General features: G+C 45.5%; 3 protein-coding genes and 1 non-coding gene across 4 annotated transcripts; all 4 read right to left on the bottom strand.

Moving 5' to 3' along the window:
• Window positions 1-24044: 24044 nt before the first annotated feature.
• LOC127219172 (multidrug and toxin extrusion protein 2) lies at window positions 24045-57318 on the bottom strand. The gene is made up of 17 exons (XM_051180474.1): window positions 57129-57318; window positions 56951-57052; window positions 51069-51137; window positions 49685-49833; window positions 49098-49140; window positions 46201-46245; window positions 44940-45037; window positions 41928-42025; window positions 35930-36043; window positions 35051-35118; window positions 30896-31004; window positions 30078-30153; window positions 29220-29289; window positions 27955-28087; window positions 25861-25955; window positions 24689-24746; window positions 24045-24408 (listed from the first exon to the last, which is right to left on the bottom strand). Exons 1-17 carry the CDS (start codon window positions 57279-57281, stop codon window positions 24173-24175), a joined length of 1716 nt encoding a protein of 571 aa, XP_051036431.1. The 5' UTR covers window positions 57282-57318; the 3' UTR covers window positions 24045-24172.
• A 1321-nt stretch (window positions 57319-58639) lies between these two features.
• On the bottom strand, window positions 58640-91456 carry LOC127219171 (multidrug and toxin extrusion protein 1). The gene is made up of 17 exons (XM_051180473.1): window positions 91303-91456; window positions 84890-84991; window positions 83311-83379; window positions 82027-82175; window positions 81155-81197; window positions 79473-79517; window positions 77429-77526; window positions 77067-77164; window positions 76874-76987; window positions 76718-76785; window positions 73667-73775; window positions 73470-73545; window positions 68899-68968; window positions 68515-68647; window positions 63891-63985; window positions 62865-62943; window positions 58640-58963 (listed from the first exon to the last, which is right to left on the bottom strand). The coding sequence occupies exons 1-17, from the start codon at window positions 91432-91434 to the stop codon at window positions 58737-58739; spliced, it is 1707 nt and encodes a 568-aa protein (XP_051036430.1). The 5' UTR covers window positions 91435-91456; the 3' UTR covers window positions 58640-58736.
• Window positions 91457-110963: 19507 nt separating this feature from the next.
• LOC127219170 (alpha-enolase-like) lies at window positions 110964-112369 on the bottom strand. Its single transcript, XM_051180472.1, has one exon. It carries the CDS (start codon window positions 112165-112167, stop codon window positions 111142-111144), a length of 1026 nt encoding a protein of 341 aa, XP_051036429.1. The 5' UTR covers window positions 112168-112369; the 3' UTR covers window positions 110964-111141.
• A 7095-nt stretch (window positions 112370-119464) lies between these two features.
• On the bottom strand, window positions 119465-119536 carry Trnaw-cca (transfer RNA tryptophan (anticodon CCA)). Its single transcript has one exon. It is a non-coding gene; the product is annotated as a tRNA-Trp (tRNA).
• Between the last annotated feature and the right edge of the window lie 14864 nt (window positions 119537-134400).

The following is a 134400-nucleotide window of genomic DNA, read 5'->3' as shown; positions in this document are numbered from 1 at the left end:
ATGGTGGAAGGTGAGAACTAATGCCTGCAAGTTGTCCTTGGACCTCCACATGTCAAAAATTAAAAACTGCTGCTCTTTCTATATGCTGTGAGGAAATAAACAGTACAGAAATGACCTGTTTTATAAGGCTCTTGTGGGAGCATCCTGTAGAACTGTAATGGCCAAATCCTTTGGTTGACTTAACCCTGCCGTCACTGTCTTAGTTTCTTTGGGAAATTTGGGCTACTTAGATTTTATGTCTCTCTCTGTATCATTTTTTAGTTGGGGGTAGTGAATATGACCCAAATATATTACATTTGATTCTCAAGAATCTATTTAAAATGAAGGGAAAAAAAGATTGGGCTAGATATGCAGCTTTATCTCTCCCTCTCTCTCTTAGTGATGGGTACAGGCTGGCCCCATGGTGTTTGATTAATATCAAACTGGAATTTTAGTATTCTCTATTGGGAACGAAACTGCCAATTACTAACTATTCCTGTGGCTTTTCTCCAGCAAGCATTGTGCTAGACCCTGGGGAAATAACATTCAACCAAGGCAGTAGTCGTTAATGAGCCGCTGGGATTTTGTGCTTTAAAAGCAACCCCCTAAAAATGTTTTTTAAAAATTTAAAAAAACAACCCCCTGAGCTTAGACTCTAAGCTCATTTAGAATAAGCATCATGACAGAGTTTCGTCTTTGTTCACTAATGAGTTCACTAATGCTATTGTACCTAGTAAATGCTCAGGTTCATTAATCACATTTTAATTACTAAAAGTTCTATGTGAACATAGAAATTTGGAGAAAAAATGTTGTAAAACATTAAAATGTCTCCCCTCACATGTAAAATCTAGACATCTTAGTTTGTTTTATCTTAACATATCTTGTTATTCACAAATATAAGGTTATACACAATGTTTTTGCAATTTTCCCATGTATTTGTTAAAGGTGAGGATTGTAACAATTGTATCTGATATTTTCTTGTGTTACCTGTTTACTGCTTCCCTTTGAGTGAACACTGAATTACTTCCATTTTGTTTCATTTTATTTTACTTTATTTTTGTAAGTGTTTCTCTTTTGAAAAATTAATGTAGTGAGCATCCAGTATTTATGAGTGAGTAACATTTCTGAGCCATTCTTTAGGGTCAGTCATAGTCAGTGTATAAGTGGACTCCATCTACACTGTAGAGATTGTTCAAGTTTTGTTTCATTGGGAGGACCTCAGTCTAACATAAAAACATTCTTTGGTTTTGACTTAAAGGACCCATTTGTTTACTATTTATGGACCCAGTGCTGTCTTTACACCTCAGTTTGTCCCTGCATCACTAGAAAGCAGTGTGCCTGTGTCTGTGATCCATAGGATCTGCACTTTGGAAACATAATCACTGTAAACACAGCATAAGGACTCAGGCCCCTAAGAGCCCCTGCATATTGAATTGTGAACTCTCTAGAGTGGAGATGGATGAGTGGTTGCCAGCAGAGAAATATTTTATTTATTTTTATTTTTTAATTTTTTTCACTATGTAGTTTTGGCTGTCCCCTGTAGACCAGGTTGGCTTCAAATTCACAGAGATCTGCTTGTCTGTGTCTCCTGAGTGCTGATAATAAAGATGTGCATCACCACGCCCAGATTAGGACCGGGATCTTAATATAGTTCTATTATAATAAACGTTCTTTTAATCTAAAAACTGACATGACATTGAGATTGTGTGTATAAACTTTTACCTGCCAACCTTTGACCACTTTTTCTGTGTCATAGCCCTTCGGCTTGCCTAATCAAAATAAATTACTTTCTTATCTTCAATTTTATTTGTTCAGAGACAAAAACTTGTAGGAGATTAAACTGACCATAGATTTCTCATTTTATGATGGCACCATTAACCTTTACACTGCTTTCCTTTAAACAGTCTTTCTCTGGGCAGATGAGCAAATTATAGACGGCTTGCTCAGCTCCTTACACCTTGTCTTCCAACAGGTTTTAAGGTATGCTATAGGGCAAAAACACAGTTTGGAGACAGAGTGAACATCAGAGCCAGATCCAGCCTATAGGCTGGAAACTTAACTGATTAATATGCTGAGGGTTAACATTAAGGCATTATATTACAGATGAGTAAAGTAAACATACAGATGAAAACATTTGAGACTTAATTTTAATAATGTGTATGCATGTGTTTCTGCATGTGGGATTGTGCATGTGTAAATGCACATGCAAATGCTCTCTACCACAGAGTCCAGAAGAGGTTGTCAGACCCCTTAGACCTGGAGCCAGACATTGAAGAGCCAGATGTGGCAATGCCAGTAGTTGGAAGGCTAAAGCAGTAAGATTGAGAGTTTGGGGACAGCCTAAGATACACAGTGAAATGCTGTCTCAAAACAGAAAAAAAAATTTTTTTAATGCCTTTTATCCCTTTAATAGATAGGCCACAGCTGAGAAAAGAATGATGCTAAGGAACCATCAGTAACAGATCCCCCGGAAGAACAAAGATAAGAACAAAGAAGAGCTTGGTGCAGTGGCGTGTGCCTGCAGCTCACACTTCATGAGATACTCTCCCAAACCAACAATATCCTAAACAAGGGGGCTACTGCCAAAACTATGAAACAACGAAAGCACCGAAGAAGAGAGGGAATGGGAAAGTATTTGAAATTCTAGTGAGAAGTTTCCAACAGTGATTACAAACACAAGGCAACAGATTGAGGAAACTCAGAAAGCACAAAGGAAGATCCCTCAAACTCTGACAGCATGTTCAGACTGCAGAAGACCAAACCACCAAGAAAAATATGAAAATCAGTGAAAAACAAATTCTACTGTGGAAGAGCACTAGGAACGATTGCATCAGACTGTTCAGAAACCACGGCAGCAAGGCAAAAGTGGAGCACAACGTTTAACTTATTGAAAGAAAAGAAGAAATATCTTTTGAAGTGTTGAAAAAAGAAACCCTCTCTCTTTGTCCTGGCTGGTTTTATGCCACAGGCTAAAGTCATCTGAGAGGTTGAAATCTCAATTAAGAAAATGCCTCCAGAAGACTGGGCTGCACAATGGCCTGCAGGACATCTTAATTAGTGATTGATGGGGGAGGACCCATTGTGGGTGGTGACATTCTGGGTTTGTGGTCCTGGGTTCAACAAGCCATGAGGAGTAAGCCAATAAACAGTGATCCTCCATGGCCTCTGCATCAGCTCCTGCCTCCAGATCCCTGCCCTGCTTGAGTTCCTGTCCTGACCTTCTGTGATAATGATGATGATGTGGAAGTGTTAGCCCAATAAACCCTATCCTCTCCAACTTGCTTTTTGGTCATGGTGTCTCAGTGCAGCAATAGAAACACTAAGATACACTTCAAAAAGCCAAAAGAGTTTATTTAGGACCAAAATATGAGTGACTATAGCCTGGGACACAAATTTAGGTCTTTCCAAATGCCATGTAAGGGAGCAGATTCATGAAAGTTTGATAATAACAGAACAATTAAAATCATGAGTCAACACACTTTACATTTATTTTAGTGAGTTTATCAGGTAGGTGGGTTACAGTGAAGTGGAGAAAACTCTGCTATAGGCTCCGGATGCTAGTTGATGGGGTTTTTAGCCTTTTGGTTGGCAGGAACTAGAAGGTGGCTTCTTCCCTCCAAAGGATTTATCTAATGGTCATGCATAGAGGTAGAGGATAAATGCCTATTAAGGGGTCTAGACTTAGGTGGCCCAAGATGATTTGGCTGTGGTCATGCAACATTGCAACCTCAACCTTTGCAGTCACAGTTTCTTCCCTGAGCATCTCATTTAGTCCTCACATTTTAAGTCTATGCTCACTGTTGGGGATCTCCCATGGAGCTGCCCTCTCCAGACCCCTCCTGAAGGAACCTTGGGGGGCGGGGTCAGCTCCTCCCCCTGGGATGCCTACAGGCTGTTTGAGAAGTGATCACCTGACTTTCCACTGTGGTTCTTCCAATGGTTTCTCCTCTTCTTCTGGGACTACCTGGGAATGCTTTGCTCCAATTCGGCCTGATCTGATTTACTGCATCAGCAGAAAATCTTTCATTAATGATATCTTTTTAACAAAATCCAACTGTGCTCACACTGGCTAGTCCTGAAATTCTTTTCTATGGGGGAAGTAAAGATACTGACTTTTCCTGAGTCAGAAGTCTAAGGATTAAGGAATCTCTTTAGGGTTCCAGCTGTGTGGGCTTTGTCTTCACCTTGACCAAGAACATTAGAGAAGTAGATGAAAGCGAAACAGAATTACTATGCTTATTCTTCATTGCCCTAAAAAGCATTGGTTGAATTAATAACAATATTTGATTAGCAAAGCTTATGTGTGTCTGATGACCGCACATCATGAGTGGAAGGAGAGAGGGACTGGGAATAATCTCTTACTTGCAGTTCCTCTGAAGCAGAATGGTGTTCAGAAGTGGAATTACACATATGCAAATATCAAATATAAATGCACATATCAAACCACTAAAAACATTAAAATTTAACTGGGAAGTGTGATAAAATAAAATCATAAGATGGCATTACGATGTTAACCTTTATTGTCGACTAAATTTGGAATCTCCAGGAGACACAGCTCTCACCATGTCTTTGAGGGAGTGAACTGAGAAGACCCACCCTGAATGCAAGTGGTAGTGTCCCAGGGGCTGGGATGCATGGAAAAGGAAAAAGAGAAAGCCTGCTGGGACCCCAGACATTCACTGTTCTTTGCATCTTGCATCATCAGTGTGAGAAGGCCAGTTACAGCCTCTTCTGCCTCCATGCCTTCCTACCGTGATGGATTGTGCCCTCAAGTCATACCAGCTCTTCCTCCTCTAAGTTGCTTATTGTCAAGTGTTTGGTCACAGAAATGAAAAAAGTAGTTGTCTTAGTGAAGGTGTCTATTGCCATGATGAAACAGCATGGCCAAAAGCAACAGGAGGAAGAAAAAGTTTATTTCTGTTAGAGTTTTTAGGTGGGGGCATTTTCTCAGTTGAGGTTCACTCTTCCAAACTGACTCTAGCCTGTGTCAAGTTGACCTAAAACTAGCCAGCACAGTAGTCAATGCATTTATAAAATCCATGAAGGTCAGAAAAAGAGTAGAAGAGAAAATGAAAATAGAAAAATAATGAGATAAATGTTAGCACAGCCACAACATTTCTAAAAGAGTTAAACATGGGAATAAAAAGGTATATAAACTGGTTCATGTCTGGCTTCTTCCGGCTGACAAGGGATGGCATGGGGGAGGGAGAGTCAGGAGTTGGTGAGCTCATGACCAGAGGGTGGTCTGAGTGAAGGAGCATCCTGCTTGAGGCACCTGTTGCTTGAGGGGGTGGAGAAGACAGGCTGCTCGGAGAAAAAAATAGATTGTTATCATTGGCCCTATGAACGGGGGTAGCCATGGGAAGGGTGATAACTGCCAGGAAGAAGGGAATGGAGAAGTGTCCTGGTAGTACAGAAAAAGCAAGGGTGAATGAGTGAGACAGGAGAGCAGATGTGTCCTTCATTGGGACATCTTGGCAAACCAAATTCCAGCTGTTGGGTGGGTTTCCACTTAAGCCTGGAGAGGTGGTACCTGTGGTGAAGTCCCAGGAGCTGGCACAGGTGCTGGCATTATCTGGAGCACCCTCTGTGGGTTGGCCTTTCTCAGGCAGAAGGAATGAACCTGCAAGATATGCTTGAAAATAGGTGGGTCAAAACAGTCTTTGGAGACTGTTCGTTTTCACAAATAGTCCAGGTTTCTTGATACAGAAGCAGAACTTTTCCAAGGAAATTGTAGGTATCTGTAAGACAGCTGGAACAAGATTTACATCTTGGTGTCATAGCAAAAAGCTATGGCTTTAGATTAAAAGGCATGAATGTTTTTAGAAAACAACCAGGAGAAATTTAAAACTCTGAACCTTTGAAGTTACATCTGAAACCTGTTAATCCCTGACTATGAAGCCTGTAAAAGAGGCACACCTGTCTGTACTTTTAGCAGGAAACTTAATGAATTAATGAGCTATCAGTACCCTAGTCATCAAATGCCATCAAGCAATACAAATCTGAAAATGAAATTAATAAAGTAGTCCTGGGCAGGGTTGCCGCTCACTGGCAGAGTGAGCTCCGCAAACACACAGCTGATGATCCTATCCTCAGCATTTTAGCAGGGTGTTCAGGGTTCCTTTTTGGGTTCTTAGTCTCACTAATAAGGGAATTTTAAAAGTTACTCAGAATTTAAAAAGAAAATAACAGGGCAGACAAGCTGAAAATCTCAGCAGCTGCTGAGAGGAGGGAGATGGAGGGAAACTCCTACCTTTTTTTACACTAGACATAGAAGTCTGAGAAGCCCAGATGCAGAGGAAGGCGTGCGTAGGTTTTTGGTTGGTATCTGAAAAAGAGAGAAGAAAGAAAAGACACATTTAGTGCTGGGCCTCACATTTGAGTTCAGAGGACACCAAATTCTTGGCTCTTGTGATTTAGGATAAAGGATTGTGCCAGGGAATCACACAGTAAGACACAGAAAGAGAGACCTTTATTAAGAAAAGTGGCCGATTTTCCTTCTCTCCTCTCCTCCCAATCCAAGCCCCCAGCCTTATCCCCCAGTTCCATAGCAGAACACCTGCTGTACTCCCCTCCCTCTCTGCCTCCATCTCCCACTCAGCATCCAGATCTCCTGCTTCATCCTTCCTTCCCACTCAGCCCCTTTGTCTCAGCCCCCAAATCTATCAGGCATTTGCCTGCACAGGTCTGCACCAGATAGGATCCTAGAGCTAGGAGAAGTGGACTCAGCCCCCATCCCTAAGCCAAAAGCAATCTCTAATTGATAACCACTTGCAAATAAAAAATTAGTCTTCTCCAAAGGAGTCTCACTGGGGAAACAGACTACTCTTTATGATAGGCCAACCGCTCAGAAGTAGATGGCCAACAGAAAACAAACTCAGCAGCATCTTTGGAGGTTCCTTGTCTTATAATGTCATATCAACGCCTTTTATTTTTTTAATTTTATTTTTGCTCTTATTTAATTTTATTTATTTTCTTATATATTTATGTATTTCTGCGTATATATTATGGCCTATAGATTTGTGGTTTTATGGGATTCCTGAATGTGCAACAAGTGTGTCTCAATGTTTAGGTCTGTGTCTTCGGTCTTTTACTTCGGTTTGTTTGTTTTGTCCTCTTCCAATTAGTTTACTTTTATTTTAGCTTATTATATTTTATTGTTATCCTTTAGATGCCCGTTTGTTTTCTAACAGAAGACAGAAGAGGGGTGGATTTAGATGGGAGGGGATTTAGGGGGACCTGGAGGAGTATAGGGAGGGAAACCATAATCAGAATATACTGTATGAAAAAAACATCTATCTTTCAATAAAAGTAAAAATGAAAAAGAAAAGAAAGGGAAAGCATTCCCAAGAATGGAAGTGGGCTATGAATGAGGGGGGAAGTTCCCCAAAGGCTGACCATGAGCCTCCTATAACACTGGCTTCTCTATTTGCATATGGCCAGCTTTTCATGCTCCTGCTGTTGGTAGATGAAGTCCAGGTGCAGAAGAGCTCCCAGCCTTCCTCTGCCAACCAGCTTTCATCTGCTAGCCTTGATATCTCAGCCTCCAGTTCCCATTCTCTCCCCACAAGCACATGCACACAGGCACCCACACAGGAGGGCACACGCTTTCAGTAACACCAAAAGGAGGAAACAGTAAATAAATTTAATGAGGATGAAAATACTTGCAGACTACAAAGTCCAGACACTGGTGCTCGCTGAGCAATAGGAGAGGTAACACGTTACTGGAATACCTGGAAGAAATGGGGTATTCTAACAGAGAGAGCCTTGTACCCCTCACCTCCCCCCCCAAAGGATTCTAATTCACATGCTGCTAATGCCTGGACCAGCCAAAGGGGAAAGTTTCCGCCTGGAAGGAGAGTAGGGTGAGACCATGATGAGTCAGTGATGAGTGGGGTCACATCTAGACCAGGATCGCCTAATGATGCATATTTCTTGCCTTGCATTTAAATTTGACCCCATGTTAGGACCCTGAAGCTGGCATGGGCGTGGGGAGTAGGTCCCTGGACCTTTCTGTCTTCCCAATGAGGTCACATTGAGTAAATAACCTTTTGCTGTGGTTCATGGCTAACTGACCTTTAGTTGGCTTATTGAGGTCAGGTGGCTGAGCCTGGCCTGGTTGGGGCTGCCAGATGCACAAGCTCTGACCCTAACCCTAGTACTGGTTTTTTTTTGGCAACCATGAAGGAACAAAAGGTACATTTTTGGATATCTTCCATTTGCAGCAGCTTAACCACAGATGAAGAGGGAGGGTTGGAAAAACCCCAGCAACTGCTGGAGTGATTTTATTCCAACTGTAAAGGAAGAAATAAAGCTGCCTTTGTCCACACATAACAGGCAGTGTAGAAATCTGGAAGCCAGCTGTCCCAACTAGCAGGGACACTGAAGAAGAAGGTGAAAGGTCTCAAGTTTTAGGGTTCAGTGCGGACACTTAGATGGACTGTCCTTTGGGGTAAGTGAATGATTAACACAAAAGAAAGACAACATGGTAGGGACTCTGAGGAGCATTCAGAACCATAGGGTCTAGCTGGGGTCCCCTCCTAGAGGTGTCAGAGATGGAGCTCGCATAGTATGTAGTCAATGAATGGCCCATTGTAAATGCTTGCAGTTTGGCTGTCGGACTCCCTGGTGGCAGGTGAAAGGGGAAAGGTTTGGATCTTTGCAGCATGTGTGCGTGCTTGCGTGCGTGGGCGCGCGTGCGTGGGCGCGCGTGCGTGGGCGTGTGTGTGTGTGTGTGTGTGTGTGTGTGTGTGTGTGTGTGTGTGTGTGTGTGTACGGGCGCACTATGTGAAATGTGTCACCTGTAGCCTTGAGTGCTTGGTACACTTCCTCCAGGAAAGTGAGGATTACAGAGTCACTGAGAGCCAAAGCACAGTGACTGTTCTTTTTCTTCCAGTTTCTTTTATAGCATCTGTGAGGGGGAGAGAGAGAGAGAGGCTACTGCAGATGATGAGCATGGCCTGAAGAGCCCCTAGCCCAAACCTAACAGAAATATGGTGAATTCAGGGTTGGGCAATTTGGTGAGATCCTCTCTCTAAAAAGAAAAAGAGGAAAACAATCTAAAAGAAAACTCTGATATTAATAGGAAATTACACAAATTTGCAAGGGTACTACCTTAATATGGAAAAGATACTAATCATATATTAGCATTAAACTATTTGGAGCCTTTCCTGGCATTTGCTCTGTAGACCAGGGTGGCCTTGAGTTCACAGAGATCCGCCTGCCTTTGCCTTTTGAGTGCTGGGATAAAAGGCGTGCACCACCACTCAGCTCACAGCTCTCATCTTAAAGGGAATAAGAGTCTATTTTGGAGCCATTTTGAGTGAACATATGAAGGAACACAGACTTGGGTCATCCAGAATTCCATGTTCTAACATGGAAGCAGTTTCATGAAGTTTTATATTTTTACAGAACAAAGAAATTCATAAATCAAGGCAAGTTTAAAATACATTGGTGGGTGCATCCGAAGGGCAACTACAGCACGATGGGGGAATCTCTCTCTCCTATAGGCCTCAGAAACTCTCTGATGGCACTCTTAGCTTTTGGGTTTGCACAACCTATTAGTCAGCTAAGTTCATAGACTGCAAAGTTTTTACATATTAGTCACAGGATGTGAGTTCTGACACAGAAGTGGGCAAGGATGGCTTTTGGGGAGCTGGGGCTAAACGTAGCCAAGGCTAAGTTCATTATTATCTGGACCTGGAACATTCCAACTCTCCACAATACCGAACTTCTTCTAATCAGTCAGTCTATGCTTCTTTAAAAAAGAAAAAAAGAAAGAAAGAAAGAAAAAGACTTTTTGTTCACAAAAGGAAGAGAAGCCCCTTTCGCAGGCATCTGGTTGAAACTTCTCACCAGTAGCAAAGCAAGACTTCAACACAGTTAACAATTGTTCTAGGCCCTTCTCCCTTCTCAGCCATAACACTCAGACTTTCTAGTAATCTCACCAGAGTCCCCATTTACAACAAACTGACATCACCCTTGTGCAACCCTAGTGGTTTCTGGCTTTACCTTACCAAATGATAGACTGTAGCTGTATATAATTTGTTTATGATAAGAGGGGTAGGGAGAAATCACACACACACGCACACACACACACACACACACACACACACACACACACACACACCCGGTGGCTAAAGCTAAGACAACAGATTGGTTACGCTCTTTTGGGGAAGCCTAAACCCACTGTGAACACCTTTTCTCACCCCACTGTCCCTTAAGTTCCCACACACAAACTTGGATATGTCTTTCTTATGAACTCCTCTTTTTCTCTTAATTTCTGTACATAAGCCTAAACTAATATATCGTTAATAAATGAACAAGTCCTGTTTCGCAACTGACTAGTCCTGAAATTCTTTCCAGCATCGAAGCCACAAATCCCAGTTAGTCTGAGTCAAGTCCCTAAAAGTCAGGCAGCTCAGGATGCACCACAGAGCTCTCTGTCCCTGCCTTGTCACTGCTGCTAATAACCATGCCCTGCACCAAAAATAAAATACCTAGGTATGTGGCAACAAGTCGAGAAAAGTATAAGATATATAGGAGGAAAACTACAAAAGTCCGAGGATACCAAAGAGAGAGATCGATAAGAAATGTCAATATGTTAAAACTGGCTACGAATGAGTAATCAGCCCTTGGTGCAGGGAGAAAAATATTAACAAAATCAAAATGAGTACAAAAGGTTTTTGTTATTGATGTTGCTGTTTTGTTTGTGTCTTTCTTTGGAGGTAGCCCAGGCTGGCCTCAAACTCACTTTGTTGGGGGTCCTGCCTCTGCCTCCCAAGTGCTGGGCTCACAGGCACGTGGGACCAGACTTGGTTCTTTCTGGTGCTGGGGATGGAACCCAGGGTTTTGTGCATGCAGAGCAAGGGCTTGACCACCATTGTGGCCTCCTTAGCTGCTGACTGATGACAAAACTTTTCATAACAGATGCGCACTGTGGAAGAGATAGAGACAACAATGGGTGAATTTGCAGAGATTCACTGCCGAGGAGTAACTGGACTACTTTTGTAACAGTTCGTAGCCATCATCTGATCTTACCTTGTGGGCCACTTGAGGGGTTTATGAGTAGATAAGCGAGCTGCTGACTGGTTTGTTTGCTAGCTCTAGAAACAATAACCCCTGCTTCGTAACAGGAATGCTCTCATTTCATAATAGGAACACTGAGACTCAGTGCAGCCAAACAAAGCAGCTTATTTTCATGACCTTGCAAAGCAAGGTGTTAGCCTAGAATGGCAGGTGCACCAATGGTCTTGGACAGCAGTGTAAATGATTCCTCCCTTTGTTTATTAGTGTGTGATCAGGAAGGCATAACTCTGTGGTCATCCACATCTTATCTTTCCTTCAGTGGTTTGTTTGTCTTTTTCTCAATAAAAACAGTGTGTGGGTTCATCTCTACCTTTCTTGTTTGTTTAAAAACTTATCAGGCAAGCTTGGCTGTGAGGAATTTTCTACTTTAAAGTCATAGTGTGGGTATTGGAGGGTGTAGCTTGACAGAAGTCAAGTAAGCAAAAGCTAAAGACAGAGATCAGAATTAAAAATAAGAAAGGCCAACAGAAACTATAAGGTCTTTAGCAGCCTATAGGAAAAGTCTAAAGAAGGAGCTGCCAGGAGGTCTGTGCTAAATTTTTATCTTAATTTAGGTTCCCTGGGATTTTGATATTTTCTTTGAGTTTTAGGTTATCTTCCAATACCTCTCCTAAAGTATTGGCCCAAAAGCCATGTTTCACTAATGAGGGTGGATGTGCCTCCTACTTCTGTAACAACGATATCTAGGGTTCTCCCAGGCACACTGTAGGATAAAATTTCTGATACTCATTTCTATGGCTTAGGTTCAAATTTACCGAAGGAGTCCTCTAAAAATAGATTCAGAGTTGCCTGTCCCATCCCCAGGTTTTTTTGGTCATTAATATCCAAGTTGAGAAACGCTAGGCATTCCTGAGATTTGGGCTTTGTTACATTCGAAGCAAGAATGTGAAGGTGAGTGTGTGTTCTTTATAAAGGATCCAAGATTGGGCAAAGCATTGGAAGATGGGAAATCTGAAATACTGACAACCTAGATCTCAGAGGCAGCCACTACCATACATTAGCTCTACCACAGAGTCAAGAGAGTTATAGTGAAGGCAGAGCCACAGAAAGTACTATCTGCCCCCCCATGAGGCTCACTCTAGTATCTGGCCCTTGAATCCAGATACATCACTGGTTTGCAGTGGATCGCTGTAACTGGCTAGAATTGAGATTCTCCCGGGGTCTCAGAGAGTGAGTCTTTTTTGGCCTATGACCTGGTTAGGTTTTTGTTTTGTTTTGTTTTGTTTTTTTCTTTCTTCAGTTTGACACAATCTAGAGTCATTCAGAAAAAGGGACTCTCAATTGAGAAAATGCCTCCATAAGATTGGCATATAGGCAAGCCTGTCATGTAGTTTCTTCATTAATATCGACATGGAAAGGCCCAGACCACTATGGGTTTTCCCAACCTTGGGCAGATGGTCCTGCGTTGTAGTAAAAAGCAGACTGGGCAAGTTGTGAGAAGCAAGCCAGTAAGATACATTCCTCTACAGCCTCTGTTTCAGTTTCCTGCCTTGACTTCCTTCAGTGATGGAGTGAAGCCCAATAGTTATAAGATAAACGTTTTTAGTTTCTTTTATATTGCTGTGACAAAATTCCATGACCAACTCAACTTATAAAGAATATGTTTAATTGGGCCTATGGTTTCATCCATGACAGTGGAATGACAGCATGGTGACAGAGACAACCAAGAACTTATATCTTGATCTGCAAGCAGGAGACAGAGAGCATCTAGAAGTAGCATGTGTTGCTGGCATTTTTCTTTTCCTGCCAGGTTCCACAGCCACTTTAGCCCCAAATGAACACACAAAGACATATTAATTATTAAATTGTTGGCTGCTTATTGGCTAGCTTCCTCTCTTAATTATCACCCCATTTCTATTAATCTAAGTATTTCCACAGGGCCCGGACGTGTTACTCCTTCCTCTGCTACATGGTATCTCTTCCTTCGACTTCTCTGCTTACCTTTCCCAGCATTCTCTTCGTCTCCTAGCCCCATCTATCTCCCTGCTTCTACTGGCTATTGGCCAAACAGTGTTTTATTTATCAACCAATAAAGAAGGTCATCCCCCATCAAATTTAGTTCCACCCCTAGTGACAAACCTCCTCCAACAAGGCCGCATCACCTAATCCTTTCTAAATAGTTTACCAACTAGGTATCAATTATTCAAACATATGAGCCTATGGGGGCCAGTCTCATACAAATTACCACATTCCACTCCCTGACTCCCATAGGTTCATGGCCATATCATAATGCAAAATGCACTTAGTACAACTTTAAATTTTCCCAATTCTTTCATAGTCTCAACACCAATTTAAAGTTCAAAGCCTCTTTGAAACTCAAGACAATCTCCTAATTGCAACTGTTGTGTTTCAGGAAGTGCATATGTCCAGAAATGAGCTCAAACTGGACCACAGAAGGATTTCTGGTAATTAGATAAAAGTCAGCATTCCTCAGGAACTTGTGAAATGGGTTCCTGTGCCAAAAGGAGTCATTTCCCTTGCCTCTGGGAAGTTCTCCATGAATATATAGCTGTGGTTGCATATCAAAGCCTATGCTGGCCTCCTGACTCCCTCAATCTCTATTCACAAGTACCCATTACACATTTCAAAGCCTCCCACACTAGAATTCTGGCCCCTCGCTTCCTTTTCTACCTTAAACTCCCCAACCGGCAGCAGCTCTCAGGCTTCCATCCCAGCTACTCATCCTCTTTATAAACCCATATTTTTTTTCATGCCCCCACATCACTATTCCTGGCCATGTCTTCTTTTTCTCTCTGCTCTAGTTTCTTCCAAACACCACAATAAAAACCTCTCTCCCCCCCCCCAGCCATGGAACAAAAACAACAACAACAAAAAAATCACATACTTCCAACATACAACTACACAGAATATACAGTACTATTACAAAAGGGAGGGATCTGGGTATAGTGAGGTAATACTGGCCAAAGCAAGACTGAGACCAGGAAAGGCAAACTCCAAATCCTGTAGCCCTGTGTCTGATGGCTTTGCTGCCTGAAGTAGTGCACTTCTCTCTTGGGCTGGTTCCATACCCCGTGTGCATCTCTCCTTGGAAGATGTCTCATTGCTCTAGCATCTCTGACATCACAGGGTCTCTATCTCTAATGCAATCCAGGTTTTACTCTCACAGCTGCATGCAATGACCAACCTCTCAGGGTCACCATTCAGGGACTCCCCTGCCACACATCTGGCCTCCTTAATAGCAGCAGAGGAATATTTCACAACTGCTTTATCTGTGCACCCTTCAGGACTCTAAAGCAGAACTGTGTGGACCACCCTTGAACCACATTTGCAGCAGCTTTGATTGGTTGTTACTTTTTAGGAGCAGAGAAGACCTTGGTCTTTTTCCTTTGACAAGTTGGAAGCCTAGCTGGGTGGGGTACCCTGAGTTGGAGAATTCAAGGTGAGATCCCAAGGGCCGCAGGCATGGGACAACAGTTACAGTGGACAGGCACAGAGAGAACATGAAAACTGACAAGCTTTGTTAGAACAGTCAAACTGTTCCCATCCAGAGGATGGGAAGGGCCCTGGAGGTATGAGACTGTCCATATGTTGTGCCAGGTTCACAGAGCCCCAGACCAACCCAAGGAGACAGAAAATTACAATGCAAATGCAAAGGTTTCTCTTTATTGTTCAAACTGGCCAGCTTGGATCTCACTCCATGGCAGGGGAATGAGATACCAACCAGCCATAAAAGGGAAGCTTTTAAAGGGGAAGAGCATGAGGTAGAAGGCCACAAAGTCCAGAGTTTCTGTGGCTACTTATAGTCATACAAAGTACAGAGTAAAGCAGTAACTATATATTTTAAGCAGGATACATTTGAGTAAGATAAGACAGGGCATGGGGTTACAGGGTTACAGGTCACAAGGTCTGTCAGTTATTCCCTGGGCTGGAGGATCTTTACAACCATTAGGGGACCTTTTTGACCAGCAATTAGCAGACATAGGAATGTTGACATAGGTGGTGGACAGTCAGTCACCTCTCCTTCTCTGACAGGGGGCTCAGGCGCCAGCCATGGCGCTCCTGATTTAAGGAGTTAAATTTTCCTTTACCATTAGAAGTTCCCTTTCTTTGTATAGATAAACTTTCATTAATTTTAATTTCTGGTCCATCACATAGGATTTGGGTCAGATGTTTTGTAAGCTAGTCAGAGTAGAACGGGCTCCCTACTCTAGACTCCCCCTCCTCCCTGGTTGTTCCTGCCTGGAAGTCATGGTTCCACCCTTCCCTCCCATTCCCCACCTCCCCAGATCAGTCCAAGTTTCCCATCCTCTCTCAAGAGGATAGATAGCAATTGCCTCTGAGACAGGTTCTGTTTGGGTGAGGATGCCTAGATCTCCTCAGTGAAGGCACCTACTAATTACTACTACACCTAGTAATCTCAATCCCTTGCATCAGTGAATGGGAGTGAAATCTAATTGCCAATCTTCCCCAGCATTGTTGTCCACTGCTGGATGGGCTGTAAAGGAAAGGTTTCCGAGGACATCTCCAAGATTGACTTGGAAGTCAATCATAAGAGCTGAAGGCTTTGGAAGAGGCTCACTTAGAGTATGGGGAGGTTGACTTGCAGTGGCGTGGCCTGGTGAATACTGTTAGAGGATGAGGGGAGGAACAGCTTGTTTCCCAGGCTTCACAACCATCCTCTGGTTCCTGTGAAACCCTGTTAGAACATGTTGCATTTCCTGAGGTATGCTAAGGATAAGCGAGAGTGGCCTTGGGAATGGAGGCATCCTTGATTAGAAGCCAAGATGGCCATTCATCCAGAGAAATGCCAAATTTATCCTTCTGGTGGGTATTGTACCACACCATGGCTGCTGAGTTGGAAGCCAAGTGGCTTCTGGTAGGTGTTGGCTACTCACACTGAATCTGGCAACAGAGGGCCAGTTCCCTGCCCAGCTCAGAGACTTCCCTTGTAGAGCATACCCCTGGAGACCTCCAGCTGCCAGGTTCTACCCTCAGCCTACTCTGGTTGCTAGGCCTGACCCCTCAAGAAATGCAGAGAGTGGGCCAGCCAACACTTCTAGCTTCAAGGCCAGGCTCCACCCCCAGACTTCTTTAACACTAACAGCCATTCCGTAAGGCTATAACAGCCATTTGTAGCCCCCCACCAGATGGGAGAGTGGTCAGGCCCCACCCTACAGAGAGAAATCCCACCAATCCCTGATCTTGAAGCGAGATAATCTCTCCAATCCCAGGCCACTCTGAAACGATCCACCCCCAAGAAACCTTCTATAAACCCTGTTTCTAGTTGGGTCTCTGTTGCTTCTTGCCAGAGGAGAGGCAGGGTTTTCTCTCAATAAATCTCTTGTGTGAGGTCTGTTGTGCAGCGTGACTTTGTAGTATTCCTTGGCTCCCGACTGCCAGGATACCTTTCCCCTCAGAGCTGTAAGTCTAAAATCAGGGCTGTGTTTAATAAGGGTGTTCTGAATGGTGAAGAGGTCCCTGCCCCCAGATAGCTTCAGGGTTGAGGGTCACATGGGTAGATGGACCAGGTCTATGTGAACATTGTGTCACTTCCAGCTCTGCTGGGAGCCCTAGTGAACGAGTTTTGCATTTCAGGCTGAGATGAAATTACCCACACAGATCCCAGATTCTAAGGCTTGTGTAAGGCTTTACTGTCCAATGCCGTGAGAGCCTATGCCCCACCATATAAAGCTGCTTCTATACTGGAACACTTTAGCTTCGGGCTGGGAATGTGGAGAGTCCTGTAACTCTGGTCTACCACCACAGATAAGGCCAATTTTCTCTACTCAGGAACGCTGTAGAGTGGCCTCAGGGTTAGAATCTAACAGTAAAATGAGTCGTGGTTTTATGCCAATCTCTGGGAGAGTAAGAGCAGAGTCAGGGGTGATGGAACAAGTCAGTGAGTAGGTACCCACCACCAAGCCTCGGCAAAGCCCCGACGTCTGAGTTCTGTGCCTGGAACTCCTATGGTGGAGGGAGAGAACTGACTCATGTAAGTTGTCCTTTGACTTCCACATACGCTGTGCATGGGCATGGGCATGCACGTGTATGCACACACAGACACACACACACACACACACACACACACACACACACACTAAGTTGTTTGTTTTTGTTTTAAAGATTTATTATATACACAGTGTTTTTTACCTGCAGGCCAGAAGAGGGCACCAGATCACATTAGGGATGGTCGTGAGCCACCACCTGGTCATGAGCCACCTGGTGGTTGCTGGGAATTGAACTCAGGACTCCTGGCAGAGCAGTCAGTGAGTGCTCTTAACCACTGAGCCATCTTCACCAGCCCGGGTATACTTTTAAAAACTAAGTTTTTAAAAGAGAGACCTCTTTAGTATGAGTTTTTTTCTTTTGGGATAGAGCTGCGTGTGTCCCAGGCACCTGCCTTACTTACTATGAAGCAGGAATAAGTTTGAACTTCTGATGCTCTTGTCTACCCCTCATGAGTGATGAGATTATAGGCATATGCCTCTCTATATCCAGTTTATGCAGTGCCAGGGGGCTGAATCCAGGACTTCATCCATCTAAGCCAGCACTCTGCCAACTGAGCTACATCCCCAGCCTGAGTCTTATTTACTGACTTTAACATCTGCAATCTAGTGGACTCGAGGACCTAGTGAGGGAAGTAAGCCATCACATGAGTCCCAGGGTTAACGTAGGTGCTTCCTCAACCAAGAGAATCACAGCTGATAGTCTCCTAATATAAAAGAGCCACCTCAGTGCCACCAAATCCAATGAGTTGGAGAGAGGAGCTACTGGGTGCCAGGAAGGCCCCAAAGTTTGGGTTAAGTGTCCCCCTTAGACTATGTACACATAGTCTAAGGAGGAAAGATCAGGAAAAGTTAGCAATGGAAGCAAAGTAAGTATCTGACTTAGAAGGCCTAGAGCCTGTGTCATCCCAGAGATCCCATGTAGCAGATATTCCTCTTGTCCCCCATAGACACGTCCAACCTTTTGACATTGACATGATGCTGTCATCTACAAAGTTCTCCCTTGAGAATAGTTTCATCAGGTTGGGGAAAAAATTGAAAAAAAATCATGACATTTTCAGTAAGTGAATATAGCCTTCTTGTTGGACCATGTTGACAGTTGTGGGGGGAACTGAGCCACACTGACAGCTGTCATGGGAAGCAGGCAACCTTCAGCACATAGTTGCACATACTGCAAGGCTTCATAGTTTAATGATGAGGCCCAAGCTCATCATTGCAGAATCTCAATTCTGCAAAGCCCTGCCATGTCCAAGTTTTATGTAGTTCTTAGTAGTTTTATGACTGGAATTCCTATAGTTTTGACTTTACTGTGATAGAAAAGGCTCCTTTTTGTTTTTTCCCTCAGATTAATGTAAGGTCCAGTAATTGGACCGTTGGTTGAGAGATTTAGGCTTTTGGAGGAAAAACCTAACTACATGAGGCAAACTTTAGAAGTTATGTTTGGTTTGAAGTAGGTTTTTCCTGGGTGTTAAGGTTCAGTATTCTACAGCAAATGGGAACACAAAATCTAACATTGTGAATCAGAAGGCATTGGGGGATATCTATTCCCCTAAAAGTGTGAAGATTGGAGGTTATAGGGCAGGCCAGGACACCTCAGTTATGGTCTTCAGGCTGGAATATTCTGTGGGTTCCATATGGCTTCTTTATTGCTCATATCAGGCTTTGCATGGTGCGTTGCCAGGAACAGTTTCAATAGCCCAGTGATCAGAAGTCTATCATGAGGCTGTGTTTCCATGCCTCGGCTTTTATAAAGGATGTTAGGACCCTGGAGGGAAAATGGGTGGCAAGTGGGAGTGAATCTCATTTGCCCAGGTGTGTAAGACATTGAAGAGCAGACATGGAACTTCCTGGTGCATGCAGCTGGTGGTCAGGAATGTTGCACATTGGCCTTGCCAAACTAGGCCAAAAGCCACAGTGAACCTTTTGGAATTCTCTGGGGTGGGTGGAAGGTTGCTTGTGCCTGTTCTCTGAGCTCCCTATGTAAGTGAGTGATGGTGACGGTTCACTCTGATAGGAGTGGTTACAGAAGGCTCTGTGGATGGAGATGAGAGAAGGGGAGGAAGAGAGGTCTAGAGAAGACAGGAGCAGAGTAATTATGTGAAGACATGGCTGGTGCTGGAAAAGCTGGAGGCTGAGTGGAACCCTGTGTGAAGGAGACACTGTCAAAACTGTCCTATGGGGCTGAGTTTACCGGAGAGTGAGACTGTGGTGAGGCAGACAGGTCCTCCTGGGAATCTCACAATTCTTTCCTAAATTACAAGAGAAGTCTGATTACAGGAGACAGTTAGAGCTCAGTGGACTATTAGGCAACCAGTGCTCCTGGCTTGGAAACATGACAAGGGCTGGGTTTAGTTTCAAAGGGTTTTTTTTTTTTTTTTTTCTTTTTTAAGATTCTGAGGATCTAACTTAGACTAGTTTTTGTTTTGTTTTGTTTTTTTTTGTTTTTGTTTTTCCTTTTAATACATGGCAGGAGTGAGTCAGAGAGGACAATGTGTGACCCTTTGTGGGTTTTGTTAAAGTTATAATGCTGAAGGATTCCTTTAGGGTGGCAGACCTCCTGTGTGCCAGGAGCACACCCCAGTTTGACTTGCTTTCTTTCTGGGCATCCCTAAGGGAACTGCTCTCCCAGCCTCACTCTGGACCTAAACCTGTCTGGTTGTCCAGGGAGCTGACCTTGAAGGGCTGTTCACAAACTGAACATGACCACAAGTCAGCTGTGAGAGAGGACTCACCATCCTAGAGAAAGCCAAGGCTTTCCGGCCAGGACATCTGGCGGAGAAAAACAGCAGGTGCAAATGCTGTCCACATTCTGCTCCCTCTGCTCTGAGAAACAGAGCAGCCATCTTCTGTTCACAGCCCAGATAACAGGACATGGAAACTGCTTTTTGTCTGCTTGCCTCGCTCTCTCTGACAAATTCATCTCTCCTGTTGCCACGATATTTTTTTCTCCAATATTAGAACCCACTTCTTTGGGATTTCGGTGTAGGCTGAAGTACAACAGCTCTCCAGGCATCCTCCAGGCTTTCAGGGCCAGTTTAGGACAACTGAGACATCCAGCCTCATGGACTGAGCAAATGCTGGATTCTCAGCCTCTCCAGAGTTAGACTGTCATTATTGGACTACATGGATGGTGAAGCTAACACACACACACACACACACACACACACACACACACACACACACACACACACTACCAGTTCTCTTCCCTTAAAGAAAGCTAATTCAGATCCCAAGAAATCAAAATATATGTAGGGGTTTCATGCTGAGAGGAAAATGCTAAAGCCTGATTCCAACCGGAAGACAAACTCATCCCCAGAAAGATTTCACACAGTTCTGAGGACTTGCGAAGAGATAGGAGCTGGTGTAGTGATAACCAGCAGAACCACACTTAGATCAGGCCTGAAAAGCTGTGCATTGCTCTCTATTTAAACTGAACTTCATACCAGGACCCTGAAAATGACCTGGGGCCTGGGACACAGGGCTGAGGTTGGGGAACCACCAGACCTATTCATTTGTTCCTCCTCCCAATGTATCTATACTGGCTGAATCCCTTTTCCCCATCTCCTGTCTGTCTAACTGAAGACAGGCGCTGAGCCTAGGTTGTTAGAGCTGCAGAGAGAGCTCAGGTTCCCACCCTAGCAATTCAGGTAGCACAATATGTATGGATCCGCTCTGGAGGGGCTGTGGCTGTTCTTGCATCAATCAGTTAGCCTCTTACCCTTGTGGATTACAGCTGTCTGATTTCCCCCACTGCCTTAAGGTATCACCAAAATCTAGGCTTAGCAACTGTAAAAGGATCCACTCCTCAGGGGTGGGCTTTTTCCCTTTTGGAGAATTCAAAGGAGGTCTTTTTATTTGCAGTGAATTTTTTAAAGACTATTTATTTGTATTTTATGTATGGGTGTTTTGCCTGCATGCATGTTTGTGTACCACATGTCTGCACTGCCCACAGAGGCCCAAAGAGGGCCCAGATCACCTAGAACTGGAGTTATAGACAGTTGTGAGCCATCATATGGGTGCTGGGAATCAAACCTGGGTCCTTTGCAGGAACAGCCCGTGCTCTTCACTGCCAAGACTGCATAATATCTGTTACTGTTTCTGCTTTTCTCCTCTTTCCGCCTCTACCCTCCTGCTTTTGACTGAGCAATTTTATTGAGATGCTCTTTTCTCTTAGCAGGCCAGTCAGCTCACCTTTTCCATGTTCAGTTGCTGCCCCGGGTTCTCAGTACACACTCACAGCTAATCCAGGCCCTCTCCTGAGCCACACCATCTGCCTTGCATGTTATTCCAGGGCCTGGCTTTTGTCCCCAGTGCAGAAGACTTGGAAGATAAATTAGTATAAAGGAAGGCTGGGTTTTTTACAAGGCACTTTAAGACAGAATTTAGGCTTAAGGGTTAAGAGGGAGAGAGGTGTTCTGAAAGTAAGACACACCCACAAGCATGGGTGCAGGCTTCTCTGAGGGAGCCACTCTCCATTGTCTTTACAATACTCATATTACCGTTTTAGCAGGGGTCTTGCCTTCATTTTTTTCTGAGACACAGGGTCTCTCCTGTAGCCCTGGCTGCCCTAGAACTCATAAAGCTGACATCAAACTCCTGCCTCTGCCTCCCAGGTGCTTGGGTTTTGAAGCTATTATCTTCTAAGAGTTGCTAAGGAACATGAGTGAGACCACCAGGTAGTTCCTGAGAGGGCCTGACAGGGGTTACACCTGATGAGGATAAAGTTCCGGTCACGGGGATGAAGGAAGGCAGAATGCTTTCACTGTAAATGAAAACAGCCTTATTTGTGATTCCCAGAAAATATCTGGGACAGTAGTTCTCAGCCTTCACGATGCTGTGACCCTTTAACACAGTTCCTCATGCTGTGGTGACCCCAACCAACAAATTATCTCGTTGTGACTCCATAACTGTAATTTTGCTACTGTTATGAATTGTAAATGTAAATATCTGATATGCAGAATATCCGATATGCACCCTTTGTGAAAGGGTCATTGGACCCCCAAAAGGGTCATGACCCACATGTTGAGAACTGCTGATCTTGGAGAAGAATGGGGTCCTACTCAAGATCATATGCATTCAGGCTTTAAATCTGATTCGTTGCCATCAATGGTTAAATTGTGAAAGGAATATCACCTCTGTCTTGGCAGCGTTCACAGTAAATGCTGGGGTTCTTGCTTCTCCACTAGCAAGCTCTGGAGTGTGGGTGTTTTTCTCTCCTCAGAGTGGGTGCTTCTCTCTCCCTGTCCATCCTGCCGCAGTTCCCCTAAACCTTACAGAGCCGCAGTGTAACTTAACAATCCCACTCCCCGGCACACACTCAAGTGAAGTGGGACAGGTGTGTATACAGAGACCCTGTATATGAATGATCACACCAGTGCTATTCACACCAGCTGAGAGGGAAGCAGCCTAAGATCTATCACTCAGCCAGGAAAGGGGGGAGGGTCCAGATGGGCGTGGCTCTGAGGATGAACTTCAAATATCAAGCTGAAGAAGCAGATGCAAAGGGATCTGGCCCTTCAATAGCGCAGAGGTAAATCCACAGACACAGAAAACAGGTTAGGATTTGCAGGAGGCTGGCGGAAGGGACTTGAGTACCATCTTGATAAATGGGGTTCCTTTGGGGGTTGACGAAGCGCTTTGCAACTAGGCAAGAGTTATGACTGCACACTGGCGCTGAATGCCACTGCGGTCCACACTTACAAATGATGCACTTTATGTGGTATAACTTTACCTCAAAATATCTTATTCCATAGTGTCCTATCCTGTGATTCTGTTATAATATTGTTATAATATTTTCCATTGTCTCCTTGAGGTTGTATGTTTTTTGTACTTATAAACTCACTATTTATTATGGGTTTCTTTATCAGCTTTTTACAGACAGACTTGATGAACCTGGGTTGTCTTCTTATCCATAAGACAGCAAATCAAATAAGTAAAAGGAGGTGTTGGCTGCCCAGCAGGTGCTGCAGTGTTCACTGAGGACCTTGTGCTAAGGGCTTAGTCCCAGTGCAGTGCTAGTGGGAGGCTGTGGATCTTTAAGAGGTGAAGCCTGATGGGAGGATGTCCGTCACTGAAGGCCTGGGCATGAATAGGATAGTGACAGCCTCTCTGCTCCATCACAGGCTCTGCTAGACAACACAGGCGGCTGACCACAGAATAAAGCTCCCGAAACAAATGTTTTCTCCGTATCTACTGATCACACCGGGTCCATGGTATAGTCATGGCAACCGACTAACACTGGGTTCCTCTGCTTTCTACTATGGGTAACTTGGGAGCTTTGTATCAGAGAATGCCTGGTATTCGTTTCTTGTTTTACTATATACTTTAATGTGTGTGTGTGTGTGTGTGTGTGTGTGTGTGTGTGTATGGATGTGCGCACATGCGTATCTTAGATTTGACCAAATTTTCTAGATTTGGCTATGAAAATGTCTTTCCTGAAAAATGAAACCAAACTAAAGCATTGTGGGAACCAAGGAACAACAACAACAAAAATCCATATCTCTTCTAATTAGTATGAAAGTTTGTTAAAGGTAAAAACCTAAAGTTACAGTTATGATAACAGCACACATCTTAAATCATAGGTATTTATTTTGTAAGTGCTTATGTGGCAAAAATACCCAGACAGAGGCAGAACAGGGACCCATCTGATAGTCACTCACTGTGAGGGTCCAGCAGCAGAGGATGCATGGAAGAGTAAAGTACATTTACAGCAGGGAAAAAATCAAACTGACATATTCAGAATCCATGATAAAGGGAAAAGCATTCTTAAAAGCTGAGCTTCTGGGGTGTGGACATGCTCAGTGGTAAAGGCACTTACCTAGCACATGCTGAGGCCCATGGACTCTATCCCCAGCACGCTCCCCCAAATTTGGACAGCCATTCATTCATTTGTTCATCCACCCTCCCCTCCACCCCCCACATCCTAATGCTGAACATCAAACAAGGGCCTTGCACACACTAGGCGAGCATACTACATCTTTCTTGACCTGCAGTACAGTGGGGCAGTATCTCAGTGCAATCAAGGATGCTTACTGGAAGCCTTGCTACCCACAGCTAAGAGAAGCTTCTGTTTCATTAACAAGCTCCTGTCCACGTTTAGGATGTGGCACACAATTACCACCAGTCCACAGAATCCTGTCTTAGCCACGATAATTGAGAACTCGCACTACAATTCCCGCTATGAGGACAGCAATAGAAACAGCCAGAGCCAGTCCACGATAAACGATCAGCTGTCTTCCTGTCAAGACCTCCCCGATGGTGGGCACTGCATGCTGGCTGTTTTCTTCTACTACCAGCCGGCCAGTCTGGCTCTCCGGTCTGATGATATCAGGCAAAATCACTCCATCAATAACTTCCCTCTCCAAGATGGGCAGATCTGTTTGAAGAGATCAGTGGGACATCCATTTTGTCACTATGGCATTAAAAAAAAAAAAAAAAAAAAAAAAAAAAAAAAACGACCCCCGGTTTTCAGTTAGTGTATGTGAAATTACATAAGAAACGTTTAACAGGAGAGTTCAGAGTTGGTCTGGCAAGTCATGGCGGAGACAAATGTTACTGCCGTGAGAACAGGGGCTCATAGATTCAACCTCTCCGGAAAACTGAGTTTCAGACTATATAAATTCAGAAACAGAAAACTGTAAAGAGTGGCCCATTACCTGCTGGGATGGTGGGTGTTGTCTCCTTGTTGCTTATTAGTCCCGCTCTGACTTGTGCCTAAAAACAAGGCTACATGAGTAAATGAAGAAGAAATCAAGTTCAGCTGTAGCTTTTTGTTAAGACTTCAACTAAAGCTAATGCTGAATGAAAAAGCTGAACCTCCCAAAACTCCGCTGGCAGCACTGACAGAAAAGTTGGGGGTTTGCACTTCTGCCTTTAGTGTCTCCAAATATGAATAAGAGACCAAATCTAAAGGTAAAGCACATCACCATTCAATGCTAGTTGATTGACCAAGTCCTCATCAATTTTTCTTCCAAGGTTTTAATTATGGATATGGGTGTTTTGCCTACTTGTGTGTCTGTGGGCCATGCCATGCAGTATCCATGAAGGCCAGAAGAGGGCGTTGTATCCCCCGGAACTGGAGTTTCAGGCAGTTGTGAGCCACCATGTGGCTGCAGACAACCAAAGAGGGAGTTCTCTTCACTTCTGAACCATCCATCTCTCCAGCCCCCAAGTCAATACTCTGTGTATTCTATTCCCTCAACAAATCAACATGAACTTAAACACACAATGCATCTCCATCAGGCAAAGCCAAAGGGGTCAGAAAACTAAAGGGTGACAGCCAGAACTCCTGAGCTCCCCCTCCCATCTCCTTATTAAGAGTCCTTCCTCTTGGCCACCCACCCGTCTTAAGTTAGGCCTCACCACTGTGAGCTGAGCACAGTGCCTGCTCACACACTCATATGAGTCACTACCCCTGCCCACATGTCCCACAAATCACAAATATTTAACACACTTCTTAGTAAGAACAGACTGAAAAACAAACAAGCAAAAAAAAAAAAAAGTTTTGTAATTGAAGCATTAAAAAGAGCTAGTCAGCATAAACAGGAAACTATTTTTCTAACACGATTTTACAGAAAAACAAATATATATTGAAGCCAATTTCTGTTTTCTACTCTGTGGCTGAGGCCTGTGGTCAGAAGACACCAGTGAACTCTAACTACTAGGACTTGCTGTCTTCCTTCGGCCTTCCCACATACTCAATGTTGTTCATAATACATCATTTGTCTTGAAACTGGTGGGATTTTATTTATCATCTCACACTGAAAGATACCTTGCCAACCATGGGATCAAGCGTTGATGCATTTTAAAATGACATGGAGACTGTTACCTGCTCTGCGACTCTCTTCCAGTTCGTCCTCATGATGTAGATTAAGTAGGAGAGGGCTTGGGAGAAAACACAGACTACCAGTCCAGACCAGAGGCCTGTGGGCACAAAATGAGCATCAGGGACATCAATTCTGTTCCTGTGATAATTAAAATTCTTCCTTGATAACTCATAGTCAGTGGAGCAACATTTAAGTTAAATTAATGTTTCAAAAATTAGATAAACATGCAGCAGAGAAGACTTAAGCCTGTCACTGAGCTATATGAGACACTAAAGGACAGATGATGAACAAAGAAACAAACTGAAAATTTAAGAGCGGTAGGTGTGTGGCTGGTACTCTCTGGTCCTTAATGACGACCTGCAGTGCAGTCCGAATGAGTGACTTCCAAGGTGGAGACTTGAGCCAGCCTAGGGAAGGTCCAGGCCAACAGGACAGACTGAGGCAGGAGGAGCATGCTACAGGAAGATGCCAGCTTGGGAGCCTCTTGAGTGGAGAGGCCAGGTAGGAAGTGACAATAGGAGAAAGCCATGGAGGACATGTAAACCACAGAAAATCCAGGGATTACTATTCATCCGTGGTAACGGAGACCCACAACAGGGTTTCAGACTGGTGTATGCATGGATGGATGTGAGACCTGGTATTTTTTCAAAAGCTTGCTTTGAAGCCAGGCATGGTGGTTCATGCCTACAATCCCAGCATTCAAGAGGCTGAAGCAGGGAGATAAAGGTTCAAGACTATCCCAGGATTCAAAGTAAGTTCCAAGCCAATCTGGGATACACAGTGAAAGTATCAAGAAGGGGGAGGAGAAAGGAAATGAGAAGGAAGAAGAGGAGGAAGGAAAGAAGGAAATGAAGGGGGACTGAGATAAAGGGAATGAGGAAAGAAGTATTTTGCTTGGAAGACATTCCTCTATTGTTACATGAAAGATATGCAGAGTTGGGAATGCAAAGATGGCTCAGGGGTTAAGAACACTTCATGCTCTTGCAGAAGACCCAAGTTTGGTTCCTAGCACCCACATGGTAGTTTACAACTGTCTATAACTCCCATTTCAAGAGATTTGATGCCCTCTTCTGGCATCCATAGGCACTGCATATATATATATAATATATATACATATATATATGCATATATGTATACATATATACATATATACATATACATATATATTATATATACACACATATATATATCATATATACGTATATATATAATATATACACACATATATATAATATATATACATATATATTATTTATATAATATTTATATAATATATAATAAATATATAATATATAATATATATAATAAATATATAATATTTATATACATATATAATATTTATATACATATATAACTATATATTTATATATACTATATATACACATATATAAATATATATACAATATTTATATACAAATATAATATTATATATATTATATAAGTAATATATATATTAAATAAATAAAAAGAATATTGAGACTCCAAGAGAGCTCCCTAAAAGAATATGTATGATAAGAAACTATTTCTTAAAGATTTTCATTTCTTGTGTCTCGGTGTTTTGCCTTCATGTAACTGTACCATGTATGTACAGTGCCCAGGGAAGACAGAAGAGGGTGCCCGATCCCTCTATAACTCTAGGAGTTATAGCTGGTTGTAAACTGCCATGTGGATGCTGGGAGCCAGACTAGGGTCCTCTGTAAAAACAGCAAGTGCTCTTAACCTCTGAGCCATCTCTCCAGCCCCAGAAGACACTACTTTTAATCACTTGAAAGCCATCATTTCTATGTCACAAGCCTTTGTAGAGCAAGCTCTGCAGAGCTGGAATGCACTTAGTTTCCCAGTTCATTTGTCAGCCACTCGCTGACACTGATTCTCACATGTACTCCTGCAGAGGCCCTAGGTGGACGCTGGGGTGGTCCTTACACTTGAGGTGTAGATGGGGTGACAGTGTATATCCTCAGATGTCATGATTCCATTCCTGGGAACTGATCCTAAAGCAAGGTGCCAGGCCATCTCAGTGGTGTGTATGTTGGATGCTCCTGCTTTTACTACAACAGTGGGACCTGGGGTGAATCGCTAAGGAACCAAATACGTACCTATTATCCCAAGTTTAGCAGCAAACATCAGAGACACTCCGATAGGAAAACCAAATCCGTAGTAACCAATGGCGTTCAGGATAGCACCTATCTTTTGTTTTCCTGTACCTCTCAGGACCCCACCACAGGTGCCCTGCAGGGAAAAACCAACAGCAGCCTTGCAGTCCGGCACTGCTCATCACATTGAGTGCAGTGCTGCTGCCCCTCAGACCGACATTGCAGATGAAGGAAACCATCCTCTTTCAAAAGCTGCAATGGACGGAAAGCAGCCGCTTGCTTCCGTTACAGAGCCATCAGGCCCTGTGCTGGGTACTGTCAACCTGACACAAACTACAGTCACCCAGGGAGAGAGGACCTAGGAAGAGGAATCGCCTCCATCACATTGACCTGTGGACATATATGTGGGCATTTTCTTGATTAATGCTGATGCGAGATGGACCAGTCCACTGCAGGCAGTGCCAACCCTAGGCAGGTGAATGGTGAATGGTAGTATAAGAAAGCAGGGCCAGGGGGAGCAAGGCAGTAAGCAGCGCTCCTCCATGGTCTCTGCTTGACTTCCTGCCTGGCTTTCCTTAATGACAGACTCTAACTAAAGTCAAACAAACCCTTTCTTCCCCAAGTAGCTTTTGGTCACAGATTCTGTCATAGGGACAGAGAGTCAACTAGGACAGGTGGCATTATTTAAATCTCTGGCTATCTCAACTACTTAAAAGTTATTTTTAGGAAGTCATATATTGTCTAAAAACATACAGCATAGCAGCAGGAATGAGTTAAAGTAGCTGAAGACTACCGATACAGTGTGGGTGTGTCCCTGCCACTGTCCTCAACACTGCTGAGCGCAACTGTGGGCACCCATCTCCAGAGTGGTGTGGAGAAAGTGGAGGAAACCCCACAGGAAGAAAAGCTGAGCAACAATGGCCTGTAAGTCATGCCACAGAGGATAATTGTTCATACTAAGAAAAGGCCTCCTGGGATGGTTCTAGAATGTAGCCAAAGGATCTTTGTACACCCACAGGCCCACAGAAGACCATCCCAGGGAGGGACCTAGTGGTCAGAGTTAGCTCACTTTTGCCTGGCCTGCCTGGATGTGTTCAGCAGTCACTGTGCTGTTTGGCAAGCACATCACTCTAGACATTCAGTTACATGGGAGCCAGGCAAGGGCCCCTGACAGACATGCAAGCACTAAATCACAGACATGCAAATTTCAGATCAACAAGCTGGGAACATTTCCCACACATACCACAGTGACGTCGCTGCATACTTACTGCAAGTGCATCAAACAGATGGAAGGGAGCGAAAATGGGCATCACTCTGCTCACAAGGGAGATTATGTCCCTGTTATGGGAGGAGGACAATTGTCAGTGACATTGTGACGTGTCTGGGTCAGTAAGATGGTGCTTCGGGGCTTTTGGCTAGGCCGGATGACCTGAGTTCCATCCCCAGGATTCACGTGGTAAAAGGAGAATTAACTCTCATAAGTTGCCCACTGATCTCCACACATGCACGAATTTATGAGCGCTTGCACATGTGTGCATACATACACTAACTTTTTCAGAGCAAACATTACATTTTTTATAAGTTAAGTATATGATAAAACCATACTCATTCAAATTTTATGAATATATAGAGTTTCTGACACTATAGAAGTTTTTTTTTTCTTTTAAAAAAAATTGTTTTGAGACAGGTCTGTTCCACCAGGTCAGTCTGATAATGGTCTATTTTATCCAATAGATGATTTCTTATACTTAAGTGATTGTGTAATTATTGTCACAGAAAACACAATGAAAGTATAAGACTGAGTCTGTGCTTTTTTGTAAACACAGCCTCAAATGACGGGGTGGTCACCACAGAGTGTGCTGCCCCGTAAGACACCTGTCTGGGGATGAGACAAGCCCACATGGGTTGTTCTGTTTCTCAGAGCAAAACTCCACTCAGGTGTGATGGACGGCGTGGGTATTGGAAGGGTGGGGTGGAAATGCACAGGCTGGCACTGTTTCTCATCTGTGCCCCTGGCTGTGCTACACGCTCTCCTGTGAAGTGAAGGGCCATGCCCCCCTCATAACCAGAATTATTTGCAGTGAAGAAAGCATAAAAGCAAGGATGGTTTCTGGATGACTACCTACTTATCATTGGTGAATATGTAGGCAACCACGTCCTTCAAGGCTGCGAGCAGAATCCCCACCAGGAGCGCACAGACACCTGGGAAATAGAAAAGGAGTCACAGAAAACAACGGTTCTCCAGAACATGACAAAGCTTCCCATAGGAGATTTGTATCAGTTACCCTGGAAACATAAGGATGCTGCTGGGCTCAAGGGCACACACCTGCAGTTCCAGCTACGTGGGAAGTTGAGGCAGAAGGATTGCTTAAATTTGTGACCTGGGCATTCAAAACCAGCCTGGGCAACATGGTAAAAACCTGTCTCAAAATCAGGGCTATAACTTGTAATTCTTTTTCACCCTCTATGAAAAAGCCAACTAAGATTCCTTCTAAGGGCATTTGTTACCCAGAGTTGAACTCCAGAGATTATATTTTGAATGTTTTTGTCCCTCAAGTACTCAAGGTGAAATTTCGTTTCCAATGCAGAAGCGAGGTGACTGAATCATAAGGACTATGCTGCCGGGCATGGGTTAGATGTTTTCTAAAAGGGCCTGACCTTGGACTCTGCCCCCCCCCCTTCCCATTTCCTTCTCTTTCACCACATGAGTTCACAATGCTCCTCCCTTCAAGACAATGCAGCATGAAGCAGATTTGGAAGCTGAGGGCTGACTTCACCAGATAACCAGACCTGGTGGTACCTAATCTGGGGCTTGATCATTCCACAAAGCTGTGAGAAATAAGCTTTGTTCTTAACAAGTTTACCCATCTCAGATATTTGGCTGTAGGAGCACAGACTCAGACATTGCACTAAATTCAGCATGGACACCACAGATACTGCTCACCAGCACACAGAAGAACAGTAGTACAGGAACACCGGGCCTGCTCAGCATTCCCTGCTCCCAGAGCATTGCCCACTCGGACACTGGCAGCCACACCAAAACCAAAGGGCACCTGGGAATTAGCAATCACAAGTCAGAGTTAAAAAAAAAAAAAAGAAAGAAGAGAAAGAGAGAGAGAGAGTGAGAGTGAGAGAGAGAGAGAGAAAGAGAGAGAGAGAGAGAGAGAGAAAAGGGGAAAGCTGAATGTTAATGCAGGATCCAATCACATGGAAATTTCAGACAGACTTTACAATCTAGGTTCTAGAGAGGGGTCTTACTACATCCGAGCTGTGTGACTAAAAACAGATGGCTCAACTGCCTTGAAACCTGATTTCTTCACTAGTAAGCAGAATGGTGCATCTCCAGTAGAGCCTTAATCCAAGCAAGTCAGAGCAGAGCTGGACTGGCAGGGGGTGGGGCTTCCTTTATTGGCAAATGCACAAACACTATTGTAACTTAGTTGAAAATACAGTCTACACGGTCAGATTTAAGTTAACCCACAATAGATAAATACTTTCTAAATATCGAACCAACTATGAACCAACTGTGAAAAGCACTTAGAACTTTTACAGTGGGACTTAGCAAAGGTTGATGGAATTGGACTTCATAACTTCACTGACAGTGAGACAGATGAAATACAACTGTCAGCTTGATGGGACCTAGAATCACCTGGGGACCAGACTCTGAGCATGCCTGTGGGGAGTATCTTGATTAGGTGCAAGTGAGAAGATCTGTCCACTGTGGGTGGCACCATTCCTTAGACTGGGTCCCTGAACTGTATAAAAAGCAGAAAGCTATTGGCTGAGAGTGGTGGCACATGCCTTTAATCCCATCACTTTATACTTCTCAGCTGTGGTGTGACCAGCTGCCTCAAGCTCTTCCTGCCTTTGTGACGTCTCTGCCATGATAAACTGTAACCTGAAATTGTAGTCAAATAAACTCTTCCTCGGGTTGCTTTCTTGGGGTGTTCTATTACATCAACTAGATGCCCTTCAAGTACCAAGGTGTGACTTTTAATTCTTGACTGTGGAAACCCAAATCTCCATTTCTGCTTCTTCTTCTTCTTCATGCTTTTTGTTCTTGTTGATGGAGACAGGGGTGGGTTGTATGTACACACTCAGGGGATGAGAGGGTTGTAAGTGCACACACACAGGTAGAAGCCAGAGGCCAGCCTCAGATGCTGTTCCTCATGTGCCGCCCACCTTGTTTCAGGGTTCACTGGGACCGGGGCTTGCCACTTTGATTGGCTGGCCAGGAGGCTCCAGGGATCTTCCTGCCCAACTCTACACGCATGCCATATGCCTGACTTTGTATGTTTTGTGCCCCACTCCCATGGGAGAGATGGGTCATTACTGGAATTGTACTTCTTTGTTTGATTTAAGAATTGTCAACTTGGATCTATACATATTTACAAAAAGCATATTATTATCATACACACAACATCCAGTTATCAAAGGTGAGAACCTTTTTTTTTTTTTTTTCCGGTAAGAACAAGGACATGGTGGCAGGGAGAGAACAGACGGTGAACTCAGGTCTGCACATGCCAGCAGGCGCTCCACCTTCAGGCTATGTTCCCAGACCTCTGTCTATTTTCTATTTGAGACAGGGTCTCTTTGAGTGGCCAAGGCACCCACCTCACCCCACTTTCCGCCACAGCACTCTAAACTCTAAGGAGAAACTCTTAGTTCCAGACAAGGTGGCACACATGTATAATCCCAGCACTGGAGAGGCAGAGACAGGAGGATTCTGAGCTCAAGACCAACCTTGGATATATAGCAAGAGCCTGTAAAAAAACAAACAAAAAACAAACAAAACAAAAACCCTACATGTCAATGTCAATGTTTAAGGTGCTCACTGCAAAATTTCGACATTTACAGGCTTCAGAGCCTTGCTGTTTGTAGGGCCATTGAAGAGAGAAGCATGCAAGTCTGGGATGGCAGACCCTGCCTGGACACAGCCCCTACATGTTCCCTTTGAAAGCTCTTAGGAGATGGAGGCTCTCTCAAGTCTCCTCTGGAGCCTGTCTGTTTCCAATATCTCTCTCCTGCGTTTTTGTTAAGAAGCAAGTGCCTCAGATTTGTTCTACAAAAAGCTTACCTGGAGGATTTGTTTACCGGGAGAACCATAAAGAATTACTGTTTCTCCATGTCTAACTGTGTGTGTGCGCGTCCGTGCATGCGTGTGAGAGAGAGAGACAGAGACAGAGACAGAGAGACAGAGGAACTGGATAATGGTCACTTAAGCCAGAGATGGGATGAAAGATGGGAGGAGAGGAAGTGACAGATACAGGCTTCATTCTACAAGACAAGTTCTGGAAGCCACTGTGTAATGCTGAGTGTCATCAACATTAGTAAATTGTAAACTGAAAGTGGCAAAGAAGGTGAATTTATGTTAGGTCTGTTTACCACAGTGAGAAGTAAAAATCTTATGATGGCACACACCTGTAGTCCCAGCTACTTGGGACACTGAGGCAGGAGCATCACTTACACTCAAGAATTCAAGGCCAGCCTGGGAACATGGCAAGGCACTGCTTCAAAGTAATAAAAGCAACAACAACAAATAACAACAGTAACATAAAAAAGAAAAAAACTGGGAGTCTGTGACGTAACAGGTGGAAAACAGAAATCTAAGCATGAAGCAGGATTATCGGGTTCCTCCTGTTTGCCATACAACTCCATCACCCCTTTAAAAGCAAAACTAAAACCAGGGGCCTCCTCTCCCCACACACCCACTGCGACAATCCAACCTCAGGCAGCTTGTCCCCTCAGCTGCCTCCCCTTTCTACAGTCAGCCCTTTGACCCAAGTCCTCATTCCAAAGGTCTCCAGTGACCCAGGGCCTCGCCGCCTCCAAACATCCATCACTCCTGGTTCCCTCCACACGCTTCTCTTGGTTTTCTTCCTTCTGCACTCACTTCCTCCTGGCTTGTGGTTGAGATTCTTTCTATTCCCATGGTCTGTACACTGGGTCTGCCCTCTGACATGCTTCTTTTGTATTCGGAGATGACAACCAACTCCTCTATTTTTTTTTTTTTTTATTTCTATTTTCGTTTAACTAGTTGAGATGAGGTCTCATGTAACCCAAACTGGCCTCAAACTCAGCTATGTAGCTGAAGATGACCTTGAACTCCTTATCTTCCTGCTTCTACCTCCTGAGCACCGAGGTTATGGGTGTGTGCCACCACACTCAGTTTGTCTGACACTGGCAGTTGATTCCAGGGTTTCGGTTATCATCCTTGTCCTAACTTTCATGAATTTTTTTTAAAGTATGCAAAATGGCTCATAAACCCTTTGCCCAGGTGGCCTCTGTGATCTTTATGAAAATAAGAGGCAACCAGAGTATCTTGTGTTAGCATGGAGCTGGAACATTTGAAAAGCATCAGAAGTTAACAGGGACCATCCGGCAGATGTCCAAGCCACGTGCCTGTATCCATCCTGTTTCTCGTTTCCAATTCTGCAGCCACTCTGCCTCTCCACACACCATGTCCATCTACTTTCTCTCTTCCTCGGCAGCCTCCTAGCTCCTCACCTGAGTGGCTCCAGCAGCCTCCTCCGGTCTCCCCAGGCCCACACACCTCTGTTCCCTGGGAGGAAATGGGCCTGCCTTCTGCTCTTCCCTCCTGTCACTCTTTCTCTTAGCAATTCCCCCAGCAGCACCAAGTACTATCCCAACACAGCCTCTGTCCAGGTTCCCCAGTCAGCTGCCAACCCTGGACTCCCCGGGCTAGCTGCTCTCATCCTATGAAGCTCACCTTAAACTAGGGAGCAGAAAAACACTCCCGACTGCCCTGTTTGAAAGGCATCCATCTCTGCTTTTATGCATCTCAGACCCAGTTTTGCTTTTGATTAGCTCTGAGACACTCAGGTGTTCCTTTATCTCAGGGTCTTATTCAGTCTTCACTTGTGGTGTGTAGCTATGTGGCTCCATGCCCCCCCCATTTGTATGCCAAAAAAATTGAAACACAGAAAAGTTATGTAAGGAGCCCATGCCACACAATGGGAAACAATACCATCAAGACCCAATTGTCCCTCCCTCCCTCCTCCCCACCTCTGTTAAATGTAGTGGCAATGGCCCATAGGATTTATACAAATAAGGTACAAAGTGTCTCTCATGTTCTTACCATGTAGGCAACAGAAGCCAGTTCATAGATGACAGCCTGGGCTCCCAGCTCTGTCACATTAACAAGGCCTGAAACAGCAACTCAGACAATACAAGTCAAATAGTGGACCGGAGGAACCATTTCCTTTATGAAACCAGACATGTATATATTTACACATAGGAGTGTGTGTGTGTGTGTGTGTGTGTGTGTGTGTGTGTGTGTGTGTTACAAGGATGCAACTGTACCATGTCCCCCAGCTTTTGGCTCATATTGTCATCTAAGAGAAGTCAAGAATAGCACAGATGCAAAAGCCCTAGCCATCTCTTCTCAGCAAATTGCATGGCAACTGATGTGCTCACTCTACAAGCCCTTGCTCTTTCGGGGAAGACACCCTGAGGACTGTAGGGTAAGATGAGACTGGGGGGAGGGTTGCAGGTGTCTCGGGAGTCACACAGGGAGAAGGGAGGCAGGACAGCATGTACAGCTTTGGGGACAACTGAAACAAGCAGTGTCCACAGAACATCCCTGCTACTGTCTTAACTATAAACATTACCAGAAATAATACCAAAATAGTCACAGCTCCGGCAGAAGCACAGGTCACAGCTGACATGGAACCACACTCAGCTGGAACCCTGACAAAGCCAGCAATGTGGTCAGATAGTCAGGACACCTGAGCTGGGGAGTTTGTCCTCCCATTCAGTGAGCCTCCCTTTCCTTGTTCACAAAATACAGGAGTACCTAGCAGATGGGAAGCTATGCCACTGCATGCACACAGCTGGCTGAGAGTCCGTGCCTCTATTGCAAGTACCCCACAAAACACCAGAGAACAGGAGCAGGGCTTCCATTTCCGGGACTGTAACTGCCCAGGCTGTGTGCAGGTTCCCCTGGGTGTGGACAGACCTGCAAGGAAGGTCCCGATCTCAAAGGTCCACCACTCGATGCACACCATGAACATGCTGGGGATGGCCAGGCGGGTGTAGGAGCTCCACTCCTGGAAGCACTCCCTTGTCCAACCTGGAGAACAGGTGAGAAAGCAGACATGCCCTGTACAACCGCCACCACTGCTCACACAGAGCCGGAGACAGGGGTGTCTGATCCCCAGCAGGATACAGGAAAACCAGGGAAGACTGAGGCTTGGGAAGGGAGGAGCCAAACTGGCAGTGTGAGAGCTGTCTCCAAAACCAAATATATAAACAAACACCCTCTGTGAGTTACCAGCCGGGGGTAATGATAGTCATTAGGCTACCAACAGCACCCCTCACCCACAACAAAGGAAAGTAGAAAACAATAAAGACTGGTAGATTCAGAGGACTGGAAACCCTTTTCTACTGTTATTGGGGAACATTTTTTTAAAAATGCAGATTCCCCTAGAAATCAATGGTGGAATAGCTACAGGACTCAGCAACTTTGCCTCTGGGTATAGAACCAAAAGTTCAATGGCATTTAGAGCAGGAGAGCAGTTTGTATGTCCCTAGTCACACTAGCACTACACCACAGCCCAGCTGTGCTGGCTAGCTTTATGTCAACTTGACACACGCTAAAGGAGAGAAGAGGAGGGAACCTCAACTAAGAAAACGCCTCCACAAACTCAGGTTGTGGTTAGGCATTTTCTTAATTAGTGACAGATTGGGGATGGCCCAGGCCATTGTGGTTTATCCCATCCCTGGGCTGGTGTTCCTGGGGTCTATAAGAAAACAGGCTGAACCAGCCATGGGGAACAAGCCAGTAAACAGCACCCCTCCATGGCCTCTGCATCAGCTCCTGCCCTGCTTGAGTTCCTGTCCTGATTTCCTCTGACAATGAACTGTGCTATGGAAGTGTAAGCGAATAAACCCTTTCCTCCTCAACACTGAAGCAATAGAAACCCTGACTAAGACACCAAGCAAGCCAAACTGTCATCAACAAGTGGGAAAATAAAATGTTCATACAAACAATACAAGATCCTCTCACAAATTAAGAAAATCTTCCTGAAAGAAGGAAGTTACAAAACGACCAATATTATGTAAGCTCAATGGCAGGAGGAATTGACAGTGCCCGAGTGACAGAAACAAGAGTAGGCTGGTGAGTGTGGGCTAGGAGCTGTGGGAGGGGAGGCCAGGGAGCTGCTGCATGGTGGATAAAGCCTTTCAACTCTGAAGAAGGAAGGTTTTAAAGACCAAAGGTGCTATGGTTTGAGTGTGTACCCCAAGCTCATGTGCTAGAAACGTAGCCCCCTAAGTCAGAGGGTAATGGGGCCTTTGAGAGGGGATTGGGTTATGAGGGTAGAGTCTTGGTGGATAAATGTCCTAGTAGGTTAGTGGATTACTGCGCTGTTCAGTGAGCAGTTCTGTTATGGAAATGGGCTTTCTTCTGGCACAGTCACCCCATGTCTTCCGGTGAGGTTCTTTCTAGCGTGTTACAATGTGTGAAGAAGGCCCCATAGCTGGCAGCAAGCAACACTGGAACCATGAGCTCAGAGAGAAAGAACACCTGCTGTTCTAACATCTGAGAGTCTGCAGCAGAGGAATAGAGAGTTTGGGGCCAGCCTGGGCTGTTCAGTAGCACAAGGCCAATGTATGTTAGTTAAACCTAGATTTAGAAAAAACAAAAACAAAGTCCTCAACTTAATTTTTATTATAGCCACCCATTCTGACATATAAAGTTGCAGCAACAGTAATTAGATAAATCAAATGATGGTGGCTGTTGCAAAACCACATGGATGAGCTCAACACCACTGAGCTGCACGTAGCGTGGCTAAATGTGGTCAGAGTGCTCAGGCTCATGTGATGGATATTTCACCACAATTCAAAGGAGAAAACATAGGGCAAAACCAGAAGCCAACAAACTTCCTATAAAGGGCCAGATTGTAACTATTTTAACTTTGACAAATGGAGCTGTTACAATATCTCAGTTCTACTTTAGAAGTGCAGTAGCAGCCAGGGGCTATATGAGAAAGACCAGATGTGGTGGCATTCCAGAATTAATAGTCCATTTACCACATTGGGCTTGTGGATTTGCCAACCTCTGTGCTAAATTAAAAAAGAATTAATAACAAAGAAATCTAAACTACAGTGTAATTGGGTAAGTAAAAAATGTATACAGGAGGATATATGACTGGGCAGACAGGGCAAGCCTCCCCAGATGAGGGGCAGGGGCAGATATAGGCATGCTGAGAAGTTGAGGTGGCAGGAGGGTTGGCTTGGGAAGTGGAAGGTACGTGGCTGGTATCCCCACTTTCAGATGCTGGGAGCCAGGCTCTCACTAGAGAATACCTCTGACACATGAGAGCCCTGTACCCGAAGTCATTAGGAACGAGAACTCTGAAGCTCTGACAGTGTCCCTGTGTGTGTGTATGTGTGTGTGTATGTGTGTGTGTATGAGAGAGAGAGAGAGAGAGAGAGAGAGAGAGAGAGAGATTTATTAGAATGGCTGACAGGCTATGGTTCATCTAGTCCAACAATGGGGCTGTCTACCAATGGAAGGTCCAAGAATCCAGTAGTGGTTCAGTCCATGAGCTGGATGTCTCAGCCTATCATCAATAATTTCTAGAATTCCAAAGAAATAGGCTCTACTGAATTGAAAGAATGGGCTTGCTAGAAAGAGTGAGAGCAAAAGTGATGTCATTCTGTATATATGTTTCTCATACTGGTTAATGAATAAAGCACTGTTGGCCAATAGGAAAGGAAGATAGGAGGGACTAGGAGACAAGGAGGAAAGAGGAAGTAGTAAGGAGGAGTCAAGATAGAGAGACTGGGGAGACGAGACGCCTGCCCCATTCCCCAGTAATATGAAAGCACATGGAAATATTAGATTAACAGAAATGGGTTAATACTTAAGACAGATCTAGCCAATAAGAAGCTAGTACCTGGTCAACAGCATTATATCAATACAGAGTCTCTGTGTGTTAATTGGGGCTGATGCAGCGGAGGGACAAGACCAGCGGCGGGCGGAAAAACCTTACTCCTTATATATGGCGCCCATGTGGCTAATAAGAACTTCCACTTAAAATTTAACAAAAGCTTAAAAAAACGTTTTTATAAACAAAAGAACAGAGACAAGCAAGGTTTCTTGGTAGCAGCATTTTTCTCGGTTGGACTCTACTTTGTGAGAGACAAGCATATGTTCCCACGGCTCCTTTTAGGGACGTTTCCTGACTCATCATAAGCAGCAAAAAAAAAAAAAAAAAAAAAAAAAAAACCCAGCATGGCTTCTAAGAAGCACTGCTAACAATTTATTGGTGTGTATGAGAGCTGGCAATGACAACGACCACATCTCCAAGCAGGCAACACGCTGCTGGATGGCAGGGCAGACCAAGAATGTGAACAAGAAAGTCAGCTACATAGAAGAGAAAGTCAATGACACAGATGGGACATTCAGGGAAGAAATTTAAAGTTTGAAAATGAGAATTCAAAAAGAAATGTTAGGAATGAAAATTTAACAGAGAAACACCCACTGTGGGTGGTGGTTACTCCTGGGCTGGTTGTCAACCCCACCAAACAGCAAAGACCATTACCCAAATACTTTGATCAAATTAAGCAAGTTTTACTTTCTGAGGAAACTATCTCCCTAAAGCGGAGTTTGAGAAAATAGCCTCAAACACAGAAGGTGAGGTTTATATTAGTCCCAAAACTGTAAGGCTGGGGGTTCTCAGGTGTTTTGGTTACATGGGAACTAAGCAGGATATTTCAGAATTATTTGGCAGAACATTATAGTAGGGTGGAGATTAGGGTATAGGGTGTGGAAAATGTCAAATTCCAGAAAATGGGTCAAGATATGGTCAAACACAAGTTTTAGAGAAAACAGAAATGAACTAATTTTGACCTTGTAACAAGATAGTTTTTAATCTTAAAATGGAGTCATACTGGTCCATCACTAGCAGTCCTGGGTTCTATAAGAAAGCAGGCTGAGCAAGTCATGAGGAGCAAGCCAGTAAGCAGTACCATTCCATGACCTCTGCATCAGCTCCTGCCTCCAGGTTCCTGCCGTTTGAGTTCCTGTCCTGACTTCCTTTGATGATGAACTGTGATGTGGAAATGTAAACTGAATAAACTTTGTTCTTTCTAAGTTGCTTTAGTCATAGTGTTTCAGCACAGCAATAGTTACCCTATCTAGGACAAAGCCTAACCATATCAAGAAGCTCCAAGTCCAAGAGACCCTGCCTCAAAAGAATTGATGCAAGAGTAATTGAGGATGATTCTCAACATCAATCCTGGACTTCACAAACACCTACACACTGTGTCCAAGTTCATCGAATAGACATATATGCACACACACACACCACACATACAAACACATGAAAAAAAGAGAGAGAGAAAAAGGTCCTTCTGAAAAGAAGAAAGACATCCAAGCGGTCCACTGGTACTTTGTAGTGTCCTCTGCACCTGGGAGATGATATTAATCACTAAGTGTGTGCCCCACAAGCAGAAGGACCTGAGTTCAGATCCTCAGGATCCATACAAACACACAGTGTCCACCACAATCCCAACACAGGGAGAAGATGGGAGACCCTGGGGCTTGGTGGCCACCAGTATAGCTGAATCGGTGAGCTCTAGGTTCAGGGAGAGGCTATCTCAAATAATAGCATGAAAAGCACCCGATGAAGACACTGTATATCACCTCCGCCCCCCACATACACATGTACACACATACACACAGAATATCACTAAGGAAGTGCTGATGAAAGCCAAATCTCAAACCTGTTAGAGTGACAACATCCAGGTCACACAGAGAATCATTATTAAAAAAAAAAAAAAAAAAAAAAAAAAAAAAAAAGGAATTCAACAGTTTGTGAGAACATGGATGAAACTAGGATATACCTGTTAAGTGAGACAAGACATAGACTAATACTACAAATCTCTCTGTGTGGAATCTGAAAAAGTAGGACTCATACAAGAGCAGAAGGCTAGTTACCAAGGGTCTGGGAGTAGAGAGAATCAGTGAGATCAGTCACATGATGGAAACTTCTGGAGACCTAACAGACAACTGAGAATTGGGTTAGCACTGCGTACCTTGAGTCTATCAAGAACAATGATAGGGACCGTCCTTGCCACACACAGAGCAGCAGCTATGCGAGGTGCTGGGCACATTAATTAACTTTGCAGCAGTAATCATTTAATAATGCACATCTATGTCAAAACATCACAGTGGGCTATCACAGAGGTATGCACCTGTAACCCCAGCTATTAGGAAAGCTGAGACAAGGGTCACAAACTTGAAGCTACCCTGTGCAGCTAGCAAGACCCTGTCTCAAAACTTAAAAACAAAAAAGCAGTAGGGATGCAGGCTGGTAGCAAAGCACTTGCCTATTACATATGAGACCCTGGGTCCCATCCTCAGGAACACAAAACAAAACAAACTACCACAGTAAAAATCACCTCCACACTCACACCTTAAATACATACAAGTTTCATCAACTTTGCCTTAGTAAAGCTGAGAAAAAATAGAAATGAAATTAAACAACAAATCCAGTCAAGCCTGTGGCTATCTACTCAAGGGTGTGGGCTCCTCAGTTAGAGGAGAGTGGTCCTGGCTGGTCAGAGAGCAGTCTCTTCTCTTAAGTTGATACAACAGTAAATCTAACTGCCCTTCAGTCAAATAACATGATCTTCCAGAAACAAGATTCCATATTAGTAGTTTTAATTCATCAAATATTAAAATATAACTGCAACTGAAAACCCAGGATCTACCAGTATTCTATCACACAAACACAAAGTCGCACACTGTCCCTAGTAACTTCTGTATTTTCAGTAACAAATGTTTTTCTGTATTTTGAGATTTCCTAAAAGAAAAAAAAAAAAAAACAACAACAAAAAAATTTCTATGAGAGAAAGAAATTCAAAAGCCGGAGCTTCGCCTGTGAGCCTCCATGGTGTGACCCAAGAGCTTCCACCATGCAATGCAAGGATGCAGGATCACATACCTCCCCAGGTGTGGATGTGGATCCTCTTCCACCACACGTAGAGGAAAAGCAGGGCAGACAGGAAGAACTGGGAGGTGGTGTTGGCCCAGGCTGACCCTCTGCAGGAGAAAAGGCAAGGGTTAGCACGGGTGTGTCCTTCCAAACATGAGCCAGCAAACTGCCTCTGACAAGCATTTGCTGGAAGCGAACTTGGAATGCATGTGCCGTCATCCTTTTGTGTGTTGACTGAAGGCACGTGTAATAGGCTTGTTTGTCTCCGTGGAGCTGGAGCTGCTGTCCATCAGTGTGACACTGACAGTCTTGAAGCTGTATTGCCATTCCACAAGCCATCAATGTTAAACAACCCCCAAAGCATTTCTTAGATGGTGAGTAGTTCAAAGGGTTGAGCCAGCCAGCTCCTCTATTCAAGTGTTCATCCAAGCCATGGTTTTATCACACAGGATTAGAGCGGGTTTGTTTTCCATCAGATAGAACACTGAGCATCGCATCAGTGGGAGCCATCTTCCTGCCCACGTGCATGCTGGATCGGTGCAATGCCATGCTCAGCCTTGTTTACTTTTCCCTCTTGATTTCTCGTCTGAGCTTCATACTTTATCATTTAATAACCCACCCCTGTGTTCTCTCCTCTCCCCAAACTATCCTGGGCAAATCTCTTTAGGAAAAGTCCAACATTCTGTCTTAGGTGCTCTTCACAGGGGAACCTGAACCCTCTGTGATGTCTAGTCAGTCCACTGGCTCTCCCTTTCCTTGATGGGCCCCCTCTATGCTCTGACCAATGCCTGGGTGACAGTTGCCCTTGGTTGTCAACTTAGCTGTATTAAGAGATGCCTAAGAATGTTTAAAAAACAAACAAATAAATAAACAAGCAAAAAACCCACCTCTAAGGGTCTGTGGGGCTTGTCTAGAGGTGGACATAGGAGGCAGAGATTGAGGAGAGACCCACCTTGAATGTGGGCCCTACCATCCAGCAAGCTGTGGTCCAAGCACAAAGGAATTAGAGGGAGAAACATGCCAGTGTCTGCAAGCCCCCTTTCCATTGGGGATAAAAGTATTTATTGGTGTCATCGCCATCCACCAGCATTAGACTACAGTTTCTTGTTAATTGGCTTTTGTCAACTTGGCACAAACCTAGACACAACTGAGTGAGAAAATGCCTCCAAGACTGTCCTGTAAGCAAGTCTGTGGGGTGTCACCTTGATTGGGGACTGATGCTTGCGGGCCCAGAACACTGTGGGTATGCCACCCCTGCACAGGTCGTCCTGGGTGGTGTAGGAAAGCAGGCCGAGCCAGCCATAAGCAATGCTCTCCATTGTCTCTGCGTCAGCTCCAACTCTGACTTCCCTCCATGCCTTGAAGTCAAAGTGTAAGCAAAGCAAACCCTCTCCTGTTCGAGCTGCTTTGGCCATGGTGTTTTATCACAGCAGTAGAAAGTCTCACTAAGACAGGCTTCCCCAGCCTGCCAACCTGGGCCTGCCACCAGTGACTCTGCAGGGAGCCTCCAGGCCTTTGGCACCAGTTTGGGGTGGCTGAGCCAACTAACTTCTTGACTCTTCAATGGGATATGGCCACAGTTAGACTATCCAGCTCCTAGCGTCTAAGTCCATCCAAGAATTTCCCTTTCTTCTTGTTCTCTCTTTTCTCCCTCCCCGTTTCCGCCCTCAGGAAACTCTGATGGATATTCAGAACCCACATTAATATCTGAATGGAAACCAACAAATCACAGCAAAGATATTCAACAGTTGACATGGAGGTTCACAGGCACACAGTGGGCCCACACTGTGGAGGCTCACAGGCGAAGCTCTGGATTTTGAATTTCTTTCCCTCGTGGAAGTTTTTTGTTTTTGTTTTCGTTTTGTTTTTTCATTTCTTTTCTTTTAGGAAATCCCAAAATACAGAAAAACATTTGTTACTGAAAATGCATAAGTTACTAGGGACAGTGTGTGACTTTGTGTGATTACCAAAATAACCCTTTGTTCATAGAATACTGGTAGATCCTGGGTTTTCAGTTGCAGTTATATTTTAATATTTAATGAATTAAAACTACTAATATGGAATCTTGTTTCTGGAAGATCATGTTATTTGACTGAAGGGCAGTTAGATTTACTGTTGTATCAACTTAAGAGAAGAGACTGCTCTCTGACCAGCCAGGACCACTCTCCTCTAACTGAGGAGCCCACACCCTTGAGTAGATAGCCACAGGCTTGACTGGATTTGTTGTTTAATTTCATTTCTATTTTTTCTCAGCTTTATTAAGGCAAAGTTGATGAAACTTGTATGTATTTAAGGTGTGAGTGTGGAGGTGATTTTTACTGTGGTAGTTTGTTTTGTTTTGTGTTCCTGAGGATGGGACCCTCCCATGTTACCTGTCCCCACTATCGTTCAAATTCATGGCCTCTTTTTCTTTAGTTGTTACATGTATGTGAGTAACGGTCATGACCCACTAACCAATGAACACAGTGCCCTGAAGCACGCCCAAATTGTGAGTATCAGTCCTCATTTGCTGGTGTGACTGACTCTCTTACTACATATGCAGACTAGGGTTGGGCTAGGGTGGCAGCCCATCCTCTGGTGTGAGGAAGGGCCATCAGGACACCATTGGGATACTGCTAGCTTCTTTCTTTGTTCATGGAGCCCTCATGTCTTCAAGATTTAAGAAGAAATTGGCCTCAAATGTAAAATTCAGAGAACCTGAGAGAAGCCCTTCAGGCTTCTGTCTGGCACTTCCCTCAGCCTCCAGGTGGCAGCAGCTTGCTTGTTAGGACTAACACAGCTTCACCCACATTGCTGTCCAAGGCTCCCTGCTTCCCATCTAATCTCCACACTCTCCCAGCAAGGGGAGCCAGCTGCTCCCCTGTGGGCCCACAGGGCCAGCTCTTACCTGCCCTGCAGAGCACCAGAGCACAGACTGCTAGGTGCCTGCTTACCTGTCCACGTTCCCCGCTTCAGCGGCTTTACCTAGCCCTAGGGCACCTCACGCAGAAGTCTTTGTTGAATGAATGGGTTTCCACTTACACCACTCCGAGGTCCAAGGCGTACAGCAAAAATGCATTCATGCCCACGTTGATGACATTTGCTGCGATCCCAACAATAACTTGAGGCATAATGATGCCCTAAAATTCCCAAACAAATAGGAAAACATTACTGTTTTCAAAAACTGGTTGGCCAGCCTGTCAAGCGAACAGCATAGTTAAATATAAATAGATGGCAGTGGGAAAGTCACATAAGGCTAGTAGCAAAGTCAGGAATGGCAATGGTCAAACAAGCCCCTCCTCTGGTGAAGCATCTCACCTAGCCACTCAGAAGCCTGTGGTGACCTTTTCAAAACCCTGCCCAATTTCATCACAGCAACAGGGGAAAGAGGGTATGGTCTCAGGGAGAACACACAGGCTTTGGGGGTGTTGGAGCCGGAGCCCACCACTCCTCAGAGCTGTACCTGAGGGTCTCCTCCCATGCACAACACCCGGAAATGCTTGCTTCAAAGAGAGTGGGGGAGAAACATGGGTATCCCTTTGCTTAGCAGTGTATGATGTTCTTTTCCTTTTGTTTTTGAGACAAGGTCTCATTATGTAGTTCCGGCTACTCTTTATGTAGACCAGGCTGGACCCAAACTCACAGAGTTCCTAGTGTTGCAAGTAAAGGCATGCAACCATCGTGCCTGGCAATGCACATTCCTATTGTTTATGCTGCCAACACTTCAGTCCTCAAACACTTTCTTCATGTTAAACTTCTCCCAGCAACCAAACAGAATTGATGGCTGCCAAAGCAGAGCAATTTCCTCCGGCTTAGGGATGGGGCCTTTATGATTAGAGGCTAGCAAGCTGTCTGTAGGTGGCCTGGGACAGGACACTAACTAAAGGCATGCCCAGTTTCTGTCCAACCACTTCTGGCCCTCTCTCTCTGCCTTGTGTGCAGCAGGGTTCTACCCACACTTACAAGGGTAGCTGTAGTAACACTAGACCCTCCCTGTCAGTATCAAAATCCTGGCCAGGCCTCCAGGTCAGATTCAAAGCCAATAGCCAGTTTGGAGAGTAAGGAAGGATTAGATGTGAAAGTTACAGAGGGACAGAAGGAAAACTAAGGAATCAGACAGATGAATCTATATGGTGGCCATCTCTTCAGTACATGAAACTACAGGGGCTCGTGTTTCCAAAGAACATGTGTGTCTCAGAAATGTATTACAGGGAAAAGAGGTGCAAATCATTATAGAAAATCCATCTAAAACATTTACTCTACATTTCTCACAGTAGTGTGCAGTAAAAACACAAAAGAGTACCTGACTCTGTAAATACCGTGTCTGCAGCTGGAATAGGAATGCTGCCTAGAAGATTAAAGAGGAAAACACAAGCACTTACTTAGTTTCTGGTTTTGTTTTTGTCTTTACATTTCTGTGGCTCAAACCCAGAACTTCACGCTCAGCAAATGTGTGCTGCAAGGCTACACCTCAGCTCAGTTTCTTTTGACTACTAATTTTATAAAATAGTGGGTCTCAATATAATATTCTCATACATGTCAAGTTCTGGAGATTTTTATATTATTATTATTTTTGGCCTGTATGCTGGCCAAAAAGAAAATTTGCTTCATTTGGCATTCCCTATACATATAATTGCCCTTTTTTCTTCTTCCCCCACCCATCACTTTCTCCCTCAACCCTTCCTCCCCTTCCTCCCATCGCTTCATTTTCTATTTGATGACACATGCTCCACAACCCTGTCCTGCTCCTCTGCCATCTCTATAGACAACTTCCTCCCCTCTCATAGTGTCCTTTCTACTTCTGTGTTACAACCCACCCACATATATACATATTACGTATATGTGTATATACATACATGGGGATATACGCATACACGTACGCCCACATGCATGCACACACACACACAGAGAGAGAGAGAGAGAGAGAGAGAGAGAGAGAGATTTAAATCTACAGCTGCATGAGAGAGAAAAGATGCAATATTTGCCTCTCTGAGTCTGGCTTATTTCACTTAATACGAGGGTCTCCAGTTCTATTCATTTTCTTTTCCTTCTTGCATTTATTTTTTATTTTTATTATTGTGTGTATATGTGCATGCCTGTGCACACATGTGGGTCTCTGGGGATTGAACTCAGATCAGGTTGAGCAGCAAGAGCCCATCTGGCCCATCCCATCATTTCATTTTTCTTCATAACTAAATGAAATTCCACTGTGTACATGTATACCTTTTCATCCGTTCATCTGTTGATGGAAATCCAGGCTAGTTCCCTATCTTGGCGGCAATGAAATATAGATATATAAGTATGTCTGTGGCATGCTGGTGTCCTCTAGTTATATACCACAGTGGTATAGTGGGATCTTGGAGTAAATATATTTTTAGCTTTTTGAGGAACTTCCATACTGGTCTCCATGGTAACCAAACCAGTTTACACTCCTATGCTCTCACCAACATTATGTTGACATTAGTGAGATCTAGTCTCTCTGGGCCCACATGAAATGCCAAGGCAGTTTTGATATGAATTTCTCTGACAGCTAAAGATATTTTATTTCTTCCTTTATTTAGTTCACTAGCCCATTTTGATTTGGGAGATATTTAAATGTTGGTGTTCCTCATATGTTCTAAATGTTACTCCCACATGGGATGCATGATTGACAAGGATGGGCTCCCAGGCTGTGCGCTGCCTCTGATGACTATTCTTTTGTATTCCATGTCGTCCCATTTGTAAATCTGGGGATCATTTCCTTTGCTGTAGCTCAGGCTGGCTCAAAGTTTTCTATCCTTCTACCTCAGCCTTCTGAATGCAGGGTCACAGACAGTGCCACGCTGTCCAGGCTATGATCACCCTTTGATTGCATCGGCAGAATACTTCACTCCCTATTCAAAGGAATGCAGTTGGGAAACAGCTCTGTGCTTGTGCTACATGGTACAAATACTAGGTCATGCCCCTTGAAGCATGGAAATTCCACCTATGGGCTTGTTTTTTCAGGATTCAGTGTCTGACACCTCCTGACCACAGAGGCTGAGACTCCACAGGACAAAGTGTAAGACAGCAATGGTAGCGTTTCTGAGCCCTAGAGGACAATAGGCTTTTAGATTCTTGCTAAATTTATTGGGGTTTTGCTTTAAGAAAAATGCTGTAATGAAGTTAGTTGATCACTAATTCCATCCTGGATTCACTAAGTATGCTTTCAATATTGCTCATGGTTAAACTAGAATGCAAGTTTAGAGTGTATAAAGTGTAGCCTATTTCCAATAAATGGGCAGCCATCCTGATTCACCCTCAAATCATGCCAGTCTCCTTCCCTCACCAACCCCACACCTCCTCTTTGGGATCTGAACCCTGCTGGAGCAAAATAAATAAAATGGAATCAAAGACAATGTAAGGGGAAAAGGGTTCTTTTTGTTGTTGTTCTCTGTGTAGCCCAGCTGTCCTGGAACTCACTCTGTAGACCAGGCTGACCTTGAACTCACAGAGATCCTCCTGCCTCTGCCTCTTGAGTGCTGAGATTAAGGGTGTGTGACACCACCACCCAGTAGAAAGGGTTCATTTTGGTTCACAGTTCAAGGCACAGCCCATGGCAGGGAGTTCATGGTGGCAGGAGCTTGAGGCGGCTGGCCCTGTTGCATCCGCAATCAAGAAACAGAGAGATGAATGCTTGTGCTCCAATAGCTTTCTCCTTTTGTGCAGTCCCTTTGTGATAGGCCCTTCAAATCAACCTAATAAAGATAACCCCCCGAAAGGCTGGTCTCCCGAGTAACTCTAGATCTCATCAAGTTGACAATTGAGATTAACCATCCCACATTGGAATTAGCTTTAGTGGCCATCAATGGACACATGGATAAAGAAAATGTGGCCTACATAAGACAATGGAATACTATTCTGCCATTAAGATTGAAATCATGTCATCTTTAGGAAAATGAATGGAACTTATGCTCTTCGTTTAGGTGAAAAGCCAGACTCAGAATGACAGTTGTTACATATTTTCTCTCACATGTAGAATTGAGAAGGAGGGGTTAGAACAGGGGATGTTGAGAAGGATAGTGAGAACCAGGGGAAGGTAGAAGAAGGAAAGAGAAGAAATGGGTATGACCAAAGTACATTACATACATGTATGAAAATGTCTCAATGGAAATCATTACCTACTATTATCATTTCTATGATTATACACTAGTAAAGAAACACAGCAGCCATGAAACTTACAGGAAGAGCAGGGATGCATATCACCACATAAACCTGGGCTAGCCTGGAACAAGAAGACAGGGTTCAACCAACAGTAAAGTGGCTTCTGGCCACCCTACATCAAGTCCAGTTCAGGGGCTTCTTCTAAAGTTTACAACTAAACATCTATTTGGAAGACACTGAGTCAAAGCAGTTTACTCTGTACCAGCAGCCGCCATAGCTGCTAAGTGGTTCCTTAAGTTGGGGGAAGGGACAGCAGACACTTTTCAGTGTGGAGAGGGATGAGGAGGAGTGACCCAACAGGAAAACTTGCTACAAGTTGAACGCAGAAAGCTTTGGAAAGAATCAAGCCCAGGACAAAGACCCCACGAGACTTTTAAGTTTTATAAAACCCGTCCCTAAACACAACAGTGAAGACAACTATACATTGGACTCCCTATGGGAGAAAACGGTGATGGACACAAAACAGTGTGTGCTAGCTTGGCCCTGTGTCTGTCACTCAGTGGTCACAGTCACAACTTCTTCTAAACCCAAGTGCTCACATCCAGCAAATCAGCTGAGAATGTCTGCCACCTACCACTGACCAGGGACTCTGAGCCGGTGCTCACCTGGCAACTTCCGGGTCCTGCCTTAGGAGCAGGAGCAGGTGCTCAGTGTTGAGGAAGATGGCCCAGCAAGGGAAACAGCAGAGCAGCAAGATGAGGATGCCCCGTTGGAGTACGACCCCCACACGCTTCAGGTTCCCGCCTCCAAAGGACTTGGAAAAACAGCATTTCGGTGAACATGGGGACCAAGGACCCCTTCCAGCAGGCCCAGCAGCTCTGGCAGCCATGTTCCCTGCAGCGTTGCCCAGGGGGCTGGCCGGGGGGGGGGGGAGGAGGGAGGTCATGGGGGAGCTAGGGGGAAGGGCTGCCAGGTCCCAGAGAGCCAGCTGCCACCATGACGTTGTATGTGTTCTAGGACAATTGTTTCCTGCTCTTGGGAACTGGAACTGTTCACATGGAGCATAGAGGAGCAGAAGGAAGCTTTGAGAAGGGTGGGGCACAGCACAGGGGTGTGGAGGAAGGAAGACACCCACTATGTTGAGGGTAGCTCAGTGGTTGGCTTTGTGTTCACTTGACGATTTTATTGAAGAAGCCCCAAGATGCCCAGCACATGCTAAGCCCAGTGGGAAAGGCAGTGATGGGCAGGGTATCGACTGGACGAAGCCCAGCGCAGGGGTGAGGACCTGGAGTGCAAAGACCACTTTTTTTTTCTTTTTTTTTTTTTTTTTTTTTTCCGTTTTTCGAGACAGGGTTTCTTCTCTGTGGCTTTGGAAGCTGTCCTGGAACTAGCTCTTGTAGACCAGGCTGGCCTCAAACTCACAGAGATCCACCTGTTTCAGCCTCCCGAGTGCTGGGACTAAAGGTTTATGCCACCACCGCCCGGCTGCAAAGACCAGTTTTAAGAAGTTTACAGGGGCTCTGAGAGCGAGGGATAAGGAAAACATGGACCCTGTGCAGAGCAAGCCGGGAGAGCAGAGCCATCTGCCAAACACAATGGGAGTCATTGATCTCCCTGTGCCCCTGCACCAGGACCAGACCAAACCCAGCCAACAACAGTGGAGTCCCTTTGCTAAGTGACATGCAAACTGAAACTTTAAGGAGGCAGAAAGATACCAAACAGACTGTTTTCCCCCCAAACAGAGGTCCCAGCCTAATAAGTCAGCTAATAAGTTCCTGGGCTTTAAACTGTGAGATTTAAAAAAAAAAAAAAAAAGTCAGTTGAAGGAACATGGTTACCCAGGTCCTATTTGTTTGTTTGCCTACCACACCTCTCCTTGTCCCTACCTTGCAAAGCCCACTCACCGCTGTGCCATCAGTATGGGCACAGCACGAGTCCCCTAGCACAAGTCACAGCTGTGTTAGCCGGGTGTTGGTCATGTGATTTAGTAACTAACTGTGCTGTCTATTCATAAAGGGCTGCACCCATGTGAGCAATGAGGTTTCTCACCTGAGACATCAGTGTGTCACAAGCTGAGGCCAAGCCAGTCCCTACTGAAATCCCAGTGACATTCACAACCTACAAGGGGGGGAAAAAACCAACAGTCCAAGAGCAGCAGGCAGAGCCAAGAGCCAAGGAGCCTCAGCAGCTCATTCTGGTTTTATGAGACAAGGAGACAAGGTCTCCTTATTTAACCCTGGCTGTCCTGGGACTCTGTGTAGACCAGGCTGGCCTTGAACTCACAGAGATCCACCTGCCTCTTACTAACAAGTGCTGGGATTAAAACACCACCCAGCAAGCCTGGGTTTTCTTAATACAGCATGAAAGAGCTTCTGCTTTAGGAAAGTAAAGCCAGGCACTGTGGTGTGTCCTGTGGGTCCTAACACCACACAGGATGGAGGCCCAAGAATCACTGGAGATCACGAATGCAAGACCAGTCTTGGGACCAGAGCCAAACCCACCTTTAAAAACTAAAAATTTAACAGAAAGGTTTCCCATTGTCTAAGGCCATGTGCCTAGTCTACCAGAGGACATGCATTTGAAAGGGCTAGGCCCTATCCCCTTCCCTCTCTCCCTCTCCTTCCCTCCTTCTCTCCCTCTCCCTCCCTCTCTCCCTTTCCTTCTCCCTCTCCCATGTTCTCTCTCTCTCTCTCTCTCTCTCTCTCTCTCTCCCCCCCCCACACACACACACACACAAACGGCAGAGAGAAAAATATCTATCTAGAATTCCAGGCTTAGCAGAGGGCTATACAAGCATGGGAACCTGGGTCTGGATCCCCATAGTCCCCATATAAGCTGCATGCACGGGCAGCTCCAGGATTTAGTGTGTGTGTGTCTGGGGGCAGGGGGTGCTATGGAGTAGGCAGACCCTGGAGCTCATTGACCTTCCAGTCTAGCTGAAACATTTGCTCCAGTTTGGGTAAGAGATGCTGCCTCAAAGAAAGAAGGTAGAGAAGGAGAGAGAAGGGTACCCACCTTCTCCTTCTTCTCCACTTTGAATGCATGTGTGGGGGTGCTGTACCTGCAAACACATGCATACACACATAACACCCAGTGCTTATTGAACACATATTGTGTACCAGGCGCTTCATGTGTGTGGTGTTATGACCAGGCACTGTCCTAAGTTACATGCATATGGGGTTACAGTTTCCCATTTTAGTGGGTGGCCTGAGTGACAGAACACTTACTATATTTGGCTCGGTTACTTGGTGTGATCTGAAGCTAGGAGGTCTGGCTAGTAAGGATTGGGTTTATGCCGCTCTCTCAAGTAGGTTATTCACTCCCCAACTACCCAGAGATTAGGCCATAGCTTAAGGGGTGGGGCTAAGTGTGCTATGGTTCTGGCCAGCAGAGGAAGAGGAAAAGTGGCATGCACTTCTTCATCCTGGATCTCACACGTAGCAACTGATGTCAAGTCCAGGTAAAGGAACGGCTTTACTTACCAAGATTCTGACCCAGCGTTTTGGCTAATGAAATATGATCCCCAATGGTATAAGTGCTGGAAGTCTGGCCCGTGGTATGGTGTACTTGGGAGGTAGTGGGATCTTCAAGCAATGACATTTAGTGGAGGGTGATTAAGTCACTGGGATGCCAGCCTTGGATGGGGCTAATATAGTTCTCACAGGGGCACAAGATGTAGGGGCTCAGTAGGTAGAGTGCTATCTCAGAATTCAAAAATCCAGCACTGTATGAGCTGGGCATGGTGGCACGTGCCTGCCACCCCCACCCTGGAGAGGTAGAGGCAGGAGGAACAGAGGCTCGGACTACCCTTTACCACATACATGCAAAGTCTGAGGTCAGTCTGGGCTTCATGAGACCAGCTCAAAAAAAAAAAAAAAAAAAAAAAGTTCTCCTGAGACCTAATTTGTTCCTGAGAGAACACAATTCTAGTGCCAGGCACTAGAATTGCTCACTGTGTGACTGCTTGCTACTCTCATAAGCATGATGACAAGGCCCCCACCAGAGCCAGGCAGAAGCTGGTGCATGCTCCTAAATGTCCTAAAGTGTGAGCTAAGGAGACCTTTTTCTCTATAGAGTGCCCAATACTTAGAGATAGTAGTAATGGACCAAGATACCTGGGAATCTAAACCCCCTAGCCTCAAGAGGTCAATAGCAGACCACATTAGGAGTGCCCTAAAATTACCCTACCAGACATGAAACCCAGAAGGCTCGGGCCACAGTGAGGCCCAGATGTGAGGCACCCACTACTCCTGAACCCACCCAGGAGAAGAGAAGGGGGAAGCACTCACGTTATAAAAAGAGTTCTGTTTGCTTTTTTAGTCACTCACGGGAGTATCTTTGTTCTGTTGTGTCTGGGTTGTTGTTGTTTGTGGTTGTTGCTGTTGTTGTACACTGACTGCCTTTGGCTGGCTTAGAACTGGAGTTGTCCTCTATACCTCACATATGCTCAAGTTTCACCAGACTGAACTAAGTTAGAGGTCACTTTTACTATGGACAACATTACAATAAAAGATTAGGCAAAAACGACTAGCCCTATAATTCCGACTGAGGCAAGAATATTGAGAATTCAAGGCCTACTTGGGTTACTGAGCAACACCCTGTCTCAAAAAAAAAAAGAAATTTAACATATCTAATCACAGTGCCATTCAGTCCAGGGTCTTCCCAAAAGTTAGTTAGTTACAAGCTAGCATCCATTAGAAGCAACATATCTCCTTGACCCATTTGCAAAGGGCTGACAGTGGCTCTCCCTATTCAGGAGCTTATCTGCAGAAAGCCCTGCCAGTGGAACACACCAGCCTGCCCACATACCACCACCAAGCCTCCCATCTCACTGTGGGAAACTGCCCCAAACAACAGCAACTCACACACAATTTTAATTTGGTTTTCCCCCTAAAAAGATATATCTTAAAATAATTTTAATGAAACAAAGAACAAAGAGCCTTATGATGGGATGCAGACACATAACTTAAAGGTGTGAAATCCTCGCCAAAGACCGGGATGGAAATGCCTAGGCAGACGAGACTGAAGGACAGGAGAAAAGGACAAGAAGGAGCTGTGGGTGTACTCAGACAGGACAGCAGAGCTGTATGACTCCAACAAAACATTTGGTTGAACCAGATCTGTGGCAGGACTCAAGCTTCCCAAAAATAAGTCACTCACTCGTGCCTCGGAGAGAAGAGAGCTAGGAAGGGCTCTAAGCATACCCTCCAAGCCTCAGGAAGAAAAAAAAGAACGAAGCCTTCACAAGAGAGTGATGGGGGATGCAGAAGAAATGGGGGTGGGGTGGTTCTCAGGAACTCTAAGGAACATGGGCTGCTGATGGGTGGAGAGGGCTTAAGGTGAGGGGCATGACAGAGTGCAAGTGTAAAGCTCGACTTAATCCTCACCGCTACAAAGACAGAGTAGAAAACTCCCTGCATTGCCTGGGAGATGCAGCTGCAGCAAGCTCTGGTTTGGTTTCACCTCTGGTTTCCAACTGGTCCACCATAACTGTAAGCCCGTGTTGAGGATGGAGATACTGACTTGAGAAACACAGAGGACATTTAAAATAGAAAGAAAAGAAGGCTGGGGTATATCTCTGTTATAGAGTATTTACCTGGCATGTGCAAGGTCCTGGGTTCAACTGCTCACAGTGGCATTAGTTAATAATTTAAATAAGTTAAAAAGGGGGAAAGCAGAGAAATAAAGAAAAGTGCAACAACCAGAGGCCACAGCCGAGCTGAGGGTGAGCTGAAATGCTGTGGGCAGTTCCTAGGGGCGGCAGCCGGAAGGATGGCCAGATGGTGGGTGAGTATGAAGGTGAAAACTCCTGACAACCATGGGCAGATTCTGGTAAGGTCTTAGGATTTCTTTGGCTATAACAAAACTCCATGACCAAAGAGTAAGTTGGAGAGGAAAGTGTTTATTAGGGTTACACATCAGCATTGCTGTTCGTCACTGAAGGAAGCCAGGACAGGAACTCAAAAGAGGGCAGGATCCTAGAAGCAGGAGCTGATGCAGAGGCCATGGAGGGGAGCTGCTTACTGACTTGCTTCCCCTGTGTTGCTCAGCTCATCTTCTTATAGAACCCAGGAGCAGCAACCCAGGGATGGCACCACTCACAATGGGCTGGGCCCTCCTGCATTGGTCACTAAATGAGAAAATGTCTTACAGCTGGATCTCACCAAGGCATTTCCTCAACTGAGGCTCCTTTCCCTAGATGACTCTGGCTTGTGTCAAGCTGACAACACACAAAACCAGCCAGTACAGATGAATCGACAGAGTCAGTGGGAGAGCAGAGAGCAGACTAGAGCAAGGGAGGCCGTGATGCTGGCAAAGAGGGAAGGAGAGGGAAGGAGCTGGAGGTGGTGGGGTATGTCCAGAGAGAGCCCTTGATGTATGTACTTCAAAGAGTGGAGGAGAAAGAAGGTTCCAGAGTGTGGTGGAAGGTGAGTGCTCCACCAGGTGCCCAAAGGATTGGACCTGTGGAATGGGAGGTGAGAGGGAGGAGAGGAGGGTGAGCTGCCTGTTTAGTGTTGGGCAGGTCCCAGCAGGGCCACAGCAGGGCCACAGCAGCTGGGGCCTCCTAGTGTAAGGACTCCATGAGTCCAGAACAATCAGGATGGGGTGAGGACCTGACAGGGCTGCAGGGCTGAGGAGAGAGAACCTAGACACATAGAGACCAAGCATTTGTTTCTACTGTAAGGAGACTGCAGGAAAGGCAGGGGGAGTTGGGGGTAAATGAGAGGACTCAAGCCACACCCCCAAAGATGACAGTAAAGGGCAAGAGAGAAGAGAAGCTCCCAGCAGCTGAGGGTGTTGACTGGATATGAGGAAAAGAACAGGATGGGATGGGATGCCCAAAAGGAAGCTTCCTGGCTGGGACACCAGGGCTAGGAAAACACCTGGTCTCTAATGGCCAACCTGCCAATGCATTTTCACAGCCCTCGGTGTCTAGGATACTGGACATTACCCAATATCATGCAGTGGCCAAGCTCATCGTCTCTGGAAAAGACACTGGGACACACACACACACACACACACACACACACACACACACGAGAGAGAGAGAGAGAGAGAGAGAGAGAGAGAGAGAGAGAGAGAGAGAGAGAGAGAGCACGCACACAAGTTCTGCCAATACAGTAATAGGCCTATATATAGAGACGCTTCATAGCCATGTGCTCTCTACCACAATGCTGGTGGCAAACTGCAGGCCTCCACTATAGCACAGGGCACTACAACATCCAAGAGGGTAGAAGGGGCATTTTCTGAAATTGCGGTGGTGGGGAGTGGGGTGCGGTTGCCAGTTGTCATCACCTCACCGGGAGGAGTTCTTTCCATGTCTGAAAATGCGGATCAAATGCAAGCAAAGCAGCTCTCCCTTACCTAACAGATGGAGAAAGGCTTCTAAGGAGGCATGGTCATAAGGGAGAGTAATAATGCAATCTTAAAGAACTGTGCAACTAATAGCTTTGGTGGTTTGGTTTCAGAAAAGGGGGTTGGGGCGTGTAGTTCCTTTAGGGTAGCCATGCACCATGCCTCTGCTCAGGATGCTCCTTCCATAGTGCTTGTGAGATCTGCTCAGAACATGCTCTTTTCCCAGATGTGATGCCATCATGTAGTGGTGGGTCAGACCCAGTCCCTGAATTTCTAATTGTGAGGCTTGGGGTTAGGAATGTACCCAACACACACACACACACACACACACACAGCCCTCAGTTCATCTCCAGCACACACACACACAAACACACACACACACACACACACACACACACACACACACAGCCCTCAGTTCATCTCCAGCACGGGGTTAGGAATGTACCACACACACACACACACACACACACACACACACACACACACACACACACAGCCCTCAGTTCATCTCCAGCACGGTACAAATAAAACACCTTAAAGCTTTACTCCCAAGGCTTTACCAAGTTAACACCTACAGAAACAGCGAGCGTCACAGCGTCCAGCTCCACTTTGCCCAGGTGTCCGCAGAAGATGGAACTGACGATGCTGATGAGAAAGATCATCAGCTGCGCCAGGAACTGCGAGAAGCAGAAAGGCAGTCACCCTAGGCCCTCCTGGGGCCACCCCGCGCCCGCAGCTCAGGGTCCGACTCACCACCGGCCCCGCGAGCGCCGCCAGCGCGGCCGCCTCCCGCCACACGTAGGGGGACAGCACTCCCCGCAGGCCCCCAGGGCTGCGCCCCTGCTGGGCGTCGGGTGGCTCAGGAAGCGGGGTGGCCATGCTCAGGCTGTCCTCTGCGGGCTCCATGGTGCAGGCTTTGATGCAGGCGGACCGGCACGTGGAGCTGAGGAGGTCGGAGTGGCCACTGCGGGGACCCGCCCCTCGCACCACCCCGCCCCGGGGTGCCGTGTCAACCGTCACCGAGCGCGCGGGACAAGCCTCGATCTAGGTAGCTGGAAAATGTCATCTTATTTACTCAACAAGAATGAAACTCTGAGTGATGCTTTAGGTGGTCCCAGCCAAACCCAACCGATGAGGGCTGAGGGTGTAGCTCAGTGAGGAATGCTTGCCTGTAGCAGACCCTGAGTTCCAGCCCCAAACCCCAAAAGAAAAACAAAATAAATAGTTAAATTTCCTAAATGTGTTCATTTTCTGTTCTTTGAAAGTTTGCTGAATTCTTGTGTGTGCCTAACCCTTCAGAGGTTGAAAGAGTTGGCCACCACCAGGAATTGTCACCACTTCACAGCTCCAGAGACCTCCCCCGATGGTACCCCAACAGGAGCTCTGAGCTTCCTCTGATGATTAATAAATGCTGTGTGCTTACAGAATAGCAATCTACAACCCAGAGACATAAAATGTATTTAACAGAAGTCATACACAGTAAGAATACAGAAGCAGGCCAGCTATGGGTTTCTAGCTTAGAAAACAATAGGCAGAAAAAAATGGGAAGTTTACACATGAATGCAGTCAGTACACCAAGGTCCGTGTTTGACCATGGTGAATGAATTAATATTCCACCATCTCCTTCCTGGCATTGTCTTAGACCACAATAAGGCGTTTACCTTACGATTTATTAGGAAAAACATTTTTTGCATTCTCAGTTCATAAAGCCCGTGAGTACGTTGACGTTTGTTAGCTAAAATGGCTGGCCACTGCCAGGCCTGTGAATTGTCTGTAAGTTCAAAGCTGCATGTGGTCCCAGACTTACAGTGACTCACTTTCCAGGGGCCCAACTCTACATTGGTGCAAAAGTGACAAGCATTTAGTAGAGACTATTTGAACTGGGAGCTTTTCCTGGGTTCCCAATGTGTGACACCATCTTTTAGAGATATGGGACAGTGACAGTGAGCTGTAGTCCCCAGGTGGTCCTGCAACCCCAGGGGTGAAAAATCAACATTCTAGTTGGTACAGTATTTCAAACACTGGCTTTGGTAGGTTAAGTGTATTGCATGCATTGTTCACTCACAATGCATGCCTCTCTCTGTGTCTGTGTGTGTGTGACTGAGAGACTCTCCATCTCTCTGTCTCTCTCTGTGTTGTGTGTCTGTGATTCTCCCCTGTGTGTGTGTGTGTGAGTGTCTGTGACTCTCAGTCTCTCAGTATCTCTGTCTCTGTGTTAGAGAGAAAGAGAGACAGAGAGAGCTGTCTTTGCCATAGCAACACCCAGGCCTGATGTAATATCTCAATATGTGATGGATTGGTTAGGTGTTAATCTCACGAACTGAGGAGCACCTGTGTGGCTTGATCTCTGCCTCTTCCACATCACTCAATTTTGACATACACTCTCACTAAAATCCCCCCCACCAAGACCACAGCCACTCCCAGGAGCAGGAGCCCTCGCTGCAGGATCAACTGTCTCTTAGACATTTCATTTCTGTCCTTTGGGTGGACAGGCAAAATTTGTTGCTGGTTTATCTGCTGGTCCATCTGAGTCTCATCTTTTTTTTCGAGATCCACCATCATTATTTCTCCCTGGCTTTCAGGAGCCTCTGTGGGGGAAAGGGACCTTAGTGAGCATCATGAAAGGCTTTTTATTTTCATATGTACAAATGGTGACTGTTATTCTTGATTATTGCTAGGAGAAGGTTGATTCCAGAAACATTTGTTATGATAAATAAATAAATAAACCATTGTTAACTCTTAGGTAAGAGATCTTGGGGCTATGTACCTGCCATTATCTCTTTAAATGACTATTAATGTCCCTTCAAGTTGTTATTGTTTGTTTCAGATAAAGCCCTGCAGAGAAAATCATAATGAAACCATAAATTGCCAAACCACCCTGATCCACTTTTCTTGCTGACTTGCCAGGAGCTTTGCCTGCTACAGCCTCATTATACTGACACTCTGTCCAGAAGTTCCTGCCCACCATTTTGTACAAGCAAGGCATGATTTGTGAAGGCTCAGAAGTGTCCCTGCCCTGACCTCCCATAGGAATAGGCATTAGTGACTCCAATATAATCTTTTTACTGCCTTTGCTCCAGGAGATAGTCCCAGGGGGACAAATGGGGACACATTTGTGTTTCATTTTGTATTAAGAAATATGGGCATTTTACAATTTACAAGAGCACATTTATACCCCACTCTATAGGAAGAAATCCATGAGAGCTCAGTGTAAGCAGCTTGCAAGTATGCACTGCTAATGTTTTGTTTGTTTGGAGTTAACTTTCAGTCTAAATGTCATCCAAATTGGCTCCAGAGAAATGCAAGCTTCAGTAACCTTGGCCAGCCCTTCCCTGCTATGGAATGTCAGAGACAAGGCCAAATACCTGGCCATGGGGACAAGACTAAACTCTGAAATTATTTATTGCCTCTTGTGACTTGAATATTTTCTCACTATGCTCCCTTTCCCCCCTTTCGGAACAGTAAAGCATATCCTGTGCCATTGTATGTTGGAAGTATGTGATCTGCTTTTTTATTTTGGTCTTACAGGAGATTGCAGTTAAGAGATTGCCATGAATCTCAGAAGAGACTTTGGACTTTTAAAACTATTATAGACTATGGGGACTTCTGAAGTCGGACTGAATGCATTTCTGCATTATGATAAGGCTACAAGTCAATGGGGGCCAGAGAGTGGAATGTAGTGGTTTGAATGAAAATGGCCCCCACAGGCTCATAGGGAGTGGCAGCACCAGGCCTTGTTGGAGGAAGTATGGCTTTGAGGTTTCAGAAGCTCAACCTAGGCCCAGTAGCTCATCCTTCCTTCCTGCTGCCTGAGGATCCAGATGCAGACCTCGCAACCACTCCCTGGCACCATGTCTATCTGCACTCTACCATGCTTCCTGCTATGACAATAATGGACTATATGTCTGAACTATAAGCCAGCCCCCAATTAGATGGTTTCCTTTATAAGAGTTGCTATGGTCATGGTGTCCCTTCACAACAATAGAAACCCTAAGTCACCTATGTTCCCTGGTCTCTGTAAATATGTTAGTAAAAGAAGGAGATAGGCAGGTCTCCCTCAGGCTTCCCAGATCTTCCAGCATGCTGAATAGAGCAAATTTAAATGTAAAGATTCAATCCCCAGTTTCTGTTTATTATAACAGATAGAAAACCAAATTCTATCCCCAGTACTACTGAGGGAGTGATTTCCAGGACACTTTTTGATCTTATCTCTAGTTGTGGTTATTGGTTTTATACTTCAATTATACTTTAATTTAAAAAAACAACCAAAAAAACCAAACAAACAAACAAACAAACAACAACAACAACAACAACAACAACAAAAAACCCAGCTCTGGAACCATCCAAAGTAGGGGTGAAAATCTTTTGGAGACATTTGTGCCCCTGCCTTCTGCCATCAGACTAGTACAACAATGGTTCCCAAAACATTGGCATTTCCCCAGAAATCTCATGCCAGGAGACAGCAGATGCCTGATGCCAGCCAGAGAGGGGTGTGTCTCCCACAAAGAGATTTCACAGTCCTGACAACTTCTCCGACGATCTTGCAGGAAAGACTATCCGTGATGGGTGACTGAGGGGCAGGACAACGTATTGACTAGGACTGCACACCTATGCATTCCTTGTGCTTACACCTAAGCCTCATGTCAGGGCCCTGAAGGGGAAGATGGGAGGAGTCACTGGACCCTTTCATTTGTTCTTCCCCGTGCAGCCACACTGAATAGTAAATCCCCCTTTTCTGCCTCTGTTCAATTGGCCCCTTGAGGACAGGGGCTGAGCCTGGGGTAGGGTTGCCAGGGCCCTGGCTCTGCCTCTAACAATGCTGGTAACAGCCCTGCATTTGGTCCATTATCTCTGAGCACCTCTATTCACTCTGCAAACTGCTCTGGTCAGCCAGCACGGGGAGCCAGAGAGCTTCCTTGGGTCAGACTTTTCAAGTGGCTGACACCTGTCTAATAGGCTGTCATATATATATACTGAGACATAATTCAAGATATCCACAGAACTAAATATGAGACTCCACCTCCAAGGACCCACCAAGAACCAAGCAAGATAATGACTCACACAAAGACTCAAGTCTCAAACCCTTGTGGAATAAGAATACTAACAGGAAAACATGCTAAAAACTATCCAAGTGAAAAATAAAGGCAGATTACGTAGCAGCCTAAGGAGAAGATTGGCATCTGCTATCTTAAAAAGCACGGAGGTACATAAGTGATTGAGTACACCATATCTGAAATGCTTGGGAACAGAAGTATTCCATATTTTAGTTTGAATTTCAAAATGTTTCAGATTAGGAATTTTCAACCTGCGCTAAGATTGTTACAATGGCCTCAGAGTCATGACAAATAATTCAGAACATTATAATACAGGTTTCACCAGCATGTAATGTCAACTTGGGAGGCAGGAGAGCCATCCTCACCTAAATGCCAATTCAAGGCTAGCCTGAGCTACACAAATACTATCTCAAAGAAACAAAAGCAAGTAAAACTTTTAAAATTAGATAATATCAGATCACATCTACAAAATATTTAGGCTGTGTCTGCCAGTTCCTAACAACACAATCCTCACAATAACAAGACAGGGTATCATTTCTCAAATTTTACAAACTAGCCCTCCTGCTCTCCTTCTCAAGATAATTGCTACATCAGGATAAAATGAATTAAAAGGAGCATCTTTAAGGTGGCAGAAAACTAATGATGCAGAGAAAAGTTCCCAGAGGAAGATCACAAGGAAGCGGGAAACCTGGGAAGTGAGCCAGCCTGGGGGTCGGGGCTGGCTTTGCTCTGACAGTTCTGTATGTAGGACATGTGGCTCATGGTGTCTGGACTCCCACACCTACAGACATAGCTAAATACTGTTTTTCTCCTGTCTAACTTTGTTGTATCAGGCACTGATTGCAGGAATGTAGAAGGAAGCCACATTTACCTCCCTCGTAGGAGTGAAAGTTTAATATTGCAAACTGTTCAAGGAACTAGGGGTGTGGAGGAATTACTAAACTGACAGAAAAACATCTTAATGTAATTGTATTTGCATTATACAAAAGTCCAAGCAAGAGCCTGCTTAAAGTGAACAATGCTTTGCCAACCACAGGAACCCCATTAAAACAAGCATGCAAGCACCAGTTCCTAAGACTTGTTCCTCACATAGGAATGGAGTACTAAGGACCAGAATTGTCTGTAACTTAAATTAAATGAAGGATAAGTGTGTGAGGGGTGATCACCAGCCCCCCTACTCTCAGAAGCATGTTTTTCTACGTGCATATGGGCCAAAGATTTTCAATACACTTTTCAAGAGGAAAGAAGTACAAAGTATTAGCAGAAGGCCTAAGAAGCTTGAACTATCCATAACAGTGTGTTAATGTGTGGAATCAAAATGAACAAGCTTAAGTCAGTTTCTGAAGCTTTAGTGCCCCACTGCAGTGACAAAATGTAAATGCCCCTCCAGTCCTGGATAGCCAGGTCTGCCCCAGACCTGAGAGTTGTAGCATACCTGGGTTAGCTGGCTCCTGAGACACAGCAGAATTCCCATTCAGGGTCACATTTACCTTCAAATTGGCATGTACTTGAGCCTAGAAAAGTAAGTGAAACAGGTGTCAGCAAGTTTCGTTGCTAAGCATGGCCACCTAGTTTAGGAGAAGCCAAGTCCCTGAACTGACGTGTGAGATAAAACTTCACTGGATGGCTATGGAATTCTCTTCCAAAACTGAACCAGGTTCTGAGAGTGGGCGAGGGGAGGCTAATGTGATGGGGAGATGGACCAAGGTAGCTAAGAATTCACCCTTCTTCAGATTCTTACTTCAGCTGCCTTTTCTACATCCTATTTCCAGACCTCACATTGACCTGCAAAGATGAAAAGAAGCATACAGTGTCACACACACACACACACACACACACACACACATGCACACACTCACATACTCACACACTCAAACACACTCACACACATACACACTCATACATACACACACTCACATACTCACACACTCAAACACACACACATACACACTCACACATACACACACTCATACACACTCTCTCTCACACATATACACACTCACACACACATACACAATACATACACTCTCACACACACATACACAATACACATACACATTCACACACACATGCACACACTCCCACACGTACTCCCACACATATTCTCTCTCTCTCTCTCACACACACACACACACACACATACACACACAGTACTAGGATGAACTTGGGAAAAAAAATCTCTCCAGTTCCAATTCTTCTTCTGAAATTGGCTTTTTTCAGGGCAAGGGACCTGAAGTGGAATCCTGTTTTTCTATTCACTGAACAAACAAATGAGAATGAACAGGGTCAGGGTCATGGAACCGTTCAAAATCCTATTAAAACAAGACAAACCCAATAATAACGAAAAAAAAAAGGCACAAAAATAGCTTAAAGGAAAAAACCTCCCAAAATGAAAGGATGCATGCCACATCCGGTCTGGCATGGCACCTGTAGAGACTGGGGCAGCAATCAGGATGGTTACCTGTTGACAGGCGAGTTTCCAATTGAGCCGAGCAATAAAAGTCAGAAAACATGTGACCTGACAGATGTTGCAGATAATGATCCCTGACCACAGACCTGCACAGGGAGATATTTGACAGGTTAGCTCAAGGAGACAAAGGCCACACTAAGTCAGCTTCCGTGGGCAAGATAGAGACCTCCATCCTGCAAAGGCCCAGCACTCCCCAAGGCCACCTGCCATGAGTCACAATGTCAGAGCTACAGGTCCAGAAAACTATTTGGGTCCTTATGGTGATTGGATATTAACAAATGAGCCAGTTGTAAGGAAATACTTTCTCCAGAAAAATCATTGCTTTGTGTTCCTCAAAAGAGGAGACTAACTTCTTCATTTACATAGGTATGTGTGTGGCCTACACATGCATGTGTGTGTGTTTGCTTGTGTGTGGACACATTGGGAGGGTGCACATGCATGGGTTTGCATAATTGTGGGGGCTTGAGGTTGGTGTCAGGCATCTCCCCTGATTGCTCTCCACTTATATATTGAGGCAGGGCCTCTCTCCACCTTATATATTGTGACAGGATTTCTCTCTACCTTATATTCTCTCTCCACATTAAATAGTGAGCAGGGTCTGTCACTGAACCCAGAGCTCACTGTTCTGGCAATCTGATTATGCAGCTTGCTCTGGGGACTCTCTGACTTTGCCTCTTTATACTGGTATTACTTAGTTTTACACCCACCCAACTTTTTAACTGGGCTCTGGGGATTTAAGCTTCAGTCTTCATGTTTGTGTGACAGGTACTTTTCCTGCCGATCCATCTTGTCAACTTTTTTATAGCCAGTAAGTAAGTTTGGAAATTCCTCCTAGAGGCCTTTGATTTGGAAACTATTGTGTGTGACTGTCAGCTAAATTATTAGCAAAACAGGTTATCAAACATTACATTAGAATCATCCCTGGGAGGAGAAATGGTATAATTACAATATCAAAAAATATATATAATTTTAAAATCCCTAAAGCTTATGTACATTCTTGGTGTCTAGAAAGGAAACAAACTACTGGGAACGGAACCTAGGGTCTCACAAGTGCCTAGCATGCACTCTGCATTGAGTGAGCTGCATCCTTATTGGAAGGGACCATCTTAGAAATTAACCTCAAAAAAAGAAAGAAAAGAAAAGAAACTAACCTCTATGTTGTAAAATTCTGATCCTATTTTACATGGATATGGAGATGACATGTAGGATAGTAGAAGGGCTTAAAGCAGGACCCACCAATCTTTTTTCATTGTTTGTTTTGTTTGAGACAAGATCTCATCATGTAGCCCTGGCTGGCCTGGTATTTACTATATAGCCCAGGGTGGCCTCAAACTCACAAAGATCCTCCTGCCTCTGCCTCCCGAGTGCTGGGACTAAAGATGTGTGCCACCACACCTGGCAGAAATCACCAATCTTAAAACTCCCCCAGAAATTTCTGCGAGACCTTCGTACCTAACTTTGGACACAAACTTTGCTTCCAGGGCTGGTTACACTGAGGAAGGGCTGAAGAACACACAGAACAAAGGTTGAGGCTATGGACCGGGAAAGCCCTGTGGATCCCCATGTCCTGCTGAGTCCATCTGATAAACTTGCATGGGGAGCATGAGGAACCACAGATGAGGAGCAGTTCTGTCCTCAGGGAATGAGCAGCAGAACCAAAGCTCTGCCTGCCAGAACGTGCTGAGCACACAAATGGACATTGGCCACAGCACAAGAGTCTCCAGTCCTGCAACCCACTGCTGCAGCACCCAGCCCGGGGAAAGGAGACCCTCTGCCTCATGACAATGCTTGGGAAGCCCACCTGCTACAACTACAGCCACAGAGAGCCAGGTTACCACCACTAGAAAGCTAACAGTGACTGTAACCAGCAACCAGCAACTGACAATCTCCCTATCTAGACCATAGTCAAACATGAAGCGTTAGCCAGTCACACAAGGCCATGTGGCTTTGGCTGCTTTCAAACAGGATACGCCTGAGCCATTGTCACCCCCATGATGCTCTCCCACTCCTCTGCTTGCCTTTAACTCTTCCAAGACACAGATGTAAGGGGCCGATCCAAATACATAGACTTTGCTGTCTATCTGATCAGGTCCGTAGAAGGGCTGAGGCTAAACCCTGACTCACAGCTCAAAGGTGTATCTTTACTTTACTGTAATAAAGTTCACAGCTCTGCCCCTTGGTACCAACTGCCCTCACACCTCATTCATCAGGAGCGCCCAGTTAGTCAGCTCTTCACAGGAAAAAAGTGGGTGACCACCTGCCCATCCCGAGATGGAGTAAGAAAGGCCTCTGGCTTCCTCCTTCACACGCCCAGTTCCCACACAGAAACTACAAGCCCATTCCAAAGATTTTTGACAGAAATACCCAGCTAGCTCTAGCTGTAATTTGAGTTACGAACTTGATTTCCACTAATGTCATAATATCTATTAAAAGAGACAGGGTGGTTACCAGAATCATCTGGGAAGGGCCAGGAATTTGTGTGCTTGAAATCCCCTGTGGCAAATTGATAGCCGTTCTGGTTAGAGTCAGTCTGTGTGTGAGAGCCTACAGCCTTCTGGGGTGCTTCTGGGAACCTGGTGTACATGCTGCACACCCTAATGTTGGCAATATGAAAGGTGAAACTGACCTGTACTATATACTTCTACCTAAGAAACCATTAGAAGGACCAAGTAGACGCTCTCCCACAGCCTCCCCAGGCCCCCCACAATTCCCCTCCAAGAACCCCCAGCTACACAACAGTTACACTTCATCAAATGAGTTAAGAGGGCCAAATACAGACCTCGAGATATAGATGTACCTATATTTAAAGTAGATTCCTTTCTAAAATTTTAACTCAACCAGACAATGTGCACACACACCTGTAATCCCAGCCCTTGGGAGGCTAAGCAGGAGGATCCTACGTTCAAGACCTATTTGAACTACATAGGAAGACTCTTTCTAAAATAAAAACAAGAAGCCAGGTGGTAGAGGCACACACCTTTAATTCCAGCACTCAAGAGGCAGAGGCCAGGAGGATCTCTGTGAATTCGAGGCCAGCCTGGTTTACAAAGCTACACAGAGAAACCCTGTCTAAAAAAAAAAAAAAAAAAAAAAAAAAAAAAAAAAGAAAAGAAAAGAAAAAGAAATAAAGAAGGAAAGAAAGAAAGAAAGAAAGAAAGAAAGAAAACCAACAACAACAACCAAGCAAAGTTGGACATAATTGGACATGCTGGTGCTTGCCTTGAACCCCTGCACTCGGGAGGCAGAGGCAGGTGGATCTGTAAGTTCTAGGCCAGCCCAAAGTTATAGAATAAAATTGTTTAAAAAAGAAAAAGAGTACATTTCTGATGTATCATTCACTCATTCACTGCATAAAATGATAATACCACAGGGAGGTGAATAACCTAATTACCTTGGCCTAAACAGTCCACGTTGTCTACATACATCAAAACAGGACTTTGTGCTCCAGACATGTTCATAATTGTGTTCATTAACAAAATAATATTAATAAAAATATAAAAGAGACTATAAAGTGTCTCCTTTGCATTTTGTACTGATGATACTTTGGAATAATATTTTGGAAATGTTATGTTAAATAAAAATACTACTCAAAAAAAACTAGACGCCTCTGGTGTTTCCATTGGCTTTGTCTTCTGCAGATCCAAGCCATGAACAATGCCAGAAACTCAGCCAAGCATCGTCTGCGCCTTCATGACCACAGAACTCTGGCACTCTCCTTCTTTGAACAACTCACAATATTTTTAATTAAAATATTATTGAACTTGAGGAATAGGAATGACACAGTTACATATGTGGGACTGGATGTCCTCGGCAGCTATCGGATGACATCTGAGCACCTGCGAGCCCACCACATACTGATGGGTGTAAACAAACTGTGCCTAAGTCAGTCACTACTTTACCCCAAAGACAACAGTTAGGTTTTCATATAACCATTTATTCATTGCCAATCATTCTCAATTATTATTTTAGAAACCAAAGCTAGACAGTTATCTATTTCCCTACTTTAAAAAAAAAAAAGTGAACTCTGGTCATCTCAGTGCATGTGGGTTCAGTGGTTCAGTTCCTTGCTCCAAACACAGCAAGGAGTCTGCCCATATTCCTCCCACGTGTTCCTCCACACATGGATGACGACAAGAAGTAAATGGAGGCTGCAGAAGGGAACGAAAGTGAAAAGGAGCCCACCACCAGCCCTGCACTCTGCTGAGAAGTTCTGCATGCTAACCTAGGCCTTCCCCACATCACCCCAAACTTCTCGGTGTACTAGAAGGCCTTGGCTCTATGGTGTCATGCTAGGGGCCTCATAGTACTCTGGACCCTCATTAAAGTAACAGGGCAAGATCCTGGACATCAAGTCCTGTGACTAAGGACTGGCTGATTTGGAATGAGAAGAATAGAAAGGACCCTTCCTGTGCCCCAGTGCTGACACATGGGCAAGAGGGGGGTGACCAGGAAGCTCCAGGCTCGAGCTCACTTTTCACCCACTGGCTGCACACTCACTCTGACAAGGTACAGGAGTGTGGGGAACATCAGGGCAGAGGAGTGAAGTTTCCACATGTTTGGCCATCATCCCCTGGGCCTGTGGACAGCAGGGCTGTCTTCCCGCAGTTGGACTTACCTATCACTCCCAGCTTGACTGGGAACATCAGTGCAATCCCGATGGGGAGGCCGATCACATAATACCCGATGGCGTTAACGATGGCTCCAACCTTCTGCTTTCCAGTGCCCCTCAGAACACCACCACAGGTACACTGTGGGCGGGTGACATCTATCAGTAAGAATACAGCTGGTGCTTCTAAAGACACCACCTCCCAGGCCTAGAAAGTGTCTCTGTGGACCTCAGACCCCCTCTGTGATAAAGCTTTGTAGAAGCAGCCATAATAAGAATCAAAAGTTCCCCTAGGTCATGCTAGCCCCTCTTCCCACTTGAAATTTAGCATAATCAGAAGAAATCACTTATGCAGACATGGAAGTGTGTAGGGAAATCAGCCTCAATACTCACAGCAAGACTTTCAAAGAGGTGGGACACAGCATAAATGGGGACCACTTGAGCCACCAAGTGCACAATGTCTCTGTTGGGAAAACAGAGCATGTGGTAATTAATTGGTGAGAAAAGAGGGGCCAAAGAGATGGCTCAGTGGTTAAGAACACTTGTTCTTGCAAAGGATCCAGGTTCAATTGCCAGCACCCACATGGCAGCTCACAACTGCCTCTGACTCCAGTTCAAGTTCAAGAGCTTCTTCTGGCTTCCAAGTGGCACACAGACACACATGCAGGCAAACATCCATAGGCATAGAAAAATGAATTGAAGGGCATGGGTTCCAGGAGAGGAGGCCCCACATGCACCCTAGCTCAACAAGGCTTGAGCTGCCCTGGTCCTGGTATGGTCTCCCACAGCAGTCCAAGTGGGGACAAGTCTATCATTGTGTGACACAGAAACCAGTTTTCTAATATAATATAGTCCATAGCTTTTTTTCGGGGGTTATGCAATCATTTAATCATTAAAAATCCAATGACATCCATCTACCCACCAAAAAACAAAGCTTAGATCACATTGTCACTCTCCTTTTGACACAATTCCCTAGGCACTTGTTGCATGCACATCTCAAGAGCTGTCTGAGCGATGCATTACAGAGCAAGCATGCACGTGCTATCTGCATGGAGTGCAACTCAGTGGCAGAGAATCTGCCTAGCATGCATGAAGCCCTGTGTTTGGTCCTGGCACCATCAAACATTAAATGCTCTTCCCAGTCAATCAAGTATCCCGGGGTTCTCACTTCTAGAAATGGGCTCCACCCATAATGCTTCAGATTTGGATTTTAGTGCTTACATGTAAAGGGAAAGAAGAAAAATGCTACCAGGAGAAGCACCCTCAGAGGCACTGATTAGAAAAACAAACAAATAAAAACAAACAAAAAAACTGTCTGGCAATGGATATCTGCTAAGTGAATGAATAAAGAATCCAGCATGGAACTAGATGGCCTTTTTCTTCCCTCAAACCAGCACAGGAATACAGATGTCTGTTAAAATAAAGCTTTGGACAGGAAATATGAGCAACAAGTCCAATGACCACTGCCTCTCTGGCCACACCATGACTGCCCTGTCCCCACAGATGACAATTCTTACAACTCCTGTGTTTGTCTGATGCTCATGAAAATAGAAACAAATACAATGGCTATGACGAGACTTCCCTTGCTCCTTACACATGCCCCCTTCTACAACGCCTGCTAGGGCTTTTTCTGTCTATGAATGGCATTCTCTTTTCTAGTCCACTGAGATATACTCTCAGTATGGTGCTGATCAACCCTGTCTACTAAAATGTCATCTTGAGTTTTAATTTATTTTCCTTCCTTCCTACCTTGGGATCAGGGGAGTGGTGTTGTACAGACTAAAGCAGGGCTTCTATGTACATACTAGATACATGCTCTCCCACTGAGCCGCACACCCCGGCCCTTACCTTGGACTTTTAAATAGATAAGTAACTCATTTTTGCAGGACCAAGGGTCAAAGGTCAAACCAGGGCTTCAAGTTTATGAAGCACTGAGCTGTATCTTTGCCCTATTTGGGGTTTCTAGATCAGTTTTGGTGACTGGTCTTCTTTGCTTGACAAGAAATAGTTTCCTTTTCTTTCTTTGAAAGATTAAACATCATTAGAATGATCTATATTTTAATGTTTTGAAAACTTTCTCCCTTGGAATCTTCTGGAGTCAGTGATGGTGGGGTGTAGATTTTAAAACAGGTTTCTCTTATTTCTTATAAAGAAACCACTTTATTTAGATCTTCAGTCTTCTCTAGGGTAAATTTTGATCTTCTCTGGGGTAAATTTTGATCAACTCCGTTTCTAAAGAAGTATTTTTTCTTGTGGTTTTCTTTGTCCTCCTTTTGTTCTGTTTGTTGACACAGGGCCTCTCTACACAGCCTTAAACCCCTGCCATGGGGAATAGTCAGTGCAGACTATTTGCACTTCTGGCTAGAACTGGGGGAACCTGACCTCAGGTTTCCTCTCTCAGGTTGCCAGTGCTTTGCCTGCTCTTGTGGCCCTGCCCTGGGGTCTCTCCTTTGCATATCTCCTGGAGCTTCTTGTTGGCTTCCTCAGCCCACTCCTCCAGCAGGGGGCGAGCCCTAACCCCAGTTCTTGACACCGATCTGCTTGAATGCCGTTTTAAAGAGAATCCCCAGGGTGACCCCACACTGACCCAAGTGTTCAGTAGCATGATCTTCTCCTCCAGCAACCTGGAGGATAGTTCCAGTTCTCTCTGCAGAGGCTTTACACCCCGGATTCCTGGGTAGGGAGGGGACGGCTCCCTCCAGCTTCTGCCTCTACTCTCACAGCCCCTGAAAGCAGTGCCAGCTCCCGTTTGGCCGTCTGGCTGCAAGGTCTCCAACCTGAAATCCACAGTGCACCGCCCCTCCACAGAATTCACATGGTGGAAGCCACAGGAAGTCTCTCATACATCCGAGCCTAAACCCCGCCCCCCCCCATCTAATTCCATGGCCAGCCTTTGAGAAAGAAAAACATAGAGCTGTTTATGGTTGCCTTCCTCGGCTACCCTAAAGAGAGTAATCTGTAAAAGGATGGCTGAGGCTGAGGAAGTGTCAGCCTCCCATCCAAAGACAAAAGAGACGCCAGTGAGGAGGAAACTGAGGCAGCTGTATCTATTCCAAGCTTTTTTAATCCACGAAGGAAAAGCCAGTTTGCAATTTGTGACTACTGATAAAGGCTTCCCAAGCATCAAGTGTCTGTATGACATTTCTATATAGTAAGAACATCCGAGCTAGCCTTCCTGAGGAAGACAAAAACTGTGCAGAGAACAGAATGGATGTGTTTGTTTTTCAGCCATTAGTTCAGTGCTATGATTTCTAAGACAGCTCACTGGTGAGATCTTTTTAAAAACTTTAAACTGTGTGACAAGCCTATTCTAAAACTCTAAAAACCAAGCAGTTTGGCAGAGCTGAGATACCACAGTGACTTGTCACTAGGTTGAGCATCCCTATCACTTCCCCAAGACCAAAGTGCTTTAGATTTCAGATATATCCAGATGTTGGGATATTTGCATAGACATTACGAACTACCATGGGGAGGAGACTTAAGTCTATACATAAAATTCATTTCTGTTTCACATTGCCAGGGGTACATGCCCCCATCCCTGGGCTAGCTAGCAGCCATCTGGGCAGTCTTCTGGCAGCCCAGCAGGCTCAAGCCTGAAAGCTAACTGAAAATAATGGTGCAGCGATGCAGAAGGAGAATTCGGGCTGAGTAAGAAGAGGTGCGTCAGGGTCCTCCAGAGAACTCCGGAAGTGGCTGGTCTGTTTCAACAAGCATCTCCAAAGACAGACCTGCACACCTGATTGTGAACCTTTTGGTGGGCTCAGGGTTCTTCCCCACCTCTCCAGGTTTGACCGCTCTTCTTCAATTATCCCTATTGTTGACCCTGTTTTCATACCGACATTTAGCCAGTACCCTACATATTTGGGCTTCTAAGTACAGGGTCATTGGAATTCAATGGAGGAGGAAGAGACAACGGCCATGGGACAGACTCACCTGAGACAGAGGCCCCCAGCACATTGGACCTCCTTGGCAGGAGCTCAGTTGAGCGAGCCTGCAGTTGAGCAACTGCAGGCAGGGTACTTGTTCTTGCCTCGGCCTCCAAGACACCAACCACTCCATGCTTCAGGTGAGGACCTGATTGTCCCCGCAAAAGTTTAGAGCCCTGCAATGTCAAGACCACTCAAGGCCCCATAGAGCTATTGCTCTGGAGATGTGCAGAGCTGTACGTGGCTCAGACCTGACCTGTGCTGCCAGGGGCAGTTCTCAGTTGTATCTTAAAGCCTTTGGGAGCTCTGAATCACAATGCTTCTCGGAGCTGTACCAGCCCTTGACTAGCATCAATCTATTTTAAGTTGTTTCATCCCATTTAATATTGTTAATCCTGAACTGACAAACGCACCTCATATTTATATTATGATGGTGCTCAGATATTGAAGCATTTCTTTTTTTAATTAGGAAAATAGGATGTCCGACTAACCTGCAAATGTGGCAGGCAAAAATTCTACCACTAAACAGCCAATGCAAAGTCTGTCTATAAATGTAAACAGTGGTATGGAAGACTTTAAAAAAGAAAAAAAATACATGAGGGTTCAGGAGATGGCACAAGCCTGATGACCTGAGTTCAAACCTCAGAGCCCATGTGGTAGAAGGAGAGGAAAGTATTGGCTCCCACAAGTTGTCCTCTGACCTCCCTTTCTCTCTCCCCACCCCCATATATATATATATAATATATATATATATATTATGTATTATATATATTATATTATATATATACACACACATACACACACACAAAGTAATTTGAAGCAATTTTAAAAATTCATAACTATCATGTCCATCAAAAGCATACTGTCACCACCAATTCCACGAACTTCAGATTCAAATTACAAATTGTTTCTCCAGCTCAGCAATCACGATCTTCTCAAGTGAGTTAGTGATGTTTCTGGTCTTGCAAATAACTTGGAACACCTCACCAAGATGCAGCTATTCCGGATCCCACATGTCAAGAAAATCCCAGCACTCACCGGTCAGTAGTGAAAATGTAGCCCACAAGATCCTTACAGCCTAGCAGCAGGGCACAGAAGGTCACAGCAAAGAGCACTGGGGGTAAAGCAGCAGAAGAAATGGTACAGTGAACAGGGAGGTCACAGAAAGTAGGGAGGCAGGTTGCCCCATGCCCAGCCTGCATGCACCTGGAGCCCTGGCTAAGGGGCATAAGCACCTGTGACTATCAAGGAAATTGCCGAGGACTTCTTGGCCTGTTCAACATTTCCGGCACCCAAGGCATTTCCCACCCGGACATTGGCAGCCACACTGATGCCTGCAGGGACCTAAAATGAAAGAAAAATACAGTAAAACTTTACATTGAGACACCACACAGAGACTAGGCTGGTGCTTCACACCTCACTGGCAAAATGGATCCCAGGGGCTCTGAAGGCTCTTTGCAACAGTCCTTTGGCCTAGCTAGAAGCCCATGACTAATGAGGAACCTCTATCTCCAAGGTAGGATTCTCAAAATACATTAGGCTCTTCTGAAGGATTTCCAATCTCTGCTTTGGGAGGGAGGACCCCACGCAATTACAGTTGTCCTCTGGGATGTAGGGACCAGTATGCAGGATGGACTGACCAGAGTCCACTCTAGTGTCTGAAAGACAAAGCAGAAATGTTGCTAAAGAAAATATCAGGGGGTTCTGAAGCCAAACTGCCTGGATTCAACTCCTGACATGTCTGCACTTATTACTAACCTCTGATGTTTCATTCTATCTGTACAAAGACACTCATAATGGAGACTTTACAGAGCGCACATGGCCAGTGTCTCACACATAGAGAATATTCAATAAACATTTTCCATTAATATCTATATCACTTGAGTAGTCACTTGGGATAACTATGGTGAGGGTTAGAGGGAATCTAATGCCCAAAGTAAGGAACATAGAAAACACAGTAGATTGCATTCCCACCTTCAAGGTTGTCACTACAGTGACAAACAGATTTTCCAACAATTTCTATATGGAAAGGGTGAGACAGGAACATGACATGAAGAAAGCTACCAGCAACGATTTGACCACATACCCCAAGTTAATGCCCATGTGATGTGTCTCCTGACATGGTGCCCTAAGAGGGACACACATGTCTTATAGAATTCCCTCCTCAAGTGGAGAGTCCTGACTTAGGATGAAACAGCTATAACACTGAGGGAAAATGTCACTGTCAAGAGAAACAAAGAAAGGTCAAGGTCCTGTTCCCAATTAAAGGACATTAATGATTAAAGGACATTAACAGGATGTGTCTCCTGTATGCCAGAGGGGAAAGTTACAGAGAACATCATTAGAACCTGTAAATGTTGCCCTATGTGCAACTGGTGCAGCTATGGAGAAGGGGTACAGCCTTATTTTAATTGGGGAGAAATGTGAATGTACTTTCATGGGCCTGTAGACAACAGAGGACAAGAGATGCACAAAGCATATATAGAGACTTGTAAGCATTTATCTTTTTATCTTTTTCCCCCAGTCAAAATTTCTATGTGTAACAGCCCTGGCTGTCTTGGAACTCAGAGATCCACCTGCCTCTGTTTCCCAAGTGCTGGGATTAAAGGCATGTTACACCACTCCCAGCAGTGGAAGTATTTATCTTTTGTTTTGTTTTCCGGACAGGAAAAAAATCCAGAAGTCACATAAAAAATATTTGGGTATCCTGGGGGTATCCTGAGGTGCTGTTGATCTTATTAAAATAGTATAAATTAAATATCAGGCAGTAGAAGACTGGCTTAGAGTTAATGGACTCATAGACTTCAAGCATTGATAAATGTACTTAATTAACATTACTAAAATGTGAGATGTAAGTAAAATATAAAAACATGAAGTACAGGTTAAAAAAACGTCTTCCACAGGCAGTAAAAATAAAACTATATGCCCCCAAGGGGTAGAGGTAGAGCATTGACCTAGGCATGCTTAGATCCCCAGGGGGAAAAAAACCAACCAACCAAAAACCAAAGGTGTGTGTATGCCCTGTGTATTTTAAATATAAACAATGGAGGGTAGAATGTCAGTTGCCTGAGTCCTTCTCTAAACAATAAATATCCCTTTCTCTGAAGAAAAACTTTCTTCTTTTGCACGGTGCTGGAGATGAGCCTTAAGCATGCTGGGTATACTTTATTACAAGGCCATAGCCTAGTCCCTTCTTTAGCTTTCTGTCTGAAGCAGAACAAGCTATCAAAGAGAGCCCTTCAGAGTAACACAAAGTGACAGAAAGGCCTCTAACCACATATTTTCTAGCATGCAAGAGTCTGCTTCACTTTTAAGGGTGAGCAACCTTCCACTGTGAGCATACGCATACTTGGTCCGCCCATCCCCCCACTGGTGAGCAGACATCCAGGCAGCGCCCCTTAACTACAGCCAGTAGCACCTCTGTGAACATGGTATGCACATGGCTGTCCAAGTCCCTGTTTCCCATTCCTCTGAGTCTCCCCCAGGAGATAATCATACATGGCACAGTGTGTTCAGAGATGGAACCAGAATGTAGCTGACCTTGGTGACCAGACCTCCATTCCATACCACTGCTCCCCAGGGCATTGCACTGGGACAGTGTGGGAACAGGGTCAACTGCTTTAGGTCAGAGCTGGGCCAGAAACAGAATGAGCAGATCTTTGGGGGTTTTTGCCTACTCCACCCCCTTCTGCTTACAGGGAGACCTGACCATACCAGGCATAAAGGGCCTATCCAGGATCCAAGATGACTTTGTGGGAGAAGGGGACAGGGATCAAACCCAGGACCTCATGAGTACTAGGCAAACACTCTACCACTGAGCAATTATCACTGTTTTTCTCTTTTATTGTGAGAAATTATCTTATTCCTTAGTGAAGTCCAGCCTTGAGCTTGTGACTCCCTGGCTTCACCCTCTGAGCAACTGGAATTGTATGTCCATATCACCAGTCCCTGCTCCAGGGTGACATTTTATGTCCAGGAACCATCTCATACAGTATTACTTAATACCACCAATGCCTTTTGTTCATTGTGGGACTCTTAGGGTAGAAAACAGGACACAAGCCGGGCGGTGGTTGTGTGCATGTGTGCACCTTTAATCCCAGCACTAAGGAGGCAGAAGCAGGCAGACCTCTGTGAGTTCGAGATCAGCCTGGTCTATAAGAGCTAATTCCAGGACAGCCTCCAAAGCCACAGAGAACCCCTATCTCAAAACCACCACCCCTGGAAAAAAAGAAAAAGAAAACAGGATACCTTTACCACAGCCACACAACAGGGTCTTGAACACTTACCATGTACACAATGATAGCCAATTCATAGGTGATGGATTGGGCTCCCAGCTCCACCATGCCAAGGATACCTGGTGAAGACAGGCAGCTGATGCCTTGCCCCAGCCCAGACTGTTCCCATTAGCCGGTTCCCACCAGTCATCCTATGTGTATACACACCACTTAGGAAGCTGCCGATCTCATAGGCCCACCACTCGATGCACAGCATGAGCATGCTGGGGATGGCCAGTTGCAGGAAGGAGGACCAGTCATGCAGACACTCCCAGGACCACCCTGCAGGTACAGCAGATAGGTTTCCAATATGTCTAGCCTTCGGGCAAAAACCACAGCCCAATGGAAAGGTAGTCCTTACCTCCCCAGGTGGCTTGATGTAGTTTTCTCCAGAGGATGTAGAAGAACAGGAGAATGGCCAAGGCAAACTGGGAGATGGTGTTGGCTATCGCTGAGCCCCTGGGAAGACCAGCAGCTGTGGGTGGACACTGTGCTCCACCCTCTCCACCCTGGCTCGGAGAGCAGGAGAGCCATGCACCCCTCACTGTGCCCTCCTCCTCCACCACAGGCCCTGAGGTTACTCCTGTTTAGGGCAGTATCCCCTTCTCTCTGATAGCATTTCCAAAGGGCATAAGAAGGCCACACCCACACCAGCTAAACTGCCCTCTTCCCCCTGAAAAAGGCTAATACAGTCCTCCCTGCCCACGAGGAAGCCAAACTCACATCACCCCTAGATGCAGCTGATAGAGAAACAGATAGTTGGCCAGGGCATTGATAAGGTTGGCTGCTATGCCAGTCACAATCTGCGGCAGAACAATACCCTGGAATGAGGGGACACAGACATGGCATTCACCATTACATGCTGAAGCACCAGGGGACTTGGGCATAGCAGGAAGTCAGTGGGAGATGCCTCTCTCCTGACCACCCTCCCCTCCCCTCTGGGTCCTCCTCTTTGCTGTTGTAAGTAGAGGCAGCTCTGGCCTCCAATGGGTAGGAGGTGAGAAGCCAGTGGGGAGGAAACAAAAGCAGAGATTCTCCCTGCTCTGTGCAGACTGGCAGGAATTAGCAGAGGGGAAGGTGGCATTTGAGAGAGGTTGGAGATAAACTATACTTTCTCCACCAAAACTGAAATTCAGAAGCTGGACCAAAGACATTGTGAAACTGTTTTTTTTTTTGTTGTTGTTGTTGTTGTTTTTTTTTTTTTTTCTGAAATGGAGAGTGGACTCCTTCATAGCAGACTCTGAGAAGCGGGGTGGGGGTGGGGTGGGGGAGTGGGGGAATGCCCTCCCTTCTTCATGCCTCACATTAAGACAAGGGACTGGAGAGATGGCTCAGTAGCTAAACCATGCTCTTCCAGAAGACACAGGTCCAAATCCTTTCACTCTTCTGCTGTGGGCCTGTGTTCCCTGTCTTTCCTCTTCTCCCTTTCTAACTAGTGTCTTCTTCCAGGGGAATATGTTCCTCCAAACAAGCACTATGCTAAGGCTAAAGCGTCTCCCAGAGCCCACGGCCTGGTCTCCAGAGCCCACCCGTCACCATGGATCCTGCTCCTTTGGGGCCATTCTTCCTTCTTATTAAACCAATGTCAACCCACCATTTTCATAATTTTTATCTCTGTACCACAAATTAGTTTGTTTTCTACCAACCCAGTCCCCTGTAGAGATAGCACTTTCTAGCAGACCAGCCAGCCTGCTCCTCTTAAGCCAGTGGGTGCTGTGTCTCCTGGGCTGTAGCAGTCTGACCACACTCAGCTTTCCTGCCTAGTGGCTGGTGCCTGGCACCTGCTATCTGGGAACACTTCCCTCCCAGACCTCAGGGCTACACTGGTCCACCATAATTTGGATCACATCCCCCAGTTCCTCTCAGCTACAATTCTCTACCTCCAGGTCCTTCCCTCAGCCTCAGCTTTTGGACACGTCCTGCTCACTCTCGTCCTTCCTGCATTCATGAGATAGGTCACCACAATAGCGGGAGACGGAAAGACAAGCAGGAGCCACTGTGACATGTGGAGGATTCTACCTGGTTCATACAAGAGTCTAGACAGAGAAGGGACACCCTGGAGACCACCTGTGTTCAACTAGTTCAAGTATATAATGCTAACGTTAATAAAGTATCCAGTAAATGGGAAAGTTCTCTACCTCTTTCCACCCCTCATTCATGCATCCCTATTACACATGCTAGAGGAAGCCTGCCTGTGCGATGGAGATCTGTGACCAGTTTCTCCTTTACTGGGATTTTTCTAGAAGGTCCACAATCCTAAATCACACACCATCCTCATAAACCCATCCCCAGTAGGTCAGGGTCATCATTCGCAGAGCCATTGGCAATGCCCATGTATGAAGAGTCTTGACTATTCTCTGTTATCAATACAATTTGAGCTTTTACACCCTCTACCCCAGAAAGAGGAGCTTTCAGACAAACTGAGAAGAGGTGTGGACGCCCTAGACCCAGCCAAGCCACTGTGACCCTCAGCCCTTTACAGAGAGCAGACAGGCCTGTACCAGGAAAGAGCCAAAGAACACAGAGATGCTAATCTCAGCATTGCCAGTGGCAATATTTCCATGTGGGAATTGGATACAAATTTTCAGAGCCAAGAATAATGCTTCATTCACTCCTTGATGTCACTTAAGAGATCTCTCCACATCAAAGCCCTGTGTGCACAAGCCTGAAATCATCTTGCAGTGACCTCAGCAGGCCAGTTCCCTCCACCGTCTCCTTGATTCTATCATTCCCACCCCCCCAAAGGAAAGAGGGAAGTCCACATTACCTGGTTGAGCAAGTATTTAACTTGTAATGTATAAAGAAAGGCTGCCTACAAGAGAGCAAGGGGGTAGAGTTAGTTCTGCAGCCTGACCCATACATCAGAGATCTGGGTGTCATAGCAGGTTCATCCCACAGCCACCCTGGCTGCCCTCCACTCCACACAGCCTCATTTAAACCTGGGGCAAGTAGTGTCTGTGGTCCAAGGGCTTCACACACCTTCTATATGAATGAACATAGTCCAAATAGTGCCTGCCCTGGTAGGATGTGGATGTCTCCTACGGGTTCATATGTTTAGGCACGTGGTCCTCAGGTAGCCAGGCTGTTTGGGGGAAGCTGTGAAATGTTTGGGAGATATGGGGTCATGGGTTCTGCCTGGCCAGATTACAGACCTGAACTCCTACTTCCTGGGGAGCCATTGAGCTATATATAAGCAAGCATTCTTGGTCTCCTGGGGTCACTAAGGAGCCAATCACACCATCATGAGACTATGAGCTAAAAGTAAGTCCTTTTCTAAGTTGTTTCTGTTAGGTATTTTGTCCCAACAGCAAAAGAGGTACACCCCAACTCCCTGTCAGGCAAAAGAAAGTACTGTCTCCTGGAGTGGACACTGACCTCCTAGCATAGCCCAGCTCTCATCTTATTTGGTGGGGTAACAAAACCATATTTAAGTGGCTTTATGGGGTAGGCTTGAGGGTATAACTCAGGGATAGAGTACTCTTTTAGCATGCAAGGCACTAGGCTCCATCCCCTGGAATATAAAGATAAAAAATAAAGTAAAACATTTTATAATGAACTAAGAAGTACAATGGCAATTATGAGGGCAAATGGCTACCACTGGGGCAGACTGAGTCCCTCAAATTCACACACAGAAGCCCTATCCCCACATGCAACTGGATTTAGAGGGTGATTGAATAAATCAAAATGAGGACACTGGGCTAGGACTCTAATCCAATAGGATCAGTGTGTTTATTACATTTTAATGATTTATTTATTCTTATTCTATGTGCGCTGGTGCTTTTGATTACATGTGTGTCTGTATGAAGGTGTCAGATCCCCTGGAGTTATGGACAGTTGTGGGTGCTGGGAATTAAAGCCAAGTCCTCTGGAAAAGCAGCCAGTGCTCTTAACTGCTGAGCCATCTCTCCAGCCCCAATTGTAAGTTTATAAGAAGAAACATCCATGTTATATGGGAACAAAAACAGACACTTGCAAACCAAGGGGGAAACCACTGAGACCCACACCGTGATCTTGGACTTCTAGCCTTCAGAACTGTGAGGAAATAAATTTCTGCAAACATCCAGCCCTCTATCCAATTTCGCTTTGACAGTTCATTGACTACCTACAACTTGTTATTAAATGTTAACATACAGCTGTCTAAAGGTCAAAGTAATACTCTTGAGAGATCTGACATGGACAAGACTTTACCCCTTAAAAACACATTCTGAACTCCTCTGCTGGATGCCCCAAGGATATACCAGGGACAAGAAGTCAAGGCAGTGACTCCCATCCTAGAGTTTCTTTTGTTGTTTGAGAGACAAATGCTTGTGTGTCCTTACGGGACATAATTAAAAGCGCACTTCAATGATGAGCCAATGTCACGTGTGAGAATTACATCAGACTGAGCTCATGACATCCCAGCCACTTTCCACCCAAAAAAAATGAGTCCCTGACCCCTTGAAAACTCACAGGAAGCGCTGGGATGAAGATCATGACATAGGTCTGGGTGAGCCTACACAACAGAAAATAGTGAAGATGATGACAGAGGCCACCTCTCCCTGGAAGAGGCAGGACGAAACGGTGGACCCTGCGGCAGCGTTCTTGATTCTTCCTAAATAAATGAACTTCGGCACTTGGAGCAAATGGGAAACTACAAAACCAAACCCACCACCTTGCATCCCTGTTCACCTTCCTGCTTCTTCTGATCTAAGGGTCTAGGGCAGGGATTCTAAGCTCACACTGCAGTTGGACAGTCCCTGGCTATGGAAGCTGCCCAGGGCACCACAAGCTGTCTCTCAATATTCCTGGTTCCCAAGCCCCTCTACCCAATGAGATATCCAGGCATGTGTTCAGCTATTGTCAAATGCCTGTGAGTTCAGAACTATTGGCACGTGGCAAGTGCTTTTCAAAGGTCTCAATCAGTTAAGCCAGTGGGTCTCAAACATGGCAACTCAGGTATGGAAGATTTGAAATTACTGATGTATAGGCCTCACCTGTGCCAGTTAAGGACCTGGGTTTATGAGGCCCAGAGGCCTGGAGAATTATCTATAATACCACAGTGATTTTAATACCAACTGTGGTCAGAAATCACTAAGTATTAAGCCACAGACTGCCATCCCAATGGGAAGATGTTGGTGAATGAAATTCCACTCCAAACTCCCAACCCTGGAAGCCAGTAATGAGAGGGAATCCAGGTCTCACAAGCCAGATATAGAAAGTATCAGTGCCTGAGGAGGACCATCCAAGCAGCTTGAGCTTATCCTGGTGTGATTTCCTGGCCTCTGTCACCCAGAGGCTGAGTATGGGTGATCTTGAATGCCCTTCCCCCAACCTTGCCTTACCTGGACACATCTGGGTCCTGCTTGAAGAGCAGTAGAATGAGTTCAGTGTTGATGAAGAGTGCCCAGCAGGGGAAGCAGCAGAGGAGCAGGATGAGTATCCCCCTCTGAAGGATAACCCCCACATGCTTCAAGTTCTGGCTCCCGAATGTCTGGCACACAAACACATTAAACAGAAGCAGCACATCCCGGCTGTCCCTCAGAAGCCCTCAGTCATGCCTCATAAGAAAGCAGGTGGCTTGGCTGTTCTCTCTAAGGAAAGATGGTGTGGCTGATTGAGAGCTGGGCTGGCTGCACTGCCCAGCATCACAGAAATATACTACACAGGACCCAAGTGTCAAAAGACTCATTCAGTTCTAGAATGCCATCAGGTTTGCATCACCTGGAAGCTTGTTAGAAATGCAGATACTTGGGCCTGACTCCAGACCTGCTATAGCAGGAATTGGGCCAAAGGCCAGCAGTGTGGGGCGCCAGCTCCTACCAACTTACAGAAGCCAGAGTGCGCCCATGTCTCTCAGCCTCTCATCAGCTATAGAGGGGAACACACACCAGTGGGACGGCCAAGTACCAATGGCCCTCTGCCTAAGATGGACTGCTTAACTTTTCCACTCCAAGTTGGTACAAAAGAAATGCACACATGGTAGAAACCAACCTTGACGTTTTACATTGGATCCATCCCTAGGATAGTGATACAGGGTCTGATCCTCTCATTCAATGCTGGACAGCACAGGAGCCACAGCTCTCACTCAGTTATGGATCATGGGAGACCAAGCTGTGTTCCATGCAGCTGAGCCGGGATGTCCACTAGGTGAGGGGGACTCGATGCATTTTCATCTTAGGGTATTTTCCATTTAGAATGCATCTATCTAGATGTAACCCATCATGGTCAAAGAGCATCATATGCAAACTGGAATACCACACTCCTGGAGGATGCTGAACATTCACCCACAGCCCTGGGTGGGGACCTCCAGATAGCACTGGTGCAGACTTAGTTACAGATGCCCACGGCCACACCAGACTCCAACATGAAAGTTATAGGAGGGGCTTTTACACAGGTCCCCTGTTTGATCAAAAGCAGACATGCAGAACAACACTTCTTGCTAGGGCTGAAAGAACCCTAGCCACACTTCAAAGGTGGTGGCAGGGAAAACCAGAGTCTGTGATTGGCAAAACAGAGCAGCAGGAGCTTGCTGCTCTGAGTTCCTCATCTGTGTGTGCACATGCATTCCTCTTTCTAGGCCAAAGAGAAGATGTATAGAGTCACTGAGAATGGGTATGTCCATTTACCTGGGAGATGAGGGTGTCACATGCGGAAGACAAGCCATGCCCCACTGAAATGCCGGTGACATTGATAACCTGGAAGAGAACAGAGAGTGAGTTAAAGGAGTCCCGTTCTTTGTTCCTATAGATCAGAACCATGGTGTGGACCAACCTTCTCCTAGAGCACCTGCTCAGATCACTTGGGTCAGCTAGAACCACATGCAAAAGCTCGGAGAGGACACCAAAATCTCAGGCCAGAGATCATAGCACAGCTTTTTGAAGACTTAGCTGTCTTGCTCTCCAACTCCAGAGCAGCTCCTAAAGGAATATGGTGTGACACAGCAGTTTTGGGGTGAGCCTCCACACCTGAGACTAGGACCAGCTAAGGGTCTATAATCCAAAACTCCACAATCCAGAATGTTCAGAAATCTGAAACGTTAGCACCAGTATGACAAAGCACAGCGTCTCAGATCTGGGAGCAATTTGGTTTCGGAGTTTCAGATTAGGTATGTTCAACCAGTTAAAATGAGCCAATAGTCTGAGATGCACACAGGAATTTGAGACACTTCTATCCACATTTCAGACGAGGGTCGTTTCTCCAGGGTGGCCCCTGACTCACAGGAAGGACACAGACGCAAATACATAGTCAAAGTGCTGGCTGGAGACTTATTTACAGACTCATTTGTCTTCACTAGAATCAGCAACTAGCATCGAAGGGATCTCAGGCTACTGCCTCACTGAATCTGTAGCCAAGGTTCAATGGAACAATGGCTGAGCTCAGCCTGGTGAGAGAACTGGCTTGTCACAAGACCTCAGCCAATAGAAACCTGCGTGAGGCTTACCTGCACATGCTTCCATATTGCCTCAGATTTTCAAATAAGGAATTGTGGTATTGCTCAATGGTAGAGGGTTTGCCTAGAGACAAGGCAAGTAGAGACAGGGTAGGACAAGGAGAAGGATATGAAGAACAGGAGTATACCCTGCAAAAGAGCCAGAGTCCATGTTTAAAGAAACACATGACTAACTAAACCAAATAAGTTGATGGGACTCTTGACCTTGCATGGCCAGTTACCAATCCCTAGCTTATCACCTTGTCGTTAGGGATTACATACACTGAAAAGAGAATTTGGGATGCCTCCCAATTTCAGATTTGGAGACTGGTTTGGATCTGGACCCTCCCATTCCATTTCTGAATTAGGGTTTCCATTTGTATTGGAAATGCTGGTGCATGGGTAAGATGGCACCTCCTGAGTTCAGGAAACTTCAAGGCACCTATCCAATTCCCTTTTCCCACATTCATACTCTGAGCTCCAGGGATCACATACCAGATGATATGTTAACTGAGATAATGCCTTCCAAAGATGGCTTCATCTAACTCACTAGGCCGGGCAATCTGCAAGATCACCCTAAAAAGGATAATTCCTAAGGCTGCAGCCCCGCTGACATCCTAACTCTATCCAAGTGAAACCTGTTTCAGACTCCTGACCTCCAGCACTGTAAGGAAACATACAGCATGATTAAGCCGCTGGCTATGGTTGTTTGTCACAGCAGCATGAGGCACACAGCAGACAGCTCTGTGAGCCTTTGTGGAAAGTCTTATACGTACTGCAATTGCCAGGGTAACTGCATCCAGCTCCAGCTTGCCCAGGTGGCCACAGAATACGGAGCTTATGAAACTGATCAGGAACATCATCAGCTGGGCCAAAAACTAGAAAGAGAGAAGAGGGGTCAGGATGAGCACCCATCATCACAAAGCAAGGGAAAGCATGGAGCTGCCCAGACAGTACCCCAGGGAAAGAAACATGGACACTGCTGACCCATGTGAACAAACACATGATTTCAATATAGCATCCAATATGTGTGCTGGCCAGTTTTAGGTTGATTTGACACAAGATAGACTCATTTGGGAAGAGCAAGTGACTCTATTGAGAAAATGCCCCCACCAGAATGGCCTGTGGGGCGTTTTCTTGATTAATGATTGATGTGGGAGGGCCCAGCTCACTATGGGCAGTACCACCCCTGGGCTGGTGGTCCTGGATGCTATAAGAAAGCAGGTTGAGCATTCCATGAGAGCAAGCCAGTAAGCAACATCCCTCAATGGTTTCTGCTTTAGTCTCTGCCTCCGGGTTCCTGCACAGTCCATTTATGATGGACTGTGATGTGGAAATATGAGTGGAAATGAACCTTTTCCTCCATTAGTGTTTCTTATGGCCATGTTGTTTATCACAACAGCAGGAAAGGAGCTAATACAGAGATTGGTACCAAGGAATGGACTGTGGCGGTGAAGAACCTGAGTGTGTTTCCTAGAGCAAAGTGGAAGACTTGGGGACTCCAGACTAATCATTATGGAGTCCAACCCTCTGGAACCATAAACCACAATAAACTCTTTCTTCTATGAACTGCCTTGGTCTTGGTGTCTTATCAGAACAGAAAGTAATTAACACAAGGACTGAGGCACAAGTGAGATCACCCAACTAGACAGCAGAGGAATCTGGGACTTGACATGACAAGCTCCTGCTTTATCCAGTACCTCTAATTCTCTACGATGGCTCAGCTATGAGGGCAAATACATCTTCAGCCACTAAGCCTTGCAGCCCTGCATTCCGGTGACTACTATGACTTCCTCCACAATGCTGTGTCTCTGACACAAGGGCCTAGGAATTTGAGCTAAATTCAGGTAATTCATGTGGTTACCCAGTCTCCATGCTGAAGCTTCCCTGGGAGCATGCCAATAACTTTGCTCACTACCCAGCCTGGTACTGAACATAGCCAGTACCTGCAGGAGCAGCACTCTGGAGCAGCAGTTTGTTGATTCCCCGGCTCTTGGTTGCAAGGTTTTGAGTGAGCACTTGGCCTCCGATGTAAATCACCTGCAGATATTCAAAATGTTTCCTGGCCTATCTCAGCATACTGATTCAGGAGGTTTGTGGGGCTGAAGAATCTGTATTTCTATGTTTTCTGTACCTCTGTGCCTTGCAAAGATGCATATGGCCAATGGTCATACTTTGAGGATACCCGAGACATTTTAGAGCTATGCTGCTGGAAGGTGTGTTGCTTCTAGACACGGACTGGTTCTCCCATATAGTTCAAAGGCTGTTATGTGAACTGAAGTGGGCATAGCTCAGACAGAACCAAATATATCCCAGAAATTACCAGAGTAGGGGCAGGGTGCAGCTCTGTAGGGGAGTGTGTAGGTCTCTCCTTTCTCCTTGTCTACAGATAGTGCTGTTTTCCAGCAGCCACAATACACAGCCTGGTAGCAAGACCCTTCCTGCCTTGTAATTTAAGATAGGAGAAGGGGGTAAGGTGTGCCTGGGGCCTGGTACTTGGAGGGAGAGCAAGTAACAGCCTGCTCAGTGGACTGTGCAGGAACTGTAGAAGGTCCTCGCTCATTCCCTCCCACAGTGGCCTGCAGGTCTTAGCAACAACAGGTCAGCACAGCCATCATCCAGGACATTCGTGTTCGTACACTCGAGGAAACTCGGCCCAGAGTCACCTGACTCAACTCAGACCACAGCAGTATCTTTGAAGTGTACAGTGAATTTGGAATCCCAGCTCTGTGGTTCCCAGTCTGAGTTCTCTCCACCACTCAACCTTGGAAGCCATAACACAGACAGAAAAGATGTGGACAGTGTAATAACACAGCTGAGCACTTCTCCATAGAGAACTAAAGCACACCAACCTCCCCACAGGGGACCTTAAGTAACTAAAAGTAGGGGTGGCAGCTCGGCCTGTGTTCTTTACTTGGAACTAGATTCCTGCCTACTCTGCACATAGGCATGTTAATCACTTACAGATTTCTGGCTAAGAACCAGACATACCTAACCCATCTTATCTCCTTGAAGAATGAAGGCACAAAGATAAGGACAACTAAGGCATCTTATCAGCTTCCACAATGCCCTGCTGCAGGACACCTGGAAATCTCCAGTCATGTTCTAACCCTTCAGTCATCTTGGATCCCAAAAACAACAGAGCCTCATGGACAAATCACTCGTGATGGGGTTACCTCTCACGTGATAGTAATTACCCCTAAAGGAAACTGGAGTGCCCCTCCCTAAATGCAGGAGTAACCATCTTATGGAATCAGCAGCTTGTCCTCTCAAATGATGGTGTCTCCAGAGCTACATGGCAGAACCAGGACTGAAAAACAAACAGCCATACCAGTGTATGATAACAGCCATGTCTCCATGACCCTAGTGCAGTGTTTCCTCTGGACCAGTGTGTGATACCCGCCATGTCTCCATGACCCTAGTGTAGTGTTTCCTCTGGACCAGTGTGTGATAACAGCCATGTCTCCATGACCCTAGTGTAGTGTTTCCTCTGGACCAGTGTGTGATAACAGCCATGTCTCCATGACCCTAGTATAGTGTTTCCTCTGGACCAGTGTGTGATAACAGTGATGTCTCCATGACCCTAGTGTAGTGTTTCCTCTGGACCAGTGTGTGATAACAGTGATGTCTCCATGACCCTAGTGCAGTGTTTCCTCTGGACCAGTGTGTGATAACAGCCATGTCTCCATGACCCTAGTGTAGTGTTTCCTCTGGACCAGTGTGTGATAACAGTGATGTCTCCATGACCCTAGTGCAGTGTTTCCTCTGGACCAGTGTGTGATAACAGCCATGTCTCCATGACTCTAGTGCAGTGTTTCCTCTGGACCAGTGTGTGATAACAGTGGTGTCTCCATGATCTATTGATTCCTCTGTTGAAATGGAAAGTTCAACAGTGCCCAGAAGCTGGACTGAGATGCAGAAGTTGGAGAAGATCCCAAGAGGGGTTAAATTGAACTCAAAGCTGCATTAAGAACTTTCCAGGCAGAGAAGGGCAGTAAATGTGAGGCAAGGAGGTTGAGGCTGGGCCTCTGAATGGAGGTGGGCTGGGTAGAAAGGTGAAAATGAGGGAAGGCATGACAGCTAAGCAGGGGCTAGATAGCAGGACGGAGTTCAGGGCTTAAGCATGGCGCTTACTGTTTTGATCCACACACTAGGTAAAGGAGGGCAGTGGCTCCACAGCGAACATGTTGGCAAAGGGCACTGGAGAAGATTCAGTGAATGAGAAAGTGAAAATTCTGCCAGCCTGTCAGATGACTCAGCCAAACCACCTGAGTTCAGTACCTGAGACCCACATGGTAGAAGGAGAGAAATCCTGCAAGTTGTCCTCTGATCTCCATCAGTGTGCAATGGCATCCCTGCACCCCCCCCATGCACACAAACAATAAGTAAGTAAATAAATAAATAAATGTAAAGAGAAAGAAAGAGGGCAGATGCTCAGAGTAGGTTAGTTCAGACACCCTACCTACTTACAGTGGAGCCTGGGAGAATAGGGCAGTAGACAATAAGCATGGCTCTCAGGAAATAGGAGATGCCTGGCAGCTGGGCACAGAGTTGGAGGAACCAAGAAGGGGTCCATGCACAATTACAAGAGACTATGCTGATTGAGACAGAGATCTTTTTGTTGGTTTGTTCTCCAACCCCTCTAATACAGCTGAGGCACAAGAATTAAACACTTCATTATTTTTTGTTAGATTTGTTGTCATCATCTTACATCAAATTCCCCACCATTACTTCAGCACTAGCAGTCCAGTTCATCGATACTCTGGTCCATAGGCTGATCCAAGGTCATAAAGGCAGGTGGATAATCATATAAATACCAAACTTGCAGGAGATAAACACCTGAACTTTGCCTAAGTATTAAAAGCATTTACACAAACTTTCCAGGCAGCTGTATTTAAAATGTTTTCAGTTAGGAAAAACAGTGGCACCCAACAATACACCTATGCTCAAGGCAGCACGCCAACATGCCATAACATGCACATTCCCAACTGCCTTTGGCAAGATTCAAGCTGTTTTTATACGACATGAGTGTTAATCTTGCCTTCTGGCATCACTGACAATCAAGGCTTCCTGCCACTTACTTTCTCATCCCCACTCTCCCTTTGGTCCTCTTTTCCATAGCTGGGATGATGCAGGACCATTATGATGCTTGGGACTGGAGATTCTATCAGCCAGCATATTTGTAGCATCACACCCCCAAACACACATACCTACTAAGGAAGCCTTGTTTTAGGGTTCAGGATCAAAGGCCTGGAAAGAGCCTACAGAAGGTCTCAAAATGTGCCTCCAGGTCTGGCTTTCCACCAGAAAACACTAGACCAATACGTGGGGGGAGCTGTCCAAAGTTCTTATCCACACACCGACTAGGGGCAGAAACTAGTTAAAGCCTCATCCCAGATTTTTCCTACTACTCTACCATCAAAACAAACCCATGGAAAAAGTGAGGAAAGCCAAAACAAGTGTAGGGCATGGAGGCAGACGAGCTGCCCCATGAGAATGCTGCTCGGTGACTAGATACCAGCACAGACTCTAGATTCAGAAACAGCCCACGTCAACAGGTGATTTGCCACTATCTGAGAAGAGGCCCCACCTGCTTCAGCCAAATCTCTCGTCAAGATGACACTCCACTGTCACTGCACAAGACAAATTAATCAATCCACAGGAGGACTGGAGAGAGACACTATTAAAAGCAAAAAGGGAATCAATACTTTCACAAGTAGACCATCAAAGCTGCCTTACAGACAAGTTCCTGGTTAACTTACACAACAGTAACAGAATCACTTCACATTAGTAACAACTGACAAGAACTTGTTCCACTTCAAGGTTTAATTGAGAAATAACCAAGTCAGGCAAACATGCAAGTTCAGATTATAAACAAGCCAGTTGTGGTGGGACAGAAATCTTGATGGCACTCTTGCAAAGCAGCCATTGGGTCACCTGGCTGTTCCTACAAGCTGAGATTTCCCTGTTTTCTTTCTGTTGGTCTTAGTGTTCTTTTTCTTCCTTCCTTCCTTTCTTTTCCCCACTACAATGAATATGCATCGTATTGGTAAGAAACCAATGGCATACATGTTCCCATGCAGGAAAAGGAGCCAGCCCCCTCTATCCCTCTATCAGTCTAATGCTGGGAACCCTGTCTCTAGAAGAAGGCAGGAGCTCCAGACACTGCTGTATTTTTCCTTTTTGGATTTATAAAGCATGAGCTCATTTTGTAGCCCAGGATGGCCTTGAACTCCTGGGTGACTGACCCTTCTGCCCCAGTTTCCCCAAAACCACTGAGATTCAGGCCACAGTTACAGTACTTGGCTCTTAGAAAGCCTTCCTGACAGCAACTCAGTGAGAATAAGTTGAGGTAAAGCTAGCCACTCTTCACTTTCTGGAGAGGAGAGAGCAGAACTGCTCTGTGTTCATGGGCTGTTCCCTAACACACCTGGGAAGATCCAAGCAGGGACTTGAACTCCAGGTCTGAAGACTGAACACCAGCCGCTCTTGTCCACAGAGGGCGTGAGCCCCTCTCCTCTGGTGGACCTGCAGCTAATGAGTTTGCCCTCGGCTTTGTTCTTGATGCTCTACACCCTACTCAGGACTCAGGAGCTCCAATCTTGGTGCTTGAATGTCTGCCTTTTGGCCAATACTATGTTCGCTCAGACACTCTGGCATGTTCTTTTGGCTAAAGAAGTGGCTTTCTCGCCTTTGAGGACTGGAAAACCCCAAAGAGGCAGAGAACAGGCACCTGTGATGGGGTTCTGTGTAAAACCACATAGGTTTTACAAAACAGTGGTAAGGAGACCTAGCCTAATGTGTAAAGCAAACTGATGAGAACACTCCACCCCAAAGAGAACTGCATTAAAAACCCTGGTTTTGAGCGCAGTGCTTGGTGGGGAGGGAAGCTGGCACAGGATGCCTCTGCGTTAGACATTGGCACTAGATTCCAAGGTGACACTTCATCTTCCTGCCCCATGCCTCTGCCCCGGGTTGATTCTATAGACGCCCGTCCCTGTAGGTTTCACAGTTTGCAAAGAAACGAAGTCTGAGTGTTCCTACTTTCAGAAACCTCTGGCTTCAGGGTGCATGCAGAGGCGCACTAGGCTCTCCACACTGGCGCAACTGAGGCTTGCCGCCAGCTCTCCCAGTTCCCAACCCTACCAAGTCAGACGGACCTGCCCGCAGCCGAGGCCACCTGACTCACCGCAGGACCCGCCAGGACCAGGAGCGCCCGCAGCTCCTGCTGGAAGCCGGACAGCAGCAGGCGCAGCCCACGGCGCTCGGACACAGCGTCCGCACCTCCCGGCACGGGAGCAGACTCTTCCGGGAGCTCCATGTGGCCTTCGTGCTGCGGGAGCTCAGACTGGGCGCGGGGACCCACAGGTCTGGCCAATTCCAGTCCCCGCCCTCCGCCGCCTCCCCCAAGCCCGCCCAGCGCTGGCTGGATGAGTCGCAGTCTCTATGACCTTGGACCCCCCTTGCCCCTGCAACTCAGAGGTCCGTGCTTCTCCAAAGACCGGTGCACAAACTTCAGTACAGAGAAGTTTGCAAAAGTGCTGGAAGAGAACGTGGTCGCTGCCTAGGGGCACTTTCAGAAGTTTGCAGCTTGGAAAGATGTAAGAGTCCTGGGACGTTATTCCATTATGGCCAGCCAAGGGTCCAATCATACTTCCACTTGGCCAGCCCAGTGTCGGATCTGGCAATCATGGGTGTCCGAGGTCTCTGACGTGCAGCTTGTGGTCAGCTTACCACACACTTTGTTATGGGTTTGGACGTTACAATTTTTTTCCCTCCCGACAGTTGTTCCGTTAAAGAATAGAGCATCTACCAGGAGAGAAGAGCAAACCACAGAAGTATTTGCCAGTCATCAGCCAAAAGAGACAGGAGACACTGTGGCAGGAATATTCAGGTTCAAGGAGCACTTGCAACTTGGGGAAAATTCAGGCTTGCCACCCAGAACCGCACTCTCCTTATCTGTAAACTCAAGATGCATCTCCCTCACCATCCACTCTCAGTCCAGCATGCAAGCATTGCCTGGCAGGTGTTAGGTCTAAGTTAAAGGATTCCTATGAGGGCTAAAGTCCCTTCTGTAGCAAGTGATCCGGAATAACAAATGTTTTAGCTCACTGTTAGTTTTCATGCTGCTGTGACAAAACATTCCAAAAGCAATCTAAGGAAGAAACTATTTGTTTTGGCTCGTGGTCTCAGAGGGTTCCATCCATGTCCAAGCATTGTATAGGAAGAATGTAGAGGAACCATGTTCCTTATCTTTTGACAGCCAGGAAGCAAAGAGACAAAATACACTTCAAGGACATGCCTGTGTGACTCAGTTTCTTCAGTTAGCCTAGTTTCCAGAGCCTTCCAGGTGGAGACCAAGGCTTCAACATAAAAAGCCAGTGAGAGGCACTGCATTACCAAACCATACCATTCAGGTAACCAGGAAGTTTGGAGTCAAGATTTGGGGTTTGGCTTTTAGTACTGGGGATACAACCCACCCCTTGCCTCACATATGTTGAGCAAAAGCCCTACCACTGAGCTGTAGCCATGGAGAATCCAAGGGTTTAAAACAAGATCACTGTGGCTGGGAGTAGAATAGTTTGGCTAGTATGTGTGAGGTCCTGGGTTCCAGCACCATTAAAAGAACAAACCAACCATCTTAGTGTTCTGTTGTTGTGAAGAGACACAATGACCACGGCAACTCTTATGAAGGAAAGCATTTAATTGGGACTGGCTTAATCATCATAGAGGGGAACGTGTGGCACACAGGCAGACATGGTGCTAGAGAAGTAACTGAGTGTTCTACATCCAGATCCTCGGGCAGCAGGAAGAGAGAGACAGACACTGGACCTGGCTTAGGCTTTTGAAACTGTCATAGACTGGTGTTCGTGGGGCCATTATCGGAACCAGCTGATCAGTCCCTGTTCTGTTCCTGAGTCAGGGTGTGTGGATGAGCTATAGACAATAAAAGACAGACATAGGATAGTGTCAGGAGGGCATACTCAGTCCACACTGAATGCACCCAGATTATTTATACACCCATTTAAGTAATCAACCAAAGGTGGGGACAATGGCAGAAAATTTCTATTATCATGTATAAAGAGCAACTAGCAATTACTTCCCTTAATCCTAAAGGCACTCCATAACTGAATGTACTCTTTGCCTTCAGGCACTCCATAGCCTTCAAGGTGAGTGTAAATCCTTCTGGGCCCAAGTCTATTGTTACTTAGAAGCCATTCATCACCAAGATCCAGGAAACTTATAGCCCTTAAGCTGATGTCGTAGAGACAATAGGAGTGATTCATGTTCTCTGAACTCCTGGCAAGATGGAATGGATTCTAGATACAGTCCCAACATGAAACCTCAAAGCCACCCCCAAGTGACACGCTTCCTCCAATAAGGCCCCACCTCCTAATCCTGCTCAAATAGTGCCAGTCCCCGATGACTAAGCATTTAAGTATATGAGCGTGGGGGGCATTCTTGTTCAGACCACCACATAAACAAACAAGCAAGACCATTAGTGTTTTTTCCCTGTCCTTTCACACCATCTGTGATTCTGCCCTTAGTGTAGGTAAAGGATGAGAGAGAGGAGGGAACTGGCCCTTCTTAGATTTCTTGCCTACTTTTAGAACAATTACCAGATCCAGGAAACTGGATATACCTACAGCCCAAGCTCATACCACAGTGTTGGACAGTGCCCATGACTGGGGTTTTCCCACCAGGACTGCATGTGTGTGGAGCACAGAAGCGACTTCTCAGGCCAGAAGCCCAGACTGGGCACTAAGATGTCCCCTCCTGCTCCTTGCAGTTTATTCCCTGCCTAGCCTCATATTTATCAACGTCCTGCTGGACAGTCCCTGACAGTGAACTTCTACAGCTATTTCCTGGTCTTCAGGGTATCCTTCGGTTTGCTGAGCATTGGTGTGTGCCATGAGTCTTCTTGGGCACAGATCCAGGTGTTTGTGGGACTTTCTGAGTTTAGTTAATGATAAAGAGAATATGGACCATGGATTTCCAGGCAGCACTGCTCCCGGAGCACTTGGATGCCTTCCTGCCTGTTATTTTGGTGATACTCAGCTGGGTGAGTGCCACCTTCGGGCTGCCCAGCTGTTTTAACAGCTCCTTCTCACAGCAAAGGTCAGAACTTTAAACATGACCACCCCAGCTGGCCCTGAGGGAAACACCCACCTCTCTTCTTCTGGGATCTTCAGGAGACCCTCACAGATGTAATATGACATTAATAGACGTGATATGTAAATATTAGGAATGAAGGGGTTAAACAATTGCTTACATTTATAATTCAAATGGGGGAAAGCTAATGGATTTAATAAAGGGATCTGACTCCATGGACGGTGCTTGCTTTACCATGTGGGAGTTCATTAGTTCCATTCCCAGTATCAGAAAATAAATAGAATTAATAAGAAGATGGTTTAATGAAGTTCTACGTGTAAGTCTTTTATGTTGGCAATAACACACAAAAATATTTTAAAAGAACTATCTGACACAATAGCCCTTCTTAAATGTGACCTGGGTCTTCTTCGACAGCATGGGAAGGGGGGATGACGACTTTACAACAGAGGTATCTGACAAACATGACTTCAATCAAAGAAGATGGAGGGTGACGTCAGGAGGGGCGGGCAGCAACGCCTGGGGCTTCTAAAACAACACACCACACATTTGGAGGCTTCAAACAACAGAATGTTATTCTTTTAGGTCAAAAGCCTGAAGCCAGGGACATGGCAGAGCCAGTTCCTCCTTAGGGACTCGAGGAAAACTCTGGTGCCCATCTCTGGTGGCTTCTGGTGACAGCCAGTAATCCTTGCAGTCCCTTGTGCTGTGACTGAACATGAAATACACCTTATACGTTTGTGTTCTGGATTTTTTAATAATTTTATTTTTTAGGATTTATTTTATTTCAGTATGGGGCAGTGGTGTCACAAGCCTTTCTTGGGACAGGGGATGGACATTAGTAAGAACTAAGGAAATATAAATCCTTGTTAGTCATGTGTCCACATCAATCCAGATCCCAGAGGTGACACACCATGCTGTTGGCATGAACAGTTAGATAACGAAAATAAAAAACAAAACTTAGAAAATTCAAGGCCTCTCAACATAAAACCAGCACAGAATTTAGATATTTTAAAGTTTTAACTCGCAGAAGTGTGGTAGAGGGCCATTCATGGAATGTTCTGGGTGCTTAATTGTCATCAGTTTTTCATCTCATTTGGGATTAAAAGAACCAAAACTGACTGGATATGGGAACATGTGTCTGTAATCCTGGCACTCAGAAGCCTGTGGCAGGAGGTTCAGCAGCCTAGGAGCTCAGGCCCGGCATAGGCAGCTAAGTGAGCCCACCTCCTAAAGAACAAGCTGGGCATGGCAGTCCATGTCTGTAATCCCACACTTGGGAAGTTGAGGCAGGAAGATTGCCATGAATTCCAGGCCAGCCTGGGCTAAAAGTGATACAGTCACAAAAATAAAAAAATAATTAAAATAAAAATTAAGAAGGAAATTGTTGGTGGGGGGAGGGGGGAAGAACAGAAAGTTTTCTGTCTTCTAAAGTTACCAGCGATTGTGGCATCTGTCAGCATGTCCCCCAAGCTCGTGCATTGGAAGCTCAGGCCTCCATGTTGTAGTCTTCAAAAGGCAGAGCTTTTAAGAAGTGGGCCCAATCATTCTCCTTATAGACCAAGGAGAACTGGAGAGAGGCAGCGCAAGTCTGTTCAAGGATACATTGTGGATGCCAATCTGAGTGTTCTCAACTTGGTCATTGTGGGGAAAAAAAGGACTGAACTGACAGATACTACTGATCCTCGTCGGCTGGGACCTAAAAGAGCTAGCAGAATCCGAAAGCTGTTTAATCTTCCTAGAGAAGATGTTGTCCGCCAATATGTTGTGAGAAAGACTTTAAACAAAGAAGGTAAGAAGCCCAGGACCAAGATTCAGCATCTTGTTACTCCACCTGTCCTGCAACACAAACGCCGTCATATTGCTCTGAAGAAACAACAAAGAAAAACAAGGAGGCTGCAGAATATGCTAAACTTTTGGCCAAGAGAATGAAGGTAAGGCAAAGAAAAGCACCGGGAACAGATGGCCAAGAGACACAGGCTGTCCTCGCTGAGGGCTTCTACATCTAAGTCTGAGTCCAGTCAAAAATAAGTCTTTAAGGGTAACAAATAAATAATCATACATTAAGAGAGAGAGAGAGAGAGAGAGAGAGAGAGAGAGAGAGAGAGAGAGAGAGAGAGAGAGAGAGTGGGACCAACGAGGGAGGGGAAACTGTAGTCTCGATGTGAAATAAATAAATGAATTTAAAAAAAAAAAAACAGGTAGGTCCAGCGGCACCTGTTTAAGTCACTGGAGTGTAACTCTCAGAAGAAAGTCGGATAATGCCCCAGGAAGCCTGTTAGTTCCCACCAGAGCAGGTTCTGCATAGAGCAAGCCTGCCCTACCCTAACCCCTCTGACTGGCCATCTTACATCATGCCTTCTCATGCTGATGTCATTTGCTATGTTACAGTTACAGTATAGCCAAAAAGCACTCTCCAGAGTTGATCAGATTCTGGTGCTATGTTCTTGAATCTCCTGGACTTTAAGTTAAATACATCTTTTTTCTTTATACATTCTCCAGCATTGAGTATTTTATTGACGCAATATGGAAAATACACTCCAACCTAGATTCTACCATCTGAGCTCTTTTTCTGAGGTTGACCCTTTCACAGTCATCTCAAGGGCCCTTGCAATTCTATTGAGCCTATGTAACAATCCAGGGTGATTGCTACATCTCGGATTTTAACTTTTACATTCACTGTGTTCCTATTCTGTCTTCAGCTTCTTGATCTTTTTTTAAATTAACTTCATTGACTTTCTCAACAGGTTATATGGTATATACTTTCTGAATCTTTGCATTCTGCTGTGTTCATACTTCAATGTCCTCCCCCCCCCCTTTTTTTTTTTTTTTTTTTTTTTTTTTTTTTTTTTGGTCTTTTGAGACAGGGTTTCTCTGTATTGCTTTGGAGCCTGCCCTGGAACTAGCTCTGTAGACCAGGCTGGCCTCCAACTCACAGAGGTCCACCTACCTCTGCCTCCTGAGTGCTAGGATTGAAGTTGTGCACCACCAATGCCTGGCCAGATGACAATTCTTAAAAGCTCCTTTAATTCCCCTTTTATTCCAGGAAATATGGTGGCTGCAGTAGTTAATTCCTCAATATCCTTTTCACACCAAATCATTTGTTCTAGTCACAATAATCTCATTTTCTTCATTGGGGCCTGTGTGGGAATTTGTAGGTGTAGCCCAATTTTAACCACAAATATTTACCAGTAAAAAAACATTTCTGGAACCTATTCTAAGAAAGAATCCTGGGCAGGAAGGGCTCTTACTTTGCCCTTGGCCTTATGCCATGCCTAGCCATATGCCATGATACCTATCTACCACACTCTGAGCCCCAGAATGAGACTGATGTCGGAAGGAGTCAAAGCCAGGAGAATCTCTCTCTCTCTCTCTCTCTCTCTCTCTCTCTCTCTCTCTCACACACACACACACACACACACACACACACACTGGAGAGATAGAAGCAGGCCACTCAGATAGACAACTCTCTAATCTCCGGCAAAGGGAAAGGTTTTCCTTGATGCACACAAAAAGAGACCCATCTTTTCAGACTCAGTTGCCCACCTTGATCCACAGGAACCAAAGCACAGCATCCAAGTTCGTGGAGAGAAGAACACTTTTCATATAGAGTGACATGACCTGATGCTGAGTAGAAAGAAAGAACACCAAACAGAGACGCCACTGGTGTGTCCTGATCCCAAGGAACATAAGCTAAGCCCCTTGTACCTGGTGTCCCTGACCACCAGGGATCCTGGAATGGTCCACTGCACTCTCATGAACAGGGAAATATGTCAATCTATACAACTCAAACCTGATGGAGGAGAGATATTCTAAAAAGGGACAGCTGTGCTCTTCCTTCCCAGCTGTCAGACCACTGAGACAATGAACCTCAAAGAAATAAGATTTCCCTAGGAATCTCATGCTGGGGGAAAGGAAAGCCTGAAGCTGGGTTCCTGACAGAGGAGTAACTCGCCTCTCTGGAAGAGGTTGCACACTGTGCTGACTTTATCAGACCAGCCACAGGGCAGATGGGAAGAGAGATAGTGATGGGTCAGTGATGGACAGGACCACTCCATGACCCTTCCCCACTTCTCATGCTCCATTTAAGCCTGAATCTCAGCCAATACCTTTTCACTATTGTGAAATTCTTAGTGTTATACTGGGGACAGGTGGCTGAACCTAGCCCATTGGTTTTTATCCTACAAACTCCAGTAATAGCTGGGCATGGTAGGGCATGCCCTCAATCCCAGCACTTGGAAAGCCAAAGCTGGCAAGCTTCTATGAATTTGAAAGCAGCCTGTTCTATATATGAAATTCCAACAGAGAAACAAACAAACAGTAATAAATCCAGAACCACACTTGTCTGAGAAACAGATCTACAAAGTAGCACAGAGATAGAATCTGCACAGGTAAGGTGGGAAACACAGGACCAGTGACAATCAAGCCAAATTGCTTCCAGGAATTGACCCAGATGGCTGTCAGTCAAACAGCCTTTGAGGCAGGTGTCTGGTCAAGCACTGGGCCCTTCTGCTTTGCAATGCTATTTGCAGGGCAGTTACAGTTACAGATCATGGAACTAGTCTTGGTGGCTCATTGTCCCAGCATTCATGAGGCAGGAGGGTCATGAGTTCCAAGCCACCCTATGCTCCATACCAAGACCTCCCGGGGAGGGCATATTCAGAGAATGAATTACTAAATAAGGAAACATTAAATGGGTTTGGAAGAAAAATGAGGCAAACAAGATTACCAAGGTTACCACATCTCTAGATGTGGTAGAATGTTCATAGGACCTGTCATATATCTACAGGTCTCGACACATTCCCAGATGTCCAAGTTATAAAAATTGAGTGGGCTTTTGGCAGAGGGTCTCAACAGTGTACAGGAGCAATTCCAGTTTCTTTGGGTTGTGATCAAATAACTATGAGACCGAAAAGCTGGAATCTAGACCACAGCGCCCCCAGGGCCCCGTCCCCCCACAGACACCTCGGGTACTGCCATGAGTCTCTAGCTCTGACTTTTGGGTGCTGGAATTTCTCACCTGGGAAAGTGAGTTCATATTAACGTGGGTATGGCCGTCACGCATCCTGCCCCTACCCCTTCCCAGAGCCTGGTTGCAGACTTGTCCTGTGAAGCCTTCCCCCAACCTGAGAAAGCCCTAATAAGAGACCAGCTACACTTAAGCCCAGCCCTGAGGGCAATGGTTCCTCTTCTCAGAGCCCCATCCCCCACCCCTGTCATGCCATCTTTAGTTCTGGGACCCTGAAGTCTCCTCAAACCCCCTGCCATGCTGCTTGCTTTTCTATTTCTTTTATCTCAAGGTTCCAAGGGCTTGGCTTGTAGTTGCCTCCACACTGTGGCATGAGCCTTGTGCACTCCACCAACTTGGTAGCATTCCATGTCAGTCATAGTCCCCAATGGAAGTAAAGCCACCGTTATCTGGGACCACAGCTCCTCCCCCTTGTTTCCTCTTCATGGGTATATGATATTCTCCTCATTGTTAGAATTTAGACGGTCCACTGGATTTTGCATGGGAGTGGGTTTTCCTTCCCATCCTTCCTGGTTCCAGTCCCTGGTTAGTTAGCATTGGGTTCTGAGGTGAAGTCACCCACGGCAGTGACCAGAAGACCTTCTGCTAGGCCCCACCTCCCTAACTACCCAGCACTCTCCACAGGATGAAGCCAGGGACCATAGGGAGCTGGGGCAAGCCTCTAACACCCGGGCATCCTCTCAGTGCCTCAGTAAAATTCCTATTCTGTAACCAATTGTTACAGAATAGGCTTATGAAGGTGTGGTCTGCCAAGTGTGAATTCTGGATGTTTGGCTTAGCAGAGAGAATTTCCATTTCCATCTACATAGGATAAATGCCTTAAACATGTGGCACCTCCCAGGAGACACACACACACACACACACACACACACACACACACACACACACACACGGTAAAGTGACAACATCCAGTCTAGCCCACATATGCATGAAATATTAAGTCACCCTGTCATCTAAAACTAGACTTAAATGCACAGTGGCGAGCAGGGGTGGGGGTCTGGAAACTGTGTGCTAGCAAGGCCTTCAAACTGGTCAGGATCTGCCTCTCACACATGAGAATGAAGAAGAGGTGTCAAGTGAGCAGCTGGAGAGGAGAGTGCATGGGTATCACTGTGGCCTTCTGGTTTCTAGGGACATGGAACTGAAAAGTCACTGTTTAACGGCAAGTGAAAAGCAAAATCAAAACTCCAGCAACTTTTTAAAAAAGATTTATTTTATTTTATGTATGAGCATTTTGCAAGCAAGTGTGCACCTTGTACATGCCTGGTACCAGTGGAGGTCAAAAGAGGGCATCGGACCCCTGGAAATGGAGTTACAGATGGTTGTGAGCTGCTATGTGGTGCAGGGAACTGAACCCAGGTCCTCTGCAAAGAGCAGTAGGTGCTCTTAAAGCCAAACCTTGCTCCCAACCAATTCACTGGCTCACAAGCTAGATCTGTGTGCAATTTTTAATCTGTCATGAATGCCCTATCATTTGTTCATGGCTCCCATGACACACAACACCATAGCATAACATATCTACTTCACAAAGCAAATGGCAAGACAAATGTAAAGGAGACGCAGTTTAAAGAGACTAAATACACCTCAGAACCAGAAGGGGTGTTGGCATCAGTAACAGGGGTGGAGGGGAGCATGATTGCTAAGCCAAATTTGCTTTTAGGTTTATTTCTGTTGTTTTTTTATTTTGTGCATGTGTATGTGGGTGTGTGTAGGTGAGTGCAGGTGTCCACAGAGCCAGAGCCATCAGATTCCCCTGGAGCAGGCAGTTGTGAGCCACCTGCCCTGGGTGCTAGGGCCCAAACTCAGGTCCTCTGGTAGAGTGGGAGAGCTGTGAGGGTTCTGAACTGCCAACCAGCTGGGTCATCTCTCTAACCCTAAACCAAAGCTTTTGATGGTAAAAGTATACAGATGGACAAGCTGGATATAGTGGCTCATATGTAATTCTAGCACTCACCAGGCTGAGGCAGAAGCATTACCATGGTTCAAAGCTAGCCTGGGCTATATGGAGTTTCAGACCAGTCTGGGCTACTCTAGAAAATTTACTAGCAGCTAGTAAAGTGGGGGTGTGAGTGTGTGGGAGGGAGGGGGTGTTTGGCCCAGGCCCTGCCTACTTTGGCGAATGTTTCTTGCACCCTCTGCTGGTAGATTTCATTTTTGCTTGTAAGGCAGCTACACTTTTTTTTTTTTTTTAATTAAATTTGCTCTTGGACAATCTCACACACAGTAAATGAGGCACAGTGACGTTCTCACCCCCAACCAATCCTATCTCTCCACTACTTCCTTCGTATTTCCACCTTCCTTAAACATCCCTTTCTCAAGTTCATGTGTTTGTTTTGTGACCCACTATTTATCAATAGCCAGTAGTTCAGCAGTAACAGGTGGGCCCAGTGAGTTTCTTCTCCTTTCCTGACCCTTTGTTAGCAGGGCCAGTCTGGTGCAAGCCCCCTGTAGATAACTACAGTTGTTATGAGCTTTGTTGCATTTAGGATACAGCACTTCACAGCTCTTCAGCCTATCCTCTGACTCTGCGAAACTTTCCTGACACCTTCTGCAATGTTCTGATGGAAGGTAGGAATGAGATGCTAAAAACACTATTTTTTTTATAATTTATTCTTCTAGCTGTGGTCAAAATCTTGCCTGATGAGGGCCAGGCTGCCTGTCATGGTCTCAGGATCTGAATTTGTTGAGGATTTGAAAGTCCATCTACAGCACACCAGGGTCAAAATGTCCTGCTCACAGCAGAACCGTCTTAGTCTAGATTTCTGAGTTTTCTTTGTTTTGTGTGATTGTTTGTTTGAGATAGGGTTTCGTATAGCTCAGGCTGACCTTGAACTCACCATGGTCTTCTATCTCTCAAGTGTGTATTTATCGTTTCTAGGGTTTTATTTGTTTAGTTTTTCTCATTGGGAGGGTTGTTTGGTCTATTTAAAATTTTTATTGCATTTGTTATTTGGGTGTGTGTGTGTGTGTGTGTGTGTGTGTGTGTGTGGTATGCATGTAGAGGTCAGAGGAGAACTTGAGGGAATGGTTCCCTTCTCCTACCTTGTGGTCAGCAGTCTTGGTGGTAAGTGCCTTTACCCACTGAGCCTTGCCAGCCTCCTACTGCTGATTTTTGAGACAGAATCTTAACTATACCTGCATTCCCTCCACTGGTTCCCAAATCCCTGGACTCAAACAATCCTCCTGCCTCAACTTACCAAGTAGTTGGTACCACAGACACGCAACACTAAAGCTCACTCTTAGTCCATGTTGGGGATGTATGGAACATTATGTATGTATGTATGTATGTATGTATGTATGTATGTATGTATGTTGGGGGTGTGTGGAAACTTCTGCTGCTAACTGACCAAGTGTGGAGTCTAGCTTTGGAAATGGCAGTGGCCTTACAGTGGCAAAGATGGTTGGAGCAATCTCTACTGTCAGCTCACGCCAGCCTCACTCCAGGCACTCCTCTCAAGCACAGCCACTGTGTCCTCCCATTGGCCCGTGAGGTTGGAAACATTATTATCTCCATACTACAGATAGGAAGTTGGACACTACAAACATAAAGAAATTGTCCAAGGTCACACAATGAGTCGGAGGTGGTGGCTAAGCTCAGAGTGGAGCCCTCCATTCTGCAAGCTGTCACATCCATCTCCATCCTTTATCATCTCCAAGGGGAAAACGAGAAAATCTACACAAGAGTCAACAAAACAAATCTGCCCTGTAGTCCTGAAGTAAACACATTTTGACATGTTCCTTGACTACCGGGTATAGGAGTGTGTGAGCTTCTGCTGTGCAGTTGATTTCATACAGACATCATCTCCTATTTAGCTCTATAATCTGCTGTGTACACTTTAAAATAGTTGTCTGGGTTCCTCTTGGTCCCTTTGTCTCTATGCTCAGCCACTGTCAGTACACCCTGGAGAGTGGATCACTCGGCTTCTTTCTGATAGTTGTCTTACAGAATTTTTCCTCCAGCAAGAAAGAAGCACCTGGTAACATGAGGCTGACCACTTCTCTCCCTCTGGAGCTGGCTATATAAACACATGCTTAGACATTGCTTTTGTCTGAAGCATCATTGCCTCTTTACTGGGCCCACAGAGTCCCTGAAAGAGGGAGGCAAGGCCTGCCCTTCTGTCTTCATTGTGTACCTTCTTAGCTCTGTATCTCTTGTTCAACTGCACGTGCATTTGTTACTCAAGCTAGAGACCAGGGACAGCTAACCTATCTCACCCACTCCAGCCTAAAGGCACAGAGATAAGAGTAGCTGAGTCATCAGCCACAGTCCTGCTGCAGATCCCAGATGGAGAACAGAGCCTTCCATGATAGCCCACTCTCGGTGTGAGGGCAGTTACTCACGAGGCTGAGAATGCTCCATGCAGCAGGAGCATCCACCTCCTCAGAACAGAGTGCCTGTAGAGCAATAAGGACTTCCTGGGATACCCTCGCAGAACCAGAAGTAAAACAGTGATCAGCCTTGACTATACCTCAAGATGGACTTGAGACCAAAGGGCCACTTTATTGCTTCTTTCTGGCTGGTCATACAGATGAAATCTCCCGGCTGTTGTTTTCTCGTTATGTCTCATTTCAGGGTGGTGTTTGAGTCTAGCCCACTGGAGCTTCCACCTTAAAACTTCAGGTGTAGCCACGCAACTTCCCCCCCAGAGCTAAAGTCCCCTTAAGAAAGCTGACCTCAGAGACTGAGGTGAGCTACTGCAGCGAGTTCTCTGTCTGAGCAGCAAGTTCAGAAGGCTTGCAGATGAGCAGCTTCCAGATCCCAGCTGCTGCTGCTCGCTCCGATTTCCCAGCCTGGGTGGTTATACACACAGACTGAGCCCACAGACGCAGCCTCTCTTCCAGAGCACATGCTGTTCCATCTCTCTGGGGGTGAGAGTGACAAGATATGGTCCTGACCTGCCTCAAAGGTCCCACTGCTGCCAAAATCCACCACCCATCTCTTCTGCAGAAAAACCAGGGAGTGGAGTGAGGGAGGAGAGAATGTTATTTAATTCCAGGATCTGAGGGAAATGAGCATTTCTTTGACACTGTGTTGGGTGATGCCTGCCTCTAGTGTCCTTGTGCATGGTGGCACCGGCCTCTAATCCCAACACTTGGGAGCCCGATGAAGAAGGTCAGCCTCAGCTACATGGTGAGTACAGGGATGGCCTGGGCTAAATGAGACCCTTCCTGAAAACCCAAAAAAGGAGAAGAAAAATTATGCTTTCCCAGATAGAACTCAATAAAGAAGGCAGGCCTAGCAGTAGGGATCTGGGAGCAACTGTACAAGGGAGGGAGCATTTAGGCTGTACACACGCCTGGCTCACTCAAGGGCAGTCAATCCTTCCCAACTCCTTACAATGCCCTCAAGTGAATAACACTTCTTGAAGTTACAGCTTTCATTACTCTTGTTTATCTATTTATTCTTTTATTTACTTAGTATGCATGGATGGACATGTGCTGGGTCAGAGGACAACTTGAGGAAGTTACCCTCCACCATGTGGGTAACCAGGATAGAACTCAGATCGTCCGGCTTGGAAGCAAGTGCCTCTACTGCCTAGCTGTGTCACCAGCCAAGTTATAGTTTTCAGAAAAACATTGTCCTGTCCGTATGACTGACATATCTCTTTTTATCAATACTTAAGAGAGAAGACAATACTAATACTATGGCTTCATAATATTATGATCTTTGGGGGGCAGTTTAGAATGTCATGCCTCTACTCAGGGACAGAAATATGGCTCAGTCCCCATTCATGTAACAGAATAGATTTAAAAGACTTTTTAAAAAAATAATAAATTCAATGCATGTCCTAAAAATGACATGATATGCCCACTAAATTGCCTTCTAAATAATTATGTTTATGGTCATAGATTAGTGCCATGCCAGCTATAGTTGGAGAAGCTGGAGCAGCTGGAGAAGCTGCTTCTTGTAGTGGGTAGCCATAACTGCAGAAACTGGTAACCTGCCAATGTGCTGAAAACAAGTGGCCATTGGGTGCCCATCTAAGAGAAAGTCTTTCCAATCAAAGATGTGTGGTGGTTTAAATGAAAATGGTCCTTATGTGCTCGCAGGGAGAGGCACTATTTGTTTCTGTTTGAAAGGATTAGGGCACATGGCCTTGTTGGAGGAAATGTGTCACTGGGGATGGGCTTTGAAGTTTCAAATGCCCAAGCCAAGTCCAGTGTCATTCTCTTTTCCTGCTGCTGAGAACTCTCAGCTCCTTCTCCAGCAGCATGTCTGCCTGCACGCTGCCATTCTTCCCACCATGACAGCAATGGACTAAACCTCTGAACTGTAAGCCATCCCTAATTAAACATTTTCCTTTATAAGAATTGCCATTGTCATGATGTTTCATCACAGCAATAGAAACCTTAAGAAAGATGGTCAGCCCAACAAGGGCCAGGGTCCTATAAACTCCCCTCATTGTGTGAACCTCTGTTACACACCTGTTTGCCCGAGCCCTGGATCCCAGGCATTCCCTACCATCTGACTCCATTACATTCCTCTTCTTGCCTGCATTAGGGTAAGAACTATTGAACTTCCTGCCCTGGTGTGCTTGCCCGCCCAGTTTGGTTTATTGTGCTTCATAGCAGTGCCTTTTGGTGAGGCATTGAAAATAGCCTATGTCCAACAATTCAGTGTTCTTTTCTGTAACACAAAAAATAAAAGCCCCAGAGACTGAAGTTGGGGTTCAAACTTCAAGCTGAAGAAGAGAAAAGCAAAGTAGTGGGCCACCAGCTCTTACCACTACCTCGGGCTGCATGGGCTGATCCTGCTGCCTCTCCTTAGTGTGGCTGGAGAATCCTGAGACTGAGTGTCTCAGAATGAATGTTCAATACTGGCAGCTTGCTCCTGTCTTATATACCTCCCTAATGCTGGGATTAAAGGTGTCTGAGCCCATGTGTTGAGATCATCTTTGTGTGAGCTGTTCCTCTTTAGGACTGGATCAATCTTGTGTAGATCTGGGTAGCCTTGTACTCACAGAGATCTGTCTACCTTTTAATCCCGAGTCCTAGGATCAAGGGTGTGTACCACCACCTCCTAGCTTCTGGTTGCTGGGATTAAGGATGTGTGCCTGGTTTCTGTAGATTGTGGTTGGCTGACTTTGCTTTCTGAATCCTCAGGCAAGCTCTAATAAATCATAAACAATATACTACCACACTTTTCCAACACACCAATAAATGAAATATATATATATATATTACCCACTCAGAGGCCCAGGGGATGCCGAAGAAGGATGTAAGAACTGGAGGATGGGTGGAGTGTTGTGAACACTATCTTCCAGGCGTGACATGATGAGACACTCTTTAACTGACAGCAGTTGTGTTAATCTGCACAATATTAAACCTGTCAATATTCTGACAGAAAGGAGGAAGTCACTCAGGAGACCCCACTCCTCCCTGAGAATCTGTAGGCAGTTAATGGTTTGGGGTGTGGGGATGTTGTTCTTCAGTAATGTAGCCACTAAAAGTGTGTTTATTCTCCTGTTAGCAACACTCACCCATGTTCCTGTAAGCAACTTGATCATCCTCACTGGATCACACACAGGGAAGGACTGCTGGGGAGGAGGGAAGGATCAGCAAAATTATAAGAGAGTATAAGGGGTCTAGCATTGTCAAAAGTATCATATACACATATGAGATGCCATAATGAAGCCCATCATTCTCATTCTGTATGACTAATATAGGCCAAGAAAAACATTTTGTTTTAAAGCCACCAAGTCTATAAAATAGTGGTAGTTTACAGGGAGGAAATAGCTTTCCCTCGGTGGGCTTAGACAAAGCTCTGGGCTGCCACCGTCTTCCCTTCGGGTGGTATTTAAGTCTTAAAGAGGGGCAACCATGAAATAAATGTTCTTTTCATCAAAACAAAACAAATATACTGTGTTACCAGGGAAGGAGCTGGGCTCCAGAGCAAATTATGGCAAGGAGGGGGGGCCATCCTAAATCATCTGCTAATGTCTGCCAGATCACCTAACACCAGAAATACCAGACACCTGTATTTTCAGTCATTATGTCACATATAGGTGTCCTTAGGTGTTACAGTCTTGGGCATGAATCTTTCAAGAAACATCTCCTAGCCTAGTTTGGGCTGGCACAGCACTCTGGGGCTGGTAAGGACCTAGTGTTTTGTCCCACTGACACCTTCAGGCCTGAAGGCAGGTAAGGGCTATCGGCAGCATGGGACAAGAGTGACCAGTGGAAAGGGTGACCTATGTGCCCCCATTAGGGCCACAGTTTGCAGTGACCCTGTAAGAAAGCAGTTGGGAATACCCTTTAGAGAGTAAATATAGAAATGGATAGTGGCCAGACTAGATATAAAAATAGGATGCTGACCCACAATTCTATGCCCAGCAATAACCCTGAAGGCTGCCCCCTGCTGGCAAACCCATCTGGAAACCCAGCTTGGGGGGGTGGGTAGGGAGCCTAGTGACAATACTGGAATCCTCCAGGCTTCTGCTTGCTGTCCAGGCTCTGCAAATCTCAGAGCTAGAGCTAACTCTGAACTGCCACAAACTCTGTACCCTTCATTCATTTCCATCCTTCCACTTATTGCCACTCCACAAGGGCCACGCTGAGGCCAGAGGGCACAGATGACATTGACCATTCACAAAAGTGCTACTTGGTCAAGTTACACACTGGGCTAAACACAAAGGAGAGCTATATATAGATATAGGGATGTGACAAATAGAAGGAACCCCTGAGAATGTGAATTGCTGAACTTTTTTTGGACTGTCAGTTCCCAAATAATGACACAGAGATGACTTCTTATTAATTAGAAAACCTTGACCTTATCTTAGGCTTATTCCCAACTAGCTCTGATATCCTTAACCAATTTATGTTAATCTATGTTCTGCCACATGGCTCATTACCTCTCCTGAACACTGTATGTCCAACTTACTCCATGTTTTGCTGGTGAATCCTGCCTATCTTCTTCCCAGCATTCTTATCTCTGCCCAGAAGACCCACCTAGCTATTGGCCATTCAGCTCTTTATTAAACCAATCAGAAAGTACCTTGGCAGAGATATAGCTTCACAGTGGACAAAAAGATAATCCTACAACACTTTCCCCTATTTGTCTAAACAAAAAGGAAAGGTTTTAGCTCTAACACAGTAAAACTTATACAATAAGAACAATTACCAGTTAAGAATTACATTTACAATTTCCAGTACATTTATATTTGGCAAATTTGGAGAAATTACTCCATTATCTATCATATTTTGGTGAGTCCAAAGTTTTATACCTAAACCATTTTCTATAATAACTGATATTACCAATCTAAAGTATCTTTTTAGACCTTAAAACACTTTCTTGGAGCTGGACGTTGGTGGTGCACGACTTTAATCCAAGCACTTGGTAGGCAGAGGCAGGTGGATCTCTGTGAGTTTGAGGCCAGCCTGGTCTACAGATCTAGTTCCAGGATAGGCTCCAAATAAATACAGAGAAATCCTGTCTTGAAAAACCAGAAAACAAAAAACAAAAAAAAAAAAAAAAAAAAACCCACTTTCTTAGATAAACAACTTTAAGTTTTTATGTCTCTCAATCTTTATAAACTTTACATCTCTTTTATGAGTTTTTTTTAATGTTGTAACAAAGAATATGGTAAAACTTTAACTGTTTAGTCTTCAACCCCAAGAAAGATAAAATATTACCTGAGTAAATGGGAATTGCAGAGCAAACAACTTCCAAAACTATAGAAATGGCAGAAACATCTGGATGCTTGGACAGTCACCCAAGGTTACTCCTTAACACTGGGGTGTCCATTTTCAGCCCCCAAGCCTAGAATATCTAACAGACTTTTTGTGAAGTAGAAATTTTGAAGGAGTTGCTTACCTTGTCTTGGCAAAGCTTGGCAATCACCTTCTTCTGTGTCCTGATTGTCCAATTTAGACAGCACATGTCAGCAGTCAAGGCAAGGGCAGTTTCTTGTCCAGTGGCTAATTTTGCCACAATGAAAGCAAACTCCATATGCCATCATTCTCTCTGAGGTAGATTGGTTCTGCCAGGAACAGATGTATCTCACTGTCATGAAAAGCCTTATGTTGTTTAAAAAAAAAAAAAAAGCTTAAATGTCATGTTCTATAGATCTCTGACATGTTTGAAGACCACCTATATATCTAAAATATATCTGTTTGACTTTGAAAACATACCTAACACCTGACATGATTGCAAGTTTGATTGTTATCTTAATTTCCTAAACATTTTGTAATAGTAGCTTTCAAGGGCTAGAACTTTACATTATAATTTTAAATGAGTTGAATAAGTACAATACCTTACAGTTTGTTATAACAAAAATAAAATAAAATTAAATTTGTATCAATATACAAAAATCCATACCAATGTAAAATATTTGAGGCTAGTAGTTACTTTTTTGTTTAAAAGTAGATTCGGCAATCTACCCTTTTATCCTATCATTCCTATACCCACCTTTTTTCTTTTCAGAAAGAGATCCCTGAATCCAACCTCCTTTGCTTAATTTCCTCCCTGACCCTGATCAACTTGCAACTTGCAACCAACCTCCCCTAAACATTGGCAAATATCCACAATCCACCAAATGACCAAAAACCACCCACCCCATCTCTCAGAAACGTGGACATCATGTTTTTACATTTACTTCTTGTTGTCTCAAGGTGGCATCATCTTTAGGGGACCCTGCAAAAATTAGGGTAATGGTCAAGTCCTGGGAAAGCTATGTGTCATTTGTTGTTAGGTCTCTGTGTAACAGAAAGTGCGGGGCCCAACTGAAGTCCTGGTGAGAGCAGTCTGTGAGGCTGGGTCATCTCAGCTAGCAGCTTTGAAGTTGTCCTGGATGCAGAATTTTGAGGAAACTGTAACAGGCATTCTGAGAGGTTGGATCACCTGGGCTACTTCTCTTCATCGGTGTCTGGTCCTTTTGTTCTGAAGACATACGAACTTTTAAAGGTAACATACATATCTGCATTAACACATGTATGGAATGTGTGGTGTGCACAACTCAGCTAACGATTATTCTCTGCTCAATGTATGAGCAGGTAAAAGGCATCTACCAACTTTATAAGCTCATTTGGACTGCATAACCAAACTGAAACTTAAATCTCCATTCACACCATATGAAAAGGATGGCATATAATAATGTCATGAGCCAACAAGACTTACCTGTCTCATAGGTGCTCCCATGTAAAGGGATCAGCATATACGTTGCCTGTCTTGTAGTTTTTCTTGGTTTCTTCCTTCATGTCTGTAGCCAAGATTCTCAGGTCTCCCCCAGTCAAATCTGACCTTTATTAATTTTGAAGGAACCCATAGGTTTTTCATTTCCTGTGGAAACAAAGGCATAACCTCTACCCGAACACAGCACATTTCCTAACTTCCATTCTGAAGTAAAGACATCCTTAAATTATATAGGCCAGTTTAACTCAGCAGTTTCCATAATCCAATGTCTCTCAGCAGCTGTTGTTTTTTGCTCATTATCATCTAAAAATTTAAAATTAATAAAGCACTATATAAGATCTAGATTCCTTGTTTTATAATACTTCCCATCCTTAAATGGCTTTTTTCTTTTTTACATTGCTTCACACTTTTTTAAAAAAAAGTTTTTTTTTTTTTTTTTTTTTGAGGGCTCTTACGAGGAGGCTTTTATTTTGTATGTAGAGCTGCTGGGGTGTGGTCTTGCCTGTAGCCACCCTAGAGATTACACCGGGCTCCACACACTAGCTTGGAATTAAGGTGACAGAAACAACGACTTAGCCAATCACATAATTACAAAGCTGGGGTTTCCAGCAGGGCTCCAGGTGGTCAGGTGTGGCTTCAAGGATGTCTAAGGAAGCGGTGACATGGGAGGGACAAGCATTGGGCCGGCCTTGGGCCGCCATGATGACATCAGGGACAGGGTCTAGGCAGCAGGTGTTTCCAGGGATCTCCACCCACATTTACTTGGCCAGGGGGTTCCTGAAGCATCTGCCAGCAAACTTGGCCTTGTTGCCCAGCTCTTCCTCGATTCTAAGGATCTGATTGTACTTGGCCAGACGCTCAGATCGGCAAGGGGCACCAGTCTTGATCTGCCCAGTGCAGAGCCCCACCACCAGGTCGGCAATGAAAGTATCCTCTGTCTTGCCAGAGCGATGGGACACCATGACGCCCCAGCCATTGGACTGGGCCAGCTTACACGCCTGCAGAGACTCGGTCACAGAGCCAATCTGGTTGACTTTGAGCAGGAGACAGTTGCAGGACTTCTCGTTGACAGCCTTAGCAATCCTCTTGGGGTTGGTGACCGTGAGATCGTCCCCGACCACCTGGATGCCTGCACTGGCGGTGAACTTCTGCCAGGCTTCCCAGTCGTCCTGGTCAAAGGGGTCCTCGATGGACACCACTGGATAATCCCGGATGAAGGACTTATACAGGTCAGCCAGCTGGTCAGGTGTGATGTACCTGCTGGCATCATCAGGAGACTTGAAGTCCAGGTCATACTTGCCAGACCTGAAGAACTCAGAGGCAGCCACGTCCATGCCAATGACGACCTGGTCCGTGTAGCCAGCCTTCCCAATGGCGTTCTTCAGCAGCTCCAGAGCTTCTTTGTTCTCCAGGATGTTGGGCGCAAACCCGCCCTCGTCACCCACATTGGTGGCATCCTTCCCGTATTTCTCCTTGATGACATTCTTCAGGTTGTGGTAGACCTCTGCCCCAATGTGCATGGCTTCCCGGAAGCTGGATGCCCCCATGGGAAGGATCATGAACTCTTGCATGGCCAGCTTGTTGCCGGCGTGAGAACCACCATTGATCACATTGAAAGCTGGGACAGGCAGGATGACTTCAGGATTGCCAGCCAAGTCAGCGATGTGACGGTAAAGGGGTACCCCCTTTTCTGCGGCACCAGCTTTGCAGACAGCCAGGGACACTCCCAGGATGGCATTTGCACCAAACTTGGATTTATTTTCGGTGCCATCCATCTCAATCATCAGCTTGTCGATCTTCTCCTGCTCCACAACGTTCAGCTTCTTGCTAACCAGAGCAGGTGCGATAGTTTTATTGATGTCTCAACAGCCTTTGAGACACCCTTCCCCATGTAGCAAGTCTTGTCATTGTCACGGAGTTCCAGGGCCTCGTAGATGCCAGTGGAGGCACCGCTGGGCACAGCAGCTCGGAAGAGACCTTTTGAGGTGTAGAGATCAACTTCAACAGTGGGGTTCCCACGGGAGTCGAAAATCTCTCGGGAGAATAGACATTGTGAGTTTCTGGCAGCCGGGTGGGAAAAGAACAGAGGTTTCTGCAAACACCCTGGAGAGCGTTTAGGAGCGAGAAGCGCGCGACCCTGTTCCCGAGCTGATCTAAAAAAGATTTTTTATTTTACTACTTTTAAATTATTTTTTTCTGTGACTATCTAGACCCATTTTCTTTTCTTTCTTCGGCATCTAAGCAAATTTTTAAGCATATTGTACCTGTTCAGAGGTTTTTGTTTTTTTTTTTTTCCCCTGTCTGGATGTGGCTATCTGTGTGCTTGGAGCCTTCTCTGACCTCATGAGCCAAACCTTAAATGGCCAGGCCACCCACCATGCAGCTTCATTTAGCACAGGTGCTGGTAGCTGGATCCATCCTCCCCATTCCCCCACCCACCCCCCCTCGCCTTTGGATGGGTCCAGCAGACTAACCCACTGGCTCTAGACTGCAGAGCTAGGGTTCTGTTTGCCTTTCCATGACAGCCCAGCCTCATGCCTGCTGGCACCGCCCGGAGCCACATTTTTGTTGTTGCTGTTATTGTTATTTTGGTTTTTCAAGACATGGTTTATCTGCGGTAGCTTTGGCTGACCTGGAACTTGCACTGTAGACCAGACTGGCCTTGAACTCACACAGATTCTCCCGCCTCTGTCTCCCAAGTACTGGGATAAATAGCAGGTGCCACCACCTCCCAGCTGAGACTCTTAAAGGAGCCTTGTCTCTGTATTCTATGAGCACCAGGACTGCCTGAGAGACTTGGGTTACTAGAAAGCTGTGTCCAGCTGTGTTTGAAAGTTTATTTTTTCAGCTTTCTTGGGCCCTATGTGGATATGCATGCCACTCATTGGGCACCAAATATTGTCAGACTTTCTTTGAGCTGCCAGCTCCCAAATAATGACACAGAGACTTCTCATTAATTATGAAAGATTGGCCTTAGTTTGGCTTGTTCCAAATTAGCATTTAAAACTTAAATTAACCCATTTATATTAATCTACATTTAGACTGATTCAGTCTTGTGTAGATCTGGGTGGCCTCAAACTGACAGAGATCTATCTCCTAGGATTAAAGATGTGTACCACCACCTCCTAGCTTCTGCCTGCTGGGATTAAAGGTGTGTGCTGGGCTTCTATGGCTTGTGGTTGACTTTGCTTTATGAATCCTCAGGCAAACTTTAATAAATCATAAATAAGATAGCACTACAAGGTACAAAGGCATAAGCCTGTAACCACAGCTGTCGAGAAGGCCTAGAAGTTCCAGAGACCCTGCTGCAACCTGAATGTATGGGGGACTGATCTGACTGGAGCCACAGAGAATGAAGAAATGACAACCACATATTCAGAAAAGCTGGGCTTGGTTGGGCCTTGCACTTTGATAGAGACACACCACCATCAGGGAAACTCAATGTGTTTGTTATATATAGCCAAATGAAGTGGTGAGTCAGCTAATCTCAGGAGAGGATCTCTGTAGGGGAGCAATCTTAGGCTATAGTCTTTGGGGAATCATGGAGTTGGTCTGGCCTAACTGCCTTGAGAGGCATGCGGCATCATAGGTTTTGCAGGTTAGAGTCCATGGCTCCCAGGACATTGTGTGTCTTTCAGTTCCTGGAAACCAAGACACTCCTATAGTCACTGAAGCATTCAGGCTCCCCGTGTTTCTCAGTATGTTCCCTAGAAATCAATGAAGCATAGAGAAATGTGTCAGGACAATTGGTCTTAGATATTAATCTATGTACCCTGCATAGCTTGCAACTACAACTGTATTTGGCCCTGGAAATCACCACTATATTGTTTCTGATAAAGGTATAAAGGTCTGATTGCTTGCAATAAAATTTTCACAGCCTTGGTCATGCTGCGCTCCCTCTAACCTGTGCCTGGTTTTAGTTCCTTGACCAGCCATATCAAGTAAGTGTGACCAGGTAAGTAAACGCAAACACTTCCTGTGTGTACTGTCAGTGTCCATATAGAGCCAGGAGGAAGGCCTTGCTTTTCCCATGGGCACTGGGATCCTTGATGTGACTGTGCTCCTGTCATGAACGTTATGACTCTTCATTCATGCAAGAGTACACTCACTCCTGCAAGACCCCATCTCAAAACAAAAAAATTCTTGCCCACGTGTGCCCTGAAATATTGTTTACTGATATGTAACACAGACACACAAAATAATAAGTAAAAATGTAACAAAAAGATCATAAACCCAAAATACAAAGTGGGGGCTGGAGAGATGGCTCAGCCGTTAAAGGCTAGGCTCACAACCAAAATACAAAGTGGACAATTCCCAAGGAATAACTCCTGAAGATGACCTCTAGCCTATGTGAGCGAGCATGCACACACGTGTGCACGTGTACACACACACACACACACACACACACAGAATTCAGAGTCATCCTTACCTGCCTCCAATCAATCAATAAGCATGACACCCCCCCCCCAGTCATTCTGGCTTCTCATTCACATGCACCTTCACAGTGATGAGGTGGAGCCAGGTCATCAGCAGAGCAGTTGGTCATGCATTTAGGGTTTCTACTTCCTGTAAGGATGGCGCTTACTTACCAGGCTGAGGTTACCTGATACGGTCTGTCAAGGTGTTGAAACCAGGCACAGGTTGGAGGGGTCACAAGAAGACTAAGGCTTAGACAAGTTTATTGCAAAGACAGTCAGACTTTTATTCCTTTATCAGAAACAATACAGTGGCAATTGCCAGGATTAAATGCAATTGTAGTTGCCAGGATACTATGAGGTACACAGGATTAATGTCTAAGACCAATTGTCTTGACAAATATCTATATGCTTCAGTTGAGTTCAGAGGAACACTGAGAAATGCAAAGCAGCCTCAATGCTTCACTGACTGAGGGAGTACTTCAGTTTCTCAGGAACCGAAAGGTGCCCAGTGACCCAGGGGCTACAGACTTGAACACAAAAAAGCTATGATACATGCCTCTCCAGGCAGCTAGGCCAGGTCAACTTCATGATTCCCAAAACCTCCCCAAATAAATAAATCTCTTCCCATTATGAGCCCTCAGCCTCAAGTATATTTTGTTTTAGTGATGGAAAATGATTCACACAAAAGTCTAAGAGCTTGACTCTGTGTTTGACCTGTAAAGTAATATTGAGGTTGGGTTGTTGTTTTGTGTTGTGTTGTTTTGTTTTGTTTTGTTTTAAGAGGCTGGGGTATTTTTGCTGTTGGTAGTGTTGATTCTGTAATATAAGATGCTAATTGTTGTAGGTTTTTAAATTTGTTTGAGGAATTTTGATTTTTTTTTATCATTGTGAGTGTTGGAGTTGTTTTTTGTTTTGTTTTTGTTTTGTACATGGTTTCACTATGTAGCCTTGGCTGGTCTAGAACTAAGTTGACCAGGCTGGCTAAAACTCACAGAGATTGCTTACCTCTGTCTCTGGATGCTGGGATTAAAGGTATGTACTACCATGTCAAAACCTCTTAACATTTTCTTATTTTCTAATTTACTAATAATTTACTCTTAAGTTACATTTATTCTTGATTGCAAACTATTCTTGTTTAGCCTTCAATTCTGTTTGTTTTAAACTCAATGGCCTCTGTATTTTCTTTGCTTGCCAGTCCTTTTACAGTCTGACCTTCTGTCTGAGATCAACCTCCTTCTTCCTGATTCGCATCCATTGGGCAGTCCCTCCTGGAGGGCTGTGGTAGGTGTATTTGTTTCCAAATGTCTTCATCCTTGAGATTCTAGGTTGACAACTGTTCTCTCTGAGCGATGGGAATGGTGAGAACAGCTTTCCTGGTAACCATGATTGCTGCTACTGAGAATTCTGCTAAGGTCAGATTATTGTAGATAATCTGCAATATTTTAAAAATATTTTTATTAGCACCACGTGGTGTCTTGTTGTGTTTCTGTTGCTGTGATAAAATAGTAAGTAATAGCAACGTGGAGGTCCGTTTGAGCTTTCGGGCCCAGAGGGAACACAGTCCATCATGGCGGGGGGGGGGGGTATGAGGGCCAGCCTGGCAGTCAGAAGCACGGCCGGCATGTTTCATTCAGACAGGAAGCAGAGAGAGAACAGGAAGTGAGGCCAGACTATAAAACCCCAAAGCCTCCAGAACAGAACTACCTCCTACATGTTCTACAACCTTCCCAAACAGTGCCACCAACTGGGGACAAGTGTTCAAATACATCAGTCTATGGGGACATTTCACATTTAAATCACAGAATGTGCAGACGGGTGGCTTATATCATGCTTAAGATACATTGACCACTCAGAGTGGGGACTCACATGTTGTCAGGTCTAAAAATGACAAATCACCATGCCGGGCGGTGGTGGTGCAAGTGCAAGCCTTTAACCTCAGAACTCAGGAGGCAGAGGCAGGCAGATCTCTGTGAGCTGGAGACCAGCCTGGTCTACAAGAGCTAGTTCCAGGACAGGCTCCAAAGCCACAGAGAAACCCTGTCTTGGGGGAAAAAAAGAGAAATCACCATCTCTGAACATCTCACCTCCCCTGCTGTCTATTATTTCCTTTAATATTGCCCCTCCCCTCCTCTCCATTATAATCTCCTTGAATATTGCCCCTCCTCTGCTCAGAGAAGCTATTTAGGCTTAGATTTTTTTTTTTTTTTGTTTTCATTCTAATTTCATTATCTGAACACTTTCTCAAACTTTCTGTCTCCTTAGGTCTTTGTAAGTTTTTCAGTTCAGTCAGTGTTAGTGGACCATCCCTCCCAGTTTATTCCTACCCGGGGAATCGAACCCAGGGTGTCACACATGCTACCTGAGCCCTCTACCACCTGTACTTCTCAGTCCCCCTCCCCCTTAACATCTTTTCTTTAAAGTTTTATTGTTAGTAAATTTTGTCTGAGGACTCATATATGAGAAAGCTAGGCGGCATGATATGAGGCTGATATCTCATTAGGAGGGGATTTATCTCCCTCTGAATAAATCTCCACCTCTTCCAGCCTTCTGTCAGTGCCAGACATATTTTATTTTACTTATTTAAAAAAATCTATTTATTTTATGTGCTTTGGTGTTGTGCCTGTATACATGTCTGGGTGAGGGGGTTGGATCTACCAGAACTAAAGTTACAGGCAGTTGAGAGCCACCATGTGGATGCTGGAACTGGGTTCTCTGGAAGAGCAGAGCAGCCAGTACTGTTAACTACTGAGCCATCTCTCCGGTCCCAGAACTAGCCACACTTTTATGACCCCATGAAGACTACATGAAAGAGAACACTTGAGCACACCATAGTCTCTTCTTCCCTGTTCTGCAGGTGTGATACACTGTCCTAGACTTCATGTGTGTAATCCTTTTTACAATAAACCTTATTACTTTGAAAAACATTGCAGATAAATAAAAACTTCATACACCAAAATTCACCAGAATCAACATCTACAGAATTCAATGCACATTAGAATAGAAGCTGAGAGGCTTTTTTATACTTTGAGTATTAATATATTTATGCACTTATCTACCACTACCACTTTTTTCTTTTTTTTTTTTTTTCTTTCTTTTTTTTTTTTTTTTTTTTTTTTCTTTTTTTGAGACAGGGTCTTGATATGTAGCCTAGGCTGACCTCAAGTTTGTAGTTCCCTGCCTTAGCCTCCCAAGGTCTAGGGTTATTGGTCCTGCCACTACAACAAAGTTGTCATTCACATTCCTAAATATAGACATGTATTTCAGTATTTATAGGTTGACTTTTTCTAATCTGTAAATCCAAAATGCATCAAAGCTCCAAACTTTTTAACCAGTGACTTGATACCTAGGTTAGTTGGAAAATTCTACATCTTGACTCCACGGGACAGGTGACATCAGATACAGGGACACTGAGAATATCATAATAAATTTCTTAGGGCTGGGCACAAAATATATATGAAACATAAGTAGATTCTGTGTTTGAATTTGAGTCCCATTTCAAAGACATAAAATACACGAATGCCTGGCTAGTTTTATGTCATCTTGACACAAGCCAGAGGCGGCCTCAGTTGAGAAAATGTCTCCATAAGATCAGGTTGTAGAGGCCTCAGTTGAGAAAATGTCTCCATAAGATCAGGTTGTAGACAAGCCTGCAGGACATCTTCTTAGTGATTGATGGGGAGAGCCTGACCTATTCATTGTGGGTGAGACACCTTGGGCAGGTGTTCTATAAGAAAGTGGCTAAGCAAGCTCTGAAAGCAAGCCAGTAATTAGTACCCTCCCAAGGCCTCAGCATCAGCTCCTGCATCTGGGTTCCTGCCTGGCTAGAATTCCTGTCCCCAGTGCTTTTGATGATGAACAGTAATATGCAGCTGTGAGTGAAATAAACCCTTTCCTTCCCAAATTGCTTTGGGACATGGTGTTTCATCACAGCGACAGTAACCCTAACTAAAACAGCCTACATTCCAAAAGTTTTGTTTGTTTGTTTGTTTGTTTGTTTTTAATCTGAAACAGTTCTGATCCCAAGCATTTTAGATAAAAGATACTCAATTGAGTTTCATGTTTATAATTTCGATGCAGCATGCTTTTATTTTCTACATCGATATTGGGGCGGGGAACTTAAAACTATTAACAAAAACCATCCAGGTCTAATGGTTGTAACTGGACGTGTAGATGTAAGGATGGGGCACAAATGTTCAAGATAGGACCACCAGAGAAATGGCCATCGTGAGAAAGAGAGCCGTTTAGAGTAGGGAGCTCAGAAAATGAAGCTCAAGACAAACAAGGAGGGATCTCTCTCTATTAAGGCACAGGATTCAGATAGCTCACACAGGCGCAGGTAACCTGCGGGGGGGGGGGGGGGGGGGGGGGAGATGGGCGGAGTCCGAGGGCCAAGGCAGGGCGCTGGAGTGGGAAGTTGAGTCAGTGTACCTTCCCCAAGGTCCCACCTGGATTTTCTGCTGTCACTGCTGCAGCACCTCCTGACGGTCATCGGGAGTCACCGCTTTCCCGAGCATTCGGGTATTCACCGTCCCAAGGAAGAGAAAAAACGGTGCTGTCTGCAATGGCGTGGGAACGTCGGTTTAGTCCAGTACTGATCTAATTTCTTTAAGGCTCTACTGTACTCTATTCTTCCGTGGTTGGCGAAGAAAAATAAAACCCATCCTGACCCCGACGTGACTTGAACACGCAACCTTCTGATCTGGAGTCAGACGCGCTACCATTGCGCCACGAGGTCACAGTGAGCTAGGGACTCTGCGTCGCTAAAGGCCTCGCTGCACCGGCTCGCTCCTGGGCTCAGAGGTCCAGGGTAGAAGATTGTCGCCCGTGGATGCAGGGGAGGAGGAGTTCGGAACCCCGCAGCCGGCTCCAGGCAGAACCGCCGCGCGGAGGCTGCCCCGCCGTCATTCGGCGACAAACGTTTGACTCTTCCCAGCCTCTCGCGGTGACCCACGAGGGACACAGTGTTGAGGGGACCCACCCTCACGGGCGGGGAACGCCGAGGAGGAACTGAGGGATGCTCGGGAGCTGGGGGGAAGCCCGGGGACTGTGGGACCTGGGGACCCGACTGACAGCGGCGCCGAGGCCGCGGCCCCGCCCCGCCCCGCAAGATGGCGGCTGCTGCAGAGATCCCGGTGCGGCCAGGCGGGGTGAGGGGACCAGGCGGGCACCGGGCCGGGAATCATCACCGGGACCAGGCGAGCACCGGGCGGCCGGTCTGGGATGACGGCGACCAGGCGGGCACTCGGGCGCCAGCGCTGGCTCTTGGCCCCCTGTCCCCTAGGAAGAAACGTGGGGACACGAGAGGACGACTTCCAAGCCAACGGTCAGATAAAGAAGCAGGAAAGACGCGGCAGTTTTATTAGCTCTACAAATAAATGTTTCTTTGAGGAATTAGCAATACACGAAATAGTCGAAAACGGAAACACTAGTATTTGCCGGTGCTGTTTCTTCAGCTCGTACGTATACCAGTGCAGAGATCGCACAGGTAGAAGTATCCGAATTTTCACGAAGGGCAGATGCCTAACCAGCACCGTTATCACATGTACATGTATGTGCTTGTGTGAACGCACGTGTTTTTGGATATGTTAAAAGGCCCGATAAATACATATTCATGAACTTAAATCTACTAAAACGATAACCTCTGGGTCTCCACTGAATGTTTCACAAAATCTTTAAACGTTGCTTACACAAAACGATATTCACGGGGCCACAGGATAAAACTTCACCAAACATTAGATACAGATACATAAATTTTAAAATGATTTCCTTCCTTCCTTTGGGTGGCTCACAACCACCTGCAACGTCAGTTCTAGGGGGATCTGATGCCCTCTTCTGGTCTCTGTGGGTTGCCATAGATTCCCCTTTTTCAGGAATATTCTTTGTTATGTAGCCCTGGCTGGTCTGGAACACTCTCTCTGGAGACCAGGCTGGCCTGACTCCCTAGTGCTGGAGCTAAAGGTGTGTGCCACTGCTCCTGGCTAAATCTTACTTTGTTGTCCAAGAGACAACAGGTAAAAGAGAATTATCAGGGTCTCTGGAGTGGAGAGAAGTGTTCCTTTCACCCATTCTCAAAGTTGTCAAAGAAACCAATCAGGTTAGACATCCTTCCTGTCTCTCAGACCCATCCTTGGCCATGGCAGAGAGAACACACAAGAAGTCCCAGACACTGGCCTGAATCCCCAAGCCTTCTGCTCTTCCTCTTCTGTGGCTGGATTTAAGACATTTGTTAAAAGGTTTTCTATCCCAGGAACAGTCAGTCTCTGCTGTGAGCATCTCTAAAGTTCTTTCTTTAACCTTAATGGAAAGGGGTTTCTTTCCTAAGGAGCTTAAAAAAATACATAATAAACAAACAAACAAACCTGGGCCTGTAGAGATGTGTCAATAGTTAAGAGCAGTGGCTGCTCTTCCAGAGAACCTGGGTTCAGTTCCCAGCACCCATATTTGGCTGCTGACAACAGCCTAGAACTCCAGTTCAAGGGGAATCTTTCACACACACCCCTCTGGTATCCTTGGGTATTGCATACACACATACACACACACACACACACACACACACACACAGAGAGAGAGAGAGAGAGAGAGACAGACAGACAGAGACAGAGAGACAGAGAAAGAGAGAGCAATGGTTTGGGGAACGGCTACTCTTGTGTAAAACTGAAAAGGACAAACCAATCCTGGCATCATAGGGTAACAGATGTTTTAAATGCTCTGTCACAGCATTTAGTTTCCTCTAGAGATTATGCACTAATGAAGCAGGAAGAGGGTTGAAGAGTTGGATCAGTGGGTTAAGACCAAGGATTAATTCCCAGAACCCACATGGCACTCACAACTGACTGTAAAACTCCAGTTCTGGGGCATTGGGCACCCTCTTGTTGCCTCCTCACACACATGGTACACAGCACCGAACCACTGAGTAGCACTCCAGTTTCCACTCACCACAGGCTGTGTTTTCCTACATCTACTGGAGCTTTAAGAGTGTTTTGGAGGAGTAATGCCTGTGGGGGCCAAACAGGCAGGGAGCAGACAGGTGTGGGGCACACCTGGCCCAGTCTCAGTCAGCTGGTGGGAGCTCGTAAGAGGAATCCAGTGCCCTGTGGGAGTGGCTCAGCTGCTCCTGAATGATGACAGCTTGGAAATTGAGGTAAAAGATTGACAGCTGGAGCCTAGGCATTAGCCTTCCTTATAAGTAGACACAAGTTCTTCCCTGGAGGAAGATCTGAGGGGCACATCTGGCACGGCTTCGGCATGTACCATATGGTCCATTCTCGGGTTTTTTCCCACCCGTGGTTTTTTTTTTGTTTGTTTGTTTTGTTTTGTTTTGTTTTGTTTTTTGCCCATCCCACTGGTCCATGGGAAGTGACACCCTTAACCATGAGTTGAAGCCAGAGCTTCATGCATGCTAGGCAAGCACTCTCCCGGCTGAGCCTCACCCTCAGCACACAAGGGAAAATCCAAACAGTGCATGTTAATTGTTCTGCTCCCCCCCCTCCCCCGTGACCTGGGATTTGCTTTTTCAGATGTTGTTGATGAGTTTAGACTCACATGAATCTAAGCAAATGGTTTCAAAAGGTTCATATTATTGTTTATAACATCTCTTTCAGGACTACATGTTGAAGGCTTAACCTCTAATCTGTGGCACTACTGAGAAATGAGGAAATCTTCAGGACATGGGGTCAAGTGGAAGGAAGTTAGATCACTGGGGATGTGTCTATGAAAGAGGTTAGGCCCAAACCACTTTCTGTCTCTGCTTCCTCATCACCAAGAGGTGAACAGGTACCACATCATGTGCCCAGAGCAGCAGGACCAATTGATGATGACTGAAACCATGAATCCACTTAACTTATGACAAGCATTTTGTTACAGTAACACAAAGCTGACTGTAGAATGTGTCCTGCTAGAAGGTTGTCATGCCTGCTGAGAGATCACAGAGGATATGGGTGCCTGGAGGGAAAGTTCTCTCTCTCCACAACAGCTGAAGATGCAGCTAGCAGGGTCACGTGAGACTCTCCCAACTCACCTTTACTCTGTGGAATAATTTTGGCAAAACTTGTGTTTGGAGATGTGTTCAGACTGGAGATCTGAGCTCTGCACTTTCTGAAGCCTACAGGCCATACTTCGATAAAATGCAGCTGACAGTGAGTATGGGCTGAGTGCAGGAAAACAACTCTGGAATTCCATCAACAGATAAAATCTGATGTAGTCTCTTTCAGACCCTAACAGCTGCCTTCCAACCTGAGAAAGGGAGAGCCTTGTCCCTATTATCCGAACTTAACTGTGGGCCCACAGTGTATGCAGCAGTAGACAGAAATAAGGTCTACTGTGAGAAGAGGCACTTTGGAGAGACAGAGAGAGAGACAGAGAAACTCTTGACTTGTGACCCTGAATAGGTCACCCAAATTTCTTTGGCCAACATTTTAACTTGTATGACTTCCTGGGGACTCTTAACCATATGTCTGTTCACCCCAAACTGGACCCCAGCAACAGATCAAAGTATCAGATCCACCACTAGGAGCCTGGGGGAAGGGTTTGCAGCAGAAACAAGGGTGTTTATGGCTGCTACACCACCACAATCTTTCCTTCCCAGCAACTGTCAACCATCTGTATATCACAGGGGTGGGGTTGTGCAGCGAGTGAGCCTCCTTAGCCTCCTCCCTCCTTTCACTAATGGTCCCATGGGTGTGACCACAGCTCCTATGCTTCAAGCTGAGAATGATCACATCTAATTCACAGAAAACAGTCACAACACGGTGCAAAAATGTTTGGGACATTAAAAGATGCTGTTTGTGGAAATGAGTCCAAGGTTGAACAATGTTTGGCTTTCAAATATATAGGACCCCAAAAGCAGGCCAGGGCTAGAACAGTGAGGTATGTTAGTTCCCTAATCTGGGTTTTCTACAGGCATGAGCAAAGTCTCATAGACTTAGACTTTCTGCTTCAGCTTCCATTTAGATTGACAATGCTTTAGGACTCTTGACTCTTTTGGATCTTTTCTTCTTCTTTGAAGGAGGGAGAAAACTAGCCTAACTCAATATGTAGCTGAGGGTAACCCTGAGCTCCTGACTCTCCTTCCATTCCTGCATCATTATGAAGCAGGGTTTATGCAGTGTTGAGAATGGAACTCAGGGCTGCTTGCATGAATTTTGGGGGGTGGGGGACAAGGTTTCTCAGTGTAGCCCTGGTTGACCTAGAACTGATTCTCTAGATCAGACTGGCCTTGAATTCTGAAATTCATAGTGATGATTCTGCTAAAGGGACACAGTGTCCAGCTGCCCTCTCCATTCACATCTCTGCATCCACAGTGCAGCTCTCCGACCTCATCAGAGAAATTCTTGCTGTGGATGGAAGTTAATGCAAAAAACTACAACTGCTCAAGGTACAGAGAATCAGAGACTGTGGAGCACTCAGTCACACATGGGACATCTGTATCACACCCTCTCCAGGGCTCAGGGAACCATCATGGAAGGGGTATTGATTGGGGAGGACCAGGAAAGAGTGTCTTTGGACAGGACAGCTGCACCCATGAACACAGCAACCGTCAGCATTCTAGCATGGAGAAGGATGTCTTATGAGTCCCCATCTCTACCTTCAGGTACTATTGACAGTTGATGGTTTCTGGGGGAGGGAGAATCAGTTTCTTTAAGGGTGTGGCTCCTGATCAATCAATGGATGGCCCTGAGCGAGAATATATGAACAACACAAAGTGGACTCCATGAGCTACATTAAAAAGAAGGAAGAAAGGGAGGAAGGAAAGAAGAGAAAAGAAACAAAGACAGCTGGGAGGGATGGGGATGAATCTGGAAGGAGTTAGGAGGGGACATGGGGTGGTGCTTATGACCACAATTCATCGATGCAGGAGCCGGGGGAGACCTAGCACAGGGACATAGTGACACTTCCTTGGCAGAGACAGTGATTTGCAGGCTGACAATCCCCAGAGCCCCAGATGGCGTTAGCCCCCTTGATAGACATATGGGATCTGTTGCCTACACAGATCTGATCTTGTTACTTCTCCAACCTGCTCATGAACTGGACTGAAGGTACGACTGAGATGCAACTGAGTGTCAGCTGCAAATGAAACTGCAGTTCCCCAACTCCAAAAGGTGGCCCAACCAGCCACAATGAGCTCAACCTGGCCTATTGGAGGCTATCTGGGGGTTAGGTAAAAGCCGGTATTCCTCAGGATCTTGGGAAGCCAGTTTCTCTCTACCAAAAGGAGTCACTTCCCTTAGCTCTAGCAGAAGGGACATATGCTTGAGGCACCTTTCAGCACATCAAGGCACATGCTGGCCTCTGGGTTCCCTCAGTCTCACGAGCACCTGTTACACACACTTCAAAGTCTACGCTAGCTAGCATCCTCCCACTTCTCGCCTCCTCCCCTACCCTTCCCTAACAGCCCTCCAGCTCATGGGCTTCCCTCCCCTAGCCACTCATTTTCCTTATAACCCTGTTATTCTCGGTGTGCTCTCTCAGTGCTCTGCTCCTGACTCTCTCGCTATGCAGTCTCTGTCCGCTGATATTCTCCCCTCTCTTGCAGACAGCCCTGGCCATATCCATGAGCCATGTTCAGTGTACTTTCTTTCTCTGCTCTGGACTCTTCCAGATGCCTCTGACTGCTCTCTCTCTCTCTCTCTCTCTCTCTCTCTCTCTCTCTCTCTCTCTCATCTACATTTAAAAACCTTCCCCCTTTACCATACCATGGCATGTCATCAGTTTATATACTGAACACTCATAATGAAGTCATTAAGGACTTCTTCTTCCTCTTCTTTGAGAGACGGAGCTGTTTTCTCTTGCTAGCTGATGGTTTTTAACATGCAGCATGTTGTTTCTATTGATCAAGCAGAGAAGCTACCAGTGGAGACTTGGATGACTAGTAAGCTCAGTGGCCCACTAGCACAGAAAAGTCTGACAACCTTGATTGTCTGCAAAACTCTTCCTCCCATGCCTCTTTCCATCATGGGACCCACAGATGAGCTCTCTGGGCAAGGGAAACTGATCTTGTACCAGTCATATCCATTAAATTTCCTCCACTTGATGCATCCCGGTCCAGCAGGTGGGGTTTTCTGCACTGTGGGAAGGCAAACCTGATTTGGGGTTTGAGAATAAAACATTCCCTTTCTTCACCCTTTATTGGCTTGCAGTTAATCACAGGGCTATAAATGAAATGTTGGGACCCAATGGTGCCCGAGTAAGAAGTCCAGCAGCCCTAACTCTGCCCAGGTCATTGATAGTCAAGGCCAGAAGGCCCGGAAGAGCTGAGGTGGGCAGGGGTGGGGCTGGGGGGTGAGAGGGATCTACCTATCAGTGGGCATTGGGCAGGCTGTAAGCACTGTTAAATTCCTGTTCACACCAGTGGTAAGTTTCTAATGTGAGCTCCCCTTCTGATGCTTATTTTCCTATGAATAAGCAGCGAGTTGTGGATAGGGCTTTTGACTCCTTAATCAGCGACTGTTTGACTCTCCCTGGCTGTAATGGCTTCCTTAAGCCAAAGGGCTAGAAGTCAAGCAGACTGGCAGCTACTCTTATGCTAGTACCAGCCATCTGGAACACAGCTGGGGCACCTTGAGAAAATGGCAGGGTGACCACAGCTGGTTGCCCTTGCTCCCAAATGCACAGCCCAGCCCTCGCTCAATTTCTCCCAATGTGTCCTCGTGGCAAGCCAAAGAGCTTTCTAAGTAACCCTGCAGCTATATCCACCTTAGCCAGGGGAAGGACTCTCCCCTTGGAGGTCTAACAGGGGGACCGCTGAGACTAGCCTAAGTGTCGGGATGTGATTGGCCCAGACATCCTTCTTAGGCTATGTAAGTTCATCCACTGAATTGGCGGGGACGATGCCCAGCTTCCCCTAAAGACTTCATAAAGGCTTCTCCCAGTGCTCTTCCCTTGCCTTCTGTAGTGAGAGCCAAGATGGTAATACAGAGAAGCAAAAGAGACGGCAGAGAGCAGTGGCGACGTAGAGGCGGCAGCTGAACAGTCATCAGGCCAAGAAGAAATAACAAGGCAGCTCCTGCTTGACAGCTCAAAGAAAGGCTGCTGAACCAGAGAGGAGCGCGGATGGGGAAGGGGGGCAGCGCCAGGAGAGACTAGAGTGAGTGGGGTTGGCCAACAGGGAATAAAGGAGCCGAGTGTGGGAGCTCAAGTCTGTAATACTGGAACTTGGGAGATGGAGACAGGAGGCTCAGGAGTTCAAATTCATCCTCAGCTACAAAGCAAATTCAAGGCCAGCCAGGATTATGTAAGTCCCAACCTCAAAAATAAATAAATAAATAAATAAATAAATAAATAAATGGAAAAAAAAAGAAATACATGTTTTAAAGATCCAAAAAACAGAAACTGGTTAACAGAAGTGTTTCAAAGATCTGACAGGTCTTAAGGACCAAAGGTCTCAGGCGTCAGAATGAGCGCTGTTAATTTTGCTTGTTTCCAAGGGTGTAAATTCCAGGCACCTGAGGCCTGAAGCAGACTATAACACTAGAGGGCGCCATGCTCTGCTGATTCTCCTGCCCACTGCCTACTGCTTAGACGCCCTGGGAACAGAGTAGTACTCCTTGCAGCCCGTGGCCGGTGCTTTCTATGTGGGTGGAGCAAAAGAGCCCACAGCCCGCTGAGTGACAGCAGGAGTCTCTGACTTCTTTCCTAACCGCATTGTGTGGTCATGTGACCCGGCACAGATTCTACCACTGGTCCTTGAGGCCTAGAGAGATGACGGAGGAAAGTTCAGGGTCTCTACAAGCTGTGTTGCTGTTCACCTCCATTAATGACATGCACGAGGGTGTGCACAGCGACGTCATTCGGAGCACCGGGAAAGGAAACGCCTGTGTGATAGTCAGTTTTCCCAACAACTTGACACACACATACTTGTATCTGGGAAGAGGGAATCTCAGCTGAGGAACTGCTTCCATTAGACTGGCCTGTGAACAATGCATTATCTTGACTGATTGATGCGGGAGGGTCAAGTCCTCTCTGCAGAAGCCATACCTAGTCAGGAGGACCTGGGCTGTTTAAGGAGCCTGGAAGTAGGCCAGTAAGCAGCGCCCCTCATGGTGCCTACTTCAGTTCTCGCCTCCAAGTTGCTGGCCCTACCCGAGTTCCTGGCCCTGGCTTTGCTTCCCTCAGTGAAGGACTGTGTGAAGGAGACCCCCTTCCTCCCAGACCCTGGGTTAGGCACAAGTCACACCCAAACACCTGTCTCCAAAGAGAGATCCTTTATTAAGTTGGAGGAAGAAAAGTTAGTGTCTGCTTTCTGACTCAGGCAGAAAACAACAGCAAAATACCTTGCAGGTGTGATTTTTTTTAAGAGAAGAAGGGGAGGTCTGTGTCAGGATGGGTGGGGATTCAGTGGTAAAGGAGATTGGGGACAAGGGAAAAGAGGAAGGGGTATTTGTCCTGGAGGAACAAAGGACCACCTCTGGATAGAGGGGAGTCAGGCGTGGCACATAGGCAAATGGCAGTTTATAAAGGTAAAGGGGGAAACCCCATGTTAGGATGAGGTGTTTAATTTTAATTAGGCATGTTAATTATGTTAATTAGGTGAGCCAAAGGGGGCTATTGATTGCTGGATCTCAATACTTTGTTACCTAGACCTTGGTGGTCAGCCTCAGGAAAAGGAAGTGGTCAAATAAGAGAGCAGACCCTGGTGGCTAGCTTTAGGGATGTAATCGAATAGTTTTTAGCAAGGCAGAGGGAATGGGGGAGAAGGGCAAGGCCTGTCAGAGCCACATGTTCGCGGGGGCCAGTGTCCCTTCACTGTGTGATCAGGAGTTTGTGAACAAATGTTTTCCCCCCTACGTCGCTTTTGGTCCTGGTCTTTATTATAGCAATAGAAAGCAGGCCAGGAAACCTCAGGCTTGCACCAACTGGAGCTCAGACTGTGCGTGATCTTTTCTAAAGGATGGAAGACAGCTGGGCAAAGAAACGTGACTGACCTTGCACTAGTGAAGGAAACTCTCCCTTGCAGAGAATATGGTGTGTAGTTTCTCAAACACAAGGTTCTAGGGAGAGGCAAAACCTCCTCAGAGTGGGAGAGACAGAACAGGTCACTGTGAGGACAGGAGCCTTGTCCTCGTGAGAAGAGTCCCTGAATGATAGGGATGTGGGTGTAGTCACGCGGAGAAAACTCTGCTTACAGGATGTGTGAGACAAGGTCACTGTCAGTACTGTAGGAAAATACCTGTGCTGACTGCTCCCTGGGAGCAAACCATTCCAGGGACCCATGGCCATCCACATGAACCAGTGGAGGAGAAAATGCTCAGTGGAGCTCTGCCATCTGCCCACAGAATGGCTTCCAGGTTTCCTGGCTGACCCCGTGCATACAGGCACAGGTCATGAAGCTTCCTCCAGGTTCCATCTGCAGAGGCCCTATCCTCACTTGGGCTGGAAGGCATGCAGATATTTGTCTGAGCTGGCCCCAGGAATATCCAGTACCCACGGCCCCTGCAGGCTTCTCTTTGATAACTATCCTAACTCAGGATAAAGTTAGGACCATGTGGTTCTCTAACTCCGCTACCCTTTCCATTCCCCTGTGGCCAATACATCTGGACTTTGGGGACTTACACTGGTGAGTAGGGTCAGTACACAAGTGGTAACTCCTCTGCTGAGGGAGTTCCCAATGGGCCTGCTGTTTGGTATTTGCACCCAAGTCAAACAGGGTTCAGCTTAGAGTGTTTCCTACCTCCTTTGGATTGCCTCAAAAATACAGAATGGGTGCATGCAGGTCAGAGGCCCCTGGCAGTAGAGCCAGCTATGTCCTCCACATTTTCTAGCATGTTGTAATGATAGCCTGCCTTTGACTACATCCATAACCTGGGATGTAATCAAAGATCCTAGAACTAACAGTTGTGAGCCACCATGTGGGTGCTGGGAATTGAACCCAAGGCCCCTGCCAAGAGCAGCCAGTGGTCCTAATTGCTGAGCCATCTCTCCTGCCCCAACTTTCTTTTCTTCTTCAAACTGGAGGTGGGAGCTACCCCACCACTACCCCCCCCCCACACACACACAGAGCTAAACGCTCACCCCAGCTCTGAGCCACACTCAATTTCCTAATTCCTTGATGTTGGGGTTGGGGCAGTCCAGCCTCCCTGGAAGCCTTGCCCTGCTCATGTCCACTTTAGAAATCCTGTATTGAAACACAGAATACACCATCTCTGTATTTGCTCACCATTGGCAAATTGTCCAGGATAGAGTTCTACAAATCTTATTTTTTTTCTCTTAAATGAAGCTGGAACAGTGGACACCCTGTGAATTTGTCCTCATCACTGTGTCTGTCTGCCCTGTCAGGGCTGAGCCTTCGCTTCAGTGTCATGTTTCCCCATGTTTAAACGATTGCCCATTGAACCCCCCAGTCTGAGCCAGAGAAAAGCACTATGAGCAATGTCCCTTTGTGGTGCTGGGAAGCTGGGAAGCTGGGTCATCTGTCCTACTAAGGTACAGCAAGGACACCTATGCAGACAGGAGATGGCAAGAGCCGCAGAGGTTGATCAACAGCTTGCCACTCACAAAACTAAGTCCCAGTCTTTTTAGGTGATGGCATGAATGGATCTGTCCCTTAGACACTTTCTCCTACTCTCACCATAGGGATGAAAACCAACCAGGCACAGGGTGGTGCCATGAGACCCCCAAAGGCAAACTGGCTCAAGTCTTACATAGGAAAAACATTTTTTTCAAACATAAGAACGAAGCATCTTTTAAAACACTGCCCCCATGCCTGGGGATTGAGGTCAGACAGTCAAAGGACCTGCCAGGCAGCGTGAAGACCTAAGTTAGAATTCCCAGAATTACAAAAGAGGCTGGACACTGTGGTCTCAGCATTCCATGGGGTGGGAGGGTGGGGGCGTGTGAGTGGGAAGCCTGGAGAAAGGAGAATCCCCAGAAGCTTGTGGGTCATCAAAGAACCACGGCCCTGCCTCAAACATGTATAGAACCTCAGATGTCAGGGTTGGAGAGACAGCTCAATGGTTAAGACCACTGGCTGCTCTTCCAGAGGACCTGGGTTTGGGTTTGATTCCCAGGACATACATAGCAGCTCACAATTGTCTGTAACTCCAGTTCCAGGGGACCTAGCAACCCCCGTACCCCCAACATAGATATACAGGCAGGCAAAATGCCAATGCACACTTGTGTCATGGCACACACATACCCTTATTCAAACTCAGGAATGCATGTGTGCATGTGCACATTTGGACACACACACACCACCACTACCATCATCATCTTTATAAATAGCAGAAAATCACCACCCTCGCACCTATCCAGCAACCGAGGGAAGGGCCTATTCTAGCCCTGATTTGGGGCAGGCTAGATCTGTCTTAACAGTGCTGTCCCTTTCCCCTGCACGCCCTTTCCTTTGTAACTGAAAGCCTCGCTGTCTGCCCCAGTTTCACATCGCCACAGAGACAAAAGTGTCCACACGTCCGCATCGTTGTAGACAGACGCCAATTACTGCAGGTGTGGGCTCCAGTGCCAGATGGATTGAGGTCACCCGTGAACCCTTTTCAAACACAGATATTGAATCAAAATGAGACTAAGTACGAAGTACAGGTGGGAACACTGGGGGAAGCCAGCGAAGGCTGGGAGAGCCAGGGAATCCATGTTTGAATGTGCAGGAAGCTTGTGTGGGCTCTGGAGTCAAGCTCTCCTAACTAGGGAGACTAGAACACTGCTGCTGTCATTTCTAGTGATGTTTTAAAAAGGTTATTTTGAGAGCAGCTCTTAAAAAAAGAAAAAAGTCCTTTGAGAAAGTAATTTATATCTGTAAAGGAAGTAGTGGGTATGAGCATCTGCCTCTGGAAGAAGGGTGCCCCTGATAGCTGTCGAGAGCAAGATGGCACATCACACACAACACCTTCCTTTACACTGCGGGCACTCAGGGAACGTCCGGCTTTGGAGGCTTCCTCTAAGCAACCTCTACCTTTCTAAATCAGCCTAAAGCCGTGTTTCTCAGCATGTGGGTCACCGCCCCTTTCCTGGGGGAGTGGGGGTGTCAAGCAAACTTTTCACAGGGGTTACCTAACAGCAGCCAACTCTCAGATGTTTACACTATGATTCACAGCAGAAGCAAAAGTACAGCTGTGAAGTAGCAATGAAAATAATTTTATGGTTGGGAGTTCCTCGCCACAATGTGAGGAACTGTATTCAAGCATTGTAGCATTAGGAAGGTAGACTTACTGTCATGAACCACTTTCTCAGGGATCTTATCAGTCAGGGGGATTAACACAGACCACATCACAGACTGGTCACCAGATACAGTGTGGGTGACTATGAATCACCCTCACAGGAAAGCCTCTACCTACCCCAGAGGTCAGGGAGGTGAGAAGATGCTTGTTTCAAATGGATCCCTTCCCAGAGCACCAGAGGGTGAGGTCACTGGGAGTGGGTCTCTCTCTGCGCAAGGCTCCAAACTGGTGACCATGCTTGACCTCCGGTCTTTACAAAGCAGGACGCCTTGTACCAGCTGCCATTCGCTCACTGTGCAGGGGAGCTGCCCAAGTGAGTCACAGGCCTTTCTTTTGTGGCTGATTTAATTCACTTAGTATAATGTCCCTAAGTGTCACCCTCATGGCACGTGACAGAGTCCTCCTTTCTGAAGGCTGAGTGGTATTCTACTGCACCTTCATTTACTGCCCCTGCTAGCAGTGGGCACCAGGACCGCCTCCCCTCTTGGTGAACAGCACCGCACCAAGCATGACTATGCAAATGCCTCTTAGAGGCTCTGACTTTTAGGTGCATGACCAGATGGGATAAACATGGCTCTATTATGGCTCTATTTTGGGTCTCGAGGTGCCTCCCACTGATGTCTATACTTCTGTGCAATTTCACATCCCCACTAACTGCCAATTCTTATGGAAAACTTTTATTTCAGCTCTGTTTCCCACAAAGTGAAGGTAGAATTAAATGCTTGTGTTGTATTTTTATCTCGCTGATGAATAATTTAGACATTTCTTACATTGGATTCTACTGTTGCTTAACCAGCTATTAAAAATATCAGCACAAGGGCTGGAGCAGTGGCTCAGTGGTTAAGAACACTGGCTGTTCTTGCCCAGGAGCCAGGTTCAGTTCCCTGCACCTTTGTGGCAGCTCACAACCATTTGTGACTCCAGGTCCGGGGGATATGGTGTCCTCTTCAGACCTCCAAGGGTACCAGGCACGAACAAGATGCACAGACATACATGCGGGCAAAACACTCATAGCACTTAGGTTAAAAATAACCCTTAAAAGATAGTTCCTAACTCATCTGTTACTCTAACAACAGAGAACATCAGTATCAGGAAGTGATTTTTAGAGATATATTTCATTCTACACACATACAACACGCATATGCAAAACATGCATACATGCATACACAAAATTCAGGTAACATTAGACTATAAAGCAATTATCTTGGTTTGCAGTTTGACACAGTGTTAAAACAGGAAAACTTAAAGGTTTTACCGGGAAAAAAAAAATCTGTTAGAACTGAAAAACTGCTGGGCAGTGATGGAGCATGCCTTTAATCCCAGCACTTGGGAGGCAGAGACAGATGTAGCTCTGTGGGTTCAAGGCCAGCCTGGTCTACAGAGCTACATAGAGAAACCATGTAGTGAAACACAAAAAAAAAAAAAAAAAAAAAAAACAAACAAACAAACAAAAAAAAACCAAAAAACAAAAACAAACAAAAAAACAAAAAAACCACACACACACACACACACACACACACGCACACCTGAAAATATGTATAAACTACAGCATCACCATACAATCAGCCATGTTTATATTTCAGCAAAAGATCTGTACCATCATCTTTATTAGTATTTCTTAATTACAACTCTTTTGTGTGTGTGTGTGTGTGTGTGTGTGTGTGTGTGTGTATAAACATGCTTGTGCACATACATGTGCATAGCATACATGTGGAAGTCAAAGGATAACCTGTGGAAATCAGAATCACATTTCCTGACTTCAAAATATATAAATACAAGCTGAGCCTAGTAGCTTTGACCTGTAATTTTAGCTACATGGAGGAGAGAGGGAGGCAGGAAGGTTGCAAGTTCAAGACCAGCTTAGTCAACTTAGCAACTCTGTCTTGAAACAGAAAATTAATAAATAAAAAGATATTTGCTGTCAAGCCTGATGACCTAAGTTCATTCCTTGACACACATGTAGGAAAAGAGAATGGACCTCCAGGTGTAGCATGAGCATGCTTGTGACCATACATATAAATAAATAAATGTGTAAAAAGAAGGGTCTGGCTAAAGATGCAAACTCCTGGTAGAGTGCTTGTTTAGGGTGATCAAGGCCCCCAGATGCCAAAAGAGAGCACACCTCAACTAGAATATAAAACAATGTGGTATTGACGTGGAAGTAGATGTATTGATCAATGGAACAGAACAGTCTTGAAATAAACCTGTGAAAATGCATCTGATCCCTAACAAAGTGTCAATAAGACACAATGGAGAAAGGAATTCTCTTCAACAAATGCTGCTGGGGAAACTAGATATCAAACATGTGAAATAATGAAGATGAACTTCCATCTCACACCACATACAAAAATCAACACAAAATGGGTTAAAGACCTTATGATTCCAAGAAAAGATAGAGGAAATGCTTCAAGGTGTCAGAATGGGCAATGAATTT

The sequence above is a fragment of the Phodopus roborovskii genome, unplaced genomic scaffold (assembly GCF_943737965.1).
Source record: "Phodopus roborovskii unplaced genomic scaffold, PHOROB, whole genome shotgun sequence".
NCBI classification, from domain to species: Eukaryota; Metazoa; Chordata; class Mammalia; order Rodentia; family Cricetidae; genus Phodopus; species Phodopus roborovskii.
Note: the sequence above shows the minus strand (reverse complement) of the source record. Positions and strands in the feature narration are given on the sequence as shown.

Bases quoted from the DNA above. Each gene is read 5' to 3' on its own strand.
- LOC127219172 (XM_051180474.1), bottom strand. From the start codon at position 57,281: ATGGAGCCCGCAGAGGACAGCCTGAGCATGGCCACCCCGCTTCCTGAG. The intron at 36,044-41,927 runs GTATGTGATCCT...CCTGTTCTCCAG, and splicing joins CCACATCCACACCTGGGGAG to GTTGGACAAGGGAGTGCTTC. The intron at 30,154-30,895 runs GTGAGCAGTATC...TCTATTTCCCAG, and splicing joins TACTGTTCTTCTGTGTGCTG to GTGTCTGTGCGCTCCTGGTG.
- LOC127219171 (XM_051180473.1), bottom strand. From the start codon at position 91,434: ATGGAGCTCCCGGAAGAGTCTGCTCCCGTGCCGGGAGGTGCGGACGCT. The intron at 83,380-84,889 runs GTACGTATAAGA...GTTCTCTTCCAG, and splicing joins CAGTTACCCTGGCAATTGCA to GTTATCAATGTCACCGGCAT. The intron at 63,986-68,514 runs GTAAGTCCAACT...CTCCCTGTGCAG, and splicing joins AGTCAAGCTGGGAGTGATAG to GTCTGTGGTCAGGGATCATT.
- LOC127219170 (XM_051180472.1), bottom strand. From the start codon at position 112,167: ATGATTGAGATGGATGGCACCGAAAATAAATCCAAGTTTGGTGCAAAT.